Below are 125,100 nucleotides of genomic sequence, written 5' to 3'. Positions count from 1 at the left end.
GTCAGTTTAAGTTAGTCCGCGTTTGTATTAGTTTAATAGTTTATTATCTGTAAATCGTTAGTATTATTTTACATAGCCGATTATTATATGATAGCAACAATTAAAAATTGCAGTAGTGTATTGCTACTAAACTTATCTAGCAATTTTTTTAAGGAGCAAATGTTTCAATAACACCAATCTATATTTATTACAATGTATTTTATATAATTTCAATTAATATACTTAATGTATTATATATTATACATAAAGTGATAAATATATTAGTCTGATATTAATTTATAATAAATGCACATATCATCCAGTATAAAAATAAATGATACATTATAAAAACTTAGTATATAATGCCACTAACACTCTAATAAATATAATACTTTAAATTATATTTGTATTATTTGTAATCGCAATAATTAGTAACTGATTATTTTGCATAATTTATTTAATTGAATATAAATATAATACTAATATTAAAACGCGGACTAATCTTTAAACTGAGAATCTGATAATACAATTTATTAATTACATCTATAATATAATTAAATTATTTATAATTGAAATAATATATCTGAATGTTACACACAATAATCATAATTCTATTAAGACAAATATAATATATTCAGGTTCATTGATTAAAATTCTTAAAATAATAATTTTACTACATTATTAAATTCAATTACTTCTTGTCATATAATGTAATTGCATTGAGTATACAGTTCAATAAGTAAAGACACAGAATTACATCGAGTATGCCTAATCAGTTCAAAATATTAAACATCATTTATGAGCACACAAGATAAGATGAGATTATTGTCAGCATAGCATATAAAACTTCCTCTTCCTCTCAACACGCACGAGGCCTTATGCGCAGCTAGAATAGCACGCCTCACTGAGCGGCTTTGGACATGACACTGGTTGCCACATGTAAGTTGAGCGCATAATACAGTAAAAAGTACGAATAGATTGTGGTCACAAATTAAGTCAAGCTGCCCTATATGAAGTAGTTGTCTAGCCAGATGCTATTTAGGGCTATCGGCAGCAATTTAGAACAACCCGTCTCTGCTATATGCGAACTCGGCCTCACAGTCTGCGCAACAACAGAGGTGCAGCAGACACACCACAATCATCCACAAACAACACCACTATTCTACGAGCAATGCGCGGCCCCTAAAACACGAACTCTCCCAGCTCTATCTTTTGTGGCGGAATTCCACAATGTAAGCTTGCTGTAGGGTCTCGCTCTCGCGCAAAGAGAGCTCGACTCGCTCCCCCCGCGGTTCCGCGGCCGCTCACGCCGCGAGATATTGCCTTTTGCTGTCGTCTCCCCGAGTTCTTGTTGGAAAAAAATATCGAGAGCTTTATAATGGGCGGCTGGAGCAACACCGGCCAGAGAAAAACAACAGAGAGCACAAACTATAAAATCGCTTCGTGCGAGCTCAACTCATAACCGCCCACTTGCGAGAGCAAAATAACACACAATATTATATAGCGCTTAAGAAAAGACAAGGCACACCACACATAAACAGAGACACGAGGGAGTGTTTAGCGACACACGGTCGAGACAATAATGAAATTTTCATTGCGATGTGGATTGATGACGAGGAGTCCACGGCAAATCGAACTATGGGGTCTCAAGCGAGTACGACTTATTATAGCGGCATTTAACATCGCGCGGAGAATCTTCGACATCACACATCACACTACAGAGGACAACAAATGTGAACCCACCCGATAGCGCACATCAGCGACAGCTACAGCAACATCTACACACCCACACGAGACAAAGCAAAACCAAATAAGATATCACTGCAAAATCTCTATGGAAATAGCGAAGTCTCCGCTTTCAGTCAACTTCACAGCATCAGACAGCGTACGAGCGAGCTAAATTAGCCTTCACTTTCAGCCTTCTAGTGTTTCGCGAGCACATCACACTGTGATATGATAATGTCAAAAGAATTGCTGAATCATAACCGAGATCGTCTATAGTATAATGAACCGGGTGCTAGATGCTGCGCGACTCAATTGCAGACGTCGCGCAGACTTGGCGAATTTGCAGAAAATTAACTCGCAACCTACGCTTTGCGTGCTTGTCGCATGTCTCATTTTGGTGCTAGTCTACAGATATGATATTTAATGAGCATTTATGAGTTCTAGCAACAAATTGTCAAGTCAAAACACTATGACTGTAAAGTGCAGCAATATGCAACCAAACTGTAAACTAAATAATGGTTAAAAATTTTGAAATGCATAGCTGGAAATTTTCTTTTCACAAAGCACTTAAACTTAGAAAATAACGAGTAAGTTATATGTTGCACTGCCTAAACCAACAAGGATACATTATCTTTTTTATTATTTTTAAATCGCGTGAGGTCTATTACAATATATGCAAACACTAACGCTTTGAGAGCTAATAGCTTTGCAAACGCTATATTTACTTAAAACAGCTTGCATATTTTCTATTGTGTTCAAATCACACACTAAAATAGTTTAAAACCTTCTCGCGCACTCTATTATTACTCACCCTGCTCATATAATTTAATTGCTCTCTTTTCACTATCATACGCATTGTCCCAATCCAAGCTCCATATAGTCCTGTCTATTTATGCGCTCAGCGTAACCGACAATTGTGTGTCGCTTACTATATTGACTCTGCTATTTGCGCATTTAATTACTTTTTGAATTCAGTTTGTAAATTAATTTAGGTATACTCGTTTAATTGCTCTACGCGAGCGAACTTGGTGTATAAGCTAACCTTAATTAGTTTTATATAATTAGGAGAGACGTATAGAGTTCTCGAGAGCGTAAAGAGGCAAGTGTGAGACATATCATTGTTGTTAAGATAGTAGCACTAAGATGTTATTCTGAGTGGGTATTAAGGAGCAGTATCATAATTGAGCTACAATGAAGCTGATAGCAAGTTGCCTATGCATAGCTTTTAGTTTGCGTTTACAAGTCTCTGAGTGCTTATATAACCCGCTGAGCAAATTAGATCTTAGCTAGAACCTAAGTGTAGTCCTGTGGAATCGTGCATGCCAAGCAACTATCATAATTAGTATATAATAGCAATTAGATTTATCACATCACTTGTAGTGTAGTGTGCTATCAATAAGAGCGGCTGGGCGTGCACAATATAGCCAGGCAACAGCAAATAAAAATACTTTAGAAACGGCGCGCTCAAGCGTCGCCTACGACTCGCTAGTAGAGCCAAGACGTAAGTTAAAAAAAGGACGAACTGAAAAGAGAGAACACCCTACCAAACACAATAGGAATAACAACGAGCAAAGCAAAAGCGAAAAAGGGATAAAAAGTGAAAAAAAAATAATAAGCACAATTATAAAATCTAGCACTAGGGATAACAAAGTGAATAACATACTCATTAGCAGGAACACAAAGTGAAAGCTATGCACAAGTCGAGCAGTGGCGTACAGTCACGCCTGAAATCGCACAAACCCTTTGATATGAAGAATAAAAGCCGGTATTAAAAGATAGTAGAAGAACCATCTACATAACGATAATACCCAAAATTAATTAGTAGGCCACAGTATGCAAATGGTCAGAGAATGCGTACTAATTAATAAACATGAGATAGAGCCACTTGATTAGATGCTTTAGCAGAGCTGCTTTGCTGAGTCATAATGAAATAGAAAATATAATCGGATAACAGCGTATACATGAAAAAAGCAGTCAACAGGCACATATGTTAAAAGAAAAAGCAGGACGAGTTGACGATCGATGCGACGATGAGATGAGAGAATACAAGCAACACGAGAGCTTACTCGAGCGAGTTAATAGTATCCGAGATCAAAAGCAAGGTGCCCCCACTTTGTCTGCCTTTGTAGTGTACTTATATACAGCTCATAAAGAATGTCTAGCTGAGCTGAGCGACGTGCTTATATATCTATTTGTTTTATTTGTTGCTATTGCTATCTCGTTGTTTTGCTTTTGAGTTGTTCAATCATGATACACTAACTCAAGATTTGTTTGCCGCTGAGAAAGCTATAGTGTTAAGTGCCGTGCTACTATAAATAGCTTTAATAAAAGCGGACGCATCTAATCAGTCCATAGTCCTGCTAAGACACTACTGGACTAAAAGATGTGAGATAAAGAAGCAGATTGGGAGTGAGATAAGTAGACGGAAATGAATTGTCGCGGTCAATGTGGCCAATGTAGCGTTAAGTTAGTTTAATAATATTATTAATCTAATTAAAGCCAAATCTATATAAATTTGAATATTCATATTAATTCTATTAATTTTTTGCATTTTTTATTTTTGCATAGCAGCAAATCTGCTTAGTTAAGATTCATAGAACACACAATATAGTGTTTTTTATATATTTCTTTTATGATCTCTCTATTATTATTAGCAAGTACCTAAAATTATATATTTGATTTCATAGCAAATTTATATTATATCAACCATACTCTTATTTTATTATTTCATAATTACTTTAAGCAAGAGTAGCAATATTTATTTGAATTGTTCAATAAAGCAATTTTATTTTATCATAAAAATATTATATGTATTACCTTATTTATAATTATTTTTAACACCAAGATACAAATTTATTGTCATGTATTATTTTATCTAACATATAATTTTATTATTTTTTTAGATTATTCATATTATGCAACTAGCCCACTATTAGTTTGATTGTCATAAGATATGTATCTGGATATAGAAACAAGTTAATTTTATGTATTTGTGACTAGACTTTATTTTAAACAAACCGCACAATTATTAATTGTTGATTTTCATAGTCATGTCTAATATATTATTTCCACAATAAATAATTTATATTATTTCGATTAGCCACTTTTTCATAGCTTATGGTTCTAGATATTTATTTAATTTCAAAGATTTTTAATTTTATATACTTTATAGTAATATAAATATGCAAAATTTTATATTATTAATAAATATTCTTCAATATATTTGACATTTAAGTCAAGGTTTTATATTATGTTGTATTCATTGACGAGTCCTCTTATTATTAGTATACTTGTATAATATATATATTTAGGAACCTTATTATATATAAAATGACTATATAGCTTATCAAATTAAAAGCTGATATCAATTATTTATAATGATTTTAATATTAAGGCATTATATGCACTTAAAATCGAGCCCCCATAAAAATTGCCCTAAATATATATCAGATAAAAATCTTATATATGACAACCGATAAAACTTGTATTTATTCTATTTATTCTTTATTAATTGCCCTGTGTCTACTTTTATTAGCAGGGGTGAATTTGAGAAATTGCCAAGTTGATAGCTGGCGTACACCAAGCAGATCACCGAAGGCGGCGTGGGTATGCGGCGAGCATATCAAAACTGCACAAGCTACCCAGATTTATTACCCTCGCCCCCCTCAGCCCCCTCACCGCCAACGGCCTGCCGCACTACTCTCTGGGCATTGGGGGCCTTGGGGGCACTGAACTGAGAGAACTGAACAACTTAAGGGAGAACGTCGAGCGGCGGCTGCTGAGCAGACTGCTGCTCCTTTCTGCTTTGTAATCTACGAACTGAAACGTGGAAATTTGATAATAGCGCAAATTACATTAGCGAGGAGGCCTTTCTAGGTCACTTCGTTTGTAGTCAAAACAGCTGAAAACCGGCAGCCTTGTGGAATTTTGTTAAAGTGACAAATATATATTAAATCGATTAATGCGAAACAATAGCATTTTGATATGGTTTTGGACACAGCTAACGCCAAAGCCCGCCAATCACCGAAGAATACAATAGAAAAATCGGGGAGTTTACTAGTATCGCGGAGCCCACAACGCGGCCCCAACAAATTGATGTCCAGCAAGAGTCAAGCCGAAACGCCGATCCGTGAATGCCGCCCAATTAGACCAAAGTTAAGCCGTGCTCGTGGTTACTACCAAATAGGTGTTTGCCCCAAAAGATATTCAAAGAGCTCACAAAAGTTGTGGTCTAGTACCTACTAATAATAAAATATAAGAGAGAATTATTATACGTTTGCTTGTTATCCAAAAGTTTTTATGAGATTCGCCTTTACTGTGTCTCATTATTTTGAACAAAGCGGAGCGCGCCAAGCACAGAATGAAACATTATTCGACGCTCTGACGAAGTTTGACATATTTGGATAAATCGTGAGACAGTTACTAGAGGATTACAAGGTCAAACACATGGACAGCGAGAATTACTTTTGTGAGTATTCTATTGACTGAACTGACTGTTTAAATGTTTAAATGAATAATAATTAACTATAATTACTGCTGAATCAGTTAAACAAATGTGTGCGCGCTCAGTCCGAACTCGGCTTAACTTATATATACGAGAGAATCCCTTGTATAGCTCGCTTATGTTATATTATTAATCACTACTACCTTAGTATGCTTATTTAAACTCGAATACAAATATAATTGTAAATTATTATTGCTATTTTGACTGGATATGCGTGAAAACACCACACAAAAAAGCATTACCATAAGAAAACTAAAAATATCATCCAATAAAATTTAGGCCTAAATAGAAACTTGACAACTCATTTATCTCAGACTCACTTGTAACATCATAGCCTATATAAAATTATATTGATAAATTATTTTATATATTGTGAGAAATCAATAGGCTAGTTATTGCGCTCTCATCAACACTAAATCGCCCCCTCATAATTCCTCTCTTCTATGCACTTCACATAATATTTAGCGCTCACTATATGTACGCTATGCTAGTATTTGCTGACTACTATATTCTTCTAGTCAGAGACCAATAATCGCGAGTCTTCAAATATGCACAGCACACACATGATGTCGTACTAGAAGCTGAAAACAGTGCAACAATAGTTGTGCAACCTATTTTGTTGTGATTGTTATTATGTTTAGTTGCTTGGAATATCGAGATCGAGATAATAACGTATTTAGAGTACATATAAATAACGTTCGCAAAAATGTATAATAGAGCAAATAGATCAACAGATATATAGATCAGCATAAACGTGAGTGGATGAGCAATTAGTTGATGACGAGAGGCGGGGGTCTAGAGAGAGCGAAGCGTAAAGGTTATAAAATGTGTCATGCTATAAACAATATATAGAGTTTAGATTGTCTTGAGCTATTTTTGTGAGAGTGGGTTGTAATGTCGAGTGTTAGGTGGGATCGGAAGTTAGGGTGAAGGGTGGTAGTTTGTGGCCCTGACACAAGTAGCAAATATCACGCTTAAACGAACATACCTCACATAGACGCAAGTAAGTCTCTGCGAACTCACAAAACGTATTCTTGTCAATTCCAAAGCCCATAGACTACCATACGAAATGCAATTAGAGAGTATGATAGTGGTAGAGGTAATAGAGGAGTGGGGTAAGGATGGGTAGGGGAGAGGCATAGTCTAAATTACAATGATCGGACAATTGACGACGAATGTGGAGTGCAGATAGTGACTAAAGTTCACATCGGTCATCTGTATGAAAGCTCAAGGAATTCTAATTTAATCAATTTTCCTATTGAGAGTGCGCAATCTACAGATGGCAACAACCAAGCGCAAAAAAGGAGCAAACGCGAAGAGAAGACTGAGTGAGATTAAGTTAGAGAGTAGTTAAGAGTGAGAAGAGTGAGCGCCAAAAGGTGCTGAAGCTGAAAGCTGCGCATTGTATAGCAATTACGAAAATTTAAGCAAGTCTAGAAAAAAAAGCATAAAATTTAATTAAATTCGCAGTTGCAAATTATTAAAGTTGTTTAAGTAAATTATAAAGTTTGTAGCACAAAATTAGGTAAATTAAATTAGTAAATAAATTAAACTAAATTTCATTAAATATTCAGCACAAAATTGAAATAAATTCAATTAGAAGTAGTAAGTAAATTAAATTAAATTTGCAAACGCAATTGATTAAAGTTGAATAACTAAAATACATTAAATATTGAGCATAAAATTTATTAAATTCAATTAGAATTTAGAGGCAAATTATTTATAGTAAGTAAATTTAATTAAATTTGCACACACAAATTATTAAAGCTGAATTAGGTAAATTATATTAAATTCTTAGCACAAAATTAGTAAATAAATTTAATTAAATTTGCATATGCAAATGCTTAAAGTTAAGTGCGTAAATTTAATTAAATTTTTGTTGCAAATTTTTTATATTTAAATAAGCAAAATTTATATTTCAATATATGCAAGTAAATTTATTTGGGAATATATATGTAATCAAATTTGTATTTGCATTTGATCGCGTAAATTTAATTAAATTTTTTTCAAAATTAGGCAAGTAAAATGAATGAAATTAGTTACGAGTAAGTAAATTATAATTTGCAAACGTAACTAATAATAATTTGAAAAAATGCGCGCATTGATTTATTTGTTTAATTAAAAAATGATGTTTATTTAATAATTGACTTTGGTTTAATTCAGCTGCTCCACTCGTCTCTCGCTCGCTCACTCCTCTCTAGCTTTCACTCTCATTGCTGGCTGCTGTGTTTTTATATATTTTTATGATTCTCAGGCAAATAATTCAATTTAATTTCTAATTAGTACGCAAAAAATAAAAAGCCACAAGCTAGACAGAGACAAAGGCAGCGAATGAGTGAGAGCGAGAGAGAGAGAATAAGTCTCTAATAGCAAACTCAGCCACTTTGATGCTAATGCAAATTGCAAATGCCTCACACACACTACGATGCTCTATCTCTCGCTCTCGCTCGCACACTTGAGACGGAATCACACACAAAGTGAGCGACGCAGGCGACGCAGTTGCTGCTGCTGCTGCTGCTAGCTGCTGCCGTTTGGCTCTGGCAATAGCGGCAATATTAGCGTATTTGGCCAAAGCAACTGTTATGCCACACACACACCACACACACACACATGGACTAAGCGTACATGTAACGCCTGCAGAGCGAAAGGGTTGCAGTTGAAGTTGCATGCCACACCACACACACAGAAACCCACACAACGTAACAGAGAGTCTCTTGTGTTTGTGTTGGCAGCCAACAAAAATGGCGCCCAGCACTGTGCACAGTGGGACGAGCTGCTGGGCGACATTTTTATGCCGCTTGAGCAAATTAAGATTTCCTAATTAAATTTCTCGTGAAATGCGCAATAAAATTCATAAATCATTTACTACGCTCGCAGTCAGCCAGCAGCACAGCGAGCAGCGCGCTTTGCTGTAAAATTCTAAGAGTGGGTGGGTTGGGTGGAGGGATGGTGTGCTGTCGTCTTTCATTTTCTGCAACATTTTTCGCTTGCGGAATTTTTCATGTTGACGATGACGACGACATCGTCTGCTTAAAGTAATTAACTAAGAAAATTTTAATTGCTAATATGTTCTGCTACACATGTGTGTGTGTTTCATGTGTGTGTGTGCATTTTGCTTGAAACTTTGGCATAATCAAGACCAGCAAGGCTGACTGCATATAAATTACAGTGCTGCTTGTATATTTACGTCAATGTCCTCGTTAGTGTGCGTGTGTGTGTATCTCTGTGTATGTGTGTGTGTGCCTCATTAAAAGCGTGCAACGTTGTGTGTGTGTGCGTGTGTGTGTTGCCTACTTTTGTGCGCTGCCAAATTAACTAATTTTACACAATTTTACTCAACGCTGCCCAAAATAACTGCACACCCACATATAGCTCTATATATCTATATAAATCGATTCGCATTTGATTGGCAGCCACTTTGCATTTCATGCACAAATTATTTTCAATTAATGCCACAGATCAAATTGTTTGCTCCAACCAAAGGGGGGGGAGCTTCAGAAACTAATTTGCAAATCGCTGTAACATGAGCGTAGAGCTGGGGGGGGGTGGGGCACACCCCTGCCTTTTAATTTAATGCGTATGTGTGCCAAAATTTAATTGAATGAATTTTCATTGTTGATCAAAGTTTTAACGCACTAAATATTAATAATAATAATAATAATACAAAATTTCATGTGCAACTGAATTCGAATTCAAGTTATAACTAAGCGAACTAAATAATAATAATATTAATATTAAATAATTTGATGTGTTTTCGAACTGAACTGCAGCTGAATTTAAATTTGAGACAATTTATGCTCAATTTTTGAGCAAAGTTGTAAATAAGCAAACTAAATTATAATAAAAATAAATATTCAGCTGATTTCAAGTTTGAGACGTTTAAATTGTTGATCAAAATTCTAAGCGAACTAAATTAATAATAATTATTATAATAATAAAGAATTTTATGTGTTGTGGAGCTGCAGCTGAATTCAAATTCAAGTTGTAACTAAGCGAACTAAATAATAATAATAATAATAATAAATAATTTTATGAGTTTTCGAACTGAATTTAAATTTGAGACAATTAAATTGCATTTTTGATCAAAGTTGTAGCTCACTTTTCAATTTAGTTAAAGCTAAAGTTATAGCTTTTAATATTTACACAACTGAATACAAATATTTAACTTCTTATTTGATTAATTTAAATATTTTGCTGATTTGTTAATTTCTCAAATGTTAATAAGTTGCAAAAATTCTGATCTCTGCAAATAAAAATATTCAGCTATATTTTAGTACTTGGAAATTGATGCAAACAAATTTATGCTAAAATATATTTCAAGCTGACTGCGTAGCTAATTTAAATTTCAAGCTTCATGCGCATTTCTTATGCAGCTAAATATTTTTATAAATAAATAAGCAAAATTATTTAGTAAATGTAAATGCAAAACAATTTGTTAAAATTCTAGCATAAATTCAATAGAATTATTGCGCTATATAATAATCAATTAATTAATAATTTATGGCTCAATTGCTTGCTTTTAATGCAATAAAATGCGAAATATTTTGAAGCGCCTTTAAGCATAATTTCAATTTTAATTGGTGTAAGTTTTTTAATAATAAACGCATGTGTCTGTGTCTGTGTCTGTGTGTAATTCAAGCTGCTGTAAATTGCATACATTACATTCGAATTTATATTTAGTGGAAAATAAGTGAGCTCAACGTCAGTTTAAGTCGCAGCACGACGAGCAAACAAAACAAAAAACAACAACAATAGCTAAATCGTCAACGCTTCACTTGAACAACTCGACAGCAGCAGCAGCAGCAGCAGCAAAAACAACAACAAAGCGCTTCTACTTAATTTTTCATATCGAATTTCAATGCGAATTGCTTGAGAGTACTTTCCAAAAAAAAGAAAAAATAAGAAAGAAAAAAAATAAATTCCATACTCACTCACTCTGTGGCTGCCACAAACGTTGAGGCACATTGAGTGGCCTGCCCCCTTGGCAAGCGATCATTATGAAGAAGAAGAAGAAGAAGCAGCAGCAGCATTTCCGTTTGCTTTAGGCAAATCGATGCGCGATCCATTGAGCGGCAACTTAAGCGATTTTCAACGATTTTCAATCCTTGAGTGGCAAACTAACTGTAAAAAAAAAGCAGCGTTAAAAAAAAATACGTTAAATAAATAATTTAATATGTGCGTCTGTCAACGCTTGCCGCTTGCCGCATGTGGCACACACTTTACTTTCACTTTTCAGCAAGCGACGAGGTCAGCGCCGATGTCAAGTGGAGTTTTCCTTTAGCAGCAGTTGCGGGAAATGCGTAACTAGATACAATTATTAAATATTTAAGATCACACAAAGAATAACAAAGCAGAAAATGTTGCGCTTGAGCGCCGCCAGGGGGCGGGGGCCGGGGCAGTTCTTCTATGTCATGTGAACTAATTTTGTTAAGCGGAAGTGAATTTTCCATTCAAGTTGAGCTGCACTAAAAGTTTTAAGCATTAGCAACAATTGCTGCTAACATTTAAATTATTAAATTTTAAATCAATTTTATGCATTTGAAATTTAAATCTTTTTTTTTGCTTTTCTTTTTGGCAGGCTCATTGGCTGGCAAAGAGTTTGGCAGCATGGATGGCCTCAATGGCTTTGCCGTGGGTGGCAATAGCAAAAAGAAGAAGAAGAAGCGACGCCATAGTCGCACCATCTTCACCAGCTATCAGCTGGAGAAGCTTGAGGAAGCCTTCAAGGAGGCGCACTATCCCGATGTCTATGCCCGCGAGATGCTCTCACTGAAGACCGAACTGCCCGAGGATCGCATACAGGTGAGTGCTCCCGCTCCCGCTCCCCTCCCGCTCCATCAACAATGGTAACCCGATATCTGCTGCATTGTTTGGCAGCCAAACTAATTACATCCGCCCCAGCCGCCGCAGCTTCAGCCCTGGCTCTGAGCCTGAGCTTAGGTGTTGCCTGTTGGCAAAACAGACAACAACGCAAATGAATTGAAATGAAAAGAAAGGCACAAGCAATTTGCATTTCCTTTAGTTTTTTATGTCTTTGTTTGAATGCCAAACTGCAAATGATTTTTCACACCTTCATTGTCTCTCTCTCTCTCTCTCTCTTCATTGGAGCAGCAGCCAGCGCAACTCTCAGCGCACTAATAAGCAATCAAGCGAAAGTGCAAAAGTGTCTCAAGTGCAACACACACACACACACGCACACATATAAATGCAAGTGCACACAGCGAAAAATTTAAGCAATAATAAATTTAGCCAATTGTTTCAAATTGTAATTGTTTAAGCAATAGTAAATATAAAGTCATTATATATATATATTATTTATTAAATTATTTAAGCAATAAAAAATTGCATAAGCTGCTTAAATTATTATTTGCAGCTGTTACACAAAGTTTGCATATTTTTATATTTTTAATTTTTATATTTATGTTCATTTATGTTTTAAAATGTTTATTTTTCAACTCTGTATATATAAATAATCTAAACTGTATACATAGTTGAAAAATAGGTGTTTTTTTTTATTAAGTTAAGTTAAGACTTGACTGCATATGCATTAAAAAAAATTAATTAAATTCAGACTGCAACAAAAACAAAGCTAAACATATTTGAATTGAATTTGAACATTTAACAAATTTAGTGATAAAGGCAAAAAAATGACTCAACACTTTTGCTTGCCATCAAAACTAAACAAAAGTCTTTTTAACTTTTCAACTGAACAATAAAATAAATAAAATGCAATACTATAATATAGATATATAGTATAACAGTATATAGAAAATCAAGCTATGTCTGTTCTACTTTCTGTCTGTCTCAGCATTTAAATAAAAGTTAATACATTAAATTTAAATTTGAGCAAATCCTAAGTTTTTATTATATATTAAATTGCATTTTTTTTAGGCACAAATCTTAAGATTTTTTTATATATAAAATAAATAATTTTATTACGACAAATTGTTTGACACTAATTTAACTTAAATGCAAGTCAATGCTTTGTGCTATTTGTTCTTGCTCAATTATTTTTTGCTGTGTATATTTTGCTGAGGCATTTAAGCAGCTCGCAGGCCTCTGTGTGCTGTGGCATTGGGGGGCGGGGTGAGGCGGACTATGTAAAAAAATCAGCTACGTTTGCGAATTTATAATTAAGCATTTTAATGGCCGTTATTGTTCTAGTCAAATGCCACACAGTCAGCAATCAAATGAGCGAGAGCGACACACTGAGAGAGAGAGAGAGAGAGAGAGAGAGAAAGAGAGAGCAAGCGTGCGTTTTATTGAGTCGACAAATTGCCACCCTTGAGCTAACCAAAAATTATGTGCGCGCTGTCTCTGTCTCTCACTCTATCTCTCTCGCTTGCTTTCTTTTGCTGTCTGGCTTAATGTTTGATTAGCAAACATACGCAAAAAAAAACAAAAGAAAAAAAAGCAAAACGACGCAAAAAGCTGTTTAATTATGGCGCGTCGGTTTCTTAGGCCTACACCCCCCACCCACCTAATCCCTACCCACTGCCCAACCCTTAAGCATAACTGCGCTGCCATCATCAAATCATTGGCATTGGCATTGGCATTTGAGTGCGCCACTCAGCTCAGAGCTCTCACCAGCTGCTGAGTCTTCCGAGTCCTGCACTGAGGACTCAGCACTTTGGGCTTGTGCTGCTTGCTCATTGTTTCCCATAAGTCTTTTGCTCTTAACTCTTATTCTGCAATTTCAAAAGCTTAAGTTATTGTGGGCTCTATTAGAAATAATAATAAATTTGAAAGCGAACAACAAGCAAATAAATATTTATGCTATTCTTCAGTTTTATGCAGCGTATATATTAAATAATGCTTATAAAATTTAATCAGAAAATTGCAGCTAAGAATTCTGTTAATTGCAGCGCTAAATTTATTAAAGTTAAAAATCGCATCACTAACATTTAATGCAGCAAATGCAAAATAAAAAAAAGGACTAGGATATAAAAATTCAAAAAACTTCAGCGCTAAACTAAACTAAACAAAAATTCTAAAAAATGTTATAAATAATTGTTAAGCGTTTTTTTGCTGTTCTGTGCAGCAAAGTGCAGCTAAAAATTCTAAAAAATTGAAGCGCTGAATTTTATAGCATTAAAACTAATAAACAACATACAGAAAATAAAAAAAAATTGTAGCTTTTAAAATATAATGCTATTGAATTTTTTACATTTTTAAAGTTAAATTGAATTCCTGCCAAGTTAACTTCATATAGAATATTTAGCTGTGTAATCTCATATCTATCGATAGACACTTATCGATAGACGCAAACGCTGCAGAGCGCTGCAAACTTTTGCTAATTAAAATTGCGCTATGCTCACAGCTACTGAGCGGCATGCCCCATAACAAAAACAACAAAAACAAAAGCAACTCGACTCGTAGTTGGAAAATTGAATTTCGAGTGTGTAAAATTTTCCAATTACAGACTTTAGCACACACACACACACACAGACAGACACATGTATGTGTGTGTGTGTAGTGTGTATATGAGTGGGCATCTTGAAGAAGCTTTGGCTACAGTGGGGCAAAGAGCGTAGCGTTGCTAAAAGCGAGTCCAATTAGTAGCATTACTACTAACACTTCAATTCAGCCAAGCCTCATGCGCTCTCACTCGCTCTCGCTCGCTCTGGCAGTCACTTGGCCTGGCAATAACGGCAATAGTCATCAGAAAACTAAGCACAAGGCAATGGCGCCAAGGCACAACCATTTTGTGTGTGTCTAAATGCCTGTGGCAGTGTGCGTGTGTATGCGTGTGTATGCGTGTGTATGTGTGTGTGTGTGTGTTTGGTAGCTTAGAGCTAAAGTCTCTGTGGTTGTGGCTGCCTTTGGGTTGGGTTAACCTGATGGTTATGGGCAACGATACTTGGCGTAAATTTGCATTTAACGTTGTTTGCGGTGCCTGCAAATAGTCTACGACTAACTGTATATATAGCATATAGCTTATATATATATATATACACATATATGTACATCAACAGTTAGACAGCCACAAAATACTCGCACTCTAAAAGAACAAACGACCGCAACGAACTGAACGCAGCCCAAAAAATACAAAATCCTAAAAGTAACGCAGAGAGCGAGAGAAAGAGAGTGAGAGAGAGAGAGACAGCAAAGCAAGCAGTGCTGCTAATTTAGCTATTTTATAGCATTTAAAGTTACAAGTTTAAGCTTTAGTTGAATTTTCGCTTGAATTGCAGCAAAGCAAAATTAATTTTTTAATATTAATAGTTAGTTTAGTTGTTATATGCTATAAGTTTAAATAAATAAATTAAATTAAATAAATTAAGCTGCTGAAAATTTGAAAATTAAAACACTATACTTTTTAGTATAATAGATATATATATATATATATATATTACTATAATGACACTTTATTGCATTTGTATAAAAAGAATGTAAAATTCTCAATACTTTTCAAGCTTTATTTTTGCATAAGAAAAATATAAAGTAAAGTAAAGTTTGAAAAATATTGAATTTTCATTCAATTTAAAAAAAATAAATAAAATTTATTATTTATTTATTTTTAAATGCTATGGTACAATTGGTATAGCCAGAGCAACAAAGACCTTCAGGCTCTTTTCTAAATAAAATAAAATAATGTTCATAATGTAAATTCTCAATAATTGTGAAGCTTTAGTTTATGTGCTGCCTTTACTAAATCAAAGCTGGAAAACTGTTGAGAATTAGCATTATGATTATTTATTTTTTCTTTTTGAATTTTTTATATATATATATATAAACACATAAACATTATTGACATAGAAAAATTCAATGCAAGCGCTTTGCTGCCTATAGTTTAATATTAAAGTTGGCCGTAATTTCGTTATATGTATGTGTGTTTGTGTGTGTGTGTGCCTTGGGCATAATTATAACGAATAATCAAATTTCATGCAGCCAAAAAATTCAGCAGAGCATTTTTACTTTTTTTACGTTGAAAACCAATAGCTTTGCTGCCTTGTTCAGCTGCAAGCAGCAACAATTTTAAAAACTTTTTTTTAGCTTTTTTTTGTGGCCGATATTATATTTCTAAGCCAAATTTTGGCAGCACTGCCTGCAGACAGAGCAAATAGACTACAAATGTCAAACGAATAGACGACACTATTTCTCTGTATGTGTGTGTGTGTGTGTGTGTGTGTGTGCTTTAGATATTTACTACATGTCAATGCCTGGCGTGGCGCCCCAAAAACTAACAACAAGCCGTAGAGACAAACTGACTGCAGTGCATGTGTTGCATATTTTCAGGCACTTAAGCTAGTTTCATGCACAACAGACACAGGCACACACATACATATATAAATCATGCAAATGCAGATTACCCTTGCATTCGTAGCTCTCGTAGCTCTGCGCTCTGAGCTCATTGCCACTGCTCCGTTGCTTTTTGGCTTGGGCGCAACGCAAAAAAGCACTCGGTATTGATTTTAATTGAAAAATTGTTAATTTTCCATGCCAGTAACAGCAGCAGCCACGCCCACACACAGCACAGCAGAGCACACACACACACACACACACACATACACATATGAAGGGTTTGTTGCTTTCTCTTTCGCGCTTGGCTCGCAGCTTGCAGCTTTTTGTCAAGTTGAACATTTTGTGCTGCTGCCAATTTTACAGTCTTAGTTTGCATGTGTGTGTGTGTGTGTGTGCTTGTTATTGCTATGTTTTGTGTCTGGGTAATTACACATTTGTACGTATGTGTGAATAATTTTCAACCCTAAACCGCACAATTTGCTGTTTTTTTTTCCACATTTGCATTTAGAACTTTCAACTAACTATGGGTACAAGGACTAAACAGGACAGCTGCGCTCAGATCTTAGGCTTAGGCTAGTTTGGTTGGGTTAACAAACAATTGAGTTGTGTGTTTAAAATGTTCAGATAGTTGAGCTAGGCACTTAATATTTATATTTTTCAAACTTACCTGCAAATAAAAGCGCAGCTTTTTATAAAAGTGTTAGCCGCAGCATTTGAGGCTCCTTTTATATCCTAATTATGCTGCTGCAATAAAGAAGAAAATATATTAGCATTAATTAAATGCCAAATAAGTTTAGAGACAACGAAATTTAAGCAACTTTAAATGCATAAATATTTTTAATTAATTAAAGCCTGCAATTGGCTTTAAATTTGTATGAATAGCGTCGAGTCCAGTGCCCAATTTGAATAGTTGCTGCAAGTTCTACGAAACTAATTTTACTCAAGTGCCGTCGTGGGTTGCCGCTGGGGTGGGGGGGAAACATGCACTTGACAATGGAAGCTAAAAATGTGCAAGCGTCATTGGATTTATAAGTATATATAGCCATATATATATATATATATTTGGTTGCCGATTGGCAGTCTGGCGGCCATGGGAACTGCCAGAGAGCCAGAGAGCATGGAAGCTGGCCCAGACTTGTGGTAGACAAGTCGACTCGCCTATGTTGCCACTTGACGCCGTCGTCGTCTGCAACGATCTCTCGCTCTCGCTCTCGCTCTAGCCAATGCACACTTGGCCGAAATAGCAAGTCAACGCGTTCTCAGGCCACAACCGGCGAGCCCGCTGATGATCATTAAGTGCAATCATAATGAAGACGAATCGAGCCAACAGATCGAACCTACTGCTCCGATCTCTGGGCTCTCTGGCCTGTAGTTGAAGTACCAATTCGTTTAAAATGGTATCAGTTCTAAGAAAAATATTATTTTTTTATAATTTCTGGAGTGCGTTAATCTGTTGAAGAGTTGTGAAGAGTGAAGAGTGGCGAGTGGTGAGTGGCTCGTCTCCCCAGCGTGTTCTTTTCAACTGATCGCGTACACCACCCCCCCACCACCACCACCACTCAGGCCTCACTCTCTTTTCATGCTGTTGGGTGTTGACGTCGCACAACAAAATGAAACGTCAATTTGAAGCGTTTTTCCTGGTAATAATTAGTAGCTGAGGTGGGCATTTAAATACTTTGCGCTCTCTCTGTCTCTCGCTCGCTCGCTCGCTGCTCTTTTTGTAATTTCCATTTCTTTTTTTTTTTTTTTTGTATTTATTTTCTGCGTATTTTTGTATAAAAATACGTCCAAATAATGCATATAATTGCGTTTTAAGTAGTTGCCACGTATTGTGTTACCTACGCGCCCCTTCACTGCTCCCACTCTCCCCCTGCCCCTCCCTCTTGCACTCTCTCTGTGTCTCTGTGCGGCTGCCACATATGAAGCTGAATGTCAACCCTGCCTGTTAATAGAGCTCACTGTTCTCTGCACTGTGCAGTGCGTGAAGCTATAAGTGGTTTTTAATTTTATTTCACTTTTTCAACACTTGAAATTCCAGGAAACCACACACACACACACACATACGCATACACTGATAGAGCGGAAATGCAAGCAGCAGCAGCCAGTGGGTGGCTTTGCTGCCCAATTTTAGTTGCAACAAACACACAAATTTAGTATTGAAATGTTCAGCTATCAAACTCATTAATTAGCTATAAGTTTTTACTTTGACTTATATATATATATATATATATATATATTATCTATGCTTTTAATTTATTATATTTTAAATATGTTCAGCTTTGCATTATTTACTAATTTCATTATTTTTACTTCATACTGTCATTATTTATTGATAAATTTATTGCACTAAACTAAAATTGCTAAAAATTGAAATTGACGCATGCTTAAATAATTAATTCAAGAATTTTTTTAATAATAATAAATTCAACTTTAATATTATTCATCAATTGCATTATTTTTACTTTACTGAATTTAATTTATTTATCACAAACTATTGCTAGACTAAAATAGCTGAAAATTTAAATTTACGAACGCTTAAATAATTCAAGAATTATTTAGCTATTATAAACAGTATTGCCAGAATTTTCTGAGCTAAAATAGCTAGATTTAATTTTAAAAAAATTGTTGGAAGTAGCTATATGCGAAATTAAAAATTCTAAAAAATAGCTAAAATTCTTTAGCATGTTATATTAACAATACATATAATACTTAAATTGAGCATAAATATTAGAAAATACAACAATGAATTTTTTTTTAATATTGTAGTGCTTATTTTATTAAAGTTCCTAGCGCTACAAAAGTAATTAAATAGTCTGATTTCTAGCTAATAGTTTTTTTTTTATTTCAAAATAACTAAAACTAGCTATTAGCTAGCCATAAAATAGCTAGAATGGCAATACTGATCATAGAATTATGAGTTGGAAATTCAAAGCATAAGCAAAAAACGTTGCAATTTATGTTTAAATTAAATATTTATATACAACAAATGAAAACAAAACACACAAATTTTCAATGCTGCTATATGCAAATTCGATTTGCATTAAATTCCGTTTGGCTTACAAACTTATTATTGAGCTAAAGACCGCATTATGAGAGATAAGTATAGCCAGAGGGAGGGAGGGGGGATGAGGCAATTGTTTGTTTAGGGCGCAAAACACGTGTAAAAGTCAGCGAGAGTGGCAACAATCTGTGGTTAGCTGCACAAGCCTGGGCAAGCGAAGTGGCAACTAAGGGTTGCAAGTGTAGCACAAGTTGCCCCTGCTGCTGCTGCTGCTGCTGCTGATGATGACACGTGTAAGTGCAGCAACATTGTCGCAATTATCCGACTGTTAGGGCTAAGCAGGTCTCTATAGCTCTTGCTTGGAATTGGAATTGGATTGGGCTTGGCTGGGTGGGTGGGTGGTTGGGTGGGCTTTGGTCCGGCTTGTTATTAATTTGCTGCGTTTTGTTTGTTGTTTATTTCAAGAGGGTTTCAGTTTGCCACCCACAGCGCGAAAACGTGACCTTAGTCGTGTTTTTTACTCAGATAATGATTTTTGCGCAAGAAGCTACGAAAAAAAAATTGACAAAACGCACGCACTGCGCCCCCTTCTTATTGTTGAAATTGTTGTTGTTGTTTTTATTGTTGTTGTAGACTTATTAGCGCTAAATGAGCACAAAGTACAGCGCGCTCGCTCATTTAGTTCTCATCAAGACAAAAATTAAGCATTTTCAAACATTTGTTGTTGTTGTTGTTGTTGTTTTATTCGTTGGTGTATTTGCTTTGAAGTGGGAAAGTAGCTTGTTAAACACTTAACGCTTGAGCTGCGTTTGCCAATCAATTAATAATAAAATATAAACTCAGCTATAGCCAATGCAAAAATCTGTGTGACTCAACTCGAAATAATTGTAACAACTTTTGACTAATTTGAGTTGTTGTTGAAAGCAAAGGAAGACTCATTAAGCAATTAGAGCCAGCCTAACAAGCTGCTGTCATCATCCGACGATGATTTCATTATGCAGCCAAAATAAATATAAAATCAAAATCAAAGTCAAACTCAAAATAAAAAGTAAGCAGGAAAGCGAGCAAGCAGCAAATTGAATGAAGCCTATTATCGAATTTTGAAAGACGTAATTATCGCTTGACAAGTGAAGCACATATGCTATATGGCATATATATATATATATACTATATACTGCCTGCCTTATTTACTAAACAAACATAATCGTCTGATCATCAAACTATGCTTGGGAAACTCAAAATCAAAAACTGTAGCCAACAGCAATTTTCAACACCCACCAACACACATTTTGTTATTGTTATTGTTATTGTTATTGTTATTGTTATTGTTACACTTTTGATTGGATTTGGGCAATGGGCAGTGTGAGAAGCGAACGAGCTGTGGATACACGGAAAATTAGTTAATCGAAATTCAATAGATTTCCTGTTGCTTTCTTAACACGCTCGTTTCGTTGTGTGTGTGTGTGTGTGTGTGTGTGTGTGTGTGTAACAAGCAATTAGTAAACATAAAATTCAAATTCAAATACTTGCAGCAACAAATATCGTAAAGCAATTGCATCAAGCGATACTATCGATAACAGTTTAGCGACAAATGTAACGCATATCGAAAGAATATTTAAGAATATTCTCACAAAAAGAAGAGAAAATAATATTAGCAAAAATAACAACAAAAATATATCAAAGTTATAGCAAATGCTATACAATAATGTTACTATTTTTATATATGAAAATAAAAGTAATATTGTAAAATAAAATGTAATAATAAATATGCATTAAATGCATTAAAATAATAATCAAAAATTATTTAAAACATTAAAAGCAAAGCAAATAAACTGTTGCTAACAATATATCAAACATAATAATTAAATTGATTTACTAACAACTAACAACCGCTTTGACTGCATATTTCATATAGTAAAAATTATAAAATTATTGCTACATACCTCGCTTTGAGCTCATCCTTATCCCAAAATCGTAAGAGCCTCAGCTCAGCGCAGCTCAAGTGGCTGCCGTTTCGATTGTGATTGTTGCTTGGGACTCTCGAGGCTGCTCGCGATTTGCTTTATAGAAATTAAGTATAACTCATTATCACAATCCAGAAATCCTTTTCTGCTTATTTTTTTTTTTTTTTTTGTCGATTTTTTTGTGTGGCACACTTGACAACAGTGTGGCAAGCAGCAACAGCTTTGCAAGTAGATTTTAGATTTTGTTGTTGTTGTTTTTGTTGTTGTGGCTGGCACACCAATTTTCTACTCAAAACTTATGACAGCCAATTCGAGAGAACGAACGAAAATTATACAGACACTCCGACGTTGCATGGAGCAGGGGCAGCTGCTGTTAGTTGCAATGCAGTTGCAAGAGGGGGAAGGGGAGCGCTGCATGACTTGGCAGTTTAAAGTTTTTTAGGTTTATGTTTCTTTCTCACTTCTGCTGCTGCTGCTTCTTCTTCTTGTTTTCCATATGCATTTTGTGCCATCTCCGCCAGACCGCCTCCAACATCGACATTAACTCCAAAAGCTGCAGTTCAACTCCAGTTCCATATATAAAAATGTGTGTGTGTGTGTTTTTTTTTTTTTATTTCAATTGTGCTACGGTCTCCGTCGCTGCTTGTTGAAATCAACATCAAACCTTTAATTTGATGATTCTGCAAATAATTCGTCGGTTCACAGTCGTTGACGTTTTCATGTGCCCCCCTCCCGTCGCCGCCACTGACTTGAACTGTGCACTGGGGGGTGGGAGGGGCGGCTTTGGGCCTTGTTGATTTTGTTTCCAGTTGCCTACGCCGCAGTTGAGTTTTGTACTTAGTCGAGGCGTGAAAATATAACAACAACTTTTTAATTATATCCCACTCGCTCTCTCTCTCTCTCTCTCGCTCTCTCTCTCTTCCGCTCTGTCTGTGTCAACCTTGTGCAAATAAACAGAAAGAAAAAAAAACATAAAATACAACAATACAAAATAATGTTACAACAAAAAGTGAAAGGTTGCTGCGAAATTAACCAACATTTTGGATTCGCTCGGCTCAGCACTTGTGCTAAATTAGACTTATCATGGGTCAATTCACGATCACGATTTACAATTGTCGTGCCTCAGAGAGGCACTGAACTGTCTCTCTCCCTCTCTCTATCTAATGATAGTAAGCTAATGATCATTATAAGCTTTACGCTTTGAAAACTAAATTAAATGCAAGGCCGACTATGTTTATATTAAAAGCTGGCAGCTAAATGCTAATAATAACAAGTTATCGATATTATCGATAACAATTAATTACTTGCTGTCAACGCTTTGCTGCTTCTTGGCATAAGTTCTTAACTAAGTTTATAATTATTATTTAAATATATGCAACTTAATAGCTGCAAATGCAAGTTCTTTCTATTTTACTCTATTTTTCGATCGATAATATAATAAATTGTTATGAGAATTGAGAATTATTTCAGTTGCTATATATCAATTTTCAAATATATAGCATAATATATATGTAATGTATTCTTCAATAGTAATTAAAATTGTTTTTTAATGTTTATTATAACAGTTGAATCTAAGTATTGTATTTCAATTTGTATTACAAAAGTTTATAGCATAAATGACGCTTAAATTTGTTGTCTTTGAAATTGAAATGTTAATGTTAATGCTCAAGTTTGGCTGTCTTGCTATGCTGAATTTATTTTTATAGCCAAAGCTACAATTCATTCATAAGTATGGTACTCACAGTTGATAGCTCTAACTCGCGCTCTCTCCAGCTCGACTGAGTCTCTGTTCACTCTTGAGGCTCTAAGCTCAGGTTGAATGCGCTTTGAAGACGAGTTGACGAGCCGACCTTATAAGGTGCGCAATTGCTTGAGCCATTTAAGGCGCGAGTTTCTGCTCAGTTCAGTTAGATTTGCAGTAAATAAATTGAAAGCTTTGGCCCAGCCCTTTGACACGCTTGCTACGAATATTGTCATGAAGTAATCAGCACTTTTTGCCTGGTAATCAACATGGCTAAGCGGCAGCTAACGAATTTCCTTCCTGTGCAGAGAGAGAGAAAAAAAACATAAGTAAACAAAAACTGTTGTCCATTTGTTAAAACAACAAAAGCAAAGCGCACGAAATTTGGCATTTTGCATTGTTGTTAAATTAAAGGGTTGCTACCTGCAAAGTGAGCGGAGGAGAGCGCAGGAGTGAGGAGCGGGCGGAAAATTAGGCGTGGAGCTGTGTTTATGCAATTAGAGCAAATGTTAGTTTGCAGCTTGAAATTGCTTTGATTGATGGCTGAAACTAGAGAGCGAGCAAGAGAGTGAGTGTGTGTGTGTGTGTGAGAGAGAGAGCGTGAGTGAGTCTATTGATTGATGAGTTGTGAGCATGTGGTCTGCGACTAATCCACACTTTCATCTCTTTGCTGCTGCATATTTTTCAATTATGGCCAAGCGGCTTTTAAGCCAGAGAGACGATACAATTGACATTATAAATCGCATTTCACGCTAATTTGCAGCCAGAGCGCAAAGCTTGGCGCGGCTTTACAAAATTCTGTGTGTGTGTGTGTGTGTTTGAAAAATCAGCGAAGCAGCCTCAAATGCCAGCTCAAGCGCCAACCTCCCCCCAGCCAAGTAGCTAAACAAACTTAAACAGCGTTAATATATTTTACAATTTATACGCAACTGTTTATATCCCCCAGGGAGCTGCAACTGCTTTTGGGGTAGCAAACAAAACACTTGACAAGGCGCACAAGACTTTGACAAAATTAATTTTATAGATTAGAAAAGCTTTTGGCTTTGGCCTTACCTTTAGCTTTGCTTTACCTGCGTAATTGAAGAATTGTCTGCGAATTATGGCTCAATAATGCCACACAGCATGCCACACACACACACACACACACACACCCCCAGCCCGGACAACCTTTTTGGCAAGGTTGTGCACTTTGGCAACTGTTGCAATTTGTAGGCGTGGCGCCACGCGGCGCACTTTGCTCACTGCGTTTGACACTTCAATTGGAGACAGAAAAAAAGACAAAAACACTAAACTGACAACGAATTGCAAATGCGCTAACAATTTAGCTAAAGCAATTAATTTAAGAAAATATTTTTCGGTTACCAAGAACAATTTTGTAGAAAAATCAAATCAAGTTTTTTTGTGTGTGTGTGTAGCAAAGTCAACAATTGTTTCAAGTACATGTTGCACATAGGCACACACACACACACACGCAGACAATTGCACACGCAAATCAGACAATTTGTATCCAGCGGTGAATATAATTGAAAAATGATTGGTTTACCATCAATGAAAATGATGATGACAACGCAGTGACACTGATGTCGATGTAGTTGTTAATTGTTGTTGTTGGTGTTGCTGCTGCTGTTGTTGTTGCTGCTGTCAATGACACGCACCTGCAGTTGCGTCTTTGCTTGTTGGGTCAATCGGCCATTGAATACATAAGTTGCTGTTGTTGTTGTAGTTATTATTGCTGCTGCTGCTGCTGCTGCTGCTGTTGTTGTTGAAACATTGATGAGCATTTAAGATTTAGACAGCCTTTCAATTTGTTAAACTCTTTATTTAATAAGCTTTTCGTCAGCTTTAAAGGCTCAACGCTTGCTCCACTCCACGCTTGGCCATTTGTCTCTGCTGCTGCTGCTGCTGCTGCTGCTTTGCAATCTGTGTCAGCCTCCAACTTGCCACGCTCTTTGCATTGCCGCACGTCCGGCAAGGAATTTCTATTTAGCCCTGAAGCCGCAGTCCAGCTTGGGCATATGCTTGGGGGCGTGCCACTTGGCATTATTGGCATTTAGAACTTATTAACATTAAATCGCTTTCACTGCCAGCGACTTACAGTTAAAGCGTGCCTGGTCGCTCGCCTCGTCATGGCGCCTGTCTGCGCAAATTGGAAATTCCAGCATTAATTCTAATAAGATTATTAGTTTATGCCACCGAAATTATTTATGTGTGTGGTGTGTGTGTGTGTGTGCGTCTGTTTGTTTGTAATCAAATAATATGCGGCCGTCGCTCTTGTGTATTTTGACACCTCAAAGTCAACTCCAATCAGCGGCTAATGGTTGCAAGCGACGACCACAAGCCAACTCCCACTCCCACTCCCACTCCCAGACTCCAGTCGCTGGCTCGTGTGAAATTCAAATAAAAATGCAGCAGTTAACCCTCAGCCGCCGCACGCCAAGTCGTAAATTCAATAAACACAAGTGTGCCTGGAGATCCCTGGAGAGACAACCAGTGCAGGGTTTAGCGGCCTGGCAAACTGCAAAGAAAGAAATTAGCGCACGTTAATCATAAACAAACTAATGTCCGAGTTTGAGGGTTAGACAGACAGTGAGACAATGAGCTGATGAGCTGCTGAGCTGCTGAGCTGCTGAGGCTGTCTCTTAGCAACCCTTTGCGGCTGCTGGTTGCCCTCACAGCCCATTTGAACTGAAGTGCGCAATGCGTGATTCACCAGTCAGCCCAGCCAGACTAACAAATTGCAACAGTTCTCACCAACAACAACAACAAGTACAGAGTAGTAACAACAACAGTAGTAAAAATATACCAAATAACCTGCTGTGTTGACACGCGCCAGACGCCGCTCGTGTGCACTTGCCAATTTGCTCTTAACTACTCCAAGAGCTAAACCAAAAGCAGCGCAATGCCAACAAAATAGACAAGAAAAAATAGAGCACATAGAGTTCCAGCTGTGACTCAAATAGTATAACATGCTAAACTTAAATACAGCAACTTTAGCTTGGCAGCTATAATTAGTTAAAGTTGAGCGCATTGCAATTATTTTGGGTGAGCAGCAGAAATTAGTTAGCATACAATTAAATTTAAATTTTATATTGAGCTAGTTTTGGTAAATAATATAAAAGATAAAATAATGCTAAATATATTTCAATGAAAAATGAGCTGCAATACTGAATAAACGATTTACATATTATTCAAAAGAACTGAAAATAATACCAAGCTCATAAAAATAAAATAATAATTTTGTTGTGCAACATAGCTATATATATATAATTTAAAATTTATAGCCAACTACAATTTGCACAGCAGCAGTCATTTTTTTAATAAGAGCAAAGCAAAATGACGCCATTGCTCAAAGTCAAAAGGCATTGCCATTCGCACAAAATTTAGTGCACGCTGCTTATAAATTTCATTAGCTAACTTTAGTCATGCCAACAAACAAATCATTGACATCATTTGTAATGTCAAGGTGGCTTGACTGTTCATATTTATTTACAAAACACTTGTGCCGTGTTAATTGTTAATTGTTAAATGCATTTGCTGTAAATTGAATTACCAACTTGCAGCCGTCTCGCTCGCTCCCGCTCTCGCGCACGTTTGGGGCTTGTAAATTAAGTAATTTTAGTTACCCTCCTCTTTGACAGCTCAGCACGGCTCGCCTGCCAGCGTTTATTGTAATTAGACAAACGCATCATTAATCATGCTGCATTTAAAATATCATTTCAATTGTAATTAATAGCACAACACACAAAAAAAAACAAAATAGCAAACTGCACCGTGTACAGTCAATGTCAAACTAAAGGTTATTAATGCAGAACAACTAATAAAAGCTTGAGATTAAGAGCGAGCGCAGCGCAAAGAGAGAATGCACAGTTATAATTCTTTTCGTTTGCTTTGTAGGCAACGGCTTAGGCGCGAGAGTGAGAGCGCGCGCGAGAACGAAAAAGTTTTTTGATATTGAAGTTCCATACATACGCATGTGAGAACATGAAAAACAAAAAGCGATAGCGATGATGATGATGATGATGATGAAGATGAAGAGCGTAAAATACCGCGGATATGCTTTGCCTGAATGTCAATTGAATATTGCATATAAAACGTTTGAGTTTTGTTTTTTTTTACCGTTGCTGCTGTTGCGCTGTTGTTTTTGTTTTTGGTTGTGTGTGTGGGGGGCCGAAGCGGTTAAATGGATAAAGCGGCTGTTGTCGTTATGAAATTGCCGCACGCTTCAAATGCTTGACGGACTGACTGGCGGACTGACTGGCGGACTGACTGACGCACTGACTGTCGAGTTGATGAAGTAAACCAATAAAGCCTCGCATGCCGCACAAACTGAAAGCCTGGCTGAATCCGCTCAGCGCCTGTGTGTGCAACAGAGACAGAGCGATTTGCAATTGCACTGCATATGTCACCTGAAAAGGATGGGCAAACACACACACACACACACACACATGCAATTTGCGCAATTTTGCAGCACGAGTGCGCAAATATTTGTTGCCCAGAGGAATGCCAGCCAAGCTGACTGCAACTGCAACTGCGGCAGAGGCGGTGGCGGTGGCAGCAGCAACAGCAGCAGCGGCGGCTGTGGAAACTTGTGTCAGGGCAGGCCCATTGAAAATCTTTGATTGGTTACCAATATTTTAATTATGGGCCGCACAGTTTCGAGTCAAAGCTGACCTTTTGTTCAAGTGCAGTGAGCCAAGCATTTGGCCAAAATTGGTTTCCCATTGAGCATGCGATGAGCTGAACTCCTACCCCACACCCCGCTCACTATGTGGGATGATAGCTGCAGCAATTCAAATTGCAAATTGCAGTGTTGGCTAACGTCTTCAATATTAACTATAGCCCCCTAAATGCAATAAATATAATGTGCTTTTGTCTGTGTGGGCGTGGGCGTAACCAACTTGGACTTTAGTGATGCGCAACGTTGCCACGCCCACGCCCACACCCACACCCAGCCACCCGCCGTCGCAGGCAGTATCATAATAAATTTTCAATCAGCAAATTGACATCGTGATTTTCAACTGAAATGAAATTGAGTATGCCCAAGTAGCAAGTGGGGACTTTGACTTGGCTCAATGGTCAATGGTCAAGTAATCATTTATCGGGCAAATTGCCAAAGCTGTTATCTATATTAAACTGTGCAACAATGTGTGGCACACCAGAGCGAGCGAGCGAGCGAGAGAGAGAGAAAGAGGGGGTTGGGCTCAGCTGCTTTTAGGCTGCCACACACATTACTTGACTCTCGGAATTGTCGTCAGCTCATTATAGTTTGGTTATTTTATGCGTTAATTGCTGCTGCTTGTGGCAAGAGTTACGAATGTGGCAAGTGACAGTGGCAACGTCTAAGTGTTTGGGCCAATTCAAAACGCCCAGAGCACCAGAGAAGCTTCGTTCGCTCTCTGTCTGTCTGTAAACAGATACGAGCTTGTTATTCAAATAATCGCAATTGGATTGATTTACAGTTAGAAAGTGTGGCAAGCACCACCCAAAGGGGGAGCGGGCAGTGGCTGCAGTTAGGCAACTGAACAGTTCAGTACAGTCGGGTTAACCGTAAATTTCCGTTTTGACAAATTTATGGCATTTCCTATTTTGATTTCCGCACTCAAAATGGACGACAGCCCACGTTCGGGTGCTATCATAATGAGAATTGAATTTGTGTAGCAGCAACAGCAGCAGCAGCAGCAGCAGCAGCAGGTGCAAGGCATAAAGGGGCATGTGGCATGGCTGGCTGCTCGGCTGGCAGTGCCAGCAAATTGCAAAATGATATAATTCAATGAGAGTTGATTAAATTATCAGTGCTCGGGCGCTGAGCTAGGAGCAGCAGCAGCAGCAGCAACATGCTGTGGCATGGGCGTGTGGCAAGTGGCAAGTGTAGCGGGTTGAACCTACAGCTGCCGGTGTTGCTGCCACTGCCTTGTTAATGAAATTTTCCGCTCCTTTGGCAGACGTTTGTTTACATGACTGTCTTTGTATCTATGTGTGTGTGTGTCTATGCCTATGTGTGTGTGTTTGCCTTGTTGTTGCTATTTATTATGGCAAATGCTTGTTGTTGTTGTTGCAAGCGAGCAGCGCCTTTTGTCTGTTGTTGCAACTGATGATGATGACGTTGACGTTGCATGATGAAATAACAAACCGGATTAATTTGATTTCGTTGCTCCCAATGCTGCTCCGTTCCGTTCAGTTCAGCTCAGTTCAGCCCAAAGCTGTGTAGCCTGCCACGCCCCACGCCGTCTTAGAACTGGGCGTGCTGCTTGCAACTTGCCATGTGCTTCAATCAATTAGACAACAAGCTGAGCAGCTGGAGCTAATTTAATTTAAGCCAAGTCTGCTGCAAAATATAATTAAAAATTGCAAACAAAAACAATAGCAAATTGTTGCAAACTCAAATTGATAAAATTAAGCAGAAATTTGCAAAAATTCTGAATTGACCTCATTGTTTATGTTCCTATAATAATAGCTGTTAAATTTGAAATACATTTACTAATTAAGCAAATTATTTTTGAAAATTAGCTGTAATAATTAAATAATGCGCAGTTGAATAAAAAAAATAGTGCGCTATAGATAGAAATTATTTAAAATAAACTTTAAAGCGATGCAGTTTATTTTTAAATATTTTTGTTTGATTAAAATAAATTTAATAATAATGCAAACAAATAGCTGAAAGTTATTTATCGCTTAAAAATTATTAAGCTGGTTTAGTTGCATGAAGAACTTTAAAAGTATAAACATTATACAACACTAATATTAAATTTGAAGCATTGTAATTCAATCATGGGCTAAGCTTTAAGTTAAAAACAATTGCATGAGTAATAAATATAATTACTAAATATTGATTTAACAGCTATGAATATAATTCTATGAATAGCAATGCGTAGTTTATTTAAATTCTGAGCTAAGCTCAAGGCTGCAAACTTCAAGCTGCAACTATTGCAAAAGTTTAATTCAATGCCTTTGCTTTTACAACTGTCATTTGAATGTTGAATGTAGGGCTGGGTGGGGGGGCGTGGCTATCTGTTGCTATTGAAGGCAGTTTGCCAAAAGTCTCGAGGCAAGGCAAAGTCACTAAATCTAAATCTACGGGGCTGCAACGAGGCGCACTGAGTGGCTCTAGAGAGAAGAAGAAGCAGCAGCAGCAGCACTGGAAGCATTGGCAAAGCCCTGGCAATTTCTCATCTGACCACGCTTATGAGCCAAGTTGTCAGTTACACACACACACACACACACATACATGAGTGTGGGTGTTGGCTGGTTGCGTAGGCAGCAAACGACAGCGAGAGCGGCCAAGTCACTTAATCTTCGTTTTGGTAAAAAAGGACGCGTGAAAGGATTTGTTGCGATTTCTGCTGCAATCTCTAGTTCCTTTTTTTTTCTTCTATATATAGTTGGGGTACGTATGTATATAATTTTTGCTGTCAGCCAGTGCCAAAAAGAATGCCAGCAAAAATGTCGCCACATTGCTGCAGCATCAGCGCGCGTCCCCCCCCCTCAGCTACGCCCTTGGCATGCCGAGAGCTGTTTTGCATATTTTGCTTTTTATTATAAATTTCCATTTTGCAGCTCCTTTGGACTTCGGTTCGTAGCCACTTCAGCGTCGCCTCGTCGATTTCACTTTAGTGGGCAATTTTCTGCAAATCCGCACCCCGCACCCCCTACCCTCCTGTCGCCGCCCCTGTGCTTGTTCCATCTGTCGCACTCGCTTGTACATGACTAATAGCAGAACTAAACGATTTGATGGACCAGAAAAATGATGACTTCTTTTTCGGTGCCTAAGCAGTCGTAGCTGCGGAGGGGGGGGCTGAGGCAATGTCCTTCGGTTGCTTCGTGCGAGGGTTGCAAGTCAAAGTGAAATCCTTTTGGCTGCTGCTTTGACTCTCGACTCGAGCTCGCTGTCTCGCTCGCACTTTATTGGTCCTGCATATAGAGTGGCTGCTTACCCAGCCGCTGGCTGCTGGTCTCTCATCCTCTGGCACATCCTTTCGGCATGCCAAATCCTTTTATTGTGACAGTTGCTGTTGTTGTCGTTCGCTCGCTCGCTTTTGTGATCAACATTTAATGTTTTCTTATTATTCTCGCTCGCTCGCTCTCTCGCTCGCTCGCTCATTGTTGTTCACAGTTCGCATAAAAATCGGTTTAATGTTTTGGAAGATAATCTAATTTGGTCACTTATATGCGAATATGTATATTATTTGCCATTATTTCTATACGTGTGTGTGTGTGTGTGTGTGTGTGCGTGTCTGCCACATGCCACTTGCTGCTTGCCACTTGCCACTTGCCACATAGCACACATGCTCAGCTCGTGTTGTCATCACCCGCAATTGTCCCCGTTTCTTTGCTTTTTTTTTTACTTTTTAGCCGTAAAACGCATTCACGGTCCGAGTATTAGCATTTTACCCAACCACCCAACCCAACCCACCCCACCCCCTCACGCATTCCATTAACATTTTTCTTGATTCTTTTCACTTTTCTGCTTTACTTCGTGCTTTTGTTTTTCAATTTGAAATGCGTTTTTTATTTAATAATTTGCAATTTGCATGCCAAAGCAGTTACAGCTCATGGCCAACTGGCCAATGGACTAGCCACCAGCCAGAAATGCTAGAGAGGGAGCTAGTGTCAGCCAGTGGGCGTGGCAGTGAGTTAGTTGGGTCAGCATATGGTGCTGGCAAAATAAGTAAATTGCAACTCAGATTTGCAGTTCAAAATTGTTATATGCAAATTATTTTAAATTGAATTGAACAATAAAATATATATATATATATAAAAATGAAAAATAATAACAATGAAAATAAGAGTATAACTGTTATTAAATGTTATCAAATTGAACATGAATTGTTTTTGATAATAATTAGCAATTGAGCTTTAAATAATAAATTCTTTGAATTGCTTATAGCAACTATTGAATAATGTTGGCTATATAGCTGCTATATATATATAGATATAACAAGTTTGCATGCTATATGCTATAATTGAATTAAACTTTGATATGTGACTTGAACTTGAATAAATTTTATAGCAAAAGGCTAAAAAATAGAAATTACATTGGATTTTTAGCTTAAATAAATTTCTATATACAGTTCTTATTATATTTTCATATATAAATTATATTAATTGTTGCTTTAAAATGTTGCAATAATAAACTTTAGGCCATATTTATAATATTTGTATACTTATAATATATAAATCGAATTAATTATGCATTGATATTTATTTTTTTATAGGTTTGGTTCCAGAACCGACGCGCCAAGTGGCGCAAAACGGAGAAAGTCTGGGGCGGCAGCACCATAATGGCCGAGTATGGATTATATGGAGCTATGGTGCGACACTCGCTGCCGCTGCCGGAGACCATACTGAAGTCGGCCAAGGATAATGATGCGGTGGCGCCCTGGCTACTAGGTATGGAACAGAAATGTAAATGCAACAATCATATCGAAACTATCAATTACGCTTAAGAAACAAACACACACACAAACAAAAAAAGAGAGAGAGAGAGAGAGAGAGAGAGAAAAGCAGTAAAAGCAATCGCAGCATTAATTGAATTTCAAGCACAACAAAGGGCAGAGGCTGAGGCTGAGACTGAGGCGGAGGGTGTGGGGGGGTGGCACTTTAAAATGATATGGGTGTAAATTGTGAGCATATTTGGCGTGCATGCTTATTCGCCAGGCTAAAGGACTTTTCGCTTCTTGTGCATTTTGTTGTCATATGTTGCGCACATTTTCTTTGCACGGCGCAATGACTTTACGGATTAGCGAACATCCAGAGGATGTGGGGTGCGGGTTGAATCGGACTGGTGGGGTGTACCGCAAGCATTTAACAAGTGCAACGGGGGTGGGTTTCGGGCTTTTATTTGTTAATAATCGCTTAATAAATGCAAAATGCACACGCGAGAGACAAGCACAGGGGCGCAGTAGTAGGGGGGAGGGGGCTGTCTATAATTTGGCATTTATCGTTTATCTATTGTGCTGACTGCTTTGTTTGCTCGCTCAGCCTCAAAAGAGGCTTTGGACTCAAGAGCGGCTGCGGCTTAGACAGAGGGGGGCAGCGGCTGCGCAGCAATTTATTGGCACTTGTTAACCCCTGGCCCTAGTAGTGCTCTTAATATTCTGGGTGTTGTCTCGCAAATTAATTTCCAAGTAGCGTCTGTCTAAGTGGCTTAAAGGATCAGCTGAGGCCTTCGCCAGCTTATAATTTATTTTTTTTAATTAAGTGCCGTCTGTCAAATTAGTTGGCATTTATATTTATTTATTAGCGTATGGTACTCACCCCCCGCTTCCACTCTCCCCTCTTCTCGCCCAGGCATGCATCGCAAGTCAATTGAGGCGCAGTCCGCGTTGCGTGACGACTCCGGCGTAAGTGATCATGAGGACTCCGGCGGCTCCAAGTCCGCGCATTCGGATGAGCTGCGCTCGCATTCGCGCGCCTTAAGCTCCTCCACCGAATCGCTGAATGTCGTCAGTCCGGCGCCCAGCAGCTGCAACACCAACGCCTCCACGGCCCCGCCCACATGCAGCAGCAGCTATGCAGCCGTCAGCTCTGCCGCCACCACGCCCACTGGCGGCGCCACTACCAACAGCTCCAGCTCGCCGCACATTGAGCTCAGTTCGCCCTCACCGCAGGCGCAGACGCAGACGCAGCTGCTCCAGCAACAGTCGGCGGCGCCACCAGCTGCAGCTTTGCAGCATTATGGCGCTGCCACGCCCAGTTATCATCCGCTGCTGGATGCAGCCAATGCAGCTGGCGCCGGCGCTGCAGCCACCAGCAAGGATTTCCATTTGATTATGAACACAGCTGTGGCGGCAGCAGCGGCGGCCGCGCAGCAGCAGCAGCAGCAACAACAACAACAGCAGCAGCAGCAACAGCAGCATCACTTGTCTGCCGCCGCAGCAGCTGCTGCACTCATGGAGCACGATCCGGATGCGTTTAGGTAAGCTTTAGCCAAACTTATCGTTGCATAGCTAACTTGATCTATTTGGATTTGCAGAAATAATTCGATTGCTTGCCTGCGTGCCAAGGCGCAGGAGCATCAGGCGCGGCTGCTCAACAATGGCGGCCTCTTTCTTCAGGTGCGTAGCTTTGCACAGGCGCAGGCGCAAGATCTGCTCAAGCACGAGGAGCACACGAAGAGCAGCAGCGAGGCGGTCTGAGCAGTAGACAAAACCAAAGAATTGCAACGAGAGAATATTTTTTTTTTATTAGCTATTAAATAAAACTCTATGAACACGTAATCACTTGTAATTTCATGTATTTTAAAAGCTAAGCATAAGTTGCAAAGCAAACGAATGTAATTATTTTTAATAAAATGCTTAATCACACAACAAGTGCTGCCAGCTGTTTTTATTTTGAGGGCGCGCAAATAATTAGCGCTGCCAGACTGTAGCATAAAGAACAAATGGCTGAGGGGAAATGGGCAAGTGGCAGCTTGAAGGAGAAATGAGCTCATTACTTGACACATAGATGTCGCTAGCAGCATTAGCTTACTTTTGTTTTACTTTGATTTTCATATTTACTTATTAATAAATGAAAAACTAAATAAGCATAGAAACATTTTACAAAAAATAAAATATAAAAGCAAGTTTACTTACGTGATTTGATTGTTTCCAAAATTACCTTGCCGCTGCTGGACTGCGAACCGCAGTACTTAAAGCTAAAGCTACCAATTAATTGCAATACAATTAAATTTTAATTTATGCACTTACTAAACAATAAATGTAAAACTAAGTATACATAGCAACACTTATACAAAATAAAATATAAAAACAGCTTTGTTTAAGTGATTTAATAGCTTTTGAAATTACCTTGCCGCTGCTGGGCTGCGAACCGCAGTACTCAAAGCTAAAACTACCGATTAATCGCATTACATAAAATCACAGCTTATGTTAATATATCGATAGCATTGGAGTTGTTTCACTTGCGCATATTAATTTGAATTTTCTTATTTTAAATAGATTTTTTAAATTTTAAATAATATTTTTTTTGAATTGGAAAGGCACGCAAACGTCACGTCACGCAACTAACGTTAATCATTCATGATGAGGCGCAGAAACTTGCGATAGTCCACCTGGCGGTCCGGGTTGAGCATGCCGCTGGTGAGCGCCGTCAGCTCGGTGGACGTAAAGGCATCGCCGCTGCCGTTGAGCAGAGCCAGCAGTCGATCACCGCCGATGAAGCCCGTCTTGGCCACATCGAGCTCACGTAGCGTTTTGATGAAGTCGTCACGCTTTTGCATATCCATGTGGCAGCAGTTGTTGCCCAGGGCCTCCAGATAGATGCGCGCCTGATGCACCTTGGCGTGGGCGTCGCCGTCGCGCGTTAGCAGCGACTCCATCAGCGTCACATAGTTGACGTTACCGTTGCTGTCCGTGAGGTCAAAGAGCAGATCGTAGACTTCCTCCTCGTTGAGGCAGTCGCCCACTGTGGTAAGTATATTTCGCAGCTGGGTATAGGGCAGCACACCCCTGCCCTCCACATCGCAGCAGCGCAGGCCATCAATCATCGTCGCGGCCGTCGGGACATCAGACTGATCCGCCAGCTCACAGTAGAGCGTTAGCAGCAGCTCGAAGCTGACCCGTCGCGGCGTCTTGCCCTGCGGGAACTTCTTAAGACGCTGCGACATGCTGTTGTGCAGACGCGACTGCTGGAACAGCAGGCCCATGGCGCGCAGGCAGTCACAGATGTTGCTGCTCTCCATGGAGCCCGCTGTGCCCGATGCCGCAAACAGATTGAAGATGCCCTGCAGCTTCTCCACCTGCGGCAACGATCTCAGCAGCTCATCGCGCGTGCGAAAGTGGCTAACACGATGTATATGCTTATCCGCCACCTTGCGACTCATATCGATATATTTAACGCGTTAAACTGGGCAAATTTGGACCGTAAAAAAAATATTTTAAATTACAGAGCAAACAGTTGAGCGAGTTTCGTCAGAAATGTATAACTAAATGAATATATAAGATAAACCTAAACTAATGGCACGGCACACTTGGATTACATATAAAATTTAATTTCATTAATTTTACTGGTTTTTGATTTAAATTCGTACATTTCATGCAGTTTCTCAATAAATTTTGGAAGGCTTTGACCATTTGTTTCTAATACATACAAATAAATATAAAAGTGTGTGTGTGTGTAAAACTTAAGTCTAGCTTTTTGGTGATTGACATCCATGTGCAAGGATGTGGCAAAAACGTAGCTTATAAATAAATAAATAAATGCACGAGTTGCGCTACTTTGAAGCTTATGGAAAACTAATTAAGGAGAGCGAGAGCGAGAGCGACCGCATGGTTTAGAGCGAGACAGAGAAAGATTCAGTTGCTTGCATTGGTTGCAAAGATGCTCTCGCAGTTTGTGATCAGTGAGGAGAGCATGAAGATCTCCTCGGTGAGATTGGTCAGATGCTGTGGCGTGGCAATCAGCGTAGGCGCAAACACAGTTGCCAGATTATGCTCGTTCATCTTATTGACGGCATAGTGCGAAGCAACGCTGCGAGAACAAAGATTACAATTAATTAATCATCGGCTTATCAATAATGCAATGCGTCAGACTGACCGCTTGAGATGCACCAGCATGTACTGCAGACAGTTAAAGTGCGCGGGGGGCAGGCGACGCACTGCCTCCGCCATGAGCTGCAGCTGTTCCGCCTGCTTGGCGCTACCTGCACAATAGTAAGCAATTAATGAAAATGTGGCTGTCGAATAATGAATGAGTGGGCAAGTACTCACGACCTGCGGCCATAAAGCTCGGGTACGCCTGGAACGTGATCAGCGGCACGGGCAGCAGACGCAGATAGAGCTTGAGTGTGCCCGCTATGACGTTGACATTGCCATAGGCCGTTTCGGACATGTCTGTCTTTTCGCCATCGCGATCCAGCGCCAGCTTGAGCGCATCAATCTCATCCGCAAAGCCCGAGACGCGATAGATGCCCTCTTGGAGCATGCCACGTGCCTCCACCTCCTCCACACAGCGTCGCACCACAAAGGGTATGCTGCACTTGTGCAGCTGCACCATGGTCGTCAGATCGGTGCCGAAGACGCCGCGTATAAGCTTCAGATCGGGCACACACTTGGCCGGCACCAGCTCCGAGCACTTGTTGTGCGCCATAAAGCCGCAGGCATCGCACTTGACGCCCTGCGCAGTGAATCCCCACAAGAAATTGGCGCAGAACTCACACCAGTTCAGTCCCTTGAAGTTGTGCACCTTGAAATTGTGCGGCTTCTCATACACAACGGACATGGGATCCACAGAAAGCGCCGTCTGCAGCGGCTGCTTGCTTAGCGTGGGCGTGTCCTCATCCTTAACTGCAGCTGCTTGCGCATCAGTCTGATCCACTGGCGCAGCAGTCAATGGCTCGCCATCGTCCAGTGAAATCAATGCCTTGCTCTCATTGGACAGCGCACGCAGCTTACGGCGATTCAATGTCATATAGGGGCTCTGCTGATAACAGTGCTGCGTCTGCTGATTGATCTGCTGTATAATGGGGCTGGCATGCAGCTGCATGTGGAAGTTGATCAGGCCATCGGCCACCATATCGTGCACCGTCTCGTAGTGCTTGTCCTTGGAATGCAAGTAGTGGCCATGGCCCTGCTTGTAGTAGACCTTGTAATGCTTGGTGCGATTGTTGAAGCGCACGCTCAGCGTGTCGTAGCCCTCTGCCTTGGGGCTGTGCCGCACCAGATAGCTACCGTCGGCGCAGCTGGCCAACAGCTGTTCGGCTTCCAGATGTCCCATTTTGCCATGATACTCGCTGCCGTACAGACGCACTGCCTCTGTTGTCGCTGCGTCTGTCTCTGCAGTTGTTAATGCGCGTTGGCAACGTACCGGATGTGGCGTTGGTGCCTCCAATTGTATTTTATACACTGACACAAAATTATTTTAATTGAAATGATCTTTCTTTTTGTATTTGCTACTCACACTCGGGCTTCCACACCTTTTGCACTGGCGAGCTGGGCTCGGTGCCACCTCCTGGCAATGTGGCCATAGCTATAAGCAAAGTGCAACTAATAAAAGAAACGCTAGGCGCTAATTCTAATTGCTTTGTTTATTTACATGTATAATAGTGGTGCAAAAGCATCGATACTTAGCTGCAACTATCGAGCTGGTATTGGTAACGATAGTTGCTAGTTGTGAAAACAATTATTTATTAATAAGCAGTACGCAATTAGGCAAACAAAAGTTCGCAAAGCTGTGTTTGTGCTGCCTTATGCAGCTGCTTACAGCTTTGTTTGCTTAGCTATGAAATCAAAATAATACTGAACAGCTGTGTACAATACATCCGACCATCGATAGGTGTTGAGTTTAGCAGGCATCGATGCTTTTTGCATCACTAATGCGCGCGTATTCAAATATTTATTTAAAGCGCATCTACTCTTGCATGTCCCTCTCAACTTTGTATAATTAGCAATGGCACTCGTGCTTGCAGTTCACCCCATTAAAAGTAAGAGAAGACATTTCTAAGTTTCATTTGTTTTAATAACTTTAAGTACATTTCTTTTGTAAAAAGATCTACTTTCATTTTGTTTATTAAATACATTTTTAAATTATTAAAAAAACAGATGTAAAACTTCAAAATGCGCATTAAAGTTACACTTCCAGATATATCATCATTAATTTAGAAATACTCTTGTTACGATATACTTTCTAAAAAGACTTGGATTGCGTCTCATTTAGGTATAGTAGTATGAATTATGTAATGTATAAAAAATTGCATGGTCTTTTTTGGATATAAGCCCGTTACATGTCGAATAATACGCAAGTTGTAATTTTAACGCGACCTGTGCAAGGATCTGGTTAACGTTAAATGGAATAAATTCTATTTGCTCTCAATGGACTGCATCCGAAATGCACACAGTAATAATATTTATATTTATATAGTTGAACGTTTGATACGTTCAATGCCGCAAAACAAAAAATGAAAACTAAAAAAAAAAAAATAATTAGAATTAGTTAAAGGAGAATTAAACAGAGAATTAGAACAAAGTTAAAGGAGAATTAAACGGAGAATTAGAAGACACGTGGTACGGGGCACCTCACGCTAGTAACTTAACTTAACTATTTGCGGCTATGAAAACAAAATGTGAAAACTATTGAAAATTTACTTATAAAAAAAAAACACAGAACTAGAAGAAAATTGGAATCTTAGAATGCGAAAAAAACGCGGAGAAATGCGATGAAATGCGGAATGAACGTGCAGGGTAAGGTGCTGTGTTATGGTTAGGTGCTGTCCTTTTCAATCTATGCGGGGCCCTCATAGATCTTCAACCGCTCATCACCATACGCACAAACTCCTCGTAGTTGATGTTTCCCTGCTGATCCTCCATGTTGGCCAGCAGTTGTTCCACCTCCTCGTCGGTCAACTTCTCTCCCAGGGTTGTGAGAAGATGACGCAGTTCGGCGGACGAAATGTAACCACTGGCATCCTTATCGAAATGACGCAAGCCTTCAATGAAGTCATCAGCTGTATCGCCAGAGCGCGCTTTCGAGATGGCCTGATAGATGGGTAGGAAGACCTCAAACGAAATACGCTCATCGGGCTTCAGCTGATGGGTGCACTTTTTGACATCCGACTCCGTGGGATTTTGCCCTAGGGCTCGCAGGCATTCTCCCACCTGGGACAGCTGAATCTTGCCGTCGCCACGGTTGTCAAATAGGTTGAAGGCTTCCTGGAACTCTGCAAATCAGAAACAGAACGAGAGAGAGAGAGTTTAGCATGGAGACTATTCCAGAGCTGGCTGCACACCTTCCAGCGTGGTAAATGTGGGCTTCACATGCGCTGTATAAAAGTACATGATGAACTGTTTGCCTGACAGCACTGGCGACTACTGAGTCGCAGTTTGGATACTCAACGCACAACATTTGAAGGCAACTGCATTGGCAACTGTGTGTGCTGCTGCTGTTGTTGTTGTTGTTATCACGCGCTTGCAACAGACCATAAAAGGCCAAAATGACAATCAAAAAATGCCACAGAATTTTGTCCATTTTAGGCAATGGCTGGCCTGGCTCGATGCGACGACACACACGAACGTGTGTTAAATCAATATGACGTCAGACCACAACAATAATAACAACTTATCGAGCAACAAGCAATTCAGCGGATTCTGATTAAGTTATCAACACACAAGAAAGAAACATAAATAAAAAGTGAGCAAGTTGCGTAAAATGTTGCCAACTGTGCTTGCGTTGCAGTTTGACCCACAAAGTTGCCTTAAATGGCTGCCCACTGTCCGCCCGTCCGCCAACTTGGCTTATGAGGCACAAACTTTGACTGCAGCTGCAGTCGCTGTTCAGCTGCTGACCACACAAGAGTTGCCAAGCGCTTTGTCCTGGGCTATAAAATCCTTGCGCAAAAACATTTTGAGTGGCAGCCTAAGCTGCGTCTTTGACATTGGCGCGCTCTGTTATTGAAAATCGCTTGTTTCGTTTCGCTTTGTGTCTGTGTGTGTGTATGTGTGCGTGTGCGTGTGCTTGTATGTGAGTCATTGTCGCGTATCGCGATCGTATGGCTGCTGCTTTAACTTTCGTTGCCCTCCTCAGCACTCTCTCTACCCCTCTGTACATATGTGTGTTTGTTTTATCAATGATTCATGCGCCGCATATGAAGATGTGTAACATACATTCCCACACACTCACGCAAACAGTCACAGTCAGAGTCACACACACACGCACAGACACAAAGAGAGCATGCAAATGGTGACAACGTATACACAAATGCTTGTACATGGCCGCAAATATTTGTTTGTAGGCCGAATTTTTTTGCCAATGGCCAATACCTTTGAGTTGGCACTTTGAACTTTTGCACCCAATTCTTAACCAACACCCAAGCACACACACACAGACACGCATACTCATGCACACACATACTCACCAGCCAACTGATCCTCGGTGTAAGCTGCCTGTAAATCAACAATGAAAAAAAAACACATACAAATTAAGACATGATGTTAATAACAATTTGGCACATAAAAACAATTAAAAAAGCAGCAGTGCTTTGCCAAACTTACCATGTTGATTTGATGCAGAGAAATCAACACAAAACACAGGATAAATTGATGTGAAATGCACTAATCAAAATTATTTTATAGCGATGGTAAACTATACTCGAAAGAAGAAGAAAGAAAAAGAAAAATCGATGGAACTTATCGAAGGATGTCGTTCAGTTTAACCAGTTCAAAAAAATTTAGCTACTGCTGAACTAGCTCAAAATTGGAACTGTTGTTGACTCGATGTTCACGATATATCGGCGATAAATTTGAAAATTAAATATATTTGATAATGTTAATATTATATTGGGTAATTTACATCTATAATAAAATAAGATACATTTTTTTAAATGAATTTCACTATAAAAAATAAGACAATATTTATTTGAACTTGCGGTTAAATATGTTTTTAAGCCTCACTAGAAATTTGAGGTTATCAGCATAAACAATTCAAGTCTCATTTTTCTGCATTTAATTTTCTTAGAAAAATTCAATACAAAAGAAATTATATACGAATGTCTCATGTAATTGTTTATTGTTGTAAATTTACATTCCCGTATGCACGCTGGTTGTGCTTGTTTAAGCTTTTACATGTATATGTATGTGTGTGTATATGTATCTGTATGAGGATGTGTGTATGTGTTTTGTTGTGTTGTTGGATACTTAAAAATACATAGTTTAAAAGTGCTCTAAGTATAAAAAAAATTGAAGGATTCTCGCATTGTTTACTGGCCAATACAATTAGCTAATAAATATTTAAATATACATAATTTAATAGAAATTTGTTTTCTTCTTTTTTTTTTGTTTTTTGTTCATAAACTCTTCTTTTTTTGTCGAATGTTTCTTTGTTTTGGGATCCTGTATAGAAGATTCAGAGAAATTTCCTTTTGTTTTTAGTATTAAAGAAAGTTATATTAAAAATAAGATTATAAAAGCGTGTGTGTAAACGTGTACGTGTACTTGTGTGTGTTGTGATTCTGTCTGTGTTTGTATACGTGTGTTTTGTGTGTCTCTGTATGTGTGTGTGTGTGTGTATAAATGACAAAGCTGCTCTATGTATCCGACTTCCAAAGCTTTATGGTCTTGTCGTTCTCCAGCGCGGCAGAGGCAATGATATTCTCCGTTGGATGGCAGGCAGTGCATAGCACAGTGTCCGTGTGTCCCTGCAATTTTTGTACTACCTCTTTACTTTGTAAATTCCAAATATAGACCATGTTGTCTTCGCTGCCGCTGACAATCCACTGCAAACAAATATATTGGTTTAATATTCGAATGAGTATCGCGAGTGATTTAAACTTACCTTGCCACCGGTGACGGAGAAATTCGCAAATATGCAATACTTTTCGTTCTTGTGGCCCGTATAGGTCTTCAGGCACTTGCCTTTCGAGTAGTCCCAGAGCTTGAGTGTGTTGTCTAACGTGGCTGCCAAGATGTATTTGCCGTTGGGTGAAAATTTGACAAAGCTAACGGGCGGATTGTCATCATCAATCAGCGTCTTCAGGCACTGTCCGCTAGCCGTATCCCAAATACGACAGAGACCATCATAGCTTGAGCTGACAATCAGCGAGCCATCGCGATTGAAATGCACCGCCGAAACGGGATCCGAGTGGGCAGGCAGCGTTTTCAGACACTTGCCCGTGCGTACGTCCCAGATGCGTACGCTCTCATCGAAGCTGCCGGACACAATCAGATTGGATTGTGGATTGAAATTGCAGCAGAACACATAGTTGCTGTGGCCCTTGAGTGTCTTCAAGCTCTTGCCAGTGCTGAGCTCCCAGACCTTAAGCGTTTTATCATCACTGCCACTGACCAGCAAACGTGAGTCAGACGACCACGCCACATCGCTTATACCAAGCTTGTGGCCAGATATGGTTTTCTCAAACTTGCCATCGTAGGCGCCCCAGATCTTTATGAGTTTGTCGGCAGCTGTAAGTAGCGAGGTTTAGAAGATTAAACTGGTTTTGTTGCAGCGAAATTCCATGCACAGTGGTTACTTACATGAGCTAGCAAGCCATTCGCCGTTGGGACTGAATTTGACAGCCGACACGGCCTTGGTGTGGCCGGCTAACGTGAACTTCAACGTATAATTGGGCTTCACTGACATGGAGCTCTTATTCGATGTTGAATTTGAGTTCACGGATGAATTGTTTGGCTGCAATGTATTGGGTCCGCTGGGTGCGGTTGCCATCGGCTGTGGCTGCTGCTGATGCACAACTCCTGGATGGCCAGAGTGCACACCTCCTATGGGCACCATGTTGCTGTTGCTGCTGCTCTTGTTGCCTCAACTCGTCTCAATTATAACCCTTCGCGACAAAAAATATACGAAAGATGCAGAAACTCCAATTAAAAATAACAATAACACCCGGCCACGCGGTTTTTGATTATTGACAGTCGCTCAGCGTCCAGAGAGTCTGCGCTGATACCGCTGTTGCAATTATTTTTTTTTTCACCCTCTACTCGTGTTATTGTAAAGCGGCGTGCTTCTTCTTCTACATACGGCGTACGCTATGCGTGTTGGTCTCGCACATTGTTTTATTATTGTTGCTTGAAGTAATTACCTGGTGAACACGTGAGAGCCGGCACCGCTTTGCGATTGCTTTAATTTAGCACACAGGGCGATTTTGCTTTTACTTGTACTGCAACAGTTGCAATTACTCTTTTTCTTTAATAAACAAAATATTGTGTTTTATTTTTGGTTTCAATCGCCGCGCGGATGACAGTGTGTTGCTTGCAATGAGGAAATTGCATAAGGTGACAGCTACCAACTCGATTCGTGGAATCAAATTGGCGCGCTATATAAATTAAAGGCTTGCAAAGCGCTTGGACGGTACTAGGTATAAAAATATTAATTTTAAAAATGAGCAGCTTAATATTGCCAGCTATTAGTGAAAGATAAATAGTTATTGCGTTTCGATTATATTTATTCAGTCAATTTATCGGTTGCGCGCCAGCCGATTAACGCAATACGAACCCGATAAGCGAAAACATAAATGTATTTATGTAGAAAACACATAATAAACATAAAAAAAAAACCTGTTAAACACTTCTAAGCGGCCCTTTACTGCCTTTGGTCAGTATTTCTATTTTTTTTTTTTTTAAATTATGTCAGGCGGGAACTTTTTTGATAACCGATAAATGGACCGAATAACTGTGGCCGGCACGTAGCAATTAATTCATAAAAACATTCAACACAACAACTTTTGCTCTGTAAGATAGCAAAACACTTGTTCTTTCTTTTTCATGATAAATAACTTATTTAATTAAATAATAGTTTCAAATGTATAAAAAACAAATGAAATTAAAAAAAAAAAACAAAAAAAAATAGACAAGAAGTAAAGCAAACAATGCGAAAGGCGTTATAATGTGCAAGCCCTTAGTAACGATTATAGCCCTGATGGTGTTGTTGCTGCTGTTGCTGCTGCTGCTGATGCTGTTGATGTTGCTGCTGTGCAAGATTAGCCTGAGCAAAGATATGATCGATTTCAGCATCACTTAAATGGTCGAAGACTCCATGACTGCTGTAGCCACTGCTGGCGGCACTCAGCTGTTGGGACTGCGAACTAACTGGAGGCAGGTAAGCTGAAATTCAAATTGGTAATCAAATGAAGAGTCTGGCTGCCATGGCAACTGCTGTAAGCTTACCCTCGCCTGGTGAGCTGCCATATGGTGGCTGCAGTGTGTGGGAAGGACGACTGGGCCTATCGGCGGGCTGGTAGACGACGGGCCGCCAAGGCTGTTGCTGCGGCTGTGTGGGCAACGGTGAGGGCAAGTTCTGTTCGGGCTCTGCAGGCTGCGCTGACTCTGGTGTGTTGGGTATTTGTGGTGAGGCAATCGCGGTGCCGGTTTCCGGTTGCACAGGGCTGGAGCCAGGCAATGGCAGTATGCCACCCGGAAATTGTGCCTCGGGAACAAAGATGGGTGGTTGCTGTGGCAGAGGCGGCTGCACTGATGAAGGGAAGAATTGATTGCTGGGCGGTGTGGCGGGCGCTGCAGGACTAGCTGGGAAGGCAGGACTAGCTGGGAAGGCTGGACTAGCTGGGAAGGCAGGATTTGCAGGTACCGCAGTAGCGGGCGTCAGTTCAGGCGCTTGTGGAAATTGAGGCGCTTGAGGAAATTCTGGCGCTTGGGGAAATTGTGGCGCCTGTGGAAACGGAAACTGTGGTATGTTGAACTGCGGAAATTTGGGAAACTGTGGCAGCTGTGGAAACTGCTGCGTAAACTCTGGAACTTGAGGAATTTGTGGTATTTGCGGTATTTGTGGGATTTGTGGAATTTCTGGTATAGCAGGCACCTCTGGAGTAGGCGGGGCTACGGGCACGGGCACTGCTGCTGGTACAGGCGCTGGCGCTGGTTGAAATGCAAATGTGGGCACTGGGGGAAATTCTTGCTGCACGGAGGGAAACTCTTGCTGCACTGTGGTGAAGCTAAAGCCAGGATGAAATGCTGGCAGGGGCTGAATAGGCTGCACACCCTGTACGGGCTGAACTGGCTGGACGGGCTGTATGGGCTGCACTGGCTGTATGGGTTGGATGGGCTGAACTGGATGCACGGGCAGAGCGGGAGCTATGGGGGTAACAGGCGCAACGGGCGTAACGGGAGCTACGGACTGCACCAAAGTGGGCTGAAAAACAAAAGGGAGAGAGCAACAGTTTAGAATATTTTGAGACTCTGTACAAAAAGTACAAGAGGGTCTATTAATTACTATGTATCATTTTTAAAAAATATGTTTAACTTTAATTCATATTCCTACTCACCTGCAGAGCATGATGAAAGTGTAGTGGTCTGTTGAGCGGTCTGTGCAAATGCTGATGGGGATAGTTGATGCTGTAGGAGGAGACGACAGCGTTGCCGGGACGCAGCACATACGAGGGAGCAGCAGCAGCAGGAGCAGCAACAGCAGGCAAAGGTTGAACAGCGGGCAGAGCAGGCAAAGCGCTGACGGCGGGCAAAGTGCTGGCCACACCAGCTGGGAGCAAAGCAGCGCCGCCTGGGGCAGCAGCAAATTGTTTGATGAAATAGCCCGCGGGCAACTTGACAAAGCCATGATGATGATGCGGACGATGCAGAGCAGGACCAGCGGCTAGGAAAGATGCGGCGCCAGGCAACTGCAGACTATAACCATACTGAGCCGCATAGGTGCGAGCGGGCCAATGGGCGCCGCCATGAAGAATTCCACGCTTATGCTTGCTCGTGGGCAATGTCTCGATGCTCTCCGTTGTCGATGGCTTCGCCAGCTGCTCCACTTCGGCTAGCACAGCTTTGGGACTGGTGCTGGTGGTGCTGATGGTGGTGGTGGCGGGTGTGGTGCTGCTGATGCGGGTTGATCTGCTGGCGTGACGCAATCTCAAGGCCGACTCCACGCCGCCCGCGCTCAGGCAGAGCAATAAGCAGAGCAACGGGTAAAGTTTTATAATCCTTTGTGGCATACTGCGCTTCATTTTAATGTTTCTTATTTACTTAAGTACTATACTTATTTTATATGGCTTAATCCGCTTTCGATTTCGATTATGTCAACGCGCGTCGCTTGTTGCCAAGAAAATGAAATTAACTTCCTTGGTCTTTGTTGTATTTATAAAGCGCCCATGGCCAACGTGCCCGAGCATAAGTATGTGGGTAAATGGTTTGGCCAGCATACCAAGTAGTTCCTAAGACTGTAACCACTGCACCACTTCATCGACATGGCCAACGGCAATTGGGCAGTTTATGACTTTTACGCGCTCATTTCACCTGCAGACGGCATCGCACATTGGCCCAAAACTCAACTGAACTCAACTCAAAAACTCTGAACCAAATAATCCATTGAAACAAGCACATAAATTGTAAAATAAAAAAATAGGTGAGTACATTTTGAGTTTACATTTTATTACAAATAATTTATATATGAGCTAAGAAATTTAGCAATATTTTTATTTAATTTATGGCAAATTTCAACACACAAATAGCTTCCGCACCACTGTGCCTTGGGGGCTACGCATGCGCTGCACGTTGCTGCACGTACAAAAACTTTTGTTTCTTTTGATTTTGCTACCTCCCACTTTATTTTAATTTTTTTTGTTTAACAATTTAAATTTGCGTTTGGCACTTTTCACTTTCAGGCGCTAGGCAATAAATAAAAATCAAATAAAATGCTCCCAAAATGGAGGCACGCTGTAATATTTGTTACAAATACAAAGAGTAGTTGACAAAATAAATCAAATAAACTGCATGCATATGAGTGGTGGAGGTCGCTTTTGGCCACATTACATCACAGCACAAAATTGGCAACAAAAGTGGACTAAAAGGCAATGGCAGCGGCAGCGAAATCCATACTAAAATGCATATGGAGTAATTCATTTAGTCTGCAATTTGATTTTGTTATTATTTTTATTGCTTTTGTTATTTTGATATTCAACATTCACACGCATAAATTTCACCGTGCACTAAATTTGATCGAGCTGCTCGTGCCATGTGTTAGAAAGAGAGAGAGCAAGAGAAGCTAGTGATTGACATTATATCACACATACGCCCAGTAGCGTATTTATTGAATTCTCAATTAGCTTCAAGTTTGATTTGATTTTCACTTTTTTTTCGTCAACAATTGGAGCGCAAAAATATTTGGAATTTTTGAAAAGCCATAAGCGTGTAAGGCCTTTTCAAAATTTATAAATTTTAGGGCACTTCAATTAAAGCGCATACTTATTTTATTACGAAACATATTTACAAATTCTTTCTTAGCAAAATAGTTCATTTCAAATTTGATCACATCGCTCATGAATTTGAGCTTACAACACTTTTACACATATTTTACAAATGTGTAACTCATAAATTTTGAGTTTTTAGCGCGTGCTTGTAATTGGAAATGTTATAAACATATAAGTCCAATTTACATATATTCGTATTTTATGGCAAATTAATAATAGCATAAAACAAGAAAGTTAACTCTAGAATGCAAAAACATTTATATTTTCAGTTTTAAAATTGTACAAAAAAAAAAATTTTGTATTTTGCTAAGCAGTTAATTTGTCTACAGCCATTTCTACAGCTTAAAGCCCGAGTGTATGCTAACCACGCCAAAGGTTAGATTCTCGTAAGTGACATGAGCAAAGCCCGCCTGCTCAATCATGCGCTTGAACTGATCCTGACGTGGAAAGCGACGTATGCTCTCCACCAGATACTGATAGGCCTGCCATTGTCCAGCCAGCAGCTGTCCCATGGGCGGTATTACCTGAAAAGAGTACTGATCGTAGAGCCACTGCATGGTCTCATTGGGCAAGTGGCTAAACTCCAGGCACATAAAGCGTCCGCCTGGCTGCAGCACGCGATAAGCCTCGCTGAGCACCTGTGTAAATAATAACATTGTTATCATATTTAAAAATGTAAATACTATAAATTTGTATATATATGCACCTGATCTATGTGCGTACAGTTTCTTATGCCAAAGGCTATGGTATAGGCATTGAAGCTATCGCTGGCGAAGGGCAGTTTCTCTGCGTCAGCGCATTTCCAGTCTATGCTGCAGTTGGGCAATTGTGTTAGCTGTCGCGCACGCTCCTTGCCCACGTCTAGCATATGTTGATTGATATCCGAAATGGTTACATGGCTCTGACGCTGCTGGGGGTTGGCCTGATTGGCCAAATATTTGAGATAACGAAAACTGATGTCGCCTGTGCCGCCAGCCATGTCCAGCAGACGCATACCATGCGTTGGGCCCAAACGCTCTATGAACACATCTTTCCAAACACGATGTATACCCATGGACATGGCATCGTTCATCAGATCATAGGACTTGGCCACCTGCTCAAACACCTCGTGCACTGTAATCAACACACAGTACAAACATTATAACCAATTTGCAATGTATGTATGTAAATGCTGATTACCCTTGGCCTCCTTTTCGCTTTCCTTGACCGTCTGATAGCCAAAGTGTGTGGTTTGCTCCGCGCCTGCGTCCGCCCCCGCAGTTTGTCTGCCTGTATTTGCTGCATTTGTCGCGCTGCGTCGTATCATATGCCTTGCCAGGCTCAACAGCCTGCTGCTGCTGCTGCGTGCACTTTGCATGTCTTTTTAATTTACAAAAATACAAAACTTGTCTTATTATGAAATAAAATAAAAGCAGCTAAGCAGCTGTTTAGCCTCTGCAGCCGATAATTTTCAATCAACTTTTGTTTCTCGACTATCAGTCTATCGAGCAATGAAAGCTTTGGGTGTTGTTGTATTGTTGTATTCATCGCTTAATTTTAGGCATCCCTCGTTTTGGTTCATATTTTTTCCGTTAGTTTAAAATGTGTGAGTTTGCTATGTTGAATATTGTGCGAAAGGTTTTTAAATTGTATAATATACGAACATATTTATTTGTATGCCGTATTTAAGTCACGTAAGTAGAGAAAAATCAAACAACAGAAACTTAACGAAAGAGAACTATGAACAGTGAACTGAATGCAGTTCGATCACTTGAGTGTAGGTAAGTTTCGTTCGTTCACTTGAGTTAATTTCGTTCGTTCGTTCATTTAAGAACGATCCAGCACCAAACTAACAGCGTATGAAGCTTTAATAGCGCTGTTATTACAGTTATTTGCCTCCAACAAGCAGGTTGCACGCGCAGTTCTTTTTCATCACAAAAACACAAAATAAACGCACTGCATATTATTTAAATAATAAACAACAATTAACAAGTGTAGACAACATATAAAGCTATTGCACTCACAGGTGTATATGCAACGAGTGATACAGTATTGTTGAATTGTTTTGATACGCGAAAAAATTACGCGCCGGCTGTTTAAATAAAATATATGTACGGCATATTGGTTACGGTTTTAGCCGAAGCTAAAGTTTAATACAATTGCTAAATATTATTTTTGTTTATTTTTGTTGCTGTGTGCGCGCTAAAACAAAAAAAAAAGTGTGAAAGTGCTGAAAGTGCATTTTAATTGCAAATTAAAAACTGACCACCATCCCGCCCTACACTTCTCGCTCCAACACATATGGTGGGCAGCAAGCTAGAGCTGCTTGCACCTGCGTTCAAGTGCAGTCAAGCCTGAAAAGCCAAGCCACAAAAGTGTAAAGTGCACACACTGCCCAACAAATAACAATAATAACAGCAGCAGAGCTAAAGAGCAACAACAATTCGCGCTGCTCTCGAGAATTTTCAGTTTGTTTCGAGCGCGTTATACTCGCTGCGCTCCAATTGTTGTTGTTGTTGTGATCGTTGCTGTAGGTGGAGTACTCAGTACTGCGGCGGCGGTGTCTGCTGCTTCTTCTTCTTGTTTTTCTTCTGCTGTAACACACACCAACAAATGAGGTAAGCACAATAACTAGAAAAAAGAATTTGCAGCGATTTTGTTTTTCTTTTGCTGCCGTCTCTTGTAATTCGACACTTTTTTATGTAGATTATATTACATTGTTAGCATAAATAAATAAATAGCTGCATACATAGTAACTAACTAAACAGCTAACTATGACAACCAAAAGCTTTAACTAAAATTTAAATGCTTTTAATTCAAAGTTGGCATCATTATAAATTGAATAATTGTATAATTCAACAAATTTCAATTTCAAGTTAGCCACGCTATACAATATTATCTAAAATATAAAATATAATAATTAAAATAAATATATTTCATAAATTGTGTAGAACTCTTACTAAGTTTGCTAACAATTTAAAACCGTTAGCTTGTCCACTAAGAGGCCACCAAAAAATTGAGCATTACCAGTTAAATTTTCGTTGTAATTGTTATTGTTGCTATTACTGTCTGGCTGGCTGCTAACGGGCGCTGTAAATTGTTGTTAACAAAATGCGTTGATTGCATGGCGGCCTTCAATTAAAACGAAATGAAATGGAATCAAATTTTCTGCTGTTGTCATCGTGCTTAGCCTTAATAATGCTCTGCTCCAAATACTTTTGAGATCTGTGGAAAAGAAAGCAAGTTCTAAAATAAGCGCAAGGCGCACAGCCGGCCGGCCACGCCCACTGCAGACATGCGCAGCTGCAGCCGTAGCCGCCCCCAGCAGCAGACAATTGATTATGATTGGCCTGATTGAAGCTGAAGCTGAAGCTGCGGCGATTGAAGTTGAAGCGCGGCTTACAGCTGTTGCCTGTTGCCTGTTGCCTGTTTGGCTGTTGCTGTGGCTTATGCAATGCGGCAATGTGCCAGCAATTTGAGCCTCAAGTGGCGAGTGAGTGTTGTGTGTGGCAAGAGTGTGCGAGGGGTGTGGGGTGGGGTAGACAGACAGACTTTCGAATGCCGTTTGGCCAGTTGTTGTGGGCCAATCGGTTAATTGCATTTCCTAGCCCAGCTGTCAATTCTCATCAGCCAAAGCATTTATGCCATTTGAAATTATGATTATGTGTTGGCTAAAAGCTTAATTGGGTTTTAATTATGAGGCGAGTTGTTTGTTGCGAAAAAAGTATAAAAAATTAAATGAAAGAGTAGCTAAGACAGTAAATGAAACAAAAACTATTGAGCATTAATTGGCATAAGTATTTCAATTTAACTTTATTTGTTGTTATTAATTAATTGTAGCTAAGCTAACATTAATGTTTATTTTAGAGAGTTGCTGACTTGCTTTTAGTTTAATTGTTTGCACATGCAAATTGCGAAATGCTCAAAATGCCAATTCGCAAACAAATATAAGAAATATATATATATAAAAAAAAATGTGGCAGCAGCAACTGTGGCACGCTGCCTTGTTGCAGCTGCTGCTGCTGCTGCTGCAAGCAGTCGGCCCACTAAAAGGCTCCTTTTTGTAATTCAAAACGGCCCGGGCCGGCATCGTTAGCCAACTATCTAAGCCAAGTTGCCCAGCCAGTTGGCCTGAACTGGTTGCTGCCAGCACAGCGCGACTGCCCAGTCGGCGCGCCAGACCGCCAGCTTGCCGCTTTGGCATTTGTAGGATTTTTAGCGCCCAAGCTGCCACAAAAGCCGCCGCTGCCGCTGCCACAGTCGCTGCCACAGTTTGCTGCAAGCTATTTTATTTATTTTTTTTTTATGCGCCTGCCTGAATTTACATTTTGTGGCGACTGCTGCAAAGTGCAGGCAACACACACATGCGGCAGTTGCAAGTTAGCTAAGAACTGCATTCTTGCAACCAACAGCGGAAATGCTGCCACAAGCGTTTATAGTAAACATTTCCTTTGGACTAACATTAATTGCAAATTATTGTTTGCCTCAAATTCTATAAATATTTAATAAAATATGCGCACATATTTGTTATTAATCGTAAATAAATAAATGCGCTTGGCATAAATTTTAGCAAACGTTGCATGCTGCTTGGGATGCTATTGAACTTTTGCTATTTGCCAAGATTCCCACACACCTGCAGCAGCAGCAGCAGCAACAACAACTGCAACTGTTGCTGCCTCCCACTTGTGGCAAGCGTGTGAAACAATTGTTGCAATCATGTTTTCGAGGCGTAACATGAAACAATGTTTCAAGTACGTTTGCCACTGCCGCTTTGCGTTCGTATTGTCGTTGCTGTTGCTGTTGCTGTTGCAAGCGCCCTAATGCGATTGTCAGGGTAAATGACCGACGAATTGAATTGTTGCTGTTTCTTATTTTTTGCATAAATTTGTGTTGTTGTTGTTGCAGTTATTTTTTAATTGAAGTGGCCTGCCTGCAACATTTTGTGGCAAGTTGCCCACGCGCAGCAGCAGCTGCTGTTGCTGTTGCTGCAGCTGCAATCAACAATTTTGAGATTTCAGCAAACGCCTCTTAACGCTAAACTGGATTTTCTTTCTGGGGCGTGGCGCAGTCGACGCCTGCAGCGCCTTTTGCTGATAAATCACAAACTCAACTTTTTCTCGAGCGAAAGTTGCAACAACAACAAAAGCAACAACAACAACAACGCTGTAGAGAGAACTAATGAAAGTAAATTTGTGACTGTCTAGAAGCGTTTGGGCGGCTGCTACACTGCGCGAAATTGTTAAGTATTTGTTGCTAATGCATTTGTTGTTAACTACAATAAATTGTTGCCGCCGCTGCACTTGCCACATGCCACAGCCACAGCCGCCGCTTGGCCAAACTAGTTTAAGTTAGTGACAAATGACAGCGTCGCTTGGCAATTCAAACGAATGACAAATTTCAAATGTAATCATAGTTTATTATAGACCCTCCCGCTACCCCCCGCTGCGTCAAGTTGCTGCTCAATTACAGCTGCGACCATTGGTAGCGTTCTGCAGTCTGCAGCTATAAAAATAATAATGTCGTCTAACTTTTGCCTTGCTGCACACCCCCCGCACCCCCCCCCCTGCCCGTTTTTTCTTTTTAGCTACGTGTTGTGTTGTCGAGTTTGTTGCCTAAGTCTTTCGATTTGTCTTTGCGGCTGCGGCTGCTGCTTTAATTATAAGCAAAAGTTAACAAGCTGCGCGCATTTTCTTAATTGCCAACAACAATAACAACAACAACAACAACAATTGCTAATGTTGAGACAACAACAATTGAAATATTTACACGTACCTTTGATCATTTTAATATTTGAAAGAGACCAAAAGAAATTTTTGCTGCCATTAAAATACAAAAAAGAGAAATTGTCGAATTGTCGAAGCTGCTAAAATGTCTGTGTGTGTGAGTGCATGTGTGTGTGTGTTAACTGGGATGCGCACCTGTGCAGGCTGCAACGCTTGAAGATTTATCATTGATTTGAGTTTTTTTGTTTTGTTTGTTGCTTTTACTTCCGTTGGCCAAAACCAAAAAATAAACGCACGACTGGCCAACAACAACAGCAACAACAACGTGACAAATTGGCATATATACATATATATAATCTATGCACAACTTACCCCATAACCTCTGTCTCTGCCCCCCTCCCCTCGAGACTTGCAGCCTGTAGCATTTTTCGAGTGAAATTTTTATTTGTTTTGCGTTTATTTTTTTTGGCAACTTGCCAATGTCAACGTGGGTTATGCCACAAGCTGCGCAAATAAACAAACAAGCAGACGCGCCAGACGATTTGCAGTTGCATCCTCCATAATCGCATGTGTGTGTGTGTGTGTGTGTGTGTGGCAAGGAAGCTGTTGCAAGCTGTCGCTGTGGCTGCTGTTGCTGTTGCAGCTGCAATTGCTCCTTGTCTGGGTGAAAGCTGCCAAGCACTTTTACCTCATGTCTGTTGCTTTCATTGCTGCTGCTGCTGTTGTTGTTGTTGTCGGCGCATTTTAATTGCAGAACTTCTTGCTGTTGTTGTTGCTGCTGCTGCTGCTGCTGGGAACGTCTCCAAGGATGCAGCAGCCATAACTGATGTCATGTGCAGCGCTTTCACCTTCTGCCAATTAGCTGGCAACAGCAGCAGCAGCCACAGCCACAGCCGCAACAACAACTTATGCAACTTTTTTTTTATTTTGACTCTTGAGCCCACAACTTTTATAATTTTGGGGGCGCAGCAGCTCAGATGAGCCAATTGGACGACAACACGCTCAACTGAAGCGTTGCAAGCAGCGTGTGGCAAGCGCAGTGCGTGTGGCAAGTTTATGTTTCAAGTCAAATTAATGTTGAACATGAGTTCAATTTCAAAGAATCTGCAAAGAGTTTTAATTTCAAAAATTTATAAGCAAAATTTACAAAAAAAAATCTAGAAATAAACATTACATGAGATTTGCATAGACAATTTAATTAATTTATGGAATATATTTTTATTTAAATAAAAAAGCAGACAATGTATTAAAATTAATGCTAAAAAGCAAGTGATTGAATCAAATTAAAAATAATAGTTAAATTTTGAGCTGCTTAAATTTTGCAATGAATTTTAATAATTAAAAATTATTTTTTTATTATTATTATTATTTTTATAATGTTTAATAACAAATTTGTTTCTAAGCGTTTGTTTATATAGAATATTTACTGTACTTTGTACTTGCAATTCGCTATTAAATTTATTACAAATCCAGCGTAGCAACAGCAAAGTTATAAACAATTGCTTGGCATTACTTTTGGGGCATTAATTAATTGGAATTGCATTTCCGCTGGCGCGGCAGTCACTTCACTTCACTTCACTTCACACATGTGAATGCATTCACTTTTATGCAATGTGATCGGATCGGCCTGGGATGGATGAACTGTAATCAGAGCGAGCCGCGAATCAATTTTTTGGCAGTTGCAATTACGTTTGACCAAAAGCTGAAACAAAAAAAAATAAACAAAACTCGGCGCCAGCTCCAAGTTTGCTTTGTCATTTTGCTGGCTTTGGCCTTTCACCTGCTCAAGCTGTACATAACACTAGTTGTTGTTTTTTTATTGTTGTTGTTGTTGTTGCTGTTGTGGCAATTAGTTCTAATGACTCGCTACTTCCGGTCACGCCCACTTGCTGCCACTCGCTATAATTTATACTTCTGCTTCTTTTTCTGCTTCTGCTTCTTCTTCTGCTGTTGCTTTGACATTTGCAATTGCTGACTTTTCAATTGAAAAACTTTAACAACAATTGTTATTGTTGTTGTTGTTCTCATGTCCAGTTGTTGCTGTCATGCCGCTTGATTTTTTGTTGTCGCAACAACAACAAATTAAAGTAGAAAAGTTTTTACGCAGAAGTCGTTAACATTTTTCTTTTCTTAAACAAATTTCATTGCATGTAATTTATTTTTATTTATGCTGTGAGTTCTTGTGAGTCTGTTAAATATAAAAATAATTATAATTTTTTGTCTGTTTGTTTTTGTTTTTATCAGCGCGTTGTTTTAATCGTGACTTTCTCTGTGTGTAACAAAGTGTTAACTATTGTTGTTGTTGTTGTTGTTGTTGTTGTTGCGCTTTACACGTTTGTAAGCATGTCCAGCATCCCCCACCACGCCCCCTTAATTGCCACAGTCTCCTCCTCTTCCTCTTCTTCTTCTTCTTCGGCTACGCACGTATGTTGCTTGTTCTCGTTATTAGCGTGCGTGACAAGCGTTTGACCTGCTCAGCATTTTTATACATTATTTTTATTTGCTTAGCTTTTTCTTCAGTTTTGCAATTGATAAATTCCATTTCGCTTGGCTGCAAAGATTTCACCTCATCTCTGTATGTTAAGCTCTGATTTGCGTAGATTTGCTGCCGCTAAAAGTGTGTCAGAGCTGTTATTAACATGCTTATGTTAATAACAGTGGGTCAAGTATTGTTGATTCAGTCAATTGTTGATTTTCGCATTGGTGAATTCACCAACGCTACTGATCGAGCTAAAATATGCAAATTTCTGTCTTTAGATGCAATTATATTGCTGAATTTAATAGTGTTGGTTAATTTTCACCAACGTTTTGTATTAATTTAAAAAATTTGTAAAAATTAAGTATTTTAGCTAATTTAGATTTCAAGATATAATACGTTAATAACAGTGGGTCAAGTATAAGTACGCTACAGTCAATTGTTGATTTTTGCGTTGGCGAATTCAGCAACGATTAGCAGAATTATAGCTCAAGCTCAAATACCCAAATTTCTGGCTTTAGATTTAGTATAATATGCAATAGTATTGATGTATTGGTGAATTTCAAAGTATTGGTTAATTTTCAACAACGTTTTGTTGTTTACAAATATTTATTGTTCTTGTATTTTTCTAATTTCAATATATAAACTGAAATCTGATAAATATATAAACTTACTGTTAAAAAGAGAATGATGAATATGTTTAAATTAATATAAAACAAATATTTTTGAAAGTTTTTATAACATGCCTCCGCTTATTTGAGTTGTTCACTACTTATCTGGACTTAGGGGCTAATTCAGGAACAAATAGAATTGAATGCATACATAAATATTTGAAACAAATTGAAACCCAAATATGAATTAATTTTTAAAACTTTTAACTATAATATAAAATGTACGAATTGTATTAATAATTCCAAGCTTTGTTTTGCATAACTTACAATTTAGTTGTGTTTGGAAATGCACATTGCAAACGAAATTGAGTGGTAAATTAGTTAAAAAACAATTATTATGTAATTCATACGCTGCTTGGTGGCAGCAGCAGCAGCAGCAGCAACAGCAACAAATTGATTTAGCTAATTGAGCAAGCCAAAAGCGCTAGAGAAAGAGAGAAACGCAGGCGGGCAGACTTATGGCTTAAAAGACATTCAATCTGCGGGCCTAAGCTTCCACTCGACTCCGGTTGCATGCCACAACAACAACAACAACATTACTTTAGTATGTAATGAACATTTCAAAACAATTTTCCACCACATATTTATCATCATTTAGTTGCTGGTGTGTGGTGCCCTCAATGAATTTCGAAAAGCGCTTCAGGTGTATTACATCAAGCCCCAAAGTTTTTGCTCAATTTTTGATTGTTGGCTTGTTGTTTACAATAAACGTAAGTGGCTTGAACTTTGATTTGATTGCCTGACTGACTGCCTGCCAATGATTTATGGCCAAGTGCCCATAAACAGTTTATAAATCAAGCCAAATAATTTGTAAATAAATTTCTATAATTTTCAACTGAAGGAAGCGTTGGCAGCAACTTGTTGCAAGTGAAGCATAGAATTACGTGAAAGAAAAAGTGAAATTATTCAAATCACAGTTAATCTCGATTTGTTGTTGTTGTTGTTGTTGCGTGAAAGCAGCAAAGCCGCACCTCGCCCCATTCGCATGCGTGCGACCCAATTTTGTTTAAACTAAAAGTAAAGCAAGCTAAAATAAAAATAAAAATAAAATAAAATATTTTTCAATTGCAAGTTCAAGTTTTGTTTGTTGTTGTTATTTTTTTATTGAAAATTGTCAGGCATTGAGCATGACCGACTACGTGTTTGAGTTTGCATTGCGTGTTTGAGTTCAGAACTCGCTCCCAAGCGAGACAATTCTTGATTTTTAATAAATCCCAAACATGCGTGTGCGGCTCTTTGTAGAATTCCAATTGAGATTTGCTTTTTGGGCTAAAAGCAGTGGAAGAACTTTCAAGCTTAAAAGCAAATAACTTTTTTTATTTATTTATTTAATGGAAACTATGCACAGTCGACTATAAAAGACAAGCATTACAATAAATATTTAAATTTAAAAATTATTTAAAATAAGGTTTTTGTTTTTAGATTTGATAAACTTGTAGATTGGGAGTGTTAGACAGACCCAATATTCGTTGCAAGGTGAAAACCCAATTGGGTCTGGGTTAGTGTTAATTATTAATAGTTAAAAAATATACATATTAATTACTTAACTAAAGATTGCTAACTATCCGTCTCATAAACATTGAAATTAAATTATAAAATCAACTATTTTTAATTTATAGCTCAACTAGCATTAGACAAAAATTATATAAAATATTTATTTGAATTATTTTACATTGCCAACAATTATTTAAATTAATTTTTGTTTAATTCAGTTATCTATTGATTGTTAACAAATATGGTTAAACATTAAATATAGAAGAAAAATTATATAAAATATTTATTTGAATTATTTTACATTGCTAACAATTATTTAAATAAATTTTGTTCAATTGTGACATAAAATATCAAATAAATAAAAACAGCCTCAAGACTTCACTTGCTCTGGCTACAATAATATTTATATTTATTTTATATAGAAAATGTTTGCTAAGCTCCTAAGCTTTTATTTTTATAAAATAGATTTCCATTTCATGCAATTATTAAATTTTTCAAGCATTTGCCACTCAAATGAGCTGAAACAGTTTATAAAAATGTAATAAGTTTATGCATTAAATAAAAGATATATCGTTTTTCATTTTTGACATTATGACAAAGGCTAAAATTTTATCAATTCTGTCTTGAAAACTAATATTAAAATAAATAAAAACAGCATGAAGGCCTCACTTTAGAATTAACTCTAATTATTTTATTTGTATTTATTTTTTTTATATTTATTTTGTATATATTTGTTTATTATATAGACAAAAAAAGAATAAGCTTTACTCTCTCTTTCGCTCTCGCTCTCTCGCTGCAGCAACTAAACTCTACAGCCGAAATGAGCAGCGCCAGCATGATGATGATGATGAGCAGCGCCGGCCTTGGCGCCTCGAGCGCCGCATCCACAGACTGCAGCAGCAGCAGCATTCAAGGCTCGACCGCCTCGTCGGCGTCGAGTGATGTGATGACATTGACGACAACAGCGGCGAGCAGCTGGTGCGCCATGCCCGCCAGCTCGAGGCTGAGATTAGTGCGTCTGGTGCGGCCGCATCAGCGTCGACTGCTCATGGTCTCGGAGCAGAGCGCGAGCTTTGGCTTTGCGGTGCGCGGAGGCAAGGAGCATGGCATTGGGTTCTTTGTCTCCCATGTGGAGCATGGCGGCGAGGCGCAGCTCAAGGGATTGAGAGTAAGTTAAGCAGCGAGAGCGAGTGACTAACTGCACTGCGGCTAAACTTTCCATTTTCAGTTGGGTGATCAGATACTGCGCATCAATGGCTATAGGCTGGAGGATGCAGTGCATAAGGAGTTCATACAGCTGGTGGGCGGACAGGATCGTGTGACGCTCAAAGTGCGCGGCGTGGGCATGTTGCCAGTCAAGGAGTAAGTGCAACAACAATTTTAAGAGTTAGCCTAAACATTTCTCACACACAGCCAAGCGGAGGAGAGTCTGAGCTGGAATGTGGTCAAGCTGTCGAGTGTGAGCGGCACGCCCTCGGAGAGTTCGTTCAAGGCGACGGAGGGCGGACGACGCAGCCAACAGTCGAGCCGGGACATCAATGTGGTGCTGCATGTGGCGCCACGCACCAAACTGGGTCTGGGCATCTGCAAAGGCCCCGAATGGAAGCCCGGCATCTTTGTGCAGTTCACCAAGGAGCGCAGCGTGGCACGCGAGGCGGGACTGCGTCCCGGCGATCAAATACTGAGCGTCAACTCCATCGACTTTGTCGACGTGCTGTTCAGCGAGGCGGTCGCTGTCATGAAGAGCTCCAGCAAACTGGACATGGTGGTGCGCACTGCTGCCGGCTGTGATTTGTTTCCGGGCGAGTCGAGTGGCTACAACAGCTCCGCCAGCTCTGTGACCGGCGATCAGAGTCCCTGCTGGGCCGATGCCAAGTCCAAGCGGCTCACAGCGGTGCGTGAGGAGCCGCCGCCGCCGTCGCCGCCAGTCAACAAAACAATCATCAAGCTCACCGAGAACGGCACCAGCATCAACAACACCTACATAGCCAATGGCAGCAGCAGCAGCAAAACTGATCCAGCCAGTGCTTCAGTTAGTCGCAGCACCACAATGCGACGCAGCAGTCAAGTGGCTGCCACAGCAGCAACAACAACAGCAACAGTTGCGCCTGTGCCGCCGCCGCTTGCAGCCAACATGGCCAGCAATCCAAGCAGCAGCAGCAGTAGCAGCAGCAACGCTGGCAACAGCAGCAGCCTCTCCAGTGCCATATACGAGGAGCTCAAGAAGCGCAAGGAGGTAAACGTGGCCATCAGCAAACTCAAAAGCATCAAAACAATAATTGTAAAATAGTTGAGCTTAAGCTAGCTAAATATTTATGTAAAGCAATTTTCCATTCAAAATTATTATACAAATTAGTTGTTGCTTAAAAACAAATGTTTAATTTAAAATGCTTTTGAAATTGTTCAAGAAATCGATAGATTACATTTAAGAACTTGCTGAAATTCGATATTTCGTTAGGCTATTTAATAATCTATTAGCAGTTAGTCTCTAAGCAGTTAAGTTCATTAATTTAATAAGAGTTGCAGCTGATTTATGTACTCAAAAGTCAAGAAATAATATTGAAGAAAGATTTAGTAAAATTCATTAATTTAATATGATTTTAAAATTGAATTATTTAAATAACAGTTGCACTTAATTTAGCTTACATTTCTAACTTGCTGAAATTTGTTATTTCGCATATATTTAGTTAGTCGCTGACTTATGTTTGTTTGCTCTTAATTGATAAAAGATAAAAGTTAATTAGCTGAATTCGAAATAACTCGCAGACTTGTATAATCGCTTAGGCTTTGGCAATACGCTCATTAAACTAATAAAACATTATTTGAAGCCAACTGTTACAGCAGCGCTAATTGTAGTCTCTCTTACAGAAGCAGCAGCAGCAGCAACAGGCGCACCGCAGCAGCAGCAGCCACTTGAATCGCGAACGCGATACAGATCGAGATCGAGTTGGAGATGAGCGCACACACAATGGCAACCGCAGTCAAGTTGCTCAAGTGTCGCATAAGCGTGCAGTTGCGCCTGCAGCAGCAGCACCAGCAACAACAACAGCAGCAGCAGCAACAGCAGCAACAACTTCAACAGCAGCAACAGGTGGAGGAGATCAACATACAGCGCTGATGGATGAATTCAAGCGCGCTCATCAGCGCATGTTTAGGAACGGGTTCCATGAGAGCGAGCACAAGGTGAGCCAGCAGCAACTCCCCCTTGCCCCCTCCCCCTCTCACTGTTGCAAGCAGCATTAGCTCATATATGAGCTATAGCTTGCGCCCAAAGGTCAAGAGAGCTTTGCACTGCAATTGTCTTTTTTTTTTGTTTTCTATTGTTATTGTTATTCAGTCAGTTAAGCCATGTGAAGTATTTGTTAGCCACGTGAATGGGGACAGCCAAGTGTAGCTGCCAATAAAACGAAACAAAAGCGAATTGCAATTGTTATCAACAATATGCAGCCAAAAGATAAGCAACAAATGCTTATCAGCGCACAGAAAGCGAAAGAGAGTGGAGAGCATTTAAATTCCATAACTTGCATATTTTTAACATAAATCTATAAATAAGACACGCTTGGCATTCATAGCCAGAGATTAAATAATTTATTAATAAATAATTGCGCAAGCTTGCAGTCAAAGTGTCTGTCTGTTTGTCTGTCTGTCTGTCACAATTAAAATGTCAACTTAGCTTATTAAAACTAACAGCTAATTAATTAAAGTTTTAACACACGCATGCAGCTAAATAGAGAATAAAATGAATTCAAATTCAGCAACAACAATAATTAATAATTATTAATTATAAAGCAGCAAATAAATAGCAGCAAAATACAAAAAATATTTTAAAAATAAATACAAAAAGTTTTAAATCATTTAATTAATTAGCAAACAGAACATAAACTTTACTAAGTAATTTTATTATTTTATTGTTTGCCAAACATTGTGCTATTTATATTTTAAATATTTATGACAAATTTCTATTTGAAGAGACATTCAAAGTTATATTAACTGCAATTTATAAAACTGAATTGTTGTTTGCTGAATTCGTTTATTGTTTGTTTCTATTCAAGTGCAGCGCGGTGTTTTAGTTGCTTGCACTTGTCTATAAATCAAATTATTAACTATTTAATACAAACGTTTAGTTTTCTCTGCTCATCACAGTTAATAGTTTGTCTTTAAACTTAGCTGCTAACTTGATTGCTTTTTGCCTATTTTGGTCACAAGTTATCTTCACTATTGTCGCACCGCCAGCAAATAGCGCAACTGACTCATGTGCGTCGCTCTCTGGCGCTCTCTTCAGCAATTCATATGCAAAAGGGTTGGCTGAGGGGGTGGGGGCTGTGGCATGCTTATCTTATCAGTTTGACTCTCTGCGCCGAGGCAGGTGAAATGATTTGCTTTGCAGCTCTGCCGCGGCTGCTTGGGCGTCCAGTTGAGCAAGAGCAGTCGCAACAAGCGGACCCAGTCCAAATCCAATAGCAAGCGTTTCAACGAGCATGAGTTTACTACGTGAGGGGCGTGAGCGTGGGCGTGGCAGTGACAGTGATATGCCCACAATGCGACCCGTTAGCATGGGCAGGCCGCTGGTTACCATGTCCACCTATCAGGTAGTTGCACCACCAGCAGCAGCAGCAGCAGCACCACCAGCAATCAGTCTATCAAGCAATCAGTCCATCAATCAAGCAATCAAATCAAATTAACTGCAATTTCAAGGCCAATTTTCAACTCGTTTTCATTAACTTGATTTTTATTTAACGGCCGTTTTGTTATGTTTTTTGTTTTTAGGAACGCGGCGAGACGCTAAAACGCACTTCGATTATGCCCGATGATAGCTGTTATCGCAACAGCAACAACAACAACAGCAGCAGCAATCGCAACAGCAACAGCAGCAGCAACGGAAGCAATCGCATGTCGCTGCTTAACGGCAACAACAACAACAATAGCGTCAATAGCACGCCGGACTTGCCACCGCCGGTGAGTGCTTTTTATTTAAATTAACTAGCCATACAAAATGCGCAACGTTAAAACTAAAATCGAATTGCTTTGGGGCTCAGGCGAAAGCGCAGCTCTAATTAAATCGCTTAAGTTGCAGCAATTGCAATAAACTAAAACTTAGAAAACTTTTACTTTTAGCTAAAAAGAAATTAATTCTTTTATTGAAAACTATTTTGTTATTCATTTAATGTCAACTATGGACAGTCGACGATAAAAGAAAAGGATTACAAAAAATATTTTAAATTAAATTTAAAAATTATTTAAAATTGTTTTTGTTTTTAGATCTGATAAACTTATAGATTGGGAGTGTTAAACAGATGATCATTAAATTTCTAAAAATTACCTTTGCTGTCTTAAACTAATTTTAGTTAAATATAATTGTTAATGAGTAGAAAAATGTGATGAGCTAAGCCCATAAATGCGCATTGAACTGTAAAAATAAGAAAAATTCTAAGAAAATCGTAAAATTTACGAACAGCAATAGTTAAGCGATAAGTGCACACTTTTGTTGGTTATTAAGATTAATAATAGCAAGACTTATGCGTTTAAACTAATAACAAATATTGAATAAACTTCATTTGAAATTGTATTAATTAATAAATTTAGCAGCTAATTATTTCTATAGCAATTGTTTATTTATTTTTATAAAAATAGTTAGCTGCTGCTTATTTAATGTTTATTATTAATTATTAACAATAATCACTCTCTCTTGCTTTTATAGCCGCCACAATTTGCGAATCCCAAACAGCAGCAGCAGCAACAACAATTGAAGCTAAGCTTAGCTGCTGGCAACGGCAATGGCAGCAGAGCCAAAACGCTGTCGCCTTTATCGCCTGTGCGCAATGTGGGCGTGGCACTGCGTGCGCCAGCATCGCCGCTGCCCGACTACGATGCCACAGCAGCAGTGCAACTGCGCAGCAGCAGCAATGGACACGCAGCAGCAACAAATGGCAATCAACAGCAGGAACAGCAGCGACGTACTCTGCGCCTGGGCACAGTAACAATTGGTGGCTATGAGCCGCGTGGCAAGCGTGAAACGCTGCGCAAGCAACCATCGATAAATGGCGAACGAGTGATCCAATCCAATGGCATACTCAAGAACGGCAATCGCAACAGCGCTAGCTACAACAGCAGCAGCAGCAACAGCGGCAGCAACACGCGTCCGCAGCAGCAGCAGCAGCAGCAACATATAGAAAAGTCTATAAAGTTTGGCAACTAACTGTTACAACACAGTTATATTTTTATTGTGCAATAGGATTTTGTCTGACAAAACAAAATAATATGCCAGCAAAATTTACTCGATTAACTTCTTTTTTTTTTTTAACTATACTTATATTTTTTGTAACTTTTTGTTGAATATTCGTTAATAGTTTAGCTGCTATTATTTAATATATATAATCTAACTTCATAATATAATATTACTGTAATTATAAATAAACACAAAAAGACAACGACAGACAACCAGCCAAGAGTGAACTACAATCACCGAATTGATAAGCTGCGCAAATATTTAAACGTTTGCGTCAGCCTCTTGACAAGCCCAAAAACGCACAAGAAGCAAAATTATTAACTCACTCTCTATTAATTGTTTCATTTTAGCCAGCAAGTTTATCAGCCACTAGATGACGCGACTTACAACAAGCCAGCAGCGCCTTATCAACTATTTAAAACATAATAAAAAAAACATTAAATTTAAGCTGTGTAATTTCATTTTTGTAGCAAGAAGAGATTGATAGTCCTTTTAAAAAAGAATATTTTGATAGTACTCCGACTACATTTGAGCAAGTTATGGGTTGAGTTATCGCTGCAGGCTATGTTGCCTGCTATTGTTCTGAGCTTCTTTGCAGGATCAGGATCAGGATCATGTCAAAAGATGCTTCATTTTCGTCGCCTTTGTTTTGTTGAAGCTTCCAAGCTTCAAATTAAACAAAACTCAAGTTTGCCGCATTGGTTTTGTAGTCACAACTTGGTCAAAATTCAATCGTTTGTTTAACTGTTAACTGTTTTATGCTTGTATTGCTGTTAGAAACAAAGTTGCATCATTACATTTTGGATTTAGCAACTTTCGATTTTTGCCCATTTTTAACAAAATTCGTGATGTAACCATCATAAATTAAACAAAACGCAAGTTTGTGGATTTTCCAAATTTGAATGCAGTTTAATTGGGAGGCTTCTCACGAGTATAGCAATGCATAAAATCTCTGAAGATAGGATATCCTTTGGCTGAGTTATGGCTAATCAAAAGTGTGACATTTTCACATAGAAATGTTGTCTTGGTTTGTTTACTATTTTGTTCATAGCTTTACAATAAAATGTGTGAGGTAAACTATTTTATACTCATTTTAATTGTAAATGCCACGTGCTTATGGCGCAATCTAAAAATGTTGAATTTTTAAAGTTTAAAAATGCATAACAATTAATTTAAACAAATAGCCAGAACGCAAATAGTGGTTTGAAACCAGGCCACCGTCTCAAAAAGAGGTTTGCGTCCTGTCTGAATTTTGGTCCCAACTCTAGTGCAACTCTGTGAGCTGAGACAATAACCAACAGCTAGCCACGGCACAAACCCAATGCAACCGTGCACTAGTGCAACCCTGCACTTGGCGCCAAAAACTCACCCCACGCTGCAGTTTCATTTGAACTGGGGTGGTGCACAGTCGCGTTCTGCCAGCTTCTGTTCGCCTGGTACTTCAGAAAATTGCCGGTACCGGCTGCGATTGTAAATTACGCTGAAGTGTAAACAAAAAAGATTTAAGCCACGAACTTGCTTAAAAATTGGTATGTGCAATCCTGGATATCCTGGTAAGCAATTCAATAGATTCGATGCCCAGGAGCTCAAAAATGCATGTGGTTTTTGAATCAGAAGGATATCTTAGGAGCTGGAGTTAAGGAAGGACATTTGGCCATGTGCTGTATTTATTTAAAAGTTCCCCGAATAATAGACATTTATATTATTGTATTTTGCTTTTTATTTCCTGCATTGTACTCTTAAATTGTCGACACAGCGCACTTCTCGGCAATTACAAAAAAATCAACATTCCACTTCAATCTTCTGTTAAAGTTAGCGAAAAAAAAAACTAAAAATAATTAGTTAGTGCGTAACATTATATAAAAGTGTAACTGTGCGGAGGGAGGGGCAAAAATGAAGGCAGAGCATACATACATATACACGAGTTTCAAATATATGCATGCTCGCTTAATTATATATTATAAATATCAATATTCATATTATGTGTAGTAGTAAAAATATATAGAGCTCTATGTATTTATATGTATTTATTTACATATGTGTGCGCTTGTGTATGTGTATGTGTATGTGTATGCCTTTTGTAGCTGTTTTGGGAGATTGGCTAAAGCTATGCTTAACTCTGAATTGACTCTTAACACTAAACGATAACAATGTTTACTTGCTTATCCGTCTTTTGCTACAAAACTTGAAAAATAAGTATATATATTTTACTTCAGCTTAGGCTGTCATAGCTTCACATCCGTGTAAGTGTAAGTGTGTGTGTGTGTGTGTGTGTGTGTGTAAAAGAATGTATGGGTGTGCGTGTTATTATAAACTAAGTATGCATCAAGTAACAACTAGTTTTTGGTATCGTTATTTGTCATATCCGTTGCCTTCGTTGTTGTTGTTGTGGCTGTTGCTGTTGGCGCCTCCTCGTGTTCCTGTGTCTCCTCCTCCGCTTGCTGCTGTGTGTGCTCTACGTTGTCCACATGCGATGTTTGTGTTGGAGTCTCGGCCATCACAGCTGTGCTGGTGGCCGCCTCCACGGTTCGCAAAGATGCCTCAACGAACTTTGCATGTACCGGCTTCGGACTATGGTTAAAACTTGGCTCCAAGTTCGTTTGGCTGGCTGTGGGCGTTAGCGTGCCGCGTTTGCTGGGCGTGGGTGGCGTCGATTGCGTAGCCTTGTCCACCTTGCGCTCTAGCTCCAGATCGATCTCCACATCGGAGTCCATTTCAGTCTCTGAGAAGGATAGCGAGTTACCCGCTCGCGGTACCTCAATGCGACGACGATCCTATAAACAAGCAATAAGTTAAACTTTTTCATTAAGCATCAAGTCAATTCGGACTCACCGTATTAAGCGTTGTGGGCTCGCTTATGTAGCCGTCATAGTCGTCATCTTCGCTGAATAAGTCCGCCGTATTGGGCGCATATGTCTCTGGCAGCTTGCAGACAATCTGTGCCAGATCAATGAATGTGTACTCGTTGAGCGAGGCGTGATTGCCACGTTTGGGTGGCTCCTTGTTGAACCACTGATTGAAGCGTCCCAGACGTCCCGCCTTGGCCATGCCGTCAAAGTAGTTCTTGCCAAACACATAGCCCACATCACGTATCTCATCGAAGCTGCCAAAGGCCAGCGTCTTATACTTGTCTATGGGCGGTCTGATATACTCGCAATAGTCGGAGTTCTTAACCTCCTGCAGCAGTTGGGAACAACAAAATGTATTATTAGCTAAACAATCTTAAGCACAAAAAGCTGCTACTGACCTCCAGCTGACGCACACATGAGACGTAGGCCAGGCGTGATTGTATATCCGGCAGATCGGGCACTTTGACGGGCGAGGTAAAGGGATTCCATTTCTTATAGAGCAGCCACCAGCCGCTCAAGTCATCGCCATAATTGGTCAGATCCGTATCGTCCTGTGAGCCCACATCGATGGCAATAATGTGTGCAGCGCCCAGATTATGCATAACATCAGCTGTTGTTGTTGTTGTTGTTGTAGTTGTTGAACGTGTTTTGTGTGTTGCAGAGATAATTTTATGATTTTTTTTTTTTTTTTGGAGGAAGGGATTTGCATAATATGCATACACATAGAAATGATTAAAAACTTGCAAATTGGCATTACAAAAAACATATTTACATACATACAGATACACACATATATGCAAATGTATATGTATGTATATAAATATGGCGACTTAAATGCTTATTGGCGACTCAGTGTTGCAGCAGAGCGTTGGATTCTGTTAGCTTAACAGTGTAACAGTAACAGTAACAGTGACAGTGGTGAGATCAGCAACAGCGACTGTTGAGTGAGCGGCTGCTGTTAAAATTTACCTGGGACATTGTTGGTATAGCATCCATCAAGCAGCAAGTGCCCATCGCGGTAATCACAGAAGGGGGGGAAAACGCCCGCAATGGACATGCTGGCGCGGCAATAACGCCATAAATGACCTGCCAAACGTTAACGGTAAATGGCACACACACATACGTACGCACGCACGCACGCACACACATACAAACAGTGGGACAAAATAACACAATATTGCAAAAGTTAATTGTTTTTTGTAAGTGTGTGTGTGTGTGTGTGGGAGCGTGTAGGAGAGAGGGAGAAAGAGAGCATAAATATAGAATTCGTTTATGGCCGTGCCGACAGCTTTGCGGCTTAACGGCACTACAACTAATAATGATGTATGTATGTACATCAATATGTATGTTATTACATTTGCTGCTAGTCTACATAATATATGTACATAATATGTATGTATGTATGTAGGCAGTTGTATGTATGTATTGCAAACAAAAGAACATAAAACAAACTTGTAATTTATATACAAATGCAAATACTATGTATGAAATATATAAAATTACTAAAAGAACGTGCAGCTGCAGCTCTGACTAAGTATGTGTGTGTGTGTGTTGTTTGCTGTACGTGTCTGTGTATTGCGTGCGTGTGTGTGTCTATTTCGCTTAGTTGTAACAACAAAAAATTAATTATATTAAAACACTGAGATGAACATTTGCTGCATTTAAACTGTCAGAAAATCCAACACTTTGCGCCCACTGTGCCACCAATAGCTCTAAATTTGAAGAGGGGGGAAAATTTTCATATTTTTTTTTGAAAGTGAGAGGCAGAGAGAAAGAGAGATAACCATACTTTTTATATAAAGTATGTGGCATACACAACAACAATTGGTAAACATAAATTCTAATTCTAATTAGCTAATTGCTATTTACCTGGCAAATTATTTACATAGCCGCCATCCAGCAGAAGATGTCCATCTTGTGGATCGCAAAGCGGCGGCATGTAGCCGCTGAGTGACATGGAGGAGCGTACGTAACGCCACAAAGATCCTGCGACAGTTTTAGTTGGCATATGCATATATATAAATATGTGTGTGTGTGTGTGTTGGTGTGTGTTGTGTGTGGGAGAAGAAAGAGAGCGTTAGAGAAAGAGAGAGAGAGAGAGAGAGAGAGAGAGAGAGAGAGAGAGCTTTGAGTGTGAGCAGTGTGAGCGAGCGCGAACGAAATTTATATTAACCACATAAAAGTTAAACCATTATTTATGACTAGCAACTGAACACCAGTAGCAGCAGCAGCAGCAGCTCTAACGGTACTAAATGCTTGTTGGACACTACTAAGGACACAGTGAGAAGAACATTATGTACATGAACACACACACATGCATACATATACATATATACAAATACACACATACATATGTCTGTATGTATGCCATGAACATTCACCCAATAATTTCGATAACAACAACAATAACCAACATTAGCATAGATTTTGTTTGAAGCTAAACTTCCCAGCGTTATTAACTACAAATAGTAAACGTTATTCACTTTACTATGTTTGTTAGCAATTTTCTTTTTGCTGTGCGTAAGTCTCAGTATGTGTGTGTGTGTGTGTGTGTGTGTGTGTGTGTGTGTGTGTGTGTGCGTGTGTATGTATGTGTGTGTGCGTTTTGGCTACAAGCTACAGTTAAACGAAAACACAGCCCAAGCAACAAAAGACAATAAAGCAACACAGAGAGAGAGAGAGAGGGAGCGTGAGAGAGTGAGAGCGAGTTACGAGTTATACTAAAGAGCGTGTGAAAAGTTAAGCAGCAGTTATAATGTGTAAGTGAAGAGAGCGAGAGAGCGAGTGGAAGCGTAAGCAGCTAGTCTCACTCACCATTGGTGTGAATGCGATGACAGCTGGCGGTTATATCGGTGGTCAGCGTAAAGTACGGAATCCAGAGATCTTCAATGCTAACATCCCCAAAGGTATCGTGTATCGTCTTGTTGAACTCACGTCCCGAAAACATTGAGGTTATGGGATAGGTAAGATCGAGCAATTGAAGAAACCACTTTGTCATTTTCTGCAAGGCAAAGTCAATTAATAGATATACAATTTTTGGATGAGCACACTTTGACATACTTTGGACCACTCTCGAGCCTTTTGCGTCACAGTCGTTATATTACGTTCCGAGCACCAGAGCGCGCCCATTAGCGCACCAATGCTGACCCCACCGACCATATCGATGGGTATGCCCGCCTCCTGTATGGCCTTGAGCATGCCAATGTGTGCAGCGCCACGAGCACCGCCGCCGCCCAGCACCAGCCCAATGGAGTTGCCCGTTAGCCAGCGCGCCAGGCGAGAGAAATCGGAATGCATATTCGGCTCGGACAGCAGCACACGACTGTAGAGATCATTCTGCAAGCAATTGAATGGCATTAGTATTGACAACAATAACTAAGCAAATTTAGCTGCTTACAATGCGATATTGACTTTTGCGCGTAAAGATGCGTTTAACGCATAGCACATGGTGATGCTTGGTCACCCAGGGACGCGCGTTTAGCCAGCTGAGCGTATTGGCGGGCTTGGCATTTGTCGTCTCCGGATAGAGCAGCACCAGCTCCTTCTGCGTGCGCATGGCGAGCTTGTCGATCTCGCGCTCGAACTTGCCCACCAAATGCGAGCGCTCACCCAAGCCCACAATCAGTACCACGTCCGCCTGACGCATGCAACGCTGTGTCCAAGGACTCAGCGCGCTATCACACTGATAGAGCGTTATGATATTACGATCCTCCTGCTGTGCCAGCCAAGAGGTAAGCCTATATTCATTCGCTGCCTCGAATATATTAACGCCCAGCTGCTTGCGCACCACCTCCGACGTCAAGCGCAGCACAGGACCTGCGCGAAAGAGAGCGAGAGAGAAATAAATAAAGCGCCTATAATGCTGTTGCTGTTGCTATAGCCTTACCTATGGCACAAAGCGAGTGATAGAGCTCGTAGGTGAACGGCGTGAGCGGCACATCGTCGGTTATGGGCACCAGTGCCACCGTCGAGTATTTGTGCGTCACTGGATTCGCCTCAACGGGCGCACCAAAGCCGCCAGCGCCGCTGCGCGTCTGCATGGAGCCCAAGAAGCGATGGCTCAGAAAACTAATTAGACGTGTCACCACAATCGGATAGCGCAGCTTGATGGCATTGAACAGTCCCTCGGGCAGTTTGGCCAGCTCAGAGTCGCGCACAGCCATGACGGTGGTGGTGCGCGATGTTTCCGTTATCATCTCCACAATGCCCACCAAATCACCTTTGCCATATTCACCGACAATCTCCTTCTTGCCACCCGGATGCGTTATAACCGAACGCATGCGTCCACTGAGCACAATGTAGGTGCTGTCGCTGCTCTCGTCCTGGCGATAGACAGCACGTCCAGACTCCAGAAATATCCAGTCCAGCGCATAGTCACACTGACGCACCAACGGCGACAGACGACGCACTACGCCATTGCCCAGATCCAGCACAATGCGTGGACGCTGTCGCATTATTCTGCAAAGATAATGGAATTAAATTCAATTAAATATAGCAAGATTGAAAGTTCTTAAAACGAAAGACAACAAATAATAGTAACATGTAAGAGTTATGGAATAAAGTTGGATAAGTTGTCTGAACTTCAAGATTGTAATTCTGATTTGTTCTCAATAATTTCTTTATAAGCAGAACTTCCGTTCGCTTATGCTTATCGCTTACGAAAATATCATTCTATGATCATTATATATCATAAAAATAAAATTTATAGGGGTATTAAAGTATAGGAAGAAATAATAGTGAAATTTAAGAATAAAAGTTAACTGCGCTGCATAATTTGCAATAAAATCTGAACTTCAAGATTCTAATTCTGATTGGTTCTCAATATTTTCGATATAAGCATTGAGGCTAAACAGAACTTCCGTTCGCTTACGCTTATCGCTCATTGTAATAAAAATAAAATTTATAGGGGCATTCAATTTAAGTGAGCGACTGAGGCTGGGATTACTCACTGGTAGATGGCCACACGTCTGATGTAGGCAACGCGACTGTTGCCACGCGCTTTGATCGTATAGGCGCTGGCCTCGCCGGTGAGCATGGCCAGACCGCCAACAATCTCGCCCGGATGCACATAGTGTATGAGCATATCGTTCTGTCGCTCCTGCTTGGCGGCACGCGTGGCATCCGCATTGCTCTGATAGACGGCCAGTGTGCCGGTCATGACAAACCAAATGCAGACATCGTCGGCATTGCCTTCGGTAATGAGCGTAACATTGGGCTCCAGTTCGCGCACCTCCACCACAGGCTCTATGATGTGTGCATCCTCTTCGCTCAAGCCAAGCTCGCGGCGCAGACTTTCGACGGCGGAGGACTGCACCAGCCGCTGATCAATCGATGTAACTGTGGGCGTGGCATTTGGACTGGAGTTTACATTAGCATTTGTAATTGAAGCAGCATGTGTTGTCGTCGTCGCATTGGCACTGGTGGACTCCGCCTGTGATGGCGCATGCTGTGAGGCGGAGCTGCGTCGACTTGATGGAATATTTATGGCGGAGCTAATGCCTGGCTGATGCTGCTGTTGCTGCTGCTGCTGCTGATGATAGATGTCTATGTAGGGCGCATCGCCGTGCACTTCGGCAAAGAGCAGCGCATTGGCATTCGGATTGGGATCCGGATCGGAGAGCGTGTGCTCCTCGCGTGAGTGACGCGACATGGGCGAGGCGGGCGTACGCGCGGGCTGCACGCGCATTGACTGCGACGTCTGTGACATCTGTGAGCTGACTGGGCCAACCACCGTGGAGGGCAAAGTGCTGCTGCCCTTGTTGCGCATATGATTCTGCACCAGCTCCGCATTGAGTCCCAGATAATTGCGCAGCGCTGTGAAGAGCACGCGCTGCAGTCGTATCATGATCACCTGTATGACGCGTATCATAACGTCTGGATTCTCCTCGAACACCTCCTCGAAGGCCTGCAAACCAAATGGTGTGAATAATCTATAATCTGATGCTGCTGGCCACTTGCAACTTACCTGCATGGGCAGACGTATCACTGTGGACTTTTCTATCGCCTTGGCTGTCACGGTCTTGTAGTAGCTCGGATTGCCGGACAGCACATCGATGAAGCTCAGCAGCGACGTCACCGATTCACCTTTGCGCACCGTCTTTAGCGACAAATTGCTGCCGTCTGCATTGCATATATAGACATTGATCATGCCGGACTGCACTATATAGACACTGTCGTCCGGATCGGTTATCTTGAACAGATAGTCGCCCGCGTTTAGCTGCAGCAGCTGCGTATGCTTGCAGAGCTTCAGAAATATGGGCTTCTCGAAGTGTCCAAAGATGCGTATGCTCTGCAGCATGTAAAGCGCATCTGGCGGCACACGCTCGCTGCCCTCCATGGTCTCCTCCAGATACTCTGCCGGCGGCTCGACTGTCTTCATTTCGAGCGGCCGATTCTCACGCTGCAGCTGCAAAATGCGGCGTGCAAAGCGCATGACCGCGCGCCGCTTGTGCCCCTTCCCGCTGCTGTACATCTGGCCGCTGACGTTCTTCATTTTGCGCAACATGCGCCGACCGTAGAAAAGCATTTTGTCTCGTTTCCGAAAGCGTAGGCCACGATGATCCCCACCCGAGGAGGAGGTGACGGCGCTGAGCGATCTGGCAATCTCATCGCGCAGTCGCAGCCGCGCCAGGCGCTTGAAGTAGAGAAACCAGGCTATGAAAAGCACACCGATGACCAGCAGGGCGCCATACCAATACATCTGGAATAACGGAAGCATACAAAACAATTAATGGCGGCGCTAAAAACAAACAACAATTTATGGCCTTAAGTTGTTTTTCAGATATTGAGCGCGCGCTTAAATGCAAATAATTAATTTGCAATCTATTCCTGGTTAACCCAACTATTCATATATGTATATCACTTATTATAAAGCCCAGACTAATGCGTTTTTATTAATATTACTAAACTGCTTGCAGTTTAAAACAGACCGCAAACGCAAGCTGCGCTGCTTGTTCTTACGCTCTTCTTCTCTTTCGCTCTCTTCTACGCTCTCTCTCTCTCTGTAAGATGTTTACGTTGACGGCGACGCCAACGCAGCCACTGTGTCGCTGCCAACTCTTCCGCATTTGTATTTGCATTTCGCTGCGCTGCTGCTGCGCTGCTGCAGTGCTGCCATTGAAAGCGTTTGTCAGCAGTGTGCTCTGCTTGTTATTATTATTATTTTTATTATTGTTGCCGTGCTTGGCGTTTGTTTATGGTTTATTTTTATAACAGGTTTCAACGAGTACCATGCATATGAATCAAAATAGCAACAACAATGAATGAGTAGCGCACAAGTGGAAGCACACACATATGTACATATACTACATTGTATATGTATGCATGCATAAATAGGTGAGCATGTGTGTTTGAAGAACAGTAATATTCATCGAATGCCTGCGCCCATTGTCTTTGTCTTATTCAAAGAAAATTCAAATTGTCGTCAGTGTCATGATAACAGATATACAAATAAACAAGTATATGGACAGATAAGCTTATGTACATAGAAACATACACACCTGGGATCAACGCTTGGACAGTAGTCACAAGGCGCAGGCGTTACTTAATTGATGTGGCCCCAAAGGGTTAATTGAATTATGGCAAACTGATTTTGAGTACTAGCTTACGCAAAAATTCACTTACATACATTTGTATACATATACTATGTATTTGTATGTGTGCTTTATGCTTTATTTCTTTGCAGCTGCACGTGCTTTTGTGATTGGCGATCAGGTACAATCAATTTGCTCATCCCGTAATCAGTAATATGACCCACCTAAGCGCTCTTGAATCGCTTTTCGAGGTCAAGCTTAAGCATTATCACTAAACGCCATGATAACACACACCACACACATACGTATTTATGCATGCTAGTGTGCGTGTCTGCTGTCTTTTTAACCAAGTTTATATAAGTTGTCTTGTCTTATTTATTTGTTTTTGTTTTTTTTTAATCAAAGCCAGCAAGCGCTCAATGTTGACGGAAGTGTGTGCAAAACGAAATGCCAAACACATACATATGTATATACATACATATGTGTATGTATTTATACATAAAGCCACATGCGTGTGATAGCAAGATAGCATAATAAAAATACAAATACAAAAGACAGCAGCAGCATTAACAGCTGTTACGCAGCTGGCCAGCGGTGTAAAAGAGAGAGAGGCGAATCAAGAGAGCGCGAAACTGAGCGTGATCACAACGCAATAATGCGATTTATCCTTAAACGTGACTGCTCTTTGTTCACACCCACTACTTGTGACTCACGACGAGCCCCCCCAAAACAAAGAAATACTTAGAACTAACTGTAAGTTAAGAATTCATTCGTTATCACACATACATAAACATATGTATGTGCATGCATGAGTCTGCATTTTTAAGTGTACAAATGTGTGTGTGTGTGTGTTTTTTTTTTTTTAGGAATTTACTTACCGTTGCCTGAATTTGTTTGGACACATATTGGCACCAGGCATCTGAGAAAAATATATTGTAATAGCCATTGGCACTTGCACGTAGAAGCTCCAGGACATCCATTTGGTAAGTGGGATGTACGTTCTCAAGCGTGTCCTTCGCGTTTCGGCCTTTCAAACTAGTTTTGTTCTAGGCTGTCGTTATTCCCACGCTTTAGCCTCTGTCTCCGCAGCAGCAGCAGTAATTGGTGACACTTCTGCAACGGCAACGACAACGGCGACTGCGACTGCGACAGAACAACCAACCAACCTGCCGACTGACCGAGCAAACAGCAATGTCTTTTGGTTGTTTGTTACAGTTGCTGTTGGTGCTTTTGTTGTTGTTTGTTATTGTTGCTGCTGCTGCTGCTCTCTGTGTTTTGTTGTTTGTATTTGAAATGCGGAAATAGCGTTTTTGAGCACGCGCTGGCTGCTGCTGCTGTCGCCGTCGCTGCTGCCCCCGGCACCCACACCCCTGTCAAATCAGACTAGTGGTCGAGCGAGCGAGCAAGACAGAACATAAAAAAAAACGTCTTTCTTATGTTTGTGCTTTGTTTTCGTGTCTTTCTGTCTGTATGTCCTTTGACAAGTTACTTTGCACGCTTGTCGTTCATCATTACTTGTTATCTTTCTTACGCATAAAATTTTTGATTTGTTTCCCCCCTTCGTCTGCCTTGCTTCGGTTTTGGTTTTGGCTTTGAGTTGGCGACGAGATTTGTTTGTGTGCGAATATATTGTTGTTTCTCTTAATGAATTGAACGCAAAATGCACTCCACAATTTCTGTAGTTGCTAAAATATCCTTGCACTTGTGTCCCACGGCGCACAAATTGCAACTTGGCACCACAAAAATACATGAATTTAATTTAACTGAGCATTATTTCGTTTCGATTTTGATTCGCGTAGTTCTGGTTCTGTGACCAAAACTGTCAACTTGACTTTGCTTACTTGGATCAGCTGCTGGGCAACATACCCCTAACATTTCGGTGCTGCCAACCTGTCACAGTTCTGTTACGTTGTCAGTTCTGTTGGTCATTCGAATGTATTGGCCCGCCCATTCTTTTTGAAATCTTGCCATTAATTTGTTTGATTTAAAAACTCATCGGCTTGGCTTAATGGCTATGTTTAAAATTGCTGAAAATCATGTGGCATGAAATCATGTGGCTTACATTTTGTATGCAGAAAGCTATTAGCAACTGCAAGGCAGACATGGCATAAACATTTGTACATTAAATTCAAACATACTTAAGAAAATTGATGAACATGCATATGCATTGCGTACTTGGGCACACTACATATAAATGAATGTATTGTTTATTTAAGGATTTGATACGGGGGGATGTATGATGGAAAGATTTTGGTTTTGGTTTTGGTTTACATTAGCAGTGACGTGTGGTCTATTAACAACAGATGGTGAAATCGGAATCTGCCTTGCGGCAGACGCTGCAGCCAGCAACCACAAATCTATGCTTAAAAGTCCGACTACGAAAAAATAATAATAAACCAAAAAAATAACGTGCAAAACGTAATGAAAAGCAATAAACGCTGCATTATCCAAGTGCAGCCAAAAGTTGCATGCGCATTCGCATTTCGCATACGAAAAAATTAACAGAGCATGGCGCCACTTTGGTTTGCCAAGCATGCAGTTTGAGTGTGCAGCATCAGTCTATAGAGTCGGATTGCCGATTGTAATAGTTAGCATGTTAGTTTACTAGGGGATAGCTGTAAACCAAAGTCCGTGGCGGGCAATTCGTCAAGTTCATTCAAGTTATGCGCATTTCCTTTGCCCATTTACCGTTACACTTTGAAATCAACGTCCTAACAGCACTTTCGCCCAGCTTTGCTAGTTAACGTTAACATAACAGACAGCTGACTTGAGCCATGAGTAATTTCTGTTAAACAGAACATAACAGGTGAAAAACAGATGCTGCTCAGCAGACACAAATATTTTTTCAATATAGGTTTAAAGTTAAATATACGTATTAAGATAATAATGTTGTCATATATTATTAATTATTTCTTGCTTTAAGTGAACCATGTACAATGTAAATGTAATGTAAAAGCACAAGAAGTATTAGCAGTGATGCCAAATTTTCATTTGAAAATGGGATAGATTTGTAATATATGGCTATAAAAAGCTAAAACAAAATTTACTTTGAATAAGAAACTTAAACCAAAACGAAGAAGCAAACATTTTATATGCAGCTTATGTGTTATTTAATTATTTTTATACAATTTCTATATGCTAAGTTTCATTTATGTATATATAAACATGGATATATTCAAATATGGCTTTAAAGCTGCTGGCAACAATTGCGCTAAAATGGCAGCACTCTTCGAACATTTGAGCGCAACTCGAACTCGAATCTCTCGCTCGCACTTGTGTTGCTGCACTACGTGCACATTCATGCAAGTAGAAAGAAAAAGACCGACGTGTATTGTTGAAAATTGATAAATAAGTGAGCGCGAGCAGTTTTCTGTTTAAATCGCGAATTCCAGTTAGAGAGCAGGTTGTGTTTTCTCTGATAAGACTATTTTTGCCTGGTGCGCGCATGCGTTTGTTCAATCAGTTTCCAAAAAATCGTGAAAAATCCTTTTGCCATAGCAAGCAACGCGTACACACAGAAAAGCAAAAAAAAAAAGGAGCTTGAATAGCCGAGAAAAAGCAATCAACGTAATAGAAAAACAACAATAAATTACTTATAGTTGTTGTCTGTGATTTGTTTATGTTACTTTTTTTTCAAATTTTTTATTTGTGAGTGTTTTAGAAAACTAAGGCAGAAGTTACTTTGTTCTTCTACCGAACTAAATTCAAATTGGAAGTGAAGGGTGTATAAACATACACACAAGCTACACACACACACACACACGTACGCACGCACCGGCACGCATACAACTACAGACAGACGTAGAAGGCGTAATAGAAACACCGGCAAAAACGGAGGAACACAATTAAGAAACCAATAACAAACTAACCAAAAATTAAATAAAATTATAAACAACAACTGAGCACTGCACAACTGACTGCTGAAGTGTGAGGCAGAGAGAACGGAGCGCTGCTGACAAAGGATAACAAGCCGAACAGCCATTAAAACGGTAATTAAAACAGTTGCAGTTGCAACAACAATATTAGCCGCTAACTGTAAGCAGCAACAATAACAAAACAACAACAATAACAACAACAGAAACAGCAGCAGCAGCAGCAGCAGCTGCAGCAGCAACAGCAACAATATAAAGAAAGTAAGTGAATTCCTTTCAACGTGCCTTGCCCAAAGATGGCAACAACGTCAACTGGACTCCATTACTCGTGCTCTCCCAAAAGCCAGCAACGCCAACTCCCCAAACGTCTGCCGCTGCTCTTGCTATTGCGCTCTCGCTCGCACACGCGATGCGCGCTTAGTGCTGCTCCAGTTCCAGGTGCAACATCTTTGGCTTGGCCGCCCCTCGCTGCCAACTCAAAAATCCCCGCGCCCAAACTGACTCAAGCAAGTCATAAAATTCATGGCAGTCGACGTCACACAAGTGACTATGTTTCTTTTTTTTTAGCGCTTGCCTTGTTTTTACGATTTTCAAATTACATACATATATTAACTATATATATGTATGAAGTAGACACAGAGTTTCTTCTTTGCCCACTGGCATTGTTGATTTTTCCAACCGGCTTTTGCCTGGCTAATTGCCTTGACATTGGCATTCAACTCTGCAGAGCAGAGCGCGTCGCTCGCTCTCTCGCGTTTTTGCTCTCTTTGGCATTTGCGCTTTGTGTGCGTAACGCGGGCTCTCTCGCTCTCATACTGTCTCGCTCTCTGGCTCTGTCAGATTGAAAAGATGATGAGCTGTAAAACGTTAATACAACTTCTTAGACTACGCGACCTGTTTGGCTCCCAATCAGACAGACAGAGAGACAGACAGACAGACAGCTAGATAGACAACTAACAAACATAACACGCAGCTTACTGCTCTGCTCTGCTCAGCTCAGCTCAGAGCTTTGGCTGCATTTCGAAACTAACTGTTTTTTGTCAATCACTTTATTGCTTGCGTAGCTGCTCTCAATGTGTGTGTGTGTGTGTGTGTGTGTTTGTAGCATTATCCTTTGTTGTTCGTTGTGTGTTTCTCCCACTTCCAATGCTCTCGCTTCAGCCCCCATTTTTATGTTTGCCAATTTACCTGCAAATCAATAAATTGCCAGCAGGATTTGCATTGCCAATGCACCACACGCATACATATAAACATTTGTATGCTAGTCAGCTACACATACAGACAGACAGACAGACAGACGGACGAGCATACCTGTGTCACTGTCTCTGTCTCTGTCTGCATGCATTTGTATCAACCGCCCTCTTCTGAGTCACATTCTCACATTTGCTGTGTGTTAATGGCAAATCGTCTCGCTCGCTCTCTCGCTCTGCTCTCTCTCTCTCTTCTCACTTCACTTCACTTTACTTTGTTCTGTCTCCAGACTTGGCTCATTGGACTGCCAAGCATTTGCTTATGAAAAGACTGACAATCGAATGCTTCCGTTGTACGCCGGAAATCAGGTATACATATATACATATAAATTTGTATATGTGTAACTCTCTACACCAACGCTTCATTTAATTTTCAACACTCCTGCTGTGACACGCGCCTGCTACTGGCAACTCCTACAGCCGGCTAGCTGGCTGGCTGGCCAGGCCATTGCCCCACACCACTTCAAGCAAGTCCAAGTCCCATTGTTATGCCTAAGAAACTACAGTAAATATACACAATGAACGTACGACAGTGAACTGTTTATTAACACGCCCCCACAGCTGCTGCTGCTGTTGTCTCTGTTTGCTATTGCACTAAAATTTTATTAGTTTTATTGCAAGCACCACTCCCAATCAGCCACATATGTTGTTCATCCAAGTGTTCCAACATATGGGGGCTGCTGCTGCCGCTGCTTGGCAACATCAAGTGCAGCAGCTGCCCTTGAAATAAATCATTTACTCAACGCACTTTTGCTTTAAATTTAGCAATAAACCACACCCTGTGTAGACTATGGCTGGAGTCTGTGGGAGGGGGGGGGGGGGGGGGGGGGGCCAACTGGGAACTGAGGGTGGGTTTGGGTTGCGAGGGTGTTTATTTGGCTTAGGCTAGACGAATCTTTCAAAGCGCTAGTTACATTTGAAAAGCTGCAACTAAGCGGCTTAAAATGTTTACAAGCCTGAGCACATAAGTTATATATACATATATAAAACTAAATAATAATAAAATGTAATTCTGCAAAATTTATAGATAATGAAATTCTTGTTACATGCTTTCAAAAGTTTGCTTAACAATTTCTAACTAAAGCAGACAGTAAGCAAGAATTGTTGTTAACTGTAATACAAGCTATGCTTGCTTTAAAATTTACTAATTATATATATATATATATGTAACATTGTGTGCTCTGTCATTTTCATTTGGCTTTTCCATTATTTTTTTAAGCTTATTTTGCCCCTTTTTTGGACTTTTTGGTGTTTCTTTGTTTGGCTGCTGAGTCACGTCTTTTGTTGTTGTTGTTAACGCTCCTTGCTTTTGCTTTTTTTTTGCATTTTCATACTTATTCGTTTTCGCTTTCAACACTCAACACTGCACACAAAATTGGCTTTAAAAACTGAAAACTGTTTAGTGATTCATGTGACGTTTCCTCTGGCGCAAATGCAAATGTTGCACATAAATATATGTATATAAATATATGTGTGTGTGTGTGTGTGTGTGTGTGTCTTTATCAATGCCACAAACATATAGCAGGCGCCATTTTCCATAACGATATATATTTTTGGAATTGGCGACACTACGTCCGTCCGTCCCTACGTACGTTCGTCTTTGTCTTTGCTTCCTCTTTACTTTGCTTTTTGCCTTCGCCTTACAATAACAATAATTGATATGCTTTTTATGCTGCTGAACTCTCAGCCGCAGTTCAATGCACTTGCAATCGGTTTCCGTTGCCCCGCACCCCCCACCCACCGCTCCAGCCACTGATGCCGATAAGAGCAAAGACGACGAAATTCTTTCTACACCCCCGCTGCAGTTACTTTAGCTTTAGCTACAGCTTTAGCTTTCGAACACTTTGATTTATGCGCCCGCCTTAAGTGCAGCACCGCCCACCGCCATTTAAGCCGCATACCTGTCTGTCCAGCCAGCGGCATTTCGTCTTCCCAATCCCAATCCCAGCTGCTAACTCTTAAGCGAGTTTAGGTTTGTAGTTTACTTACAAATTAATTAATAATCAAGCACTCAAGTCTGCCTAAATATTTATTTTGATTTAACAAATTGCGACCAACTGCTTGCATTTGAAGTCTTTAGCTTAAGTCATTAATTTCAATTTAAGCATTGACTCCCAGCCAAGCAGCTAAATTGGCAACAGTGCTCTTCAGGTGTTGGCAATAAATTCAGTTAGCTTTTAAACTTTGGCGCATGCCAAAATATATTCCCAAACTCGAAGCTCAAGCTCAAGCTCAAGTTGAAGTTGAAGTTGTTAAGCAAGCCAAGGCTGTCAACTGGTTCGGCTGGTTGAGCTGCCGTAACAAACTATCGATAACCACAGGCTCTCACTTGCACTAGTGTGTGTCTCTCTGTGTGTGTGTGTGTGAAATATTACAACGCCTTGCACTTGCACAAAAGCTGTCTGCTATGTTATTAGCGTTGCTCTTGTGCAAAATATTTATGCTTATTGTTATTATATGCATTTTTCTTTGCTTTCTTTGTTGCTGTATGCTGAAAATGCGAGCAAATTATTAATATGCATTCAACGCGGAGTTGGGCCCCCCACCCAGCCTGTGGCATTGACTTTGTGGCGCGCTCTACGTAGTCGATGTGGCATGTAATTGGTGCATAAATCATTTAAGCTGTTAGCCAAGAGCAGCGGTAATTTCAACAGCAGCAGCCGAGCTGCAACAAAAGTTAACTGTTTTTGCTACAGATACACATAGCTAACAGATACTTACATTTGTATCTTGTAGATGCAGCCAGTCTGAGTTATTTATGTGCGTTCAATCAACCAAAGCAAGTCAAAGCTGCAGCTAAAGCTAACTCCGGCTTAGCTACAAGACTCACCCAATGCTCACTCAACCCAACAACAACAACAAAACAACAGTTAACAAAAAATACATATATGATTGAAAAAGCAAAAGATACAAAAAAAAAAAAAATAAAAACCCGAAACCGTTTGTCGTTTGATCATTTCTCAGCGGCTTTCATTGATTTCACTATTTGAAATCATTTCATTTTCATTTTGTTGCTGCTACTGTTGTTGTTGTTGTTGTTGTGCCTTATTGATTTTTGATATTTTGATTGCTGTCCAAAACGAAACGAAACGAAACTCCAGCCGTAGCCAAAACTCGCATCAATTTCAAACTCAAACTGTAAACGCCGCTCAAATAACAAACTTGGCTCGGCCAACTTGCACGACTTTTCGAATGCTCTCTATAAACTTTAACCTACATAGTTATACGTTTGTGTAAATTAGATTTATGTCATTTATTATTGCATTTTAAACTTTCAAAAATAAAAACCATTCAACTTGCACCAAATTCGAATAGCAATCAATTAACGATTTGCATTACAAAAGTTTGCCGCGTTCTAACGGTTTTCAAAAAACTTCAACATATTTCATTTTGCCAAAACGCTTATTGTTTTGCTCAGTCAGTTTTATATATTTTTTTAATTTCAACTTTTACTTTTTTTTAGCTTAAGCAATGCATCTCTTTCTCTCTCGCTCTTCAGCGCAAACTGTCTGAGGCTTGCAGCGTCTTTATCTTAAATCACTTTGTTGATTGATTTGTCGCTTAATAATTAATTGAGCTGCACTTGTTTTAGGCGCTTTCTAAAAAAAAAAAAAATTGAGTTAAATACAAATTGCTTTAACAAAAAAAATGTTGCCATTGTTCATTTACTAATGTTAACAAGAGCCTCGTCGTCTGCAATTAAAAACTAAATCGAAAGGTGCTTAATTGTCACATTAATTGAGTTTTGCGTTGTTGGCTTTAAGCATTTTTAAGGCTTCGCCATTTACCGCAATTACCGCAAATGTATCTTGCGCTCTTTTCTGGCTTTCAATCAACAATAACAATAACAAGATCGCCTACGTAAGTTGTTGTTGTTGATTAGCAAAAGCTAAAAGTGTTGAAAATTCTAGAACGCTTTAGCATTTTGCAGATCCAGCTAGGAAATGATGGATAAAGCTAAAGCGAGAATTTAAATTCAAGCATGAAAATATATAAAAAATATTAATTTATTTTAAAAATAATAATAGTCAAAAGTAACTGCAATTGTTGCTTTATATTTTATTAAAGCTGCTGCATGCATAAATATTTTTTTATTATATTAGTAATGACTGCGCCATTTATTTATTGCATATAGTATTTATCAATAATTTACCACCTTTGTAAAGTGCTTGTGATAACGTTTATCAATAAACAAATCCCAAATGCGCGCTAATTAGTTCAGTAATTAGAACTGGCTTTTGCTAAAAACAAAAAAAAATAAAGTGCTCGAATTTCAGACTAAGAGTTAGGCATAGCCAAGTGTGGCCTGTTGAGCGAGGAGCTGCTGCTGCCATTTTATTGCGCGCCTACCTCAATGTGCGCTCCGCTCTCTGCTCTGCACCTGCTGCAGACAATGCAAATGCAACGCTTCGATGAGCGCACGCGTTCCAGGCGACGGCGGCGTCGGTAGTGCTGCTTAAGCTCGAGTGGAGAGCAGCCGCATTTTCAGAAATGTGCTGCTGCGGCTGCTACTAATGTTTATGTCTGCTAAGCAAAGACGTTCGTTCAGTGGCTTAACATACAAGAGCAGCGAGCGCCGCTGATGTCTGTATCTGTGCATCTTTTGCACACACACACGCAGAGAGAGACATGCATACATGTGTGTGCTTGTATTTTTAGAACTGTGTGCTGTTGAGTTGGCAAGTCAAGAGATTTGGTGCGATTGTTTTCAGCTTCTTATGTTGCTGCTGCTGCTCTGCTTCTTGTTGTTGTTGTTACGGTAATATATACCGTTTGACAGCAGCACAGCTTAAATATGTTTTGTGTGCTGTTTGCTGTCATTAATGCCATTGTTGGCGATTTAGTTTGAATACGATCGAATCAGTTTGTAAATTAAGTGGCAACGTTGGCAACTACATAAACACACACACACACACAGACAAACAGCTGCTGCTCCTCCTACTCTCTAACGCACCGTTTACCTTTCACAAACGCCAATTTACATACACATGCTCATATGCATGCATATGTATTGCATGTGTGTGTGTGTGTTTTTTTTTTCATATGCGTGCAGCTGTCTGTTATTCAGTTTTTATTTTTTTGTCTGTCTGTCTTGCCTGTTGAAATCTGTGGCCCCTGATGAGCTCGCATTGTTTGAAATGCTGCTGTGTGTGCGTTTATCAATTTACCGTTATCATTAACAAGCTACACACGCAAATGGGCGTGTGAGTAAAAGAGACAGCAGTACAGAAAAAAAAAAGCGCACACAATACACGCAAAATTATTTTCAGCTCTTCAGAGTCCTCTTTCTCCACTCTACACTCTCCACTCCCCACTCTGCTTTTGCCTGTGCGGTGAAAGGTGCGCGTTGCGATAAAACTTCATCATACACACATCGTATGTATATTTTACATTTTCGTAATTTGCTAAAAGCAAAAACGCACACACACACACACACACACACATAATCAGTGCGGCACACGCGCAATTTCATTTAATTAGATTGCGTTTAATAACACACACACATGCATGCATGAAGAGCACACAACACACACACACACATATGTATATGCATATGCATGTTTATGTGACAAGAGTGCAATTTAATTGATTTGAGAGCAGCAGCGAGCAACGAGAGCAAAGAGGATGTATGATAAAACAGTAGTTACCGGTAAAGTCAAATAGCTGCGCTGCCTGCTGCTTATTCTTGTATTCTTTTTTCTTCTTTTTAGCAGCAGTTAGTTATCAAGCTCGGCTGCTTGTGTTGCTATGCCCCATTGTTGTTGCCTGCCACAGTGGCACACACACACACACACACACACACACACACACAGCATTTGCACTAATTGGCGCTCACGTCTCTCGCTCCAGCTAAACTGCAACGGTGCTTAACTGTTTTTAGCAGCTGCCTTTCTTTATTACTATCTTGGCTGCTGATTTGCTTCATGCATCGTTTGCACACAAATGCATGCAAGCAAACATATATGTATATGTGTAAAAGTATGCAAGTTATGCAGCTCAAAGGCATGCATAATTAATTATGATTTATTTTCTATTTGTGTGTGTGTGGGTGTGTATTTAGCTGCGACTTGTTTGTTTAACGAAAACGCTTTTTAAAGCGCCGCAATTAATTTTACAACAAATATTTATATTTTGCATTGCATACGCAGTTTAATTGCAGCTTTGCTATTCAAACAGCAACGCCGAAGAAGAAGAAAAAGCAGCAGCAAATCAGTGTTGGTTAGCAGGGGAGTGCAGTGAGTGTTGGCGAACATTGATATTGCCGAAAGTGTGTGTGTGTGTGTGTGTGAGTTTCATTTTCATTATCGTTTGCTTGCGTTTTCATTAGCCTTTTTTTTTTATTTGATGTTAATCTGCCATCCGATTTGCGTAAAAGGCGCAACCATTTGCGCTTTGGCCAACGCCCCAGCGCCAAATGAGCAGCCAACGCCTAGAAATGGCAACAAAACGCTACATAAAGGAGACAAACACACAGACACACACATACACTTGCAGCTTTTGCGCTTCTTCTTTTTTTTGCGTACTGCGTGACGAACGCAGCGCGTTGAGTACGTGAGCTGCTCCTTTGGGCTCGTTTAAATGACAGTGCGTATGGTTTTTTTTTTTTTTTAAGACCCGGCTCATTAAAATGTACAAGCAGTCATATAACTTAGTCAAATGAGATTTATGCTGATAATAAAGCACAGCAGCTAAAGGCTACAAATTTTAATTTGTATATGACAATCAGAATATAATATTCTATAGTCTGCGCTTGCCAAACATTATTTGTATATTATTTAAATTTATTTATATATTTTGTTTTTATTATTTAATTTGTATGGGCATTTTTAAAATATGCAAACAGCTGCTTAAGTTGGTCAACACATTTCATAAGCAGTTGCTAACCTTGTGCCATAATAATATATATTATATTATTAATATGTAACATGTGCGGCTTGCAGAGTCTGCTAATGTCGTCTGTGCACAACTCTTTGCATGCCTGCGCAATATTTTGCATTTAATACTGATGCATAATGTGGGCATAAATACATTTGTATGTGCTTCTGTGGCTTTCATAAAGTTGGCTTATTTTTGTTTGTGGTCGCGCTTGAGTCATGCTCTGGTCTTGATCATCATCAGCATCAGCATCAGCGGCTTGTCACGCATTCGCAACTTTAGTCAGCATATTTAAAGCTAAGCATATATTAATCATTAGTTGGCGTTCAATTGAAATGCACGACTTGGCTGAATGGCAAACACAAATCTGGGCCCAAAGCACACTCCACGCTCCATGCTAAAGATGGAGCAGCTGGTGAAACAATTTATACATTATAGCAAGCCAGGCAGACATTAATTCAAACTAAAACATTGTTGCAACATATGATTTATTTATTACAAAAATAAAAACACACATAAGCAGATGCAGATACAATCTATGTAACTGTAAGAATGAATTGAATCTGTTTGCGTTTATCAACATTTCCTGTTCGGACTCGGGACTCGAACTCGGACTCGGTGACATTGAAATGAATGGCAGGCAGGCTTCCCAATATCAATGGCATGTCGGCATGTTGAGGCGGCGGGGCGTGGTTACGTTCAATGCACTTGATGCCAGCAGGCGACGCGTCGTTGGACTTGGGACTAACTGACTGACTAACTGGGCTGCTGCCTTTTGCATGCAATGCACACATGGCAGGCAGACAGACAGACGGACGGACCGACGGACGCACAGGCTGACAAGCAGCCAAGCAACACATAAATCTTACACACACACACACACACAGATACAGCTACAGCTACAGCTACAGATACATTTGTATCTGCCGCTGCGTATCAATCAACAATTCGAACTGTAACAAATTGTCTTTTTATTAAAATGTTGAAATATTTATTTTTCTTGCAGCGCATTTCACGCACATAGATTCACCGGCAGGGTCCAATTCGCAAGTGTTAAAAGCCGCCACCATTGCTCCCATAAGCACCATGAACGGCCAGAGCTGTGAGCTGAATCACAGCAACGGCGACATCATCTCACAGAATCAACAAAAGGGCTGGTGGACCATTGGCCTGATCAATGGCCAGCATAAGTATATGACGGCCGAGACATTTGGCTTCAAGGTGAATTCCAATGGCGCCAGCTTAAAGAAGAAGCAGCTCTGGACGCTCGAGCCATCCAACACCGGTGAAAGTGAGTAATCAACCACCACCCGACCATGCACCATCCACCAGCCAAACATTCAACATGCCTCACAAACAACTAAAAATTGAAAACGAAAAGAAATGTGAAAAGACAGAGAGACACAGACGGACAGCAAACAAAATGTTTAACAAATTGAAATTTAACACAACAAATTTATAATGTTGCTTAGCCAATTAATGTTATTTATAATTAGTTTTAATTAGGCTGTGCATTTTGTTAAGATTACTAATTCAAAAGGAATTGAAACAAACATAGATTAGGATGGCAACGGGCATTACATTTGAGTTGAGTAAAAGTTAAGCTCCTTGTTTGTTTAAATGCTTTATTAGACTAGACCATAGACTAAAGTAAAAATAGTGTATTTTCAATTTAATTTGAACTGCTTTATTGATTTAATGTATTAAATAATGTATTTCTCTTAAGCTACAAAGCTGCAGGCAAGCAGTGAAAGTTGGTTGACAAAATGTATTGTAGCCTATTGAAACTATATAATTGGCAAGTGATACATTAGAGTACTTTTTTAGATAAATGATATGAAAGCATATTAATAGATTCACATATGTGTCTGTCTGTTTGCTTCTTTATCAGCAGTCGGAACTGTTGATAAGCATTTGAATTTCATGCGCGTTTTGCTTGCCATATTGTTGCATTACTATTACTGTTAACTGCTATCAGCATTGACTCTAAACCATTTGCAATAGACCGTAATCAGTGTAATCTGCTCGACAGTTCATGCAACAAATGCAGCTGCACTAATTTGACGTGCAACAGCAGCAGCAATAAAAGCAGCAGCAGCATAACAAAGCGCCTCACGAATTTGGCATCATTTATCAAGCTGCAGACGCCACAAGCTGCCACAAGTTGCAACTTGCACCAAGTTGCCATTGGAATTGGAATTGGAGTTGGAATTGGCTGTGGAATTGGGTTCGCCTGGTCTGGTCGCCGGCACGGCTCGTCCCGGCCTGGCAATTATAATTAAAGTAACTCGTTTGCCACTCGACCCGTTGCCAAGTAGCGGCCATTGGCCATCCACAGCTACAAATACATGCACTTATATATATATATATATATATATGTGTGTGTATGTGTGTGTGTGTTTATGTTTGCTGCTGCCTGTTGGCAATTAATATAAAAGTTTTTCTTGCTCCAGCTCCAGCCATAAATATATAGATTGCATTTGTAACGGCCATTAAAATAACGCAGCCAAATTAAAATCAGCTGGCAAAGCCAAAGCCGCGATCATTAATGATTAACTAAATTGCTTAATAATAGCAAACGCACAAAAAAAGTATCAAAATAAATAATCAAATATAGCAGCGGACAGCTTTTACTCTTGTCTATTTATAGTCTATAATAATTAAAGCAAACAATTACACGCTTTAATTTACTTATATTGCAATTAATGTAAGCATTAAGCATAGGCTGCCCCCTTAGCCTACGCCCATGCCGCTATTAGTTTCCCATTTCCATAAATAATGCGCATTTGCTTTCGTATATTCTTTTTTATTTGCTTAAACCTAATTAATTAATTCAAATACACAAACGAATTTAAATTTGACGCTTCACTTTCAAATTGCAGGTATTATCTATTTACGATCTCATCTGAACAAATACCTATCGGTTGATCAGTTCGGCAACGTGCTGTGCGAGAGCGAGGAGCGCGACGCGGGCAGCCGGTTTCAGATAAGCATCAGTGAGGACGGCAGTGGCCGCTGGGCATTGAAGAATGAGTCGCGTGGCTATTTTCTGGGCGGCACGCCCGATAAACTTGACTGCACGGCCAAGACGCCCGGAGCCGGCGAGTTCTGGACGGTGCATTTGGCGGCCAGGCCACAGGTGAACTTGCGTTCGATTGGACGCAAGCGCTTTGCGCATCTATCCGAATCGCAGGACGAGATACATGTGGATGCGAACATACCCTGGGGCGAGGATACGCTCTTCACGCTCGAGTTCCGTGCCGAGGAGGGCGGACGCTATGCGCTGCACACGTGCAACAACAAGTGAGTAGTAGCTCCTGATCTGAATATGTGACATTAATTGCTCTGCTCCCAACAGATATTTGAATGCCAATGGCAAGCTCCAGGTGGTCTGCAATGAGGATTGCCTGTTTAGTGCCGAGTACCATGGCGGGCATTTGGCGCTGCGCGATCGCCAGGGCCAGTATCTGTCGCCAATTGGCTCGAAGGCTGTGCTCAAGTCACGCTCATCGACTGTGACGCGCGATGAGCTGTTCTCGCTGGAGGATTCATCGCCGCAGGCCTCGTTCATAGCTGGCCTCAATTTGCGCTATGTGAGCGTTAAGCAGGGCGTCGATGTTACCGCCAATCAGGACGAGGTGGGCGAGAATGAGACATTCCAGCTGGAGTACGATTGGTCGGCGCATCGCTGGGCCTTGCGCACCACACAGGATCGTTACTGGTGCCTGTCCGCCGGTGGCGGCATTCAGGCAACTGGCAATCGCCGTTGCGCCGATGCTCTGTTCGAGCTCATCTGGCATGGCGATGGCTCCTTGTCGTTCCGCGCCAACAATGGCAAGTTCTTGGCCACAAAGCGTTCGGGGCATCTGTTTGCCACCTCCGAGTCCATTGAGGAGATCACCAAGTTTTATTTCTATTTGATTAATAGGTAAGTGTCAGTAACTCACGACTCTGAGCAGTTCGATATTAAGCTCAACTCTTACTATGCAGACCCATATTGGTGCTCAAGTGCGAGCAGGGCTTCGTTGGCTATCGCACGCCTGGCAATCTCAAGCTGGAGTGCAACAAGGCCACCTATGAGACCATTTTGGTGGAGCGCGCCCAGAAGGGCATGGTGCATCTGAAGGCGCACAGCGGCAAGTACTGGCGCATTGAGGGCGAGAGCATATCAGTGGACGCCGATGCGCCCGTCGATGGCTTCTTCTTGGAGCTGCGCGAGCCCACACGCATCTGCATAAGGTTTGATACCATTCGAGTCGATTCTCGAGTCGTTACTAAATCAATCTATATGTTCCTTTTAGATCGCAGCAGGGCAAGTATTTGGGTGCCACCAAGAATGGCGCCTTCAAGTTGCTGGACGATGGCACCGATTCGGCCACACAGTGGGAGTTCTAGAGCTTTCAACTTTCGCTTTCAGTTTGCTGCGCGTGTAACAACAACAACTAAAACTACAACTACAACAACAATTAAAACACTACACGAATAAAATATTTGAACATTTTTGTAACGTATGTCCACAGCAAAGCAAAGAATTTGTACTTGTAATTTGTATTTTTTTTTTTTCGCAAAGTTTTATATACATATGTACATCGCACAAAAGATTTATCCTATTTGCGATTTGAATATTCCAACAATCTAATTGAGAGTTACATAACTTATATACATACATACATATACATATGTATAAAGAGAGAACATACACACACACACACATTTTAAAGTAATCTCTTTAGCTTTTTATACGTTTTTTAACAACAAGAAAAACAAAAACTAGCGTAGACAACAACAAACAAAAGAAAACAATTTACATTTACTGCGAGTCCTTCCGTTTTCATATACATTACACACACATATATTTATATATATCAGCAACAAGGCGAAAAATTCCAATGATTTATAATTATAAACATGCAACATGCAAATTCGTATCCATATGTATACGCATACATATGCACATAAAATTATATATATATTTATACATATTTATTCAATTCGTAATGCTTTTAAAAAGGGCCGCTTAACTTAAACCAGTTTCAAATGAAGGCAAAATTAAATAAATAAAAACCGTACATAAAATAAAATACAAAAAAAAAAATGTTGCTTAAAAACCAACACATATTCCTATACATTTATTTATATATTTATACATATTGATATATAAACAGTAACAACACAGATAGAACATCCTCTAACACACAGACACATACACACCCACACATGAAAACATACAAACATACATGCAAACAAGCAATTTTATTATATGCAAAATTTAATGTTAAGCCCAAATACACAATAAAAGTAAAACATAAATAAATGAAAACTAATTATAACAAATGCATAACATTTTATTCAAATCTATCGTATTGGATTCAGGTAAAGAAAGAGGTGTAATGGCAATGCTGGCATATCCTTTCAGGACGCCATGAGCTCCATGCCAGAATTTCAGGGATATAGCCAGCCTTGGCTTTATACTGCTAAGCAAGGCAATATAAGCAATTGACTATTGGTAGGTGGGATACATTGGCAGCTGCTCATCCATTATCCTTTCGATTCCAAAACGGCTTTCGTGCTGCTGGGCATCAAATCTATCTATCTGCATACCAGGATATCCTGGATTGGACAAAAAAAATGTTCAATCCTATGAGTGAATTAGGCCGAGAAACTCTTCAGTCCGATTATTTTTGGCTTGAGATATAAGCTTGTCAAAAGTTTTGAAAGTGATAAGAAAATGAAGACAGTCTGAATTTTTTCTATATATTCTCATATATGTTTACATTCACGTTTTTTTGCCTAAAATATCAAAATCCAGATTTTCCAATTTAATGCAGTTTAAAATTGAGATGCATCCTCAACGAGTCCTAACAAAGGCATGAAACTCCGCAATCGGATGCAATTTCGCTGAATTACGGCTGATCCAAAGTGCGATATTTCACAAAAATTTGTCTTGTTAGTTTACTATTTTGTTCATAACTTTGCAAAAAAAAGTTTTTATATCGAACAAACTTATACTCCTTTTAATTGTGCTTTCCACGCCCACAAATTGACGTATAAAGCATATGGATCGGATTTTTTTAGAATGAGTTATAAGCTATGCAAAGTCTTGAAATTAAACAAAAAGTTACTCTTCAGCATTGGTTTCATTGCCATAGCTTTGTCAAAACAATTCCTAATTGATCAAACCCAACAGCATATGTTTATTTACAATATCATGAGTTAATTCAGCCAAAAACTCTTCAGTCCGATCATTTTTGGCTGAGATATAGCTTCCTCAAAGTTAGAAAAGTGATAAGAAATGAAGACGGCATCATTTTTTGGCAAAAATTTACAGGGGTTACATCACGTTTTTTGCCAAAAAATCGAAAATCTTACAACTTCCCAATTTGAATGCAGTTTTGTTTAGATGGATCTCACGAGTATAACTAGGCATAAAACTCTGAAATCGGACGCCATTTCGCTGAGTTACAGCTTATCAAAGATTGATATTCAACAGAAAATTGGCTTGTTTATTTACTATTTTGCTTATAACTTCGACAAATAATTTTTGTACCATACATTTTTACACCAATTTTAATAATGCTTTTTAAGGCCAACATAAAGAGGTATAACACATCTATACCGGATTTTTTTATGCTGAGATATAGCTTCACAAAGTTGGAAAATTAACAAAAAATCAGTCTGCAGCGTTGGTTTAATTGCCATAACTTGGTGTAAAGAATTTTTTTATTGATCAAACACAACAACATATGTTTATTTACAATCTCATGAGTTAATTAAGCCTAAACTCTCTACAGTACAATTTCATTTAGCGGAGATATAGCTTGTCAAAGTCAGAAACTGATTAGAAATGAAGACGGCATGATTTTTGCAAAAAATTCAAAGGGGTTACATCACGTTTTTTGCCAAAAAATCGAAAATTTTAAAACTTCCAAATTTGAATGCAGTTTTGATCAGATGCATCTCACAATTCCAACAATGCATGAAACTCTGAAATCAAACGCAATTTTGCTGAGTTATGCTTATCAAAGCTTGTTATTTATCTTGTTTGTTAACTCTTTTGTTCATAACTGCGCTAAATAATCTCTTAATCATACATTTTTACACTCATTTAAATTGTGTTTCAACTAAAAATAATCAGCAGACACCAGCTGCTAACAGGATCGCATTTCCTTATGCTTGCCTTGTAAGTTGCATATTAATAAACAACAATTTTTCTCTTGATTTTGTATTCATTTGAGTTTATTATTCATTGTTATTTTTAAGACCAACATTTTTTATTAAAATAATTACATAAATTTGTATAAATATTGCATCTTAAATATAATTAATTATAAATAAAACTAATTGACAATAAATAATATATGTATTTGTATGCTAGAGGGCGACATTTGTTGGTAAAACATTTGTTTCTTAGATCTCTTTCTTATCTGTTATCCGCTTTTAAATTACAATAAAATAATAAAGCAACAGCAGCAACAATAACAACTACGACTACAACAACAAGAACCGCAGCAATGACAACTACGACTACAACAACAACAGCAACAGAAGAAACAAAAAGCAACAACAACAACAGCAAAAACAACAACAGCAGCAACTACAAATACAGCTACTACTACAGCAAGAACATCAGGAAATAAGCAACAACTACAACATCATCATCAGCAACAACAACAAAAACAGCAGCTACAACAACAACAACAAGAAAAACTACAACAGCTACAACAAAAACAACAGCAACAAAAACTACAACAACAACAACTACAGCAACAACAACTACAGCAACAACAACTACAACAACAACCACGAGAACAACGAGAACATCAATAACTACAACAATAACAACTATAGCAACAACTGCAGCAGCACCAATAACTACAACAACCATTCAGGATATACAAGAAAAATTGCAAGGGATAGGTCAAAAAATTTCCCAAAAAACACAAAATGCTGATTTTCTCAAAAACTGCAAGGACTACACAAATATCCTTTGACATGACGATAGTCCTTTCAAAAAGGAATCGTTTGACACTAATGTCCCCTTGATCCTGGCAAGGATAGCTGAGATATGGCTTATTTTATGTGTATGATAAATACTGTTTTTCTCAGCTCCTGTAAGGACTTTCGTACTTTGAATAGTATATTCTAGGAGCTCTCAAGGAGCATTACTTGGACACCAAAGTACATCCTTGTAGTCCTTGTAGTTTCCGAGAAAATCAGCATTTTGTGTTTTTGAAACATTTTTTCCACCCACCCTGTAAATTTTTCTGGTTTATCCTGGATGGGTTGTTGTTGTTGTAGTAGTAGTAGCTGCGGCTGTTGCCGTTCTTGTTGTTGTTGTTGTAGTAGTAGTTGTTGTTGTTGTTGTTGTAGTAGGAGTAGTAGTAGTAGTAGTTGTTGTTGTGTTGTTGTTGTGTTGTTGTTGTTGTTGTTGTTGTTGTAGTTGTTGTTGTAGTTGTAGTTTTTCTTGTTGTTGTAGTTGTTGTAGCTCCTGTTGTTGTAGTTGTTGTTGTAGTATTGTTAAAAAATAGATATCAAGCGGTTGGTCGAAAAAAGTGACCAAAAAACACAAAATGTCTTTTTTTCTTGGAAACTGTAAGGACTACAATGATATCCTTTGGTGTCCACGTAGTGCTCCTTAAAAGCTTATGCAACGGATATTTTCGTGCAATGGCTTTGTATATTGTTGTCTCAGGCCTCAAAGCCTGTTTCCTATAAAATAATTGTTTTGTTTTTGCAAAAGACTTTTGTAAGACATATTTATTCTGAGGTTCAGCTGTTTATTTTGTAGTAAACAAAATGAACACATATATATACAATATACAATGCAATACAATAATTCCATTCTATAATTCTATTAATAATACTTGTATATTGTATACTTGCATACAAGTAATATTAATAGAAATATGAATAAAAATCACCTAAGATAATAGTAACAAATATAAATTGGCTGCAACGAAAGTGTATAATTATATTAAAGTAAGATTAATAGTATTATGTATAATAATAGTAACTAATCAGAAGAAAGAAATGTTATTTGGCAGTAAACAAAAGGTATAATCACATAAAAGTAATGATAATAGCATTGTATATTAATAAATACCATTTGGCAGTGAATAAAATGTATAATTATATAAAAGTAATAGAGTAAAAGAGTTTGTATGTATAACAATAATGAAAGCTGACAAACTTAACAAAAAGATAAATAAAGATTAAATAGTTAGCAATCAATCAAATCAATTAAGAAATGCCGACAAGATTCTAAATACAAATAAATAAAAATTAATTAATTAAAAATCCTTTCCAACAAAACAGCGATGAAGCTAGTTGTAGCTACACTTTCATCAGTGACCCATAATGTTCTTCTCGAGTGGCATTGTGCTGTAAATTAAATAGAAAAAAATTTGAAATGTGCTTTTTATAAGAATTAATTTGGCGACTAACCCTGCAATGCATCGCATGGATAGCTCCAGCTCACTTCCAAGCCAGCGTGCCGTGGCTGCCTGCAACTCATAGCTTCTATTAGAGACTATTTCCCATGATTTTGTCCTCGTGCAGCGCAAACACATTGTGCTGTAAATTAAATAAAAATATTTTAAAAATTATGAAAAAAGATGTGGATGCTTTTTTAACTCACCCTATTCCAGAGTCAATGCATTGCATGTTGCGATTGCATTGTAACTCCGCTCCAGGCCTGCATGTTGTGGCTGTCTCATATGTTTGGCATATCTCAGGCCACACTTCCAAAAGCTCCACTGTAATCTAGACAAGGCTAACTCCAATTGCTCCTTTAATTGAGAGCGGTGGTCGCTGCTGTCTTCAATTGAAAGAAAGACTTTCAAGCCCTTTGCTCTTATGCAATTCAAATTCTTTGCGTTTGTCTTTTGAACTAAATAATTTTACAAATTTGATTTGCCTACTTACTCTTTTTATAATTTCAGATTTTGCGAAGCTCTAACTCAGCTAAAAAAAATCCGAGTGGAATGTTTTATACTATTTTATGCAGGCGTGGCAAACACAATTCAAATGAGTATAAATTTGTATAATTTAAAAATTATTTTTAAAAGTTGTGAACAAAAGAGTAAACAATTTTCTGTTAGCAACATACTTTGATAAGCTATAAACTCAGCAAAATGTAGTCCGATTTAAGAGGCTTATGCCTTGCTTAAAACTGCATTTAAATTTGGAACATCTAGGATTTTCGAGTTGTACAATTTTAAGTGTAATGATGCCATTTCGTTTCTAGCATGAATACGAGCATAAAACAGTAAACAATTAAGCAATCGGATGATAATTGACTAAGTTAAGACTATGAAATCAATACTGCGGGCTTATATTGAAAAACTGTAACTTAGCGAAAAGAAATTTTGACAAGGAAAAGTGTTGGACTAAATTAACATTTTCGTTTTTATTTGAACGACAAAAAATGTTGTTTGTTGTTGACCAAGTTATGACTAAAAAACCAATGCTGCAGACTTGTGTGTTTTGTTTAAATTCAAGCTTTGCTATAAACTCAGCGAAAATAATCCGATTGGGATATTTTTTACCATTCTATGTAGGCGTGGCATTCACAATTAGAATGAGCATAAGCCTTGTATGCTCATTTGCATTTGTGTGTATGTGTTATGTATGCACATAGGGTGGTTCACATTTATGTATGTACCCATTTAAATATATATGTATATATTTTTCGTGTGTATATTTGCATCATTCCGTTACAATTACATTTAACTTACATTTGTAGTTGTTTATCTTTTTTCATTTCATTTCACTTGTTTGCTTATATCAATTTTGTAATATGTCAAGGTTTTTCTTCATATAAATATATTATAAAATTATACATAAATATGTGTGGGTGAGTGTTGCATTGTTTCGCTTGCCAGCGCCTAAGGACAACAAGACAAAGTTTAAATTTAGCTATTTTTAAAAGCGTTGTCTCCTTATTAAAATCAAACAGAAAATGTAATTTAAGTTATGCATACATACACACACACGCGCGCACACACACACACACACACACACATATGTATGTGAAAATGCAGACTTTGAAAGACTGTAAAAATAATGATATTGATATTACATGCATGTGTGTGTGTGTGTGTGCTTGGGTATTATTTATATGAGCTGAATACAATGCTCACTATAATTATCAATCGAGTTGCAGTTTTCATTTGTGTTTTCATTTTTACAATGTGTTGCAATTGCATTTTTCGTTTATTCATAGAGCTCACTTAATTGCACGTACATATTATTTAAATCTTACATATATAGTTCTCAATCTATTTTGTTTATTTTATATTTACGAAGCTTATTTGCATACGCTTCCCTTAATTCATCATAACGCTAAGTTTGTTGTTTGTTGCGCTCTTTTGTTTTGTTTTTTGTCGTTTGTTTGCCTTTGATTGTTTTCTACGTTGTATTCATTTTGTTGTTGTTGTTGTTGTTGCTGCTTCTGCCTGAACTGAACAAAATTTGAAACCTGTCTAGGTGCCATGTGTCTTATTTGTTTTGTTTTATTTGTGATTGTTACACATATTACAAGATTTGTTCAGTAGAGCAAACGATTTTTGATTGTAAACATAAAAAACATGCGGCCCTTATATCATATTAAAAAAAAAAAAAATAATAATAATGGTAAATTAAAAGAATGAAATATAAACAAAGTGCATACAAGCAAAACCGTTCAAAAGAAAAGTGTTGTGTATGTATTTACATGCGTATGATGTACGTACGTATGTATGTATGTATATATGTCTATATGTTGTCACTCGCTTCGATATTGTGCACAAATCGTTATAACATAGTACGCTAATACGTATTATATGTGTAAAGTGTTGGTTTGTGTTTCGGCCTAATTGTTCAGTTAATTAATGTTAATTTATCATTGAATAAATTATGCTATGCTAACAGTGGTCTACAGAATTTCTCCTCACTTAAATAATTTTACATAGATATTTTGTTATATTTATATAGTAGGGTTTACATTAGTACTATATTGAATTTCGCTTTTTTAATGCATAATAATTTTGTTTATTATCCGTTGATAGGTTTATGAACTTTTTTGCTAAACAAAGATGAGCTATTAGTAAAAACATACAAAAAAAAAATATCAATTATTTTATTATGCTGTTCACGAAATAACTAAGCGATTTAAACAAATAATAATTATAAAGTTAGTATCGAAACTTAAACGAAATAAATGTTGCTCCAGAATTCGCGTCTATAAAACTTATTGAGAAATAATTTCTCCGGCGGCATAAAATGCACACGCACACACACAAATCACACGCTCTCGTTACCATACATATCCTTTCTATGTACGTACAGGCCATGAGCACTGATGGGTCCTGTCTTCGCGTGCGAGTGTGCGTGTGTGTATGTGTCCCGAGTTTGAGTAGAGTTCATATAAATTAATATATGTGTGTATATATGGTAAGCGCGCTTGCTATATGACGACTACATTGCTTCCAAGTTAAACTTCAGCGTAGTGTGGTGCACTTTCAAATAAGCAATCAACATCCTTGGGTCTGTCCGTCTGTTTGTCTGTCTAGTTGTGTGTATGTATGTTGTATATGTGTTTACATTATAGACTGTCCTTGCACTTGGTTGGCAGGCAGGCTGAGTGGCTGACTGGCTGGCTGTGAGATTTGCACTATGCTGTGTAGTTATTGATGAAGTTGCTTTGATCTCCGCTTGCCGTTTCAACGTAATTCCTGCTCCTTATTCGTCTGCGTCTACATGTACATATGCATATGTGAGTGTGTTGCGGTATATGTGTGTTGTGTTCTCTGTTTTTGTTGTGTATCTGTATCTAAAAACGATAATTTTCATCTGCCATGTGTATGGCCCAAAGAAATTTGGTTCTTTGTGTCTTATTGAAAATCTTCTCAATCGGCACACCATTCTTTTTACACCTGCAATATTTAAAAGCGTGTGTGAGTGTGTGTGTGTTGGAAAGAGATAGCAAGCAATGCTTGCTTGTATACTTACCATGCCACCGAAATGCGTGGATCGAGATAATTCAATTTGGATGTGCCCAGGGCAATGGTCTTATTCTCGTCTCTATCAGTCTCTTGTAGTTCCAATTTCTTCAGCTGGTCCTTCAAACGTTCCAGTTGCTTGCCCTTCTTATCGGCAATTACCTTCTCCTTGACAGAGCCACGCTTGGCCGCCTTCTTCGCATCCTGCATAAGAATGTTATAACAAATGTTTCTATATAATAAAAATGTTTATTTTTATACGCACATGATATTCGGCCTCGCAATCATCGATGGCATCACGCTTTGAGCGAATCTTCTCCTTCAGATTCTCCATCGACTTCTGATGGCCCTTGGGCACTGAGCGCTGATGGTTACATAGAATGGCCACCGCACGATTTGCGCGATTATACGTTAATAGTTTTTCGGGCACTGATGCATTTGGATCCGTTAGCAAATCCAATTGATTTTGCAACGTTTTCGATGCGTTATATGTACGAAATACTTTTGCCGTGAGTCCTGCAATGAATCAATCAATCAATATTGAGCTTTTGTTTGCGAAAAAGAACTTAGTTTCTAAGGAACTTACCATCCATTAGCTCCTTCAGATGCTCGTTAAGCACTTGGGTATTGAGACGGTCGAAGAGATCATCGCCATCCCTTTTGTTCTCCATAAACAGCTCGAGGTTCTTGAAGACACGCTTCTCCACCTCAACCTCGTTGTAGTAGCGTATGGAATCCTTACCTGGAAAATCAAATACAACCACATTCTCCTTGCCATTGAGCTCCTTGTGCAGCGACACATGCTCCACACGAAGCGAACAACAGCCGACAGTGTCCGCCTGATCCTCGTCCTTCTCGTTACCCGCTCTCAGCGCCAGCTTATCAATAAAATAGAGCGCCACTGCACGCTGACGTACACGCATCTCCTTGGACTTCCATTCATCTCGATATGTGGCGCGTATTTTGTCAATGACCTTGTCCAGGCGACGCGCTGTCTCGTATTTAATGTGATCCTTTTCGCCCTTAAGCTTGGATGAGGGATTCAGCATAATGTATTTCACTTGGCCTTGCACATTCTCAATCCAAGAGGCTAGCCAAGTGACGGTGCTGTCGTGACGCACCTCCTTCCAAGTTTGGCCCGGTGGCGGCTTTGGCACGTGTGAGCTTTTGCCGCAGTTGATGGACACATCGGAGGCGGCAATGCGTCGCTTGATCATGCCCATCTTTGGATGTTCACCGCGACCACGAAACAGACCCGGCGGCTCCAAACGGAAGTTGCCAATCTTTTCCTTGTGGCCATCGATCATGCAGAAGCCATATTCCTTCATTAACGCCTCGTTCTCATTCTTCCTGGCAAGCTTCTCCTCTTTGGTGGCCGCTTTGCGTTTCTCAGACTCGGCCTGGAAATAGTCGAACATCTCCTTGAAATTGCATTTGCGGAAGTCTTTGATGATGTCCTTCTCCTTATCTGTCATCGATTTACGGAAGTCCTTAAAGAAATTATTATTGAACACATCCTTGGTGCAGTAGTCATGATTCAACATTTTCGCATAGAATGTGGCCGCCTCCTCTGTCACTTCGCTCAGTTCCAGGGGCTTGCCATCATAGTAAAAGCGCACATTGCGCGGCACACGCTCGTAGGGCGGCGCAAAAACAGGTCCTTTATGCTCCAATGATGACCATTTGACGCCATCATCACGCTTCTCCTCTTCCCACCTTAAATGGTTAACAATTAATTTCGTATTAGTTTTCAGTTTAAGTCTTTTGCTTTTTAATGCTGTTGCTGCTGCTGCTGCTGTTCTTGTTCTTGTTGTTGTTGTTGTTGTTTTTGCTGCTGAGGCAAAGCATTGTTGTTGCTGGCATTTGAATAAAATGAAAACATCACGTTTTGCAACGGACAGCAGCAGCGCCAACGCAGTTGCCATTGACTGTCAGCCCCAAAAAAAAAAAAATAAATTACGCAAAGCGTAAAGTTGAAACATAACCTCAATATTGAGCAGCCAAAAGTATATGTATGATATACCAGCTGACACAAACACACGCGCATCGCTGTGAATGTCTAAACGTGCACACATACAAACACGTTGGCTAAATGTGATTTTTTTTTGGTAACATACATACATACATATGTACATATGTAGGTCAGTGACATTCAAACTTCAAGCACACGCGTACTTATAGCCAAAGCCTAACTTGTATGAGAACAATTGGCAACAACAAGCACAAGCTAATGAATTATATGTGTAATTGTTTATTTACCATCGCCAGACTTCCTCCTCCTCGTCCTTTTTGTCTTTGCGTGAACGCTTTGTTGGCGACAAAGTCTCCGATTTAATGTCTGACTCCTGCAATTGATTAAAAATATATTTTAGAAAAACAGTTACAAATAAACCAGCTTTAAGTTTGTGCCACTTACCTTTTTAACCTTTTTCTTTTTGGGCTTGCCGCAGTCATCATCGTTCTCCTCTTTGATGCGCTTCTTTTTGTTCTTCTTTTCTCTCGACTCCTTTTTGACCTTTTTACGCGCCAGCAGCGGAATGTCATCATCATCATCAGGTTCCATATCCATATCATCGACCGGCTCTTGTTTACGCTTACGCATGGCCAACGGAATATCCTCGTCATCCTCATCATTCTCATTTTCGTTGTCGTTGTCATTGTCATCGTAGTCATCATCATCGTTTAAGGCGCTATCGTCCTCATTGTAGGTTGATTCGTGCTTCACCACAAATGAGGGCTCATCGGCTCTAAACTGCGATAGCGAATAATCACAGGAACTGGCCTGTGAGTGATTAAAGCTGTCCTCCTCCTTTTTCACGTCCACCTCGTAACCATTCTTATAGCCATTGCATTGAGCCTGCATCAGCAGCTGCTGTTGGTGTTGCTGATGTTGTTGCAGTTGCATTTGTTGCTGTAGGTGCAATTGTTGCAGCTGCAGTGCATCTGCGTGCTCGTTTGTGCTGTTCTGTGTGACAGGTTCCGGTTTGACGAATACGCCATCATAGGAGGGATCTTTCGACGATGATGATGAGCTGTGGTGCCTCGAACTCGAACTGGAATGTTTGCTTTTCGATGATGACGAAGATGAGGACGAGCTCTTGTGGCGCGAGCTCGATGATGATGAGGAGGACTTGTGTTTGTCCCGACTGGAGGAACTGCTGCTGCTGCCGCGATCTTTGTCGCGACGCTCTTTATCTTTGGATGAGGAGTGACTGCTACCACTGCTGCTACTTTTGTGATGGTGATGGCCCGACGACGATGAGGACGAGGATGACTTGTGCTTGCCGTCTTTATCCCGATGACTGGATGATGACGAGGATGAGCTACGATGCGAATTGCTGCCATCACGATCCTTATCCCGGTGCTTATCCTTGCCGCTAGATGAGCTGCTGCTGCTCTTATGTCTGTCCTTATCCTTATCGCTGCAAAAGTCAAGCACATCAAGTGTAAACATTTTTTATGCTGCAGTATTTTAAAAAACCAAAGGAACTCACCGACTACTGCTTTTGTGTTCCTTGGATGAGCTAGAACTAGAGCTCTTATGCTCACTACGTTCCTTATCACGGTGCTTATCCTTGCTAGAGGACTTGTGTTTACTACTGCTGCTGCTATGATGATGGTGGTGATGGTGATGCCCATTTGTAGTTACACCATTCGATTGCACTTCGCAGCTGCCGCCATTTTGCACGTGTAATGTCTGCAATGATTCAAAAACAATTTCCATATTAAAACAGAGCGATCAATGCTGTTGAGATATACTCATTTGCATATTTGAATTTAAATATCATTTTTGCAAACTTGTAATATGCGAATGTGTGTATCTACACGCTGCACATAAAAGGCCTTCATTAAAATGAAGTCTCGGGCTAACTACCTGCATGATCGTGCTCTCTGATGTATGTGTGTCTAACATTTTGACTTGTCGTTTTATAAAGTTTTTGATGGCAAGCTTAGATGGTATGCATAAACAATATGATAATAATGAAACTAGACACAACACTACACCACCACGTGGTGAAAAATCAACCCTAACAAAACTACATACACTATACATATGTATGTAAATGCATCAAAAGCAAGAATTGTTAGCTAGCAAGAAGAAGATGATATTTACAACTCTAAGCATTACGATATTCGGAGTAACAAGCATTAGTAGTTACACTATTCTCAGTTTTCAATCTGTGTTGAATCCAAGTGTGGACATTGTCTTCTGCAGATCAGGGCTGTTATTATACATATGTACATACATACATTTATACATAGGCATAATGGTATATAGAGCGATACATATACCGACAAAAAAAAACTGTCGGGCAGTGTGACCAGGTTGTGCTAGCGATAAAATATTGCGAATCATGCCTGTGCCAAATACACATTGTCGCCTCTTGTGCCTGCGCCTCTGCTTTGCTTCCACTTCCACTTCCCTGCTTTGCTATACTGCTGCCACTACACACAATGCCTGCACTGCACTGTCGCCATTTTCGTAAATTACCAAAAGGCCTTTTACTCTTTTTTTTTTATTACAATGCCACCACGACCGAGAGTGCGGCTGAAGCGCAGCTCGGGGACACTTGTATTTGTTTTAAATAATACTTATGCATCTATGTATGCGTTTTTGTGTGCAAATCGCATAGCACGTTTTGTACTTGGCACACGGATGAAACAGATGAAAATTACATAAAATAAATACGTCTCGAAATTACTTACATTTTCAGCAGCCACATCCCCACTCATTTTGCACAATTTATTAGTTAGCAGTGTGCGGGGCTCGGCTTTTTTCCAACTCTGCTAAACTACACCTTTTCTATAGTGTAGTTATATATAATATGCTTCGGTAAAACACGTTGCACTCGACTGCAAGTGCTGGCTGTTACCTTCTATTAACTGCGCGATAATACAATATAATTTTTTCCAAGCCCCAATATCACACTAAGAGGGTCTTTCTCTTTACACGTCGTATTCGTGACAGTGTTGTGCAAAGTGACGTGAAGATGTTACACAGTGTGCAGTGCTATTAAACGTTAAACGATAAGCTGATTCTTCTAATACTTGTAGCACGGCTACGAAATTCAAATTCAATTCACGGTAACAAGAGAACTATTATAATACCATATTTTGTTGTTTTATTTTTCACTGAATTTATAGTAATGTAAGTGATGCAAAGGGTAGCTTTGATATAGTATTATGTTTTGAAGTTGATGTTTTGAAAATTAAAAAAAAAACTAAATATGTTTGTATGTGCACGAAAGATCGTAAAGTAATTTGACGTAAAACACTGCTCAACACTAACTGCAGTAAATACTTTTGGTCGATAACGTTCGAGAACGATAGTTTTTGGCAACGTTTTGTAGACAAACATCGATGAAATCGGAGTTAACATCAGTCAATTGAAAATACAACATCGAATATTGAAAATTCTGATACATCGATATATCGTCGATGCATCGATGTATCGTCGAGGCTCTAGCGTATGCTGCTGTTAAATTTAAAAACTTTTGGCAAAACAACTTGAAATTACTTTACTTAAATATTTTAATCAAAAATGATTTGTCAATATATATAAATTTTATATACGTTAAACCTGACATAACTGAACACAAAAACAATCTGCACCATAAGCCCATTAGCCTCTATATCTTTAAATTCCGCCACCAAATGCCTGCATGGAAACCAGCTCCCGGAAGGCACCCTGCGGATCACGCATTAGTTCCTCATAAGTGCCCTGCTCCACAATGCGACCATTGTCAAGCACAGCAATCTTGTCCGCATGTTGAATGGTACTTAAGCGATGCGCAATTGTGAGCACAGTACGTCCTTGTATTAGTCTATCAATGGCGCTCTGCACCAATTGCTCCGATACGGAATCCAGAGCGCTAGTAGCTTCGTCCAAAACCAAAATGGTGGGATTCTAAAAGCGACAATAGCAAATGTATTAAAGTTCAATTTAATTATATTCAACTGACCTTAATAAGAGCTCTGGCAATAGCCACTCGCTGCTTCTGTCCACCACTGAGCAGCATGCCACGCTGACCCACCAATGTATTCAGACCGTCCGGCAGCTGGCTGGTAAACTCAATAACATTGGAGTCACGCACCACTTGTTCCAGAGTTTCTTCGTTAACGGGATCATCCGGATGCATGCCATAAAGTATATTATCACGTATGCTGCCCGAGAAAAGCACAGGCTCCTGGCTAACGGCGCCTATATTGCTGCGCAGCCAGTGTGGATTCAACGAGCGCATATCCACACCATCCAGATACACCGCACCATCGTCCGGATCATAGAGACGCATCATCAGCAGCGCTGTCGTAGATTTACCCGAGCCGGAACGACCCACTATGGCCGTAGTTTGATTCGGTTGCAGCGTCAAATTGAAATTCGTCAAAACTTTAGACTCGGGTCGCGATGGAAACGAGAATTCAATATTTTGGAAATTAATCTCGCCATTGGGTTTGCTATCTGGCACCAGACCCTTGTCCAACGGTATAGCTGGGTCGCGATCGAATATTTCCCAAATGCGTTCGGATGCGCCAACGCCTTTGTTCAGTTGGCTGTAAAATGAAGACAATGTGTTCATAGAAACGGCCACGTAGCCGGCGTACATCATAAAGGAGGTCATGGCGCCAACCGTCAGTTCACCGTCTAAAACCAAAGTGCCACCGTAGTAGAGCACAGATATGATGATAAAATTACCAGAGAATCCAGTCTGCAAAGCAAAAGGGGAGAGACAAATTAAATTAAAATTTTTAATAACAAAAGAAATAATGAAACTAAAAATGATACGAGACAATTCTTTGCATGTCGTTTCCTTTTTCTTTCCTATTTCGTATTCGTATTTTGATGATTCTTACAGAAACTGTGTGTAAATATTTTTAATTCATCTGGTCTCTTTCTCTTGCTCCCTCTCTTTCTTACTCGTAAAGCTTCAGCCGAATAATGATAATAATATACAACTAGTTATTAATTTATATAGAGTTAAGAATAATTTAAGAAAATCTTTTGTCTCTATCTATTATTCTTTCTCTTTCTAATTAAAAACAAAAATGTATAACAAAAATCTACACACTGGCTATCAATATCTAATGCTAGAGCTCACCAAACCAAAGAAAATTGACCTGGCACGTGTCTCCTTGTAGGCAATGGCCACAGCCTCATCAAGTTTGCTATCAAACTGCTCGCACTCCTTGGGCTCGCGACAGAACAATTTGACAGTGCGCACATTGCCAAAACGCTCCTCGGCATGCTTCATGATCTCCGCATATTTGTCCAATTCAGCGCGTGTAATACGACGTACATAACGACCATAAACAATGGCCATGCCCGCCAAGGCAGGCACCACCAAGGCGCTGACCAGCGAGAGTTTAACAGAGGTGTAAAGCTATAAATATAAAAACAGACTTAAAATAGAAAGAGTAAGCCGTTAATAAACGTAGCTTATACCATCATGCCGGCACCAGCTAGAATCATGGCCATAGAGCGCAAGCCATCAGAGACATTTTGACTTAGGGCAATGCCCACAAAGTAGGTGTCATTGCTAAGACGATTCACCAGTTCACCAGAGCCTTTGGTGTCAAACCAGCCCACCTCCTTCATCAACATGCTGCGATAGAGATTTGAGCGTAAACGCTTAACAATGCGCAATGCTAAAGAACAATAAGAAAGGTTTATAATATTCAATGTTAACAAGTTAATCTGTAGGCTTGGCTTACATGCAGTTCCAAAGAAATACACACGAGCAAAGTTGGCAACGCCGCCCAGCACAAATACCCAAAATAACATTAAGGAATATTCACGCAGACGCGCCATGTTAGATGACTGTTCAACATGCTTCTTAAAAATGGTGTCCACCACTTTTCCAATAAACCAAGGCACGGTCATGGTTATGACTGAGCTGACCACCAGACACAAAATACCCGCTATAAGTAAAGAGTTGTTGTTGTTAATCATTTGCTCAGTTACGTTTTGTAGCTTCACTTTACCTAGCAGTGTCCATTTTTCAGTCTTCATAAGACTCATCAAACGCGTGTAATTTGAACGAGCCATCTTGATTACACCTTTGGTTGGCACTTGCGCATTCTCCGCTAGGGCGTTCTTGGTATTCTCAGCCTGGCGAAGAAAGCTCCTTAAACTTATAAAGCGTCGCTCCCCGCCCGCACTGCGCCCCACTGTAGCCGGTGGCCTAACTTTAAATAGCTGATGGTATGACCGTCGCAGCAGCAGTAAATGTGGCGATGTCGTGGTTTTTGTTATTGGTTGTTGCCTTAGCGTTAGTTTTGTTGTGCGCAAGGAATGGTTTATGATGTTAATGCCCGGTCGAGGTATTTGGGATATCTTTAAAATTGTGCACGCGTGTTTCAGACGTGTGCAGTTTAACAACATTGTGAATTTGGATTAAAAACTTAACAAGTTCATAGAAAAAAAATATTAAAATAAAAACCAAAACAACTTTGATGTAATACTACACAGGTCACAATTTGTAGCTAACAGCTGTTAAGCTCACAGAGCAGCTGTTAAAGTAACGCGCTGCCAGCATTCAATTTAGTGACGTCACAAATTTAACATTATTGCCTTAACTGTGCTCTTGAGCGTATCAAAATTATTAAAAGCAGCGATTACATTTTATTTCTAAATAATATGCGTTTATCATCGACTATTCTAAAGCAAAGTTAGCTAATTTTAAGCTTATGTTATGCTGCTGTTAATGTTATCGATTTTATGCTATCGTCAAAATATTTGCAGCTGTTAAATTTAAAAAGAACACGTTTTTTCGTGTAATTCATTTTAATTAACAATTTATTGTTTTTATACACAATTAGCTTAATTCTAGTTTAACAGGCACAGTTAATAAATGCAATAATTTCCTTTGCTATACATAAACCAAAGTATGTAGATTTTGCCTTCTGCTGTTTACTTCATGGTGGGCATAGCAACAGCCGCCTGGGTGTGGGTCACATCGGTCTCGCGCCACAGCTGTGTCACAGTCTTGGTCTGGGTGTAGAACTTGATGCCCTGCTTGCCATAGAAGTGGTGATCGCCACGGAAGGAGCCGCGTGTACCGGTGAAGGAGAACATGGGCAGTGGCACAGGAATGGGCACATTGACACCCACTTGGCCAGCATCGATCTCATTCACAAACTTGCGGGCGGCAGCGCCATTGGTGGTGAAGACAGCGGTACCATTGCCATAGGGATTGGAATTAACGACAGAGATGGCATCATCCAAGGTATCAGCCTTCAGGATAATCAGCACGGGGCCAAAGATTTCCTCCTTGTAGCAACGCATGCTGGGTGTCACATCGCTCAAAATGGTGGGGCCCACAAAGTAGCCATCCTCAAAGCCGGGCACGCTGATCTTGCGGCCATCCAAAATGAGCTTGGCACCCTCCTTGACACCAGACTCGATGAGCTCGTGAATGCGCTGGCGCGAGGCAGCAGTGATAACGGGACCCACATCAGTGCCGGGAACATGGCCGGCATTGACCTTCAGTTTCTGTGCACGCTCCACCAGATCGGGAATCCATTTCTGGGCTTCGCCCACAAACACAGCCGTGGACAGGGCCATGCAACGCTGACCAGCCGCACCAAAGGCAGCGCCCGCCAGTTGGTTCAATGTGTTCTCCTTGTTGGCGTCGCTGAGGATGATGCCGTGGTTCTTGGCGCCCATGTTGCTCTGCACGCGCTTGCCATTCTTGCCGGCACGCTCATAGATGTACTTGCCAGCGGTATCGGAACCCACAAAGGAGACGGCCTTGATTTCGGGCGCATCGCAGATGAAGTTGACAGCGTCGTGTTGGCCGTGGATGACATTGACCACACCAGGTGGGCAGCCAGCCTCGTTGAGCAGCTCCATGAGCATCATGGTGGCGCCGGGCACACGCTCCGAGGGCTTCAGCAGCATGGTGTTGCCAGTGGTGATGGCCACGGGGAACATCCACAACGGTATCATGGCGGGGAAGTTGAATGGTGCAATGCCGGCGGTAACACCCAGCGGCATGACCAGCGAATAGGTGTCCATATCACGTGCCACATTGGCAACGGTCTCACCCATTTGCAAGGAGGGAATGGCGCAGCAGTGCTCCACCACCTGCAGACCACGCAGCACATCACCCTCGGCGTCGGCCAGGGTTTTGCCCTGCTCCTTGGTGATATTCTTGGCCAGCTCGCCCATGTTGTCCTTGATCAGTGCCTGCAGCTTGAACATGATCTGTTGGCGCGAAAGCACAGACTGATTGCTCCATGACTTGAATGCCTTTCTGTTGGACTCGAGTGCGGTCTTCATCTCATCTTGTGTGGCCTTGGGCACACGTGTGACCACCTTGTTGGTGGCTGGATCATGCACATCGATCCATTCGTTGGTCTTGGACTCCACGAACTTGCCGTCGATGAAGAGCTTGGTGGTGGGTGCAGCGCTGGCAAAGCCACGCTTGCCCATGAGGCGTGCCTGCAAAAAGAAATTTCGGTTAAATACAGTGGGGACTCTATATAATGAGCTACAGTCTAGGCAGCTCTTACTGTACTTTGAATTAGGCAATTGCGCCACAAGATCATTACAATATATTTCTTTTTATTCATTTTTTTTTATTTTAATGCATAGCTTAGGCAGTCTGCACTGTACTTTTTATTTATTTATATTTATGCTCCATCGTTTTGTCTTTGTCTTTTATTTCTGATATTTTTCCACTCAATACCATAGCAACAGGTGAGATTTGCCTGGCACTAAGATAATGCGTATATAGCACACATACATACATACATATATATGTATGTAAAAGTACAGCTATGTGCCACGCCTTCGCTTATCAATGACCACCAGCAGCCCTAACGATAGGCATTCTTATGGTTTCGCCTCCCCTCTCACCCACACTCAATCATTTTCATCTTTTTATACGTTGCCAAAGCTCTGTTACGTAACATGTGCTTACATAGACTATATACATGCATACTTATGTATGTATGTATATATATACACATTAATATCAATTTGACATTTCTTTATCACGGCCAAATTGAAATTCAGCAATTGACTTTGCACAGCGAAAAAAAACAGAAAACAACAACAGCTACCGGCTGTAATTTACATGCACGCACACACACAGACACAACTGTTGTGTGTTTGTGTGCATGCACTTTGCAGTCAGTCGCAATGCAATTTAACAGACACTGTTAAATGTGCTGTTAGATATTTTGTTCTTTAACTTAAATAGTGCTCACCTCAGCACCAATTAAACGCACGAGCGACATCTTTATGAAAATTTATATTATGTAGTCCAAGTCCAAGATCAGAAAAATATTAATATCAGGAATTGTGTAGGACGCGTGATTGAGTTTTGCGGCTGGCCAAACCGGTGGTTCCACTAGAACTGAAAGCAAGCAATGAGGCTGTATGGGAAGCTAGCTGCTGCCCCCCCAAAAAAAAAAGCACAGCGCGTGTGTGGTGTGATTGTCTTTGCCTCTGTATGTGTGTGTGTGTGTGTATTTTAATTTAAAGCAACAGCTGTTGTTGTTGCTGTTCGCTCTTGTGCATAAGTATGTGTGACTTGATTCGTTGGGGGCTCGCTTACATGTATAAGTATGTTTGTTTTTGCGACGTTTACTTTTTAACACACACATACATACATACATATATAATTATAGATATGCGGCACGTGTAAGTTATTATAATACATACGTATGTACGTTCACACGCTTGTGCTTAAGTCTGTATAAAATACAAAATTTATGTCTTAATTTATTTTTATATGGCTATGTGTATATGTACATTATTTATCTATTAGGCTGTAAAATATTTATTTATAATTTTTTATTACTTTACCTGCATTTGCTAGCGGGTTCAGCATGATCGCGACAAAGTGAGCGAAAGCAGCTGAGCAAACTTTCAAGAGAGCAAGCGTGAGAAAGAGAGAAAACTTTGCGCTTTAAGTTTCCAAAGTTGAACGCTAGATGGCTTGAGCTTAAAACTAAGCGTTGCTGATTTTGCGCTCAACTTTTTGAATATTTAATATTTAAAAAGTACACTACGAAAAAAATACTTTTATTATTTAATACATACATTAATTAATAAAGTAATCTATAGTTAATGTTTTAGAGAGTTTGAAACTAATAAATTCCAATATAAGGCTCTTACGAATCTTTTTTAATTTAAACAATGTTTTTTTTTCCAGTGCCAAGCTTTTAACTGCTACTTATAATTGTTAAATTCAAATAATAAACAAAATAAAAATTGTGCAATAGAGCAATTATGATAATTAATTTAATAAATAATTAAAATTCCAATATTATGCAGTTTCAAGAAAAAATGCTTTAAAATGTATTTTTGATCGCAACCATTATTATTTTTATTTCCATTGTCATATTCATAAATTGTTGTACGAGTATAATTATTACAATTAAGTACATAAACGCTAAGTACATAATTTAATTTGTTCAAACATATTTGTGTCGATTTCATTTTTTATTTTTATTTTCCAAGTAAAATATATAGATAAAACTCGTAAATTTGTGAAATGCTTTGGTTATTGCTGTAAAATGTCGACTATTTTATATGAACTTTGCTCTATATATATATAGTAGATATATATAATAAGATTATATTTTTGTAAAATTTAATGCCAAGTAGCTAAAGCAATAAATTTGTCACACTGTGCACAAAAAAAAAAAAATATTACATATACGTATGAGTTATGAAATATAATTAAGTATATATATTAAGTACATATGGTAAATGTAAAAAAAGCGCTTATTTGCTATAGTTGACTATAATTAATATGGTTTGCTTAAATAATTAAGATTTTAAGCCACGCTGCGGTTCAAAAGGCCTCATACAATTTACATGCTCAAAAGAATTATTATCATATGTATATAAAATGTAAAAAATTAATATTAAAATTGTTTTAAAAATTTTTGTTTGCGTTGTGCTGCAAAATTGTTTAAAAATAACTGAAGTCTTTTTGTCATGTTGTTTGCATCGTTGTTGTTGTTGTTGTTGTCATGTCGATTTTTGCTTAAAAACTACTTTTTTTATTAACTATCTTTTAATACTAAACCATTTATAAAATAGACAAAAAAATATTTATATTTATTTGTAATTTTGATTAGGTAGTTAACATCATCAGCTTTAAGTTTAAGTACACATGCGTAAAAAAGTATTTTTATAAATATAAAAAAAAATAAAAAAAAATATATATATAAAATAGCAGACATGTTTTTCTTTCTTGTAATATAAAAAAAAAACTTTTTAAGCTTTGGTTTTGTTAAGGCGAAATTGAATTTTCATTTTAGCGCAAACATTAATTAAATTATAATTGAATATTTTGCGTTTACTTAGAGAGCGTTTAAAGTTAATTGTGTTTGCAGTAATTGTTTATAACATTAGTTATATTTTTTTAAGCTATATAATGACTACAACTACTGAGCTGTCTACTGAGTTTTTTGTTCTATAAAACATTAATAGATGTGTTAAGTGTTTTCTGTTTTTCGTTTTTGCATAATCTGGCAACGCTGTAAAAATTGTTGACTAGCTTACTCGACGCCCAACAGCTTGGCCGCCTCATCGGGCGAGGAGAGCAGCTTGTTGAGTATGCCCTGATCGCTAATGCCCAACAGATTGCCAATCAGATCACCGCTGGCCGCAGCCGACGGCGTCGTGCTGGCCTCGCCCAGATTCTCCTTGTCCAGCTGCTCATGCAGCTTTGGCAGACGCAGTTGCGCTGATTTGTTGTTGTTGTTGTTATTATTATTATTATTGTTGTTATTGTTGTTGTTGTGGCAAGTATTGTTATTGTTGTGCTGCTGCTGCTGCTGTGAGGACGGCGGCGGCGTTGCCGGCTGCTCATCATCGGAGCAATCGGATGCGCCCAATGCATCGCCATTGTGACTGCGTCCGCTGTGCTTCTTCATATGCCGGAGCATGCTGTGCTTCAGCGTAAACTTGCGCAAGCAGATGTCGCACTGAAAGGGACGCTCGCCCGAGTGGGTGCGCATATGACGACGCAGATCCTCGGTGGACCAGAAGCGGCGCATGCAGAAGGCGCAGATCACTTTGCGATTGCTGTAGTCCGGGTATTTGCCACGTGGCAGCATTGAGGACTCATCGTCCGAGTTCGATGGCGGCGGCAATTGTTGTTGCTGTGCATCGGTTTCGATGGCGCCTTTGGCCAGCAGCAGCGCAAACTCGTGGGCGTGGCACTGTTTGATGTGCTCCAAGCACTGCAGACGCTCGGCAAAGCTAAATTCGCAGAGATGGCACTTGTAGGGCAAATCGCTTGACTGTTAGAAAGAGAGAGGAGAGAAACATAAATTAATCGATTTGTCGATAAATAGGCAAAATTTATATAAAAAGTACTGCGTATCTTTTTGGTATGTTGGTAAAAAAAAAAAAGTTAATACTATTCATCGATTATATCGATAAACATGCATTTAGCGTATCGATAATAGTTGCTAGCAGTGCAAATTATTTAAAATGAAATGAATTCAACGTTTTGCGTTGAAAGCTTTAAATATTAGTTTGTTATCGATTAAGTTGCTATCGATAGACTATAAATATTTATTATACAGTTTACTACATAGCTTTGATCGATAATACGCAACTCGATAAGCAAAAAGTAAATGCAACGTTTTTCATTGAGAATTTTCATTATTGTTAATTATTAGCGTTTCAGCTGATATCGATAAATTGTAATTATCGATAGCTATAGATTAATAAAAGTTAACTAACCTGTGAATCGCTGCAATTGTTGCTGTTGCTGCTGCCGTTGCCATTAAGAGCTGCTGCTGCTGCTGCTTGCGCTGCCGCCGCCGCCGCCATCTGCTGACTGAGCTGCGCTGCCGCCGCCAGCTGCTGTATCAACTGCTGCTGCTCGCGTTCACGCTCCCGCTCGCGCTCACGCTCACGCTCCAGATCGCGCTCACGCTGCTGCTGCTCGGCGCGTTCGCGCTGCCGCTGCTGCTCCAGCTCGGCGGCCGCAGCCTGCTTGCGACGTCGCTGCTCCTCCAGCTCGATCTCCTCCACCGACTTGGGCACCGGTATTGGCTCGCTGACATCCTCGGTGGGCACATAGACGGACATGGCGGACTCAACGTTGCCGTGCTTGCGCAGCAAGTGGCGATCGCAGTTGCTCTTGGTGGTGAACAGCAGCGGGCAGTGGCTGCACTTGAACGGCTTCTGGCCAGTGTGGGTTAAAATGTGACGGCGCAGGCTGCTGCTCCAGGGGAACATGCGCTGGCAGTAGGGACAGCTGACGCGATTGGGCGCCAGACTGTAGGCGGATTTCTTTTTGGTATCGGCGCCATTGCTGCTGCTGCTGCTGCTGGTGACGTCCTCGGTGCCGCTGTTGTTGCTCTCGCTGGCGCTGCCGCTGGCCACCAAGCCCTCCTCATCGCTTTGCTCCATATGATTGGCCACATCGCTGGGGCGAAAGTAGCTATTGAAGCTGACCTGATTGCTGGTGGCATTGTCGACCAGCTTGGCAACGGGCACTAGATCCTGCGACTCATCCTTGAACGCTGAGCTGGCCACATCTTTGAGCGACTTGGCAACGGACTCGGCCTGGCTGATGAGGCTCTTCAAGCTGCTGCTATCGGCTGGAGTTGCCCCTGGGGCTGGGTCTGCTTCGTTGACTGGTTTGCCCGCTTTGATGGCTTGCTCCAAAATAGTTTCGGCTACTTTTTTAGCTGCTGCTATGGGCGTGGCAGTGTTTGCTGGCGGTGGCTGCGGCACTGCTGCTGGTGGCTGCAACTCGCCAGCAACTGGCTGCTGCTGCTGCTGCTGCTGCTCCTCCTCATCATCATCTTCATCGTACTGCTCTTCATCGTCGTCTTCCTCCATAAGCTCATCCTCATCGTCGTCATCATCCAAGTCATCAGCCTCATCATCTTCGTCTATAACAAGCTTGGGCTCATCATCGTCCATTGCTGCTGCTGCAGGCTTGGCAGCGCTTGTGTTGCTGCCGCTGCTGCTGTTGTAGCCAAAATGCAGCAGCGGATTGGCTGCAATGCTGCTGCTGCCATGCGCCAGCGCCTGTTGCAACAAATCGGTGTCTGTGCGCGCTTTAAGCTGCTGCGCCAAAATTGCATATTTCACATGCTCGGAGATGGGCGCATGTTGTTGCTGCAGCTGCTGATGTTGCTGCTGCTGCTGCTGCTGCAGATTGCTCATGGCTGCTGCGGCGGCTGCTGCTGCTGCCGCTGCTGCTGCAGCTGCATTGGCGCTGGCTGCGCGTCCACGCATAACATGATGACCGCTGCGTTGGCGCTGCGCATAGAACTGCGGATGCTGCTGCTTGACGTGACGCTCCATGTTGCTGCGCAGCGTAAAGCGCGCCGAGCAATGCTCGCAGGCAAAGGGACGCTCGGTGCGATAGCGACGCTGCTTTTGCTTGGGCATGAGCACGCCGTTCTTGATGACCATCTTAACGGGTCCGCCCGCAGGCAGCGGCAGCGTAACAGCAGCAGTTGCTGTTGTTGCTGCTGCTGCTGCTGCTGCTGCAGTTTTGTCTGTTGCAAGCGGCGCCATTAGATTGAAGAAAGGAAATCCATTGCTTTGTTGAAACATTAAATTGCGAAACAGTTGCATGTACTGCGTGGCAGCATCGCCAGCAAAGAGCTGCTGCTGCTGCTGTTGCGCCAACAGCAGCTGCTGCTCCAAAGCATGTTGCTGCTGCTGCTGCTGCTGTATGAGCGCAGCTGGCAGCGCTGCTGGCTTTTTGCTTAGATCCAACACATCGTTGCATAAATCCAAAGCTGCTGCTGCTGCTGCTGGTTTTTCCACCAGCTGATCCAAGCTCTTCACCTGTATTTTGGCTGCTGGCGCAGGCGCAGGCACAGCGGCAACTGTTGCTGTTGGCTCTGCCAGCAGCATGTGCTTAAGCTGCGAGTCTGACTGCGGCAGCGCTGCTGGCGTTGGCGTTAGCTCGCGATAACTCAAATCCAACTCAGATGCGCTCGATTTGTTGTGCTGCTGCTGCTGCTGCTGCTCATCGCAGCTGGCATCCTCCGCCGGATGATAGACAATGGCACGCTTGACATCCTCGCGTGACGTTTTGCCATGTCGATTGCGCAAGTGGCGCTCACAGTTCGCCTTGGTGGTGAACGCGTAATTGCAAACGGCGCATTCGTAGGGGCGATCGCCATTGTGGGTGCGCATGTGCCGCACCAGCGCCGCCTTGTCGCACACGGCGTAGGGGCACATGTTGCAGCGAAAGGGTCCAGCGGCGCCCACGGCTGCCAAATGCACGCGATTGTGGCCCTTGAGCGCACGCAGATTGGGAAAGACGGCGGCGCAGAGTTTGCAGGGGAACTCGCCGCGCAGCTTCATGCGTCGAAATTCGCTGGTGAACGCATCCTGCGCCTCCTCCTCGCCGCCATCCAAACTGTACTGACTGCTGCAGGGCGTGTGCACGCTCTGCTCGAAGCTGCGCAGCAGACTCGACGTGCAGCTGGAGCTGGTCATGTTCAGAATGCTTTGTATGTCCGCCAGGTCGGTGGCATTTCCGCCAGCGGCAGCGGGCGCTTCATTCGCATCCGCATCCTCATCTTCATCCTCCTCCAGCTCGGGCGCTTCCTGCTTATGTATGGGCGAACTGCTGGCGCCCAGCAGCGGCGGCAGTGGCGGCGACATGGCTGCTGCTGCTGCTCCCGCTGCGCGACAATTGTGCAGCTGCAACTGGCGATGACTTTGAAAGATCACATCGCACTCGCGACACTTGGCGGGTATATCCGCATGCGCGGCATCCAAGTGCGCAAACAGCGCTGGCAAACTATCAAAATCGCAGGCAGCGCACGCCGGACAGCCCAGCAGCGGCAGCGGCAGCGGTGGACTCAGACTGCGACTGGGACTGTCACTTGCATTGCTCTGGCATGAGTTGTGCTCCGAGCTGTGTGCCAGCAGCGTAGCCACATCGGGTGTGCTGGTTATAACATCAACGGCATCATCATCAACTTCATCTTGCTGCTGCTCGTCCTCGTCGTAATCCTCCAGCTCCTGTTTGGTTAGCAGCAGCGCCTGCTCTTGCTGCTGCTGCTCATTAACTATATTATTATTATTATTCAATTTCAAGCGCGTGCGCTTGCTCAGCTCGCCATTGTTATTATTATTTAAATTATTGTTGTTCATTTTGTTGTTGTTGTTGTTATTGTTATTGTTGCTGCTGTGACTTTGCGCACTGGACACATCTGTGCTGCAACTAGCATCACTTTCGTAGCTCTCTCTGGCCACGCCCTCTGACTGCTGCTGCTGTTGTTGCTGCTGCTGCAGCTGCTGCTGGTGGCGTCGCTGTTGCTGCTGTGGTGTGGCTGCTGCTGTTGCTGTTGGCTGCTGATGCTGCTTGTGTGTGCGCATATGACGATGCATGTTGCCATTGGTGGTGAATGTCAGATGACAGTAGCGACAATTGAACGGACGCTCGCCGGTGTGGACGAGCACATGGCGATCCAACGAGGAGGCGGACGATAGCACCTACAAAATTTAGGCGAAGAGAAAGAATTCGTAGTTAGAGATAATAAACCAAATTATATGCTAGCTTTAAGTTAATTTAGAAATAATAATTATTAAATAAAAATTATTAAATAGCTAATAGAATTAGCAACATTTTAACAAACAATTTATAAAATATATAATTAACTATTTATTTTTAAAAAGTAAATTTTGTTGAGCAAGCTGCCTAAAATATTTTAAAAATTCTGAGCGCTCTTTATAAAAAATAAAACTTGCAGATTTATATAAATTAATGAAGCTTACAAAATCTTGTTTAACTTAAATCTTTGTTTAGCATTTAAATTTTTAAGTCTTCAAATTAGTTTAAGCTGCATAAATTCTTAAAATTCTTTGCTTGTTTTTAAATTAAAAAGAATTCTAAGAGCATTACAAAAAAAAAAAACTTTAGCAGCTGAGCCTTAAAAAATCTTACAAAATTTATTTTTTTGCAAAATATAAAAAAAAAATTAGCTGCATTTATTTTAGCAGTTTAAATTTGAGTTTAATAATTACAATTTTAGTTTGGCTTAAATCTTTTTTGTTTGTAAACAGCTGGGCCTTAAAAAATCTTACAATATTTATTTTTCCAATTATACTGTCTAGCAAAATATAAATATAAATTAGCTGCATTTATTCAAGCAGCCTAAATTTGTACTTAATAATTACAATTTTAGTTTGGCTTGGCTTAAATTTTTATTTTTTTTTTTTCTATTGTTTGGAAATTTCGCTTACCTTGGAGCAAATGCGGCAGGTGAAGTTCTCGGTGTCGCCGTTGGCGTAATTGTGGCAGCGTATGTGATTGGTGAACTCATGGGGCGTGGCCGAGACGACCTCACAGATGGGGCAGAGGAACTTCATGTGCTCATCGCTGGCGCCGATGCCGGACTCGGCGCTCGAGAGGCAGAGGCCGCCCTGGGGCGAGGAGCCGCCCGAGTTGCCGCCAGAGCTGCCGCTGCTGCTGGTCGAGGCGGCGCCGGCTGCAACAGCAGATGACTGCGCAGCGGCAGCGCTGCTGCTGCTGTTGTTAACGCTGCTGCTGTTGCTAAGCAAATAGCTGCTCAAAGCGCTGCCATCGATGAAGCCCGACTCGGAGAGATCGCTGTTGGCCGCCTGGCTGCTGCGATTCAAGCGGAACTTTTTACGCAGCGAACTGGCGTCGCCGTCGTCAACAATGCTGGCGCTAGCAGCAGCGACGGCAGCGGCGCCAGCAGCGCTTTGACTGCGTCGCTGCTTGTGACGTATGCGCAGCGTTGTTGACTCGAGTTGCTGCTGCTGCTGCTGTTGCTCTTCTTCTTCCTCATCTGAGAGCAATTGCTGCTGCTGCTGTCGCAGTTTGCGTTTGCGGTTTGTTGTTGTTGTTGCCTCATGTGGCGTTGACGTTGGCTGCGCTGCGCCGCTGCTGCTGCTCAGCTTCTTTGGTGTGCGTCCCAAATCCAAATGCTCCAGCGAGGATTCGGATGTGGTTGACTCGCGACGTTGGCGCTCCATATCGCTGCCAAGGCCATGTGTTGTTGTTGTTACTGCTGCTGTTGCTGCTGTGTGTTGCTGTTGTTGTTGTTGTTGCTGCTGCTGTGCGGCAAGCATTTTGCTTGTTTTTTTTTTATTTGTTTGTCTTTGTTCTTTAAGCTTTTTGCTGTTGGCTAATTGAGATCCTTGGCTTAGCAGTTAGTAGCTAGAGAGTGAGAGAGAGAGAGAGAAAGCATTGAAACGTTTGGAATGAAACAATCACTAATTTTTATAATATTACATATTTAACAATATTTTTTGAACGAAATCAATATGTTATTCATTAAATACTTTTTTTTTGAATTTAAAAAATATATTATAAACTTTCGCCGAACGTAAGTCAGTTAATTCCCTTGTGTATATATTTTTTTTCATATTATTATTTCAAGCTGTGCGCCCGCAGCTGAGATCACATCTTAGTTTACCAAGAAAGTCTGACGCTGATCACAAACTCTGATCGATCAGCTGATCCTTCAACGAAACTGATAACTGAGACGTTGACAAAACAGTTGCAAAAGCTAATTAAACAGATTGTATACTTTATTTTTATTTTTAATAAGAATAGCAAGTTCTACGAAAGCGTGTAGAGCAATGAGAGTGGGTGAAGCTGATCAAAATGTTAAGCTTGAAGATTAATAAAGTATTAGTTTTATATATTTTATAAGCTTAAGCCAATTTATTTGAAAAGCTTTACTCCAGTTGCAAACTAAGAAAACGGAGGGCATATAATTTATTTAGAATTTTAAAAGTTTCTAATAAATATTACAAAATGATTTTTAAATTGGAAGTCAGTTATTTAGAATTTATACCACGCATTAAATTCGATTGCGAAAATTACAAAATGAGTTTTCGTAGCATATTGGAAATTTTAGCATAGGATTTATTTAGAATATATCGAATTTCGAACTTGTAGCATATTGAATTGTGTGCATAACTCTTTTTCGAATTCGTTTGTAGTAGTTGCATTTTGATTTGATGGCCTATCTATTGTACCGTTATCAACTGACATTTTTTTTTCGTAGCTGCTGGTGTCGATTTTTCTTTTTTTTGGCGCTTAGGATTTTCAACTTGACTGATTGACTGACGACGACAACAACGGACGCCATTAACAACAATAACTTGACAAAAATAAAAAAAAAATTAGTAGAAAGAGCAAAAGGCGATAACAAGCGCCCACTGTGTGTGTCGAGGTGTTAGCTTCATTATTTTTTTTATTTTACGCATATATTTTGTTGTTGTTTTTGCACATGAGGCTTTGGCTTTGGTCTTTCATTCATTTTGGTTGGTTGATTTCAAATTTCGCCTGTGACTCATTTGTCGAGACTTGTAAACTTGAAATCATGAAGATAATAACACGCCCTTCTATCGAAAAATCTACAAATACAGCGATTGGGGCTGTAAATCTCAAGATCAAGTTATTAAATAAATATATTTAAGCTTTTAGCAGAAATTGAGATTTTTTTGAAATCGATATAGCTATATATTATATTTTAGATCTAGAGTAAATTATTTTATGCATTATTTTGTATAAAAATGTTGCAACAAAATTCAAGCAATCAAAATTTTCTAAGCAAATTTTTTGGACTCCCTTAAATATTTTCAGAGCCATCACAATTATTTCATTAATTTTTCTACGCCTGGCTAACAAGCATTTAACCCTTTATTTTTCTCAAACAGATCAAAGATCAAAAGGCGTATAAAATTTAAAAAACAAGCGATGAGTTAATGTCAAAGGTTTTTCAGGGTCAAGCGCATTAGAGACGAGAGGTAAAACCCTTGGGCATGGAAACTAAAGTCTCTGGAGAGGGCGATTTTTGTCGTTAATCCATTGCAATTTGTTTATAAATTTTGCAGCACACCACACTTAAAAATAAAACACTCAAAAAAATATCAAAAATTAAGCTTTTGTTTACCTTTTGTTTAAAAAAAATTTTGTTTTGTATTTGATAATTTGGCGGCGGCATTCGAACTTTTTATTTTGCTGTTACAAATTAAGTTTATTTATGTTTTTTATGCACATGTAGTCACAATTGTTTTGTTCACTTGTTTGTTGTTGCACAAAATTGCTTAAGTATTTATTATAAATAATTATGTTGTCGCACAATTCTTTGGTTTTTTGTTGTTTAAAAAAAAATAAATAATATTATGTAGTAGTAGTTGTAGTTGTTGTTTTATATATCCGCAGTAAGTATTGTTATTTAATTAACTTGATATATTTTTTTTCTTCTTTTATTTAATAATTCTTTTTTTTTATTTTTGGCTGTTGGTCGCAGCTCAGCGCGTTGCAGATGCTTTCACGTTGACGCGCACGCTTAGTCTGAACGCAGCCGCAGCGCAATGTTTCAGTTTTCGGTCTCGAGACCACAAAACGCGCGAGCGAGAGCAAACGAAGTCTGTTGCCTTTGCTTTTTATCTAATTTGCGCGCTGCTCACACACACACACACACACACACACGCAGAGACACGAAAAGTGCTCAAAGTGCAGAGAAGAACGAACCAAAAAAAAAAAAGAAATTACAAATTCAAGACGTCTTTTCGGTTCGACTTCTGAATTGTATTTGAACGCATCTATGGAGTTGTGTTTATAAAAGCGTCAGCGTCGTCGTTGTCGTCGCAGCAGCAGCAGCAGCAGCGATGACGCAGCAGCTGACGCTGACGCTGACATCGACACAACACATCTCTGAGCGTAAACGAGAGAGACAAAGAGCGAGAGCGACTGAGGCAGAGAGAGCGAGCAAGCGAGCACGAACGCAATGGCCGACAAGACATACTCTGGGGGCGCTCTGTGCTTAAGCTGTGTGCGCTGTTTGTATGTGTGAGTGCTGCGCTGCTGCTGCGGCGGCGACTGCGACAGCGGCTGCTGTTTTATACTAGTGTTGGTGGTTGTTATTGGGGCCTCTTTTGCATTGGTGTTGGTTAGATAAAAATTGCAGAGCAACGGTCGTCGTCGCCGCAGTTGTTGTTGCTGTTGCTGCTGCTTTTCAAATCTTTGCTGCTTCTTTGTTGAAATTTTCTTTCGTGTTTTATTTCGTTTCGTTTTATTTCTTTTTTGGGCCCAAATAGGATTACGCCTGCAAGCACATGCATATGTATGTATGTACATACTTATATACAAAATGCTGTGCGTTGTGGGTGCGTGTGTGCAAGCGAGACAGTGCTATGAGCTCTCAGATAAGCACATGTACATATGTATGTTTGTAAATTTGCTTATGTCCCCCCAGCCCCAGGCTGCCAGGAGTTAAACGTCACTTACATTTATTTTGCGCCTTATGTAAAACGTTGTCAACTAACTTTTAGTTAGTCAGCTTGCTTAGCAATTTAATTGAAATTCAAAACAATGCACGCTGCTGCATTAAAACTTAAATATTTTAATTGAGCACGTTGCACACACACCAAATACCGAGCACGACATCATAGCAAAAGGATTTAACAGACACTGCTCTGCTGCTGGTTGCACCACTTAACAGAGCATCGATAACATGCGCTAAATTTGGCAATGCGATCAATCGATATTGCAGTTTGACCGATAAACAAGTGCGGTGTGTAAAAAAGCGCGTAGCGACAATAAGAAAAAAATAAATTAAACGACAAAAGGCGGTAAAAACAATTGCAATAACAAAAGCCAGGCAGTACATATACATAAGCATGTATATGTATATGTAATACACGTGTGTATTCTTATAAGAAAAAAGATATTGTGCAAAAGTGCAGCAAGAGTTCAATAGACTCGTCACACACACACACGCATACGCACGCAAAAGAGACACGCGCGCCAGAAGCAAACATACACACGCCTACGGCAAAGAAATAATACACGTGCAATAACAACAAAATAACAAGTGCTGTATATAAATTTAATAATATTTACGTTTTATTTATAATGAACTTGAAATTTGTACACACACACACAGACACATGTATGTAGAGCAATTTGCCAAACGTTTTCATTGACGCTTGCTAAAAACAAAAACAAAAAGTAAAATTACTACAAAATATTTCTGTGTGTGTGTGTGTGTTTGTGTATAAACAATAGTAACGGTGCGAGCGCGTGTGGCAATGCGTGTTAAATAAACATTAATTGCGGCGTCGGCGGCGTTGCCATTGCATTTTTTTTTTTCGTTTTTTTTTTTATATTTTGTGTTTGCTTGTGGCTTGCAAACAGCTGAGAAATTGTCTCAGTTTTCGCTTTTCAATCGAAAGTGTTAACAATCAAGCAGCCAGTAAACAAAACAAGCAACAATCAAAACAATAACAAATAACTAGCGTACGCGCGCGACATTAACATTTAATTGCAAGCATTTAGTTAGCATTTAACTTTGCATAAAAAGCATACACAAAATACAAATGGCAGCAACAAAAGCAACAACAACAACAACCGCTAAAGCAATTGTCGTCTCCATTGCTTGCGCATTATTTCTTGTATTCTCTCACGCCTACGTAAATCGTATGATCTCTGCACAAAGCGGAGAGCGCGCTTGCTTTTCTGCATTTGCTGCTGCTGCTGCTGCTCGCGCTCTCGCTCTTGCTCTAACGCAAAGCTGTGTGTGTGTGTGTGATTTACAGTTGCGTTTGGCGTTTGCCCTTTTTGTTATGTTCGCAATGCACTTTCGATGTCGGACATTTTTTGTGCGTTTAACAAATAACTGTAATAATTCGCGTGGTGCTTGTGTTTTTTTTTTTTTAAATTATATTTAATGCTGCCGACATGTCAAGGTGAGTAGCAGCGTGCGGCGCTCTCTCTCGCTCGCACGCATGATCGATCTGAAATCAGAACCCCCAAGGCAAGCATTTTGCCAAAACTGCTAATCTAATCGCACAATTCTTAAAAATGCTTTGCAATAAGCAAAAAATTATTGTTAGATTGTTCGCAACAAGCATTTTGAACATATGTTTGTGTTTGTATGACAAACGTAAACCAAACTTAAGCGTGCCATTTGGCTATGACTCATTATTTTACTGTTTGTTGTTTTTACAGGTTAGAAAACCCCAAACGGCAACGATAAGTTGTAAAATGGCTGTAAGTTCATATTTTTTATATTTGTTAATTTATTATGATTTTTGTTTATATATTATCTGCTGAGCTAAATTTGCTATTTCTTGGCTTATCGTTTGTACTTTGCACCTGCTGCAAAGCATCGCAAATTTAATTTCAATTAGTTAACATCAAATTGCATAAACTACAAATCGTATTGCGCTATAAGTTTTGAGTTATAGTTGCAGATAAGATAAGGCTCTATATAAAGCAATAAAAGGGCTAAGCAAACTTAAAATATTGCATTATTTTCAAATATTTTTAATGAATGAATCTCAACAGTAGCTAAGCCTCATTAGAAACGAATTGACTTTGACGGATAAACGACACCAGACGAGCGACTGCGACTCGCGACTGCGACTGCGA

At 40.0% G+C, this 125,100-nt stretch overlaps 14 protein-coding genes across 23 annotated transcripts; 3 read left to right on the top strand and 11 right to left on the bottom strand.

Moving 5' to 3' along the window:
- The first annotated feature begins 11,205 nt into the window (after window positions 1-11,205).
- On the top strand, window positions 11,206-34,312 carry LOC108604983 (diencephalon/mesencephalon homeobox protein 1-A). Its single transcript, XM_017994553.1, has 5 exons — window positions 11,206-11,242; window positions 11,787-12,010; window positions 32,372-32,546; window positions 33,447-34,074; window positions 34,132-34,312. Exons 1-5 carry the CDS (start codon window positions 11,206-11,208, stop codon window positions 34,292-34,294), a joined length of 1,227 nt encoding a protein of 408 aa, XP_017850042.1. The 3' UTR covers window positions 34,295-34,312.
- A 599-nt stretch (window positions 34,313-34,911) lies between these two features.
- Window positions 34,912-36,080, bottom strand: LOC108605947 (myosin light chain 3, skeletal muscle isoform). The gene has a single exon (XM_017995768.2). The coding sequence runs from the start codon at window positions 35,977-35,979 to the stop codon at window positions 35,167-35,169; it is 813 nt and encodes a 270-aa protein (XP_017851257.1). The 5' UTR covers window positions 35,980-36,080; the 3' UTR covers window positions 34,912-35,166.
- An 88-nt stretch (window positions 36,081-36,168) lies between these two features.
- On the bottom strand, window positions 36,169-38,183 carry LOC108605775 (N-chimaerin). The gene is made up of 4 exons (XM_017995578.1): window positions 38,055-38,183; window positions 36,866-37,999; window positions 36,693-36,798; window positions 36,169-36,626 (listed from the first exon to the last, which is right to left on the bottom strand). The coding sequence occupies exons 1-4, from the start codon at window positions 38,119-38,121 to the stop codon at window positions 36,452-36,454; spliced, it is 1,482 nt and encodes a 493-aa protein (XP_017851067.1). The 5' UTR covers window positions 38,122-38,183; the 3' UTR covers window positions 36,169-36,451.
- A 1,188-nt stretch (window positions 38,184-39,371) lies between these two features.
- Window positions 39,372-41,241, bottom strand: LOC108605525 (myosin-2 essential light chain). Of its 2 annotated transcripts, XM_017995277.1 has the most exons (3): window positions 41,141-41,241; window positions 41,005-41,032; window positions 39,372-39,810 (listed from the first exon to the last, which is right to left on the bottom strand). In XM_017995277.1, the coding sequence occupies exons 1-3, from the start codon at window positions 41,141-41,143 to the stop codon at window positions 39,398-39,400; spliced, it is 444 nt and encodes a 147-aa protein (XP_017850766.1). In that variant the 5' UTR covers window positions 41,144-41,241; the 3' UTR covers window positions 39,372-39,397. The 2 variants fall into 2 exon arrangements, with proteins under 2 accessions (XP_017850766.1, XP_017850765.1); XM_017995276.1 differs by lacking the exons at window positions 41,005-41,032; window positions 41,141-41,241 and adding an exon at window positions 39,880-39,967.
- Window positions 41,242-42,084: 843 nt separating this feature from the next.
- Window positions 42,085-43,782, bottom strand: LOC108605746 (protein will die slowly). 2 transcript variants are annotated; one of them, XM_017995543.1, is made up of 4 exons: window positions 43,678-43,782; window positions 43,118-43,422; window positions 42,420-43,045; window positions 42,085-42,360 (listed from the first exon to the last, which is right to left on the bottom strand). In XM_017995543.1, exons 2-4 carry the CDS (start codon window positions 43,371-43,373, stop codon window positions 42,172-42,174), a joined length of 1,071 nt encoding a protein of 356 aa, XP_017851032.1. In that variant the 5' UTR covers window positions 43,374-43,422; window positions 43,678-43,782; the 3' UTR covers window positions 42,085-42,171. The 2 variants fall into 2 exon arrangements, with proteins under 2 accessions (XP_017851032.1, XP_017851033.1); XM_017995544.1 differs by lacking the exon at window positions 43,678-43,782 and having other exon boundaries at window positions 43,118-43,627.
- Window positions 43,783-44,439: 657 nt separating this feature from the next.
- On the bottom strand, window positions 44,440-46,557 carry LOC108604982 (vegetative cell wall protein gp1). The gene is made up of 3 exons (XM_033294508.1): window positions 45,874-46,557; window positions 44,762-45,740; window positions 44,440-44,698 (listed from the first exon to the last, which is right to left on the bottom strand). The coding sequence occupies exons 1-3, from the start codon at window positions 46,555-46,557 to the stop codon at window positions 44,493-44,495; spliced, it is 1,869 nt and encodes a 622-aa protein (XP_033150399.1). The 3' UTR covers window positions 44,440-44,492.
- Window positions 46,428-64,411, top strand: LOC108606846 (homeobox protein 5). Of its 3 annotated transcripts, none has more exons than XM_017997343.1 (8): window positions 46,428-46,518; window positions 46,697-46,955; window positions 58,942-59,310; window positions 59,371-59,504; window positions 59,556-60,378; window positions 61,011-61,325; window positions 62,910-63,098; window positions 63,841-64,411. In XM_017997343.1, the coding sequence occupies exons 3-8, from the start codon at window positions 58,963-58,965 to the stop codon at window positions 64,336-64,338; spliced, it is 2,307 nt and encodes a 768-aa protein (XP_017852832.1). In that variant the 5' UTR covers window positions 46,428-46,518; window positions 46,697-46,955; window positions 58,942-58,962; the 3' UTR covers window positions 64,339-64,411. The 3 variants fall into 3 exon arrangements, with proteins under 3 accessions (XP_017852832.1, XP_017852831.1, XP_017852833.1); XM_017997342.1 differs by having other exon boundaries at window positions 46,442-46,518; window positions 46,582-46,955; XM_017997344.2 differs by lacking the exons at window positions 46,428-46,518; window positions 46,697-46,955 and adding an exon at window positions 49,954-50,396.
- Window positions 48,062-49,256, bottom strand: LOC108606848 (2-methoxy-6-polyprenyl-1,4-benzoquinol methylase, mitochondrial). Its single transcript, XM_017997345.2, has 3 exons — window positions 48,979-49,256; window positions 48,506-48,912; window positions 48,062-48,437 (listed from the first exon to the last, which is right to left on the bottom strand). The coding sequence occupies exons 1-3, from the start codon at window positions 49,154-49,156 to the stop codon at window positions 48,135-48,137; spliced, it is 888 nt and encodes a 295-aa protein (XP_017852834.1). The 5' UTR covers window positions 49,157-49,256; the 3' UTR covers window positions 48,062-48,134.
- Window positions 64,412-66,376: 1,965 nt separating the features above from the next.
- On the bottom strand, window positions 66,377-76,549 carry LOC108606950 (neuropathy target esterase sws). Of its 2 annotated transcripts, none has more exons than XM_017997507.2 (11): window positions 75,628-76,549; window positions 73,183-73,917; window positions 72,167-73,122; window positions 71,104-71,675; window positions 70,615-71,033; window positions 70,278-70,553; window positions 70,032-70,218; window positions 68,187-68,303; window positions 67,616-67,827; window positions 67,201-67,545; window positions 66,377-67,142 (listed from the first exon to the last, which is right to left on the bottom strand). In XM_017997507.2, the coding sequence occupies exons 1-11, from the start codon at window positions 75,727-75,729 to the stop codon at window positions 66,705-66,707; spliced, it is 4,359 nt and encodes a 1,452-aa protein (XP_017852996.2). In that variant the 5' UTR covers window positions 75,730-76,549; the 3' UTR covers window positions 66,377-66,704. The 2 variants fall into 2 exon arrangements, with proteins under 2 accessions (XP_017852996.2, XP_033150153.1); XM_033294262.1 differs by lacking the exon at window positions 68,187-68,303 and adding an exon at window positions 69,087-69,203 and having other exon boundaries at window positions 75,628-76,548.
- A 1,589-nt stretch (window positions 76,550-78,138) lies between these two features.
- LOC108607049 (protein singed) lies at window positions 78,139-91,251 on the top strand. 4 transcript variants are annotated; one of them, XM_017997658.1, is made up of 7 exons: window positions 78,139-78,316; window positions 78,411-78,738; window positions 87,754-88,038; window positions 89,630-90,050; window positions 90,106-90,675; window positions 90,738-90,986; window positions 91,049-91,251. In XM_017997658.1, exons 3-7 carry the CDS (start codon window positions 87,834-87,836, stop codon window positions 91,140-91,142), a joined length of 1,539 nt encoding a protein of 512 aa, XP_017853147.1. In that variant the 5' UTR covers window positions 78,139-78,316; window positions 78,411-78,738; window positions 87,754-87,833; the 3' UTR covers window positions 91,143-91,251. The 4 variants fall into 4 exon arrangements, with proteins under 4 accessions (XP_017853147.1, XP_017853149.1, XP_017853146.1 ...); XM_017997660.1 differs by lacking the exon at window positions 78,411-78,738; XM_017997657.1 differs by lacking the exon at window positions 78,139-78,316 and having other exon boundaries at window positions 78,334-78,738.
- An 8,280-nt stretch (window positions 91,252-99,531) lies between these two features.
- Window positions 99,532-104,831, bottom strand: LOC108606739 (DNA topoisomerase 1). The gene is made up of 8 exons (XM_017997134.1): window positions 104,435-104,831; window positions 103,222-103,424; window positions 102,144-103,149; window positions 101,987-102,072; window positions 100,314-101,443; window positions 99,993-100,243; window positions 99,738-99,931; window positions 99,532-99,661 (listed from the first exon to the last, which is right to left on the bottom strand). Exons 1-8 carry the CDS (start codon window positions 104,459-104,461, stop codon window positions 99,559-99,561), a joined length of 3,000 nt encoding a protein of 999 aa, XP_017852623.1. The 5' UTR covers window positions 104,462-104,831; the 3' UTR covers window positions 99,532-99,558.
- Window positions 104,832-105,278: 447 nt separating this feature from the next.
- On the bottom strand, window positions 105,279-108,169 carry LOC108605582 (ATP-binding cassette sub-family B member 10, mitochondrial). 2 transcript variants are annotated; one of them, XM_017995352.2, is made up of 6 exons: window positions 107,708-108,166; window positions 107,438-107,644; window positions 107,169-107,371; window positions 106,825-107,106; window positions 105,691-106,434; window positions 105,279-105,635 (listed from the first exon to the last, which is right to left on the bottom strand). In XM_017995352.2, the coding sequence occupies exons 1-6, from the start codon at window positions 108,105-108,107 to the stop codon at window positions 105,366-105,368; spliced, it is 2,106 nt and encodes a 701-aa protein (XP_017850841.1). In that variant the 5' UTR covers window positions 108,108-108,166; the 3' UTR covers window positions 105,279-105,365. The 2 variants fall into 2 exon arrangements, with proteins under 2 accessions (XP_017850841.1, XP_017850842.1); XM_017995353.1 differs by lacking the exon at window positions 105,279-105,635 and having other exon boundaries at window positions 106,286-106,434; window positions 106,844-107,106; window positions 107,708-108,169.
- A 345-nt stretch (window positions 108,170-108,514) lies between these two features.
- LOC108605495 (probable methylmalonate-semialdehyde dehydrogenase [acylating], mitochondrial) lies at window positions 108,515-111,069 on the bottom strand. Its single transcript, XM_017995240.1, has 2 exons — window positions 110,939-111,069; window positions 108,515-110,168 (listed from the first exon to the last, which is right to left on the bottom strand). Exons 1-2 carry the CDS (start codon window positions 110,966-110,968, stop codon window positions 108,636-108,638), a joined length of 1,563 nt encoding a protein of 520 aa, XP_017850729.1. The 5' UTR covers window positions 110,969-111,069; the 3' UTR covers window positions 108,515-108,635.
- A 1,977-nt stretch (window positions 111,070-113,046) lies between these two features.
- LOC108606894 (zinc finger protein 1) lies at window positions 113,047-121,789 on the bottom strand. Its single transcript, XM_017997421.2, has 4 exons — window positions 121,616-121,789; window positions 118,929-119,868; window positions 114,441-118,178; window positions 113,047-113,992 (listed from the first exon to the last, which is right to left on the bottom strand). The coding sequence occupies exons 2-4, from the start codon at window positions 119,778-119,780 to the stop codon at window positions 113,246-113,248; spliced, it is 5,337 nt and encodes a 1,778-aa protein (XP_017852910.1). The 5' UTR covers window positions 119,781-119,868; window positions 121,616-121,789; the 3' UTR covers window positions 113,047-113,245.
- Between the last annotated feature and the right edge of the window lie 3,311 nt (window positions 121,790-125,100).

The sequence above is a fragment of the Drosophila busckii genome, chromosome X (assembly GCF_011750605.1).
Source record: "Drosophila busckii strain San Diego stock center, stock number 13000-0081.31 chromosome X, ASM1175060v1, whole genome shotgun sequence".
NCBI lineage: Eukaryota > Metazoa > Arthropoda > Insecta > Diptera > Drosophilidae > Drosophila > Drosophila busckii.
This window is presented reverse-complemented; position numbering and strand designations above follow the sequence as displayed.

What these genes read in the sequence shown, in the direction of transcription:
- LOC108604983 (XM_017994553.1), top strand. Translation starts at nt 11,206, where the DNA reads ATGAAGAAGAAGAAGAAGAAGCAGCAGCAGCATTTCC. An exon ending in TGCCCGAGGATCGCATACAG is followed by an intron (nt 12,011 to 32,371) that starts GTGAGTGCTCCC and finishes ATTTTTTTATAG; the next exon opens with GTTTGGTTCCAGAACCGACG. An exon ending in GGTGGCGCCCTGGCTACTAG is followed by an intron (nt 32,547 to 33,446) that starts GTATGGAACAGA and finishes CTTCTCGCCCAG; the next exon opens with GCATGCATCGCAAGTCAATT.
- LOC108605947 (XM_017995768.2), bottom strand. Translation starts at nt 35,979, where the DNA reads ATGAGTCGCAAGGTGGCGGATAAGCATATACATCGTGTTAGCCACTTT.
- LOC108605775 (XM_017995578.1), bottom strand. Translation starts at nt 38,121, where the DNA reads ATGGCCACATTGCCAGGAGGTGGCACCGAGCCCAGCTCGCCAGTGCAA. An exon ending in GAGCTTTATGGCCGCAGGTC is followed by an intron (nt 36,799 to 36,865) that starts GTGAGTACTTGC and finishes ACTATTGTGCAG; the next exon opens with GTAGCGCCAAGCAGGCGGAA. An exon ending in ATGCTGGTGCATCTCAAGCG is followed by an intron (nt 36,627 to 36,692) that starts GTCAGTCTGACG and finishes TTGTTCTCGCAG; the next exon opens with CGTTGCTTCGCACTATGCCG.
- LOC108605525 (XM_017995276.1), bottom strand. Translation starts at nt 39,928, where the DNA reads ATGTACTTTTATACAGCGCATGTGAAGCCCACATTTACCACGCTGGAA. An exon ending in CACATTTACCACGCTGGAAG is followed by an intron (nt 39,811 to 39,879) that starts GTGTGCAGCCAG and finishes TCTGATTTGCAG; the next exon opens with AGTTCCAGGAAGCCTTCAAC.
- LOC108605746 (XM_017995543.1), bottom strand. Translation starts at nt 43,373, where the DNA reads ATGGTGCCCATAGGAGGTGTGCACTCTGGCCATCCAGGAGTTGTGCAT. An exon ending in CGAATGGCTTGCTAGCTCAT is followed by an intron (nt 43,046 to 43,117) that starts GTAAGTAACCAC and finishes CGCTACTTACAG; the next exon opens with CTGCCGACAAACTCATAAAG. An exon ending in TCTCCGTCACCGGTGGCAAG is followed by an intron (nt 42,361 to 42,419) that starts GTAAGTTTAAAT and finishes ATTTGTTTGCAG; the next exon opens with TGGATTGTCAGCGGCAGCGA.
- LOC108604982 (XM_033294508.1), bottom strand. Translation starts at nt 46,557, where the DNA reads ATGAAGCGCAGTATGCCACAAAGGATTATAAAACTTTACCCGTTGCTC. An exon ending in ACTTTCATCATGCTCTGCAG is followed by an intron (nt 45,741 to 45,873) that starts GTGAGTAGGAAT and finishes TTTGTTTTTCAG; the next exon opens with CCCACTTTGGTGCAGTCCGT. An exon ending in TGGCAGCTCACCAGGCGAGG is followed by an intron (nt 44,699 to 44,761) that starts GTAAGCTTACAG and finishes TTTGAATTTCAG; the next exon opens with CTTACCTGCCTCCAGTTAGT.
- LOC108606848 (XM_017997345.2), bottom strand. Translation starts at nt 49,156, where the DNA reads ATGCAAAGTGCACGCAGCAGCAGCAGCAGGCTGTTGAGCCTGGCAAGG. An exon ending in AAGCGAAAAGGAGGCCAAGG is followed by an intron (nt 48,913 to 48,978) that starts GTAATCAGCATT and finishes TGTTGATTACAG; the next exon opens with TGCACGAGGTGTTTGAGCAG. An exon ending in ACTGTACGCACATAGATCAG is followed by an intron (nt 48,438 to 48,505) that starts GTGCATATATAT and finishes TTATTTACACAG; the next exon opens with GTGCTCAGCGAGGCTTATCG.
- LOC108606846 (XM_017997343.1), top strand. Translation starts at nt 58,963, where the DNA reads ATGAGCAGCGCCAGCATGATGATGATGATGAGCAGCGCCGGCCTTGGC. An exon ending in GGCATGTTGCCAGTCAAGGA is followed by an intron (nt 59,505 to 59,555) that starts GTAAGTGCAACA and finishes TCTCACACACAG; the next exon opens with CCAAGCGGAGGAGAGTCTGA. An exon ending in TCCATGAGAGCGAGCACAAG is followed by an intron (nt 61,326 to 62,909) that starts GTGAGCCAGCAG and finishes TTTTGTTTTTAG; the next exon opens with GAACGCGGCGAGACGCTAAA.
- LOC108606950 (XM_017997507.2), bottom strand. Translation starts at nt 75,729, where the DNA reads ATGGATGTCCTGGAGCTTCTACGTGCAAGTGCCAATGGCTATTACAAT. An exon ending in CCAAACAAATTCAGGCAACG is followed by an intron (nt 73,918 to 75,627) that starts GTAAGTAAATTC and finishes CCGTTATTCCAG; the next exon opens with ATGTATTGGTATGGCGCCCT. An exon ending in CTATACCAACAATGTCCCAG is followed by an intron (nt 67,828 to 68,186) that starts GTAAATTTTAAC and finishes CAACAACAACAG; the next exon opens with CTGATGTTATGCATAATCTG.
- LOC108607049 (XM_017997660.1), top strand. Translation starts at nt 87,834, where the DNA reads ATGAACGGCCAGAGCTGTGAGCTGAATCACAGCAACGGCGACATCATC. An exon ending in CTGCACACGTGCAACAACAA is followed by an intron (nt 90,051 to 90,105) that starts GTGAGTAGTAGC and finishes TGCTCCCAACAG; the next exon opens with ATATTTGAATGCCAATGGCA. An exon ending in TATTTCTATTTGATTAATAG is followed by an intron (nt 90,676 to 90,737) that starts GTAAGTGTCAGT and finishes CTTACTATGCAG; the next exon opens with ACCCATATTGGTGCTCAAGT.
- LOC108606739 (XM_017997134.1), bottom strand. Translation starts at nt 104,461, where the DNA reads ATGAGTGGGGATGTGGCTGCTGAAAAT. An exon ending in GAGGAGGAAGTCTGGCGATG is followed by an intron (nt 101,444 to 101,986) that starts GTAAATAAACAA and finishes TAACCATTTAAG; the next exon opens with GTGGGAAGAGGAGAAGCGTG. An exon ending in TCTGAAGGAGCTAATGGATG is followed by an intron (nt 100,244 to 100,313) that starts GTAAGTTCCTTA and finishes GATTCATTGCAG; the next exon opens with GACTCACGGCAAAAGTATTT.
- LOC108605582 (XM_017995352.2), bottom strand. Translation starts at nt 108,107, where the DNA reads ATGTTGTTAAACTGCACACGTCTGAAACACGCGTGCACAATTTTAAAG. An exon ending in TGAAAAATGGACACTGCTAG is followed by an intron (nt 107,645 to 107,707) that starts GTAAAGTGAAGC and finishes CTTTACTTATAG; the next exon opens with CGGGTATTTTGTGTCTGGTG. An exon ending in TAGCTGGTGCCGGCATGATG is followed by an intron (nt 107,107 to 107,168) that starts GTATAAGCTACG and finishes TTATATTTATAG; the next exon opens with CTTTACACCTCTGTTAAACT.
- LOC108605495 (XM_017995240.1), bottom strand. Translation starts at nt 110,968, where the DNA reads ATGTCGCTCGTGCGTTTAATTGGTGCTGAG. An exon ending in TGCGTTTAATTGGTGCTGAG is followed by an intron (nt 110,169 to 110,938) that starts GTGAGCACTATT and finishes TTCTTTTTGCAG; the next exon opens with GCACGCCTCATGGGCAAGCG.
- LOC108606894 (XM_017997421.2), bottom strand. Translation starts at nt 119,780, where the DNA reads ATGCTTGCCGCACAGCAGCAGCAACAACAACAACAACAGCAACACACA. An exon ending in CCTGCCGCATTTGCTCCAAG is followed by an intron (nt 118,179 to 118,928) that starts GTAAGCGAAATT and finishes TAAATTTTGTAG; the next exon opens with GTGCTATCGTCCGCCTCCTC. An exon ending in ACAATTGCAGCGATTCACAG is followed by an intron (nt 113,993 to 114,440) that starts GTTAGTTAACTT and finishes TCTTTCTAACAG; the next exon opens with TCAAGCGATTTGCCCTACAA.